Source organism: Meriones unguiculatus (assembly GCF_030254825.1).
Source record: "Meriones unguiculatus strain TT.TT164.6M chromosome 13 unlocalized genomic scaffold, Bangor_MerUng_6.1 Chr13_unordered_Scaffold_34, whole genome shotgun sequence".
NCBI lineage: Eukaryota > Metazoa > Chordata > Mammalia > Rodentia > Muridae > Meriones > Meriones unguiculatus.
In genome coordinates, this window is record NW_026843646.1 from 5,667,697 (window position 1) to 5,811,875 (window position 144,179).

General features: G+C 38.8%; 1 pseudogene; it reads right to left on the bottom strand.

Moving 5' to 3' along the window:
• Positions 1-36,126: 36,126 nt before the first annotated feature.
• On the bottom strand, positions 36,127-116,754 carry LOC132650908 (zinc finger protein 431-like; annotated as a pseudogene).
• Between the last annotated feature and the right edge of the window lie 27,425 nt (positions 116,755-144,179).

A 144,179-nucleotide genomic window follows, 5' to 3' on the forward strand; every position in this document is an offset into this window, starting at 1 on the left:
TTTATTTGTAATAGCCAGAAGCTGGAAACAACCCAGATGCCCCTCAACTGAAGAATGGATGCAGAAATTGTGGTACATCTACACAATGGAATATTACTCAGCAATGAAAAATAAGGAAATCATGAAATTTGCAGGTAAATGGTGGGATCTGGAAAGGATCATCCTGAGTGAGTTGTCCCAGAAGCAAAAAGACACACATGGTATATACTCACTCATATAGACATACAACATAGGACAAACCCACTAAAACGTGTGCATCTAAAGAAACTAAGCAAGAGAGAGGACCCTAACTAAAATGTCCAATCCCCATCTGGAAAGGCAAAGAGGATGGACATCAGAAGAATAGGAAAACAGGAAACAACCTAGGAACCTACCACACAGGGCCTCTGAAAGCCTCTGCCCTTCAGACTATCAAAGCAGATGCTGAGCCGGATGGGCAACTGTTGGGCAGGTGAACGGAATTTTAGGTAAGAACTGGGAAATAGTAAGAGCTGGAGAGGACAGGGTCTCCACAAGGAGAGCAACAGAACAAGAAAATTTGAACACAGGGAACTTCCCAGAGACTCATACTCCAACCAAGGACTATTCATGGAGATAACCCAGAACCCCTGCACAGATGTAGCCCAGGGCAGTTCAGAGTCCAATTGGGTTACCTAGTAATGGGAAGAGGGACTGCCTCTGACATAATCTGATTGGCCTGCTCTTTGATCACCTCCCTCTGGGGAGGAGCAGCCTTACCAGGCCATAGTAGAGGACAATGCAGCCACTTTTGATGTGAACTGACAGTCTAAGATCAGAAAGGAGAGGAGAACCTCCCCTATTAGTGGACTTGGGGAGTGGCATGCAAGCAGAGGGAGGAGGGAGGGTGGGATTGGGAGGGGAGGAGGGAGGGACTTATGGGGGGATGCAGAATGAATAAAGTGTAATTGATGAAAAATTTTTAAAAAAAAGGGAAAAAATAATTTAAGAACCTTAAATGACTTTCAAAATTGGAGGAAAACATGGAGTTAGTCAATGGGCATGGAGCACGTCTCACCCCTGGGGGCAATGGTCACCTGAACCTACTCAGACCTCGGACACCACCACTGCTAGTTCTAGAACTGACACAGGATGTTCCAACGAGGGGTTAAGGCTTCTCATAATATTTCCTATAAGCCCACACCTGTTTGTTTATATCCCATTTTTATTCATTATTAGCCAGATAGTGCCAAGTAATTGTGGTAATGATACTTGCTTTTTTGTCCAATGCTGGAATGCTAGTAAATTTAGGTATGCCCTGGTTACTCGCATGCCTCACTGGGTGCCTGTGCCCATTGATGCCCCTCACGCTATGACTCTCTTCAGACAGAAAAAGGATCTTTGAACTACAGCCACCATTTTTACTACCATCTCATTGGCGGCTGTTGGAGCTACCACCAGGGCATTAGCCATGAGTCATACTGGGCAGACTGCTCAGACCCTGAATAATCATTTAGCCAATGTAGCTCATGCCTTAGTTGTACATAAAGGAATTAATGCTCAACTAAAAGGAAGCTTGATTGTGTTCAATCAGAGGATTGACCTCTTGCAGGAGCAAATTGATACCCTATGGCAAATCGCTCAACCTGGCTGTCAATGAAAGTATGCTGGACTTTGTGTCACTAGCATACAACATGAGAATTTTTCCTGTGCTGCAAATTTGTCTAAACAATTGTTGAGCTATATTTTAGGTAATTGGACTGGAGAATTCGATACTACGATGGAGCAGCTGAGAGTGGCCATTGTCACAGTAAATTCTACCAGAGTGGACGCAGGACTAGCCACAGGATTATCAACATGGATTGCTGCAGCCATGAATCATCTGAAGGAATGGGCGGGCATGGGAGCATTAGCAGGCCTTCTGGTGTTGGTCTCCTTGGTTTGCCTGTTGTATATATGCAAGATTAGAGTCTCACAACAGTGTGATGCAGCCATGATCATTCAGGCCTTTACAGCCATTGAAGCAGGACATTCTCCCCAAGCATGGTTGGATACCATAAAAAGCTAAAATGATACGCTCAGGATGCGAGGCTAAGCACTGCACTCAGGGTCAGCCGCTTTGGACCCAGAGAAGAGCATGTCTGATTGCATGCAGGTTGATGCCCCAGGTCCCACCTCTGAGAAAAAGGTATCAGACGGGTCTGATGCTCTTTGGGTGGATGACACCTAAATGAACATCAGTACAAAGTCCCTATTTATTTCTAATATCAGAGATCAGACCTCTACTCTTGCCTGATGCGTCTAAAACAAAAAGGGGGAACTGTAGAGAGCTGCGGAATGCTATGCCTTAAAGATGGAGCTGGTTTCTGCCTTCCACCTTCCCGATGGTGAGTGCTCTCTGTCACGAACAATTCCACATTTGTCTAAGGCTGAGGATCTGACTTGCTTCCATGTATGTGGACCTATCTGCATTGTACACGTGGCACGCCTGGATTGGCTACCCAGAGGCTATTTAAGCTGGGGACTGGCTTTCCCCAGGGTCCGAGGATTGTTCAAGGTTCCTGAATAAACTGCATTGAAAAAAAAAAAAAAAAAAAAACTTCAACCACATATTAGTCCCAACACAGTAATAATGAATAATGGTAAACTTCATCACCTCACTCTCACCAAGTGACAGATCATTGTCACAGAAGCTAAACAGTGAAATAATGAAGCTTATATAGGTCATGAATCTAATAGAAGTCCTCAAAAATGGTCCCCCAGACACAAATATGTCTTCTTCTCTGCAAATCAAGGAACTTTCTCCAAAATTGAACATATATTCAGGCAAAAAACAAGTCTTAACACATACAATAAGACTGAAATAATCCCTTGGATCCAATTACAGAACCATGTAAATCTGGACCATTCTAAATCTGGACCTCAACAATGACAGAAAGAGCAAAATGCCTACACATACACATGGAACCTGAACAATTCTACTCAATAACAGGTGTCATAGAAGAAATAAAAAAGTAATTAAAGATGTCCTAGAATTCAATGAAAATTAAGGCACAACACGCCCAAATATATGGGATACAATGAAAGCAGTGATAAGAGGAAAATTCATAGCACTAAGTGCCTTCATATAGGAATTTGAGACATCTCATACAAGCAATCTAATAACACGACTGAAAGACCATGAATAATACAACAAGATGTAGACAGGGCCAAGAGGAGTAGAGGGCTGGAAATAATCAAATTCAGTGCTGAAATCAATATACTAGAAATGAAATGATTCAAAGAATCATTGAAACCAAGAGCTGATTCTTTGAGAATATCAACCAGAGAGACAAACTCTTAGCCAAAGTAACTAAAAGGCAGAAAGACACTATCCAAATGAACAAAATAAAAAGGGAAAAGGGTGATAGAAGGACAGAAATCGTGGAAATCGAAGGAATCATTAGGTCTTACTTCAAAAGTATATACATCACAAAAACTTAATATCTATATAAAATGGACAATTTCCATGGTAGATTCCACTTAGCAAAGTTAAATCAAGATCAGGTAAATAAAACATCCTATCTTCCCCAAGGAAATAGAGGAAGTCATCAAAAGTCCCTATCCAAAAAAGCCCAGGGCCAGATGGTTTCAGCTCAGAATTCAACTAGACTTCAAAGAAGAGTAAATACAAATAGTCTTCAAACAATCCCACAAAATAGAAATAGAAGGAACATTAACAAATTAATTCGATGAAGATGCAGTCATGTCACAGTCAAGACTCAAGAAAGACATGAATTTCAGACCAATTTCCGTCATGAACAATGACACAAAAAACTCAGTAAAATACTCTCAAAACAAATACTAGAACACATAAAAGATCTCATCCACTACTGTCAAATAAGCTTTATCCCAGGCATGCAGGATTGGTTCAGTCTATAGAAATCCATCAATTTAATCCACCACATAAACACACAGAAGGAAAAGAATTCCATGATCATTTCCATAGATTCCAAAAATCCAATGCTTGTTCATGTATAAAATTTTGGAGAGATCAGGGTCACAAAGCACAACCTAAACATAGTAAAGTCAATATACAGCAACCCTATAGCCAACATTAACCTAAACAGAGAGAAACTCAATCCCAACTGAGGACTTCTATTAGGTATTTGATTCATGACCTTTGTAAGCTTCATTATTTCACTGAAATCAGGGATAAGGCAAGGCTCTTTGCTCTCTCCATATCTTTTTAACATAGGAATTGAAGTCATGTGTCACTCTGCAAGGAATTTAACCTATGATAGCATTAGATCTTAGAATATAAAGAATATTTAATTTTCAACATTTGATCATTTCTAATAATACATAAAAATTCTGTTTGTATTATGGTTGTCTAAGGATTGGCCTTTATAATAGAATAAATAGTAGATTCTCGTCATTATATTAATGTATTTTCCTTCTGACTTTTTATTTTCTTGTAAAAATTTTCATTTTAAAAATAATATAATTACCTCACTATGCTTCTTCTTTTTCATTTTTCTAAACGTTCTCCTGGACCCACCTTATATTTATTCACTCTCAAATACATAGCCCCTTTTCTCATTAAATATGTTTGTGTCTTTGTGTGTGTGTTTGTATATAACAATGCAACCTGCTCATTCCATATGATGTTACTTATATATGTTATCACACAGTTGACCACAACCCTAAATAGGCAGCCATGTTTTCATTTACAAAGACTTGCTTTTTTCCTATTGTTGATACTGAAAATGACAACTGTGTTGTAAATGCAGTTCAGTTTCTTGTACATTCAGAAACAATCAGACATGTAGTTTTCCTGGAGTTACTTTGAGGCAAGAATCATTAGGCTTGTTAAACACAGAAATACAAATAGATCCTGGACAGCTGGAGATCTCATATTTAATGGGGAACACTGCAAGAGCTGGTACACTTCAAGAGCTAAGATGGCCCTTCCATGCACCAAAAGGCAGGTTTTTAAAAGTAGGGAGCATATGACACAATAGCATGAGAATTGCTACTCTAAACTTCACACATTGTGTGGCTTCAGCAATGATTAATAATGGATTAAGGGATGAATGTTAGAGACATAGGGAACAGCACTACATTATGACACCAAAGTCACTTCTTAACTTTCCCCCTCTGCATTCCCAAACATTTTGAGTAAAAGTATTATTTTTCTACCTGTCTGGTTGGAAATGTGCTGCTCTGGACAAAATGTACAAGAAAAACAGCAGACCGGTCTGTCTTTTTGTAGAACTTTCAAGAATCCTGGACCACAGCTCTGTGTACATACAGATTGAGGAGTCTGAAAGCAACACAGAAAAACTGGTCATGATATTGAGCATCAGTTTAAAATAGTTTAGGCTAAATACACATAACCTATGAAAATTGTATTTGTTTATGAGGAACTCTGAGGTTTTAATGTGGGAATGTAGAATGGAGATTTAAACTTACCATGCTTTTCAATACTAAATGTTCAACATCCCTTTATGTGACCAAACCATGACTCATTACTACCTAGCCTGTGTGAAATGTATGGGGCATCAACATATTCTCTTCTGTGATGCAGCCAGCCAGAACTCATTTTATTGTATGAATATTGGAACAGTTTGTTTTTAAGACAAGAATCCAATCATACTTGCCTCCAGGCACACTTGTTTCTACCTTTATATTTCCAGTCTTGTAGTAACACCCATGCACTCTGATTCAGCTGCAAAAAGAAGTTTAATTTTCTCATGAAAATGGTTTGGCCATTGGTGAATTATAATCTGTTACTGTGACTTTTACCCTTGACTCCCAAAGCTAGTGATTGTTCTTTGCCTTTCTTTTCAAACGTTATTGTAGTCATTAAATGGGATTTCAGCAGTTGCATTCTTAGATAATCACATAACTAATAAAATTCTAATGCAATTTTAATTTGTTATATATTAGAAATTTTGTAGGAGAGAGAATATTTCTATCTTAGACCTCTTTTCTGCCTTGGTTTGGATTCAGTTTCTGTCTAAAATGTACATATTAACAGTAATGTGTTTCTGGATAACTGGATCAGCTGTTAAGAGTGCATACAGCTCTTGCACTGAAATATGAATTCAGTAACTGACACACATTTTGGACAGCTCATATGCATTGTTTACAGAAATGTCTTGTGTCCAAATCCATAATTTATTGTTTATGCTAGCTCACAACATTGTGGAATTATTGATATGCTTGACCATAAGTTGTGTGAATGGAAGAATGCTTGAGCATCAGCTAACCTGTATAATTAACATATGTGAAAATTTCATAAGTTTGTGTGCATGTGTATGTTTACATATAGAAACACTCATACATACCACTATATCACCATGAGCTCTCAATTATCCATTCACTGCATTATGAACAAACACAAACATTCAAATTCAATTCATCTAATTCTAGATAAGGAATTAACTGACCTTATGTGTGCATTTGTATGTGTATTTATGTATATATAAATATATGTAATTCTAAAATATTGGTTCATTTCTGATTTAAAGTAATCAAACAGAACTAAAGAGATGTTTAGTATTTAACATGCTTGCCACATAAGCAAGAAAATGTGAATTTGATCATGATTAAAGGAAGGAAGACAAGCTGGGTGCAGAAAAAAATAGGCCTGTAATCAAAACTTTATGATCATGAAGACAGAGAGAGAACCTAGGTAATGCTGGCCACTGAGTTCAACAAAATCAGAAAGTGAGGGTTTCACACAGATAAAAATAAAGTTGACAGTAACTGAAGAAGATAACCACAGTTTACTGTGGACTTAAGAAGCACATGTGGTCGTGTGCATGAACACCCACACACAAGCTTACAGTCACAATAGAGCAAAGAATTAAAATTTCACAATTATTTTAAAAATTCAAAGAATCATTACACAATCATTTTTTATAATTCTTTACAAATAATTCCCTTCATATTAAATACTGAAAATTTTCCAGACCTGTTTGTAGTTGCTTGGCCATTGAATCAGAACTTCATTGATGAAAAAGCCTTGATCTTGTGCACTCTTGAAGACAAACTCTCCCACTTTAAGTAATAATGCATTTCGAAAACTATATGCAATAAAGTTTTGTATGTCATACGTTTCCCTAATATTCTTGTTCTCATCAAAGCTTATTTCAACTCCAGCAGCATTTATAAATTTAATTTTCCTCAGAAATGGATGCAGCTGAAGAGAGACATCATATGATATGAGTGGCCCATACAGATTACTGGCTGACTTTAAAGAGAATTTCATTTTCCCTCTCTGTAACATGGCTTTCTTTTTGAAAGTGCTTAGTTTGTTTATTTGTCTTCCCAGTTGTTTAGTGAGATTAAAATTATTCCCCATAGAAATAATGCAAAAGCTACTGAACACAAGTTGAAATATTGTCTATGAGATGCAAGATAGTATAGTGTGTAGCATGTCCTTAGTTGAAAAAAGGTCCTGTGTCTTTCTCCAGCACTAGAAAATAATATTTCCATTTAGAAGATGTAGATTTGAAGAGGATCCAAAATGGTGACACCCAGTGTACATTTTTACTAAGGATTTGACTGTAGTGACTTCACAGCAAGTGAGAGGTCATGCTGTGGACTCGAAAATGCCAGTGTCTATGCTTTACAACTGTACAGAAGATACTAGAAGGAAAAGCCAAACCAAAGAAAGTAAACAACACCTAGAGAAACACAGAAAATAAATAACACAGCTGCTGCAAAACCAAAAGAACAGAAACACAAAAACTTGCTGCAATCTTAAAAATCAAAATAACAGGCACTAGCAATCATTAATCATTAGTATCACTCAACGTCTATGGACACAGTTCCTCAATAAAAAACACAGACTAACAAAGTGGATGCATAAACAGGACTTATCAATCTGCTGCATACAAAAATCTTAAAAACAAAGGAGGACCTTACCTCAGAGTGAAGGGATAGAAATAGGTTTTTCAAGGAAACTGACCCAAGATTCAAGTTGAAAGAAGCCATCCTAATATCTAATAAAATAATCTTTTAACTGAATTTATTCAAAACAGATATGGGAGGACACATATACCAAAAGGATGCATATGATAGAAAAAAAAAATCCACCAAGATGATGTCTCAATTTTGAATATTTTGCTCCAAATACAAGGGCACCTACATTTGTAAAAGTAACATTACTGAAGCTTAAATTATACACTAATACAGCCAGAGTAATAGAGGGAGACTTCAAAACCCCACACTCACCAAAGTACAGGTCATGAAGACAGAAAATACAGAAACAATTAAACTAACATATGCATGGATCAAATAGATTTAACAGACATCTACAGAATTTTCACCCAGACAAAAAGAATATACCTTCTTTCAGCACCTTACAGAAGCTTCTCCAAAATTTCCCATTGACTTTGACAGAGAGTGAGCCTCAAAAAGTACAATAAAGTTGAAATAACCTTTTATGTCTTATCAGACCACCATGGATTAAAGCTAGATATCAATAACAATGGAAACAAGAGAAAACCTAAAAAAATCTCATGGAAACTGAACAACTCAGTGACCACTGAGTAAGGGAAGAAATAAATTAAAGATTATCAAGAATTCAATGAAAATGAAGGGGCAACATTCTGGGACACAATGAAAGCAGTGCTAAGAAGAACTTTCATAACATTAAGTGTCTTCCTAAAAAGAATTAAGGAATTCTCATTGTAGCAACTTAAAAACACCTATAAAAGCTCTAGAGCAGAAAGAAGTAAACACACCCAAGATGAGTTGACAGCAGGAAATAATCAAACTCATGGATGAAATCAGTATCGTAGTAAAAACCAAGAGCTGTTTCTTTTGAGAACATCAACAAGATAGACATACCTCTACACAAACTAACAAAAAATCAGAGAGACTGTATCCAAATAAACAAAATCAGAAATGAAAAGGGGGAATAACTCCAAAGAATCATTAGATAGTATTTCAAAAGACTGAATTCCACAAGTTTCAAAAATCTAAAGGAAATCGAAAATTTTCCTGATAGGTTTCACTTACTAAAGTTAAATCAAGATCAGGTAAGCAGGTTAAAGTGTCCTATAACCCCTAAGAAAATAGAAGCAGTCATCAAAAGTCTCCAACCAAAATAATAATAATAATAATAATAATCCAAGAACCAGATGTCTTTAGCATGGAATTCTACCACTTTCAAAGAGGAGCTCATACCAATACCTCAGAAACTATTGAAAAACTCAAACAGAAGAAACATTGCCAAACTCATGCTATGAATCCACAGTCACACTGGTACCTAAACCACACAAGAATCCAACAAAGAAAGAAAAGTTCAAACCCATTTCCCTTATGGACTTTGATGCAAAATTACTTAGTAAGATACAGGTAAAACCAGTCCAAGTCCACATCAAATACATCATCCACTATGATCAAATAGGTATCATCCCAGGGATGCAGGATGCAGGGATCCATCACTGTAATTCACTGAAAGAAAAAAAAAAAACATGTTCATCTCATTAGATACAAAAAAAAGCTTTTGATAAAATTGTGCACCACTTCACGATAAAAGTCCTGTAAAGATCAGGGATACAAGGCCCATACATAAACATAATAAAGGTAATTTACAACAAGCTGATAGCCAAAGTCAAATTCAATAGGGAGAAACTCAAAGCAATTACAATAAAGTTAGGGACAATACAAGTCTGTCCACTCTCTTCAAATCTTTTTAGTGTAGTACTTTATGTTCTTGCTAGAGCAATAAGACAACTAAAAAAGATCAAGGGGTCCTAATTGGAAAGGAAGAAGTCAAAATATGCCTATTCACAGACGATACACTAGTATATATAAGTGACCCACAAAATTTTACCAGAGATCTTCTAAAGGTGATAAGCTCCTTCAATAAACTGTCTGCTATAAAATTAACACATAAACTCAGTATTCCTCTTGACTATAAATGATAAATTGGCTGATAACAAAATTAGGAAACAGCATCTTTCACAACAGCCAGAAATAATATAATATATCTTGGTAGAACTGCCCAAGCAACAGAAAGACCTCTATGTTAAGAACTTCACATCTCTGAAAAAAGAAACTGAAAAAGATATCAGAATATGAAAAGATTGTCCATGCTCATGGACGGGTCACATTAACGTAGTAAAAATGGCCATCCTACTAAAAGCAATCTACAGATTCAATGCAATTACTATCAAAATACCAACCCAATGCTTCAAAGACCTTAAAAGAACAATTCTCAATTTAATATCGAACACCAAAACAAAAACAAAGAAACAACAACATGAAAAACAGAATAGCTAAAACTTTTTTTGTATAATAACTTTTGGAGGTTATACATCCCTAACTTCAAGTTGTACTACGGAGAAATAGTAATAAAATCTTATGGGACAAAATGAAAGCAGTGCTAGAGGAAGTTCATAGCATAAAGTGCTGACAGAAAGAAGGTTGAGACATCTCATACAAAGAACTTAATGACACACATAAAATCCCTGGGGGTGGGGGGGGAAACAAGCAGACACACCCAAGAGGAATAGATGGTTAGAAATAATCAAACTCAGAGCTGTAATCAATGAATTAGAAACAAAGAAAACAATTCAAAGAATCAATGAAATCTAGAGCTGGTTCTTTGAGAAAATCAGCAAGATAGACAAACCCTTAATCAAACTAACTAAAAGGCAGAGATAAACTATCCAAATCAGCAAAATCAGAAATGATAAAGGAGACATAATGGCAGGTACTGATGAAATCTAAACAATCATTAGGTCTACTACAAAACTCTATATGCCAAAATATTTGAAAATCTAAATTAAATGGACAATTTTCTTGATAGATTCCATTTATCAAAATTAAATCAAGATTGTGTAAATAGATTAAATAGTCCTATATGCCCCAAATATAAGCAGTCTCAAAAGTATCCCTTACAAAAAAGCCCAGGGCCAGAGGGTTTCAGTGCAGAATTTTAACAGACCTTAAAAAGAGCTAACTCTAGTTTGTGTGCAAGGTGATAAGTATGCATCTATTTTCATTTTTCTACATGTAGACATCCAGTTAGAACAGCACCATTTGTTGAAGATGCTATCTTTTTTCCATTGTATGGTTTTGACATCTTTGTCAAAGATCAGGTGTCCATAAGTGTGTAGGTTTATTTCTGGGTCTTCTATTTTGTTCCATTGATCCACCATTCTGTTTCTATGCCAATACCATGCATTTATTTTTACTGTTGCTCTATATTACAGCTTGAGATCAGAGATCTCCAGAAGATCTTTCGTTGTAGAGGATTGTTTTAGCAATTCTGGTTTTCTTGTTATGCCATATGAAGTTGAGAATTTTTCTTTCACAAAACTAAAGTCCAAGTGGATCAAAACCTCAATATAAAACCAGACACACTAAACCTGTTAGAATAAGAAGTGGGGAAGAGCCTTGAACTCATTGGCACAGGAGACAACTTCCTGAACAGAACACCAATAGCACAGGCTCTAAGAGCAACAATCAATAAATGGGACCTCATGAAACTGAAAAGCTTCTGTAAAGCAAAGAACACTCTCCTCAGAACAAAATGACTACCTACAGATTGGGAAAGGATCTTCACCAACCCTATATCTGACAGGGGGCTAATATCCACTATATATAAAGAACTAAAGAAGTTAAAATAAAACAAATTAAGTAATCCAATTAAAAAATGAGAAACAGAACTAAACAGAGAATTCTCGATAGAGGAATACTGAATGGCAGAGAAATACTTAAAGAAATGATCAACGTCATTAACCCTCAGGGAAATGCAAATCAAAACAATCCTGAGATTTCACCTTACATATGTCAGAATGACTACTACCTAAAACTCAAGTGACAGCACATTCTGGAGAGGTCAGGGAGAAAGGGGAACTCTCCTCCACTGCTGCTGGGAATGTAAATTTGAATACCCACTCTGGAAATCAATCTGGAGCTTTCTCAGACAATTAGGAATAGCGCTTCCTCAAGATCCAGCCATACCACTTCTAGGCATATATCCAAAAGAGGCTCAAGTACACAATGAGGATATTTGCTCAACCATATTTGTAGCAGCTTTATTTGTAATATCCAGAAGCTGGAAACAACCCAGATGCCCCTCAACTGAAGAATGGACACAGAATATATATATTGGTATATCTACACAATGGAATACTCAGCAGTAAAAAAACAAGGAAATCATGAAATTTGCAGGTAAATGGGGGGAACTGGAAAAGATCATCTTAAAAGCAGAAAGACACACACAGTATATACTCACTCATATAGATATATAATATAGGATAAACCTACTAAAATCTGTACACTAAAGAAAGTAATCAAGAGGGAGAACTCTGGCTAAAATGTTCAATTCCAATCCAGAACAGCAAAGAGGATGGACATCAGTAGAAGGAGAAAATGGAACAAGTTAGGAGCCTGCCACAGAGGGCCTCTGAAAAGCTCTGCCCTACAAACTATCAAAGCAGATGCTGAGACAAATGGCCGACCTTTGAGGAGATTGCAGGGAATCTTATGAAAGAAGTGGCAATTAGTAAGACCTGGAAGGGAAAGGAGCTCCACAAGGAGAGCAACAGATCCAAAAAAATCTGGGCACATGGGTTTTCCCTAAGACTGATAGTTAAACCAAGTAGCATGCAGAGAGATAACCCAGAACCCCTGCACAGATGTAGCCCATGACAGTTCAGTCTCCTTGTGGTTTCCATAGTATTGGGTACAGGGCCTGTCCCTGACACAAACTGATTAGCCTGCTCTTTGATCACCTCCCCCTGAGGGGAGAGCAGCTTTACCAGGCCACAGAATAAGACAATGCAGCCACTCCTGATGAGACCTAACAGACTAGGATCAGAAGGAAGAAAAAGAAGTCCTCCCCTATCGGTGGACTTGGGGAGGGGCATGCATGGTAAAGGAGAAGGAATGGAACAATTGGGAGGAGAGGAGGGAGGAAACTACAGGGGGGGGATACAAAGTAAATAAAGTGTAATTAATTAAAAAAAGTAAAAAAAAGAGCTAACTCCAATTCTATTCAAACTATTCCACAAAATAGTAGCAGAATGAACATTACCAAACTCATTCTATGAAGACAGAGTCACCTTGATACCAAAACCTCACAAAGACCCAAAAAAAGAGAACTTCAAACCTATCTCTCTTAAGAACATTGATGCAAAAATACTCAATAAGATACTTGCAAACCAAAACCCAGAACACATAAGAGATATCATCCACCATGACCAAGTAGGCTTCATCCCAGGCATGCAGGTTCAATAGAAAGAAATTCATCACGGTAATCAATCATAAACAAACTGAAGGAGAAAAACCAAATGATCATCTTCTTAGATGCCAAAAAGGCATTTGACAAAATCCAATACCCATTCATGTTTAACTAAGTCTTGGAGAGATCAGGGATACAAGGCACATCCCTAAACATAGTAAAGACAAAATACAGCAAGCCTCTAGTCAACATCAAACTAAATGGAGAGAAACTTAAACCCTTTTCTATTTTAACTTGTACTTTAAATTATAAGATGAAAATGTTTTATTGGCTTGACCACAGCAAATTACTTACTAATAATGTAAGATTCTAAGCTTCGCCTGCTTATGAGTGAGGCTTACCTGCCATGGTAGAAGCCAGTCTGTGTTTCTGTCTTCTTTAGATCCCATTTCAATTTTGCTCAATAGCATTTTATGTAGGGCATGGGCCACTGCATGTACTGCACTCCATAAGGAATAGCTTGGCTCAGAAATAGACATCATATCATTTATTTTATCCTTAGTCTTTAGGGAACTATTCAAAGGACAGGGTTTAAAATTTCCACATTGCGAAGCAGGAGGTGAACAATTAAATTTGTCAATCCAGAGTTTAGAGAAGTAAACATCTCCTGGGTAATGGGAGGGTGTAAGGGCCTCAAGAAAGTGCTTGAAGCCAGGGATAGTTCTCTTCTTTAAAAATGATAAGCTTCCACTGAATAGGTTTATCATAATATGCTTTTCATTTATTATAGACTCTAAGTATGTCGAGTGTGGCTTTGCCAAAATCCACACCTTCTTTCTGGTTACAAAGATACTAATGTATACACAGAAGAACAGCAAGTCATCTATATCACCATAGAATAAATTCACATTTACTTGAGTATGTTGTTTCAAGTTTTGCAAACAATAATCATAGTTTACATTTACATTCAAATTATCTGGGAGTTTTTCTATAAAAGCCACACATATATCTTCTGTTACCATCTTTACTTTCAGGTCAGAGAGAAACTCCCTTCCTCTCTGATCATCAGACACAATGATCCCCACCCACTTCCAGCCAAAGTGGAGCAATAAAGAGATCAGCCCTTGGGCTAGACCTCTGTCTTCAGTAGACATCTGATAAAGGAATGCAAATGTATCTTTGTCACTAAGCATGGAATCAAATGGTCCATATGTGACCTGGGAAGCAAAGAAAGAAAAAAAGTGATTCTGAGTTTCAGGTATTTGGAATCATCACCCTTAAGAGGAAGTGATTTTATAATTCAAATATGAGGGTTAAAGGACTGACTATTGTTAAGGAGGATGTCTTCTGTGAGATTAGCTTGTCCCGAAATTATGTGGTGCTATACAGTCTTTTACAAATACCATAAGCTCCAAAGTTACTGAGGTGTCTGAAGCAGCCAAGAGGTAAACAATAAGCTGTTCATTGGCTTGAAAGGAATGATAGATCTCTCTTGCTACAATAACAATGCAAAAGAATATCTGATGTAGAGAAAACTGCAGAAGGCATTAACAGGTATTTTCTATTCTCATAACACCTCTGAGAACCTTCACTTTTAGGAAAGCAAATATGGAAAGAGACTAACAGTTTTCAGAGATTCAGTTTCCCAAGTTAAAATTATTCAAGTTGTGATTACCTGGGGCCTCATTGCCAGGGGTTATTGTATCATCCCTCTCAATAGAGACAAAACTCAGACAGATGTAAATTATTGTCTTTATTTTTTATTACATTAGCTTAAACTACAATTATGAATTGTTTAACTGAGTGATAACAATGAGAGTTACCGTGTAGGTTTTTTAATCTTGATTATTGCTGACTCTTGTGCTCACCAGGCATTTTCTGTTTGTAGTAATGTGTGCTGATAGATGCTATGCATTTCTTCAGTGTAGCCTGGCAAGAGTCAATTGTGATGATACAGCTAAGTGGTTAGTCTCTGTGGGTGCTATTCTGAGATCAACTTTCCTGAATGAGATCATTAATTCCTTCAAAGATTTTCATCGGTGATGGCATTAAACATTGTTCCAAACTTAGTCACATGTCCTGAACTTTCTTTTTCCATATGTCAGGTATTGACAACCGTAGGAATTTTGAGATGTATATATGCTAGATTGGGTAGTTACGTATCTTTGCTGTAGAATTTGACTTATGATCAAATGCAGACTGAGTATCCACAGTACATCATCCATTGTTTGGAGATAGAATCATGGATACTACTAAGTGATCTGCTCAGAAACTCCCAGAACTAACTGTTCATGCATTTTGCCACACTCTGCCATCTGTTAACTATTAACATATCAAAGTAATTCGTTCACTGCTATTTGAAATCTGCCTACAGTAAACATAATCCACTTCTCTGTTTTCTTTTGTTTGTTCTGTTATTGTTCTTTTGTTGGTTTGTTTGTTTTCATCAAGTCTAAGATGTAATTGTGCTTAAAATATGTTTCTAACTTACTTGTGGGACATTGTAGAGCTCTGAAAGTGTTGCAATTGCAGCAGAAAATTCTGGCTTGTTTCCTGAAATGATTCCTAGAGGTTTGTATTGAGTGTTGCACTTCTAATTAGGGATATACTCACTCCTTCCAGACAGCCATATCAGAGGGTCCTCCAAGGTTATTTTGTTAGAATTAAAAGCATTGTAGATGTGGGAACCCAAGGTCATATTGGGAAGCAGGTTTGAGTCCTTATTTATCTCTTCAATGGCAAAGTATAAGGTCAGCAAATATTGATAGTTTCTCCAAGTCACTCTAAACCAGAGGAACAAAAGGTTGGGTATTGTCAGTACATTTTTCTAAAAAAGTCTTTATCAAATACAGGAACCTAGAGATCCTAGCCTTTGACTTTTCCTGTGACATGTAAGTCTTGTGTGAATAAGCTCATGACAGCCCAGGAACATCATCAAATGGCTCCTAAACTCTCAGAGGTTTAAATGTTTCAAATATTTTTGGTGTACATTGTGTGCATTAAATATCACTTGTTTGTATCTTATGACTACTGAATACATATGTGCTTATGACATTTCAGCTCATGGAATCACTGGGTTACAGAAGAGTCACTAAGGTTTCACTAGGAATATAAAAAAGAGCTTCCTACCCTTTTCTTTTGTAATGATTCAATTTCATACTTATGAAAATTCTAACAAGTTTATGTGCATTACTAGTGGTAAAGTGTCTCTTTGTGGTATAGACAGATGCCTGGGCATCTATCTATAGATAGATCACTTTGAATAAAAGCTAGCATCTCAGTGCTCACAGGGTGGCCTTGGAAACATGTTTAGCTCCAGTTCATAAGATCCTTTCTGGCATCTTTGGGCACCAGGGACACCTGTGGTATTCACATATATATAAGAAGGTGAGCTCTTGAGTAAATGAAATAAGAATAAATAAGCATGTGCAAAATAGTGTTCTTGGGTTTGAAAAATGATATGTTATGACTAGTTGCTGCTCTTATGGAGGACCCTGATGCAAGTCACAGTAGCCAGTTTTAGGTTCCAATAGTGTGTATCACCAGTTCTAGGGGATCCATGTCCTCCACTGGCCTCTGAAGGGACCCTGCACATAAGTGGCACACAAACAAACATGTAGGCAAAACACTCATAAACATATTGTAAAAATTAATAAATCTTTATAAAAACTAAAAAAGTAGTAAAAAAGTAGTATAGGAAATGTGTTTCTCTAAGCTTGCAGATTAAATGAATGAGTAGAGTTTCCTAGGTAAGGCAGGGGGAAAAATAAGTTAAAGTAGCATATGAAAAAGAAAACACCAAGTACATTAAGACAGTACAAAAGTGCTCACAATGTGACAAAGTGGAACTTTGTTGCAGGTGGGTTAGTTGAACTGTGTCACACAGAGCCTTCAGCACTTGAGGATGGGTCCTCAGAAGTTTTTTTTCAAAACTGTGGTAGATAAGAGTCTGGGTGACCCTAATAGAGGGAGCTTAACAGAAATCATTAGCCTAAAGTCAACTGTGTTCTAATGAAGGAAGGATTCTGCCTTCTGACCTGCCATCATCAGGAAGAAATTCCATTTGGTTTTACTACATTAATCTGGGATCTGTGGCTAGATGTTCTGTTAAGAGAGAATCTACTGGGCAAAAGCAGGCAATTAGCAAAAACCGAGAGAAAGACAATTAGTCTTCCTCAAGGATTATCCCATACTACATATTGAATTGTAAGAATGTATACATGTATACATGAAAATTCCTGGACAGAGCTCTGTCTGCAAAGACTGGATATAAAAAGTTCATTGATGTGGTGAGGGTGAGATTGCAATGTTGTAGTTTGAAAGGCTCATTACCATAGCATGGGCTACCTGAGTAGCCATTTCTTGGACACCTCTGTGGTTAAGATGATAGTTATATCTATATCTACATCTGTATCTCTACATCTATCTATCTATCTATCTATCTATCTATCTATCTATCCTATAGCTGATGAGTAAAATCGTTTTAGAATATAGTAATCCAGAACTCTACTGGCTTTTGCCAATCTAAAAGACGAGAATGACATCACATAGCCATCTTGGCATCTTGGGCCTGTATGATATCTTGCCCCGTTTTGCTTTTTAATGTCCTCTCTGAGGTTTCCAGTGCTGTATTGGAGTCATAGTTTTCTTTATTTATTCTGTTACTATGAAAATTCATGAAGCTGCATCCACATTGTATCATAGAATTTGGGATAGCCTAAATCATGTTCACAGATTCTCAAATTTATTGAAGAAATTCTTTTTTTCCATTTGAGTTAGGGGCTTATGTTTTTCCAGTCACATAAAAGCAATACTAAAGACTAAAGAATCGATTCAGTTGGTTATATATGTATACTTATTCATTTATATTTGTGTGACAGGAATGCCACAAGAAGATCATCAGGGCCAATCAACCAGGGCCCAGGGGTCCTCAGGATTTTGATGCACCCACCAAGAACAATGCATGGTCTCAACCTACGTCCTCTACATATAAGTAGCTGATGTGCTGAGTAGGCTTCATGTGGACCCACTAGTTAGTGGAGTGGACATGGACTATATTTTCTGTTTGTTGATCACTTTCCCCTGATGGAATTGCCCTAACATACCACATGGGAGTAACACAAACTCAGTCATCATAACACTACAGGGGCTGGGGTGCTTAGCTAGAAGGCAGAATAGTGGAGGATGATATGGGAGAGAGAGAGGAGGATTGGGAGAATAGTGTGGGGCCTATGACCAAGATGTAAATTGAATTAATTAATAAAAAATATTCAAGTGAAAAATATGATAATAAGTTAGATGCTCTCCCTCAAAACCCTCAGAGAGTTCTGCTGAGTATGGATTTAAGGAATGTAATGAAAATGATTTCTCTGCCAGACATCTTTAGTTGGTAGCTAAGATAGGCAGAAATGGCCTTTCCTTTGATCATATTTCAACTGTGGTAGTGCTGACAACTGAACCATGAATTGCCACATGCTTCACCCACCAATAAATCCCTGCCTAGCCTTTGAACATTGTTAAGTTAAATGCTCTACTCTGCCTGGCCAAGGTAGGTTACTTTTCCAAATTACTGCTCCATAAAAAAAAAAAATCTCAGGCCTCACAAGTCTGATGTTTGAGGTATCATGATACCTGTATAGCAGCTGAAGACAATGTTGTTTTGTGTGGCATCCAAAAACTGTCAACCTCTGTTCCCTACAGTCTTTGAGAATGCTATGAAGGATCCCAGACTGGGTGCCCAGGTATATAGTAAGTCTCTGTCATTTTGACTGATATAGAGGCCATTTGGATTATACTTCCTGCTCAAATTGGCCCCTCTCAGATCTCTTGTTTTTTTCACAGCATGTTTTCACTATAGAAGTTTAGCAGAGGTTATGAAATTTTAGGCAGCTCCTCTGAACAAGGCTGCAGCTGCATGGTCAGTCCATACCATGCATGAAAGCCAGACATTGTTCTTTTCTACAGATATCTAGATTTCCTGCTAAAGAAGGCATTACCTTGCTGGCTTCACACTGAAAAATCTAATCTCACAAAATTATATTTAACTGAAATTCAAATCAATGTTACTAATACCTAACAGCTTACATTTTATGGTTCTTTCACTGAAAAGAACTTGCTTGTCAACCATTTATACCAGTTGTCAAACAAATCTGTGTCCTGGTAAATGTGTGGATATGGGAAACAAACATTAAAGTTGATGTAATTTTGAACGTCTAAAAAGGGGATTTAAGGTATGTAAATGCAAGTTATAAATGTCTGAGAAAATGGTTTAAAGTATGTGAAAATGAGACTTAAAGAGTTTAAAATTTTAGGATTTTAAAATAGTAATCAGTGGAGTTCTGATATGCTATGAAAACCACCAGGTGAAAGCACTGGCTAATCTCATAGTTACAGGATCAAACTTTTTAATGTCCTTTTATTCCTGCTGAAGATATGCTTCAAGGCTACTCATTGTGCTGAAATCTTATCTGTCATTACATATTCAGAGAGAAGAAAGGCTATTCAGTTTTTTAGCCCAAAACCATCCTTTTTTTGTGCTCAATCTGATCTGTAAAGCATCAGTCTACTCCAACTGTTTACAGACACTTGGTACCTGCTTTTCCTACAGTGAGAATTTCAGTGTAGATTATAGATTGTGGTCATGTTAATATATTTAAAACTTGTATATCTTTGTGTAAACTTTAATAACTATAATTTATACTTCAAGGAATTGAGACTTGATCCACCTATCACATGACAAAAAGAATCTAGATTAAGATTTCTGTCAATTAAAAATTCAGTCTTTTCTGTCTTTTGTCTATCTCTGTGAATGGGTGTTTTTCTTCCTCCTATGTTGGGATTCCTTCTCTCTCTGGCTGCAGTGGGCTACTGAACTATGGTTTCTCTACCTAGTGAAAGCATTCCTAAGAGTTCTTTACTTCCAGAATAAATTAGACATCCTGAGGTTTTTTTTCTATTTAAGTACTCCATAACAATACAACTACCAAGACTGTAGGATAGCATGTTTGTTTCCTGCACAGAGAGGTAATATGTATTGATGTTTCAAGACGGTTCTTTTCAGCAAAGGATCATCCTAATCCCAAAATTGATGTTCAAATGAACACATGTACCAATTATAACATCAATAGAGAAACAGGAATATGAAAAAGCCTCATGATTCCTCCACATTATCATAAATAACCAACAACCTAACACACAGTTTCTCAAAGAGATAAAGTGGCAGATGAATACTTCAGAAAGTAAAGTGATGAACAACAGCAAAGAAGACAGAACCAAGCAATGAATTGAACTGGGCATTGAGGCAAGAATCAGCAGTCTCCACCAGAACTTGGATGAGGGATAGCATAAACACTTGTACACAGGAAAGACTGAGTACCATAAAAGACAAATAATAGGACATAAGTGAGACTGTGAGGGAGGAGAAAGACATATAGAAAGGCTGTCAATGAAAATCATACAGCCTCCAATCAAATTCCAGAACACTGGGATTCCAGCAGAGCTAACGAAGCAGAGGACAGAATATGGCATGAATGACATGAATTTCAGAACACTACATTACAATATCAGTGATAAATAAATAAGTCATATGTATGAACATAGTGTCTAAACTCTGAGATACTTTAATGATGCTAAAGACAGAACACATGAAACCAGAGATTCTAAGATTTGTACTGAGGACATAGGAATATTCCAGTTCACTTTAGCAGAAAATCTCCAAATCTCTGGAAAGAAACAGATATTCAAACATAAGACATTTAGATGGCCAAATAGACCTGAGAAGAATGGAAACTTATCTTGACATATTAGTAACAATATTTTAAAAATTCATAAGTCTAACCATGGAATCACACAATGGAGCAGACACAAAAGTTGGTGGTTTCTTTCCCTAATCACTTTATGACTGGAAACATAACAAAGAGAAGTGGAAATGTCTGTAGATGCACAATGAAACTGAAAAATATGAAACTGTTTTTCACATTGTTCTGAAACTAGTTCATAATTTCCAATGGAATTACCTATGTTTAGAACATCATGTACTATCTTGTAGGTAGAAGAAACATAGCACATTCAAACAAGTACTCACAGAAAGTTGTTCCATAGATGACTTGGTTCTCTGTCAAAAGAGTTCTGGATATTTTGGGGTAGAACATGTGGGATGTGAATGGGGATAAATGTACCAAGAATAATGTCTGCCTCCATGTAGTTGCTGGGCTCCCAGTAATGAAAACAACTGAGGCGAGACATCTCCATTGATGTATATGCAGATTGTTGGAGTAGGATGAGACAAAGCAAAAGAAGGGACATTTATGCTCTTCATGACACAGAGACAGTCCCCTGCATCTAGGTTGATCCAAGGAAATTATTGGCTTAGGTCCTGGAACAGGCTTAGACCTCAACAGTGTCAGAGAAGACTTTGTATGCTATAGCTCCTTCCTACTGTTGCTTCAGGATCTCAGTCTGTGCACACCCAATAGTTCTCATGACAGGTCAATCCAAACACTGTAGGAAAGTCCAGACAACTGAGGATCACAATACTGAGATTTGTCTATTGCTGTAGTCAGACTCGCTCTGAATTTGCTGTCTTTTTATTGTTCTATTTTCCTTTCATCCATGTACTCTTGGAATCTCAATGCCCTGGAGCTCTGCACCTGGTTCCTCTATGTGGGTTAAAAACATGTTTGGTTCTTTCATTCTTCCTTCAACAACCTGTATGATTTCATCATGGTCCGCAGTGACTTTGGAAAGCACCACAGTCTGAGGCAAAATTGTAGGTCATCAAAAACAAAACAAAACAAAACAAAAAACAGCTTGTTTTGGATTGCTGTTGTGAAAGGTAGTGTGAACATTGGATTTCTCCTAGTAAGGGACTCAGGGGCAGTAACTTTTTGATCACTTTGCTAGCTCTTTGATCACTTCCACCAGTCAAGGTGGATTAACTAGGCAACAAGAAAAGTGGTTTGGACAATTTAGATGAGACCTGATAGGCTACATTGAGATAGTAGAGGAGGCCTAGAGGAGGGATATGGAGTGGCTGGAGAGGAAGAGATTCCAATCATACTTTTGAAGAAGAAAGTAAACATTGGTGACTCAGCTTTATGCAGGACACCTGGGCTCAGGCTTCTCAACTCAGCTTTTGTATTCGGCTCTCCTCCTGGACATTTGGCACCAAATTCAGAATTATACAGGACCAAAAGAGGGGGCAAGCTGCTTATAGTCAATTTAAGTCATGACAGGCAACACATTTATGACTTGTGTGCTTAGTTTAGATTATCAGCCACTTTCCTCTTTACATTCTTTTCTGATTAAGAGTCAAACATGAATCACCTTAAGAATCACGATAGGAGTAGTTTTGGAGCCTGTGAATATGAACTCAGTTTTGAAACTGGCAGCAGAAGACTTGAGATGGCTGGATTCAGTCAACTGTCTCATAACAACAACCAAAAAGAAAAATACTTCTTCTCTATACTTTTTCTAGTTTACTGTAATACTCTTTATCATAATTACTACTGATATAATTTCATGGTATTATTATATATACTGTTATAATAAGATATATACAATATAATGTAAATCAAATTTGATATCTAACTTATGTAAAATCCATTCATGAAAATGCAGCTATGAAATTTCAAGAGTCTTTGAAAGTAGAAAGGTGAAAAAATGATGTAATGTTAATTCTTATATATAAACAAACAAAATAATTAATTGATGCCTCCTATGTATAATCTTACAAAATTTTGGTTTCTGGAATTTAAAATATATATATACAGATTACACACTCAAACAATATCTATCTGTCTATGTATCTATCTATGTATCTATCTATCTAAATATCAATCTAGATATAGATAAATATACCTATATAGTGAAATTTCTATATAGGTACCAGCTTAATTTTTCTATGTTCAGTGAGTTGTGTAAGTGCTGTATTCAGCGATAGAGACTTGCAGTGAATTTATGGAGAGCAAATTATAATCTTGACATAAGTGTGCATTGTTTGGGCATTTCAATTAGACTCCTTTAGCCACCACCTCAAGTAGATATAACCCATCTTCATTTGATGTCAAGTGACATCCTGTTGGGACTCTCATGTTATTTCATTTGGATCACCTTCAGAGATGTATATATTTTAGGAAGCTTCTACTCTATTAGGTTACTACAGTAGCATTAAAATGACATTTAATTTTAGCTGCCTCTCTTTATATTACATTCCTTAATGTCCTCTTCCCTCCCCACTTCCAATCAATTCTCCTTTATGAGCCCATCTTCCATCTATAGATAACTATTTTATTATCCTATCCTAGGCAGATCTATTTACTTGTTCTCAAACACTAGTCTCTTATTTTATGTACATCCCACATGCTTATCATTCACTTTACAAGTAATAGTAACATGTAAGAAAATACATGCCACATTTGTATTTTTGAACTTGTGTTACTATACTCAGACTGATTTTTTCCTAGTTTACCTGTAGATATGCATTTACTTTGAAATTTCATGATTTACTTTGTAAAATGACTGAGTAATATTTTGTTGTGTAAACATCAACATTTTCTTTATCTATTCTTCTGTTGATGGACATCTGCATTATATCTAATTTCTGGAAGTGTTGATTATAGAAGTCATAAACATGTTTGCACAAATGTCTCCATGGAAGGATGAAACATTCTTTGGCTATATGCCCAAGAGTTGTATAGCTGGTTCTTGAGACAGAACAATCCCCATCTTGCTGCAGAAAAGCCACAAAGATGTCCTTAGTGGTGGAATATGTTTATACTCCTACTAGAAATGTCTAAATATTCTTAGACATTGTGACTCTCTTTAGACCATATCTCAAACCACTTTTGGTTTCCATTTCCCTGGTGACTATTGATCTTGCACATATCTTTAAATGTTTCTCAGCCATTTGAATTATTTCTTTAAGAATTCTCTTCTGATATCTTTTTCTATTTCTTTCTTCAGAGACTGAAGTTTTTTTTCTTACAAGTCTTTCACTTGCTTGGTTAGAGTTACACCAAGGTACTTTATGTCCTTTGTGACTATTGTGAAGGGTGATGTTTTCCCAATTTCTCTCTCAGCCCTTTTGTCTTCTGTATACAGGAGTGCTACTAATTTTTTGAGTTGATTTTGTATCCAGCCACTTGGCTGACTTGATTTATCAGCTATAGGAGTTCCCTGGTAGAATTTTTGGGGTCACTCATGTATACTATCATATCATCTGCAAATAGTGACATGGCATGTACTCAAGGGCTGGTTCTTTGATCATCTCCACCTGAGGGGATGGCAGCTTTACCAGTCCACAGAGGAAGACCAAGAAGCAAGTCCTCATGAGACCTGATAGATGAGTGTCAGATGGAAGGAAAGGAGGTCCTACCCTATCATTGGACTGGTGGATGGGCATAGAAGAAGAAGAGTGAGGCAGCATGTGAGGGAACGGGGAAGGGGACTACTGCTGGGATACAAAGTGAATAAACTGTAATTAATAAAAATTTAAAAATTCTTTTTTTTTTTTTCAAAGAAAGAAAGAGATAGTTTATTCTGAAGTCAAATTTGCAAGGTCATGGTCCAGGAACACAATCTAGGTTCCCCCAAATATCACGCTCCAACATGGTAGGAATTTGGTTCCTAAGTTTTTTTTGTTGTTGTTGTTGTTTTTTTTTTTTGTTTGTTTTTTGTTTTTTTTTTCAATGCAGTTTATTCAGGAACATTGAACAATCCTCGGACCCCGGGGAAAGCCAGCCCACAGCTTAAATAGCCTCTGGGTAGCCAACCCAGGCGTGCCACGGGGGCAATGCAGATAGGTCCACATACATGTAAGCAAGCCAGATCCTCGGCCTTAGCCAGATGTGGAGTTGTTCGTGACAGAGAGCACTCACCATCGGGAAGGTGGAAGGCGGAAACCAGCTCCATCTTTAAGGCATAGCATTCCGCAGCTCTCTACAGTTCCCCCTTTTTGTTTTAGACGCATCAGGCAAGAGTAGAGGTCTGATCTCTGATATTAGAAATGAATTGGGACTTTGTACAGATGTTCATTTAGGTGTCATCCACCCAAAGAGCATCGGACCCGTCCGATACCTTTTTCTCAGAGGCGGGACCTGGGGCATCAACCCGCATGCAATCAGACATGCTCTTCTCTGGGTCCAAAGCGGCTGACCCTGAGTGCAGTGCTTAGCCTCGCATCCTGAGCGTATCATTTTAGCTTTTTATGGTATCCAACCATGCTTGGGGAGAATGTCTTGCTTCAATGGCTGTAAAGGCCTGAATGATCATGGCTGCATCACACTGTTGTGAGACTCTAATCTTGCATATATACCACAGGCAAACCAAGGAGACCAACACCAGAAGGCCTGCTAACACTCCCATGCCCGCCCATTCCTTCAGATGATTTATGGCTGCAGCAATCCATGTTGATAATCCTGTGGGTAGTCCTGCGTCCACTCCGGTAGAATTTACTGTGACAATGGCCACTCTCAGCTGCTCCATCGTAGTATCGAATTCTCCAGTCCAATTACCTAAAATATAGCTCGACAATTGTTTAGACAAATTTGCAGCGCAGGAAAAATTCTCATGTTGTATGCTAGTGACACAAAGTCCAGCATACTTTCATTGACAGCCAGGTTGAGCGATTTGCCATAGGGTATCAATTTGCTCCTGCAAGAGGTCAATCCTCTGATTGAACACCATCAAGCTTCCTTTTAGTTGAGCTTAGAATTGTATGTGTTTTATTTGTATTGTATATTTTATTGATATCTAATTTTTTCTTTTGACTTATGCATTTGAATATTAGCCTTTATTTGGGTGTGTAGTTGTTGAAAGTATTTTAGTTTTGTTTACACTCCTACAATTTCAGAATGATGGCGGTCCTTTGTTATGCAGAAGATTTTTCAGTTTTCTGCTGTACTTTTAAAGATTGTTTATCTTGATACGGGCAAGGGCTAGGAAGATCTCCCCTCCTCATTGATAAGTAAGATTAATAGAGTAAAACTGTCCATCGTAAAAAAACATCAACATCAACACTCAGTGCAATCTTCATCAAAATTCTAGACAATTCTAGCCAGATGTTGAAAGGACAGTTTCCAGCTTCAAATAGAAGCACAAATATACCATGACAGCTAAAACAATCCTAAATAAGAACTGCTAGAGGGATCACCCATCCAAGATTAAATTGAACCAAAAACTATAGTAGTAAGTAACAGGATGGTATTGGCAGAATAACAAACACTTTGGTCGATGATGAGATGGAGGACCCAGGCAGAAATCCAAATACCTATGGACATTTGATATTTTTAAAATAAGAAATATTGAAATAAGCACTGGAAAAAAGACAGTATCTTCAACAAATTGTTGTGGTCAAACTAGAAGTATGCACATAAAATAATTCAAAAGATCACTATGTATCACTCTGCACAAAACTCACCAAAATAGATTAAAAAAGTCAGCAAAAATCAAGAAACAGAGAATCTGATGGATGAGAAATTAAGGAATAGTATTTTCTCTAGTCATAAGAATATCTTTTTCATGTTTAGACTGTATTGGTGAGGCTTATCACTTGTGTTTTTGTTAGACTTCTTCCATTTTTTTATTTCTAGATACATCTCAATTTTAATTTTAGCAATTCCTTTTGTAAAAATGTCTTCAACTATCTTTGGTGTTTTATTTCACTTTTTGTTTATTTTCACAGACATCATTGAGGTTTTATCCATATCCTTTGTTATATACTTCATTTATCTATGTTTTGAAATCATTGTCTTGTTCTGTGGCTATATTGAATTTCTCAGGGTCTCATCTAGTAGGGTTGTGATGATTTGGTGTCTTGGGTGTTAATGATTTTGATTTCACTCTGGTGTCTAGTTATCTGGATTTGGGATGATTGTGATTCTAGCTGTTGCTATCTGGACTTGTCTATTTTAGGTTTATGATGTTTAATTTCTTCACTTCTGTTTCTCTCTGTGGATTTTAGGAAAGGGTGTTGGCTGTGTATTGTCTTGTAGAGGATTCTTCTGAGTGCGTGCCTTGATAGATCATTAGGGATATTAGAGAGAGATTGTTCTTAGGTGTGGGTGATTACACTAAAAAATAATAATGAATAAAGATATCCCTTTCTCAGAGTATAGGACTGGGAAAAGTTTTCAAATCAAATTGACCCAAAAAACAAGATGAAGTAGCCATTTTCATGTCTCAAAACATAAGTTTTCATTCAAAATTAATCAAAAGATATGGGGAAGAACATTTTATACTTACTGAAGGAAAAACTCACCACTACAACCATTCAATAATGAACATCTCTGATGCAAATGCAAGGCCAGCCTCATTCATAAAAGAAGTATTACTAAAGCTTAAGTCATACATTGAATCTCACACATTAATAGTCAGAGACTTCAGCACTGACTTTCTCCAAAAGACAGATCAAGACAGAAAGGAAAAGGGGAAATAAAGAAACTAACAGAGATCTTGAATCAAATGGGCCTAACAGATATCTACAGAACGTTTCTCAGTGGCTCATGAAACCTTCTCCAAATCTGACCATATAATTCATCACAAAGCAAGCCTCAGAAGATATAAGAGGATTGAAATAACTTCGTGAATCTTATCAGACATCCATGGATTAAAGCTAGATTTCAATAAGAGAAATACCACTTGATCATGGAGTAAACAAAAGAAGAAATAAAAGACATTTAATTTTCAATGAAAATGAGGGCAAAACATACCCAAACTTATGAGACACAATGAAAGCAGTGCTAGGAGAAAAGCTCACAGCATTTTGATGAATGAAGTACCTTCATAAAGAAATAGGAGAGATCCCATACTAGTAATTTAGCAGCACACTTGAAAGCTCTCTAACAGAAGGAAGCAAACACACCAACATGGAGAAGTTGATAGGAAGTATTCAAACTTGGGGCTGGAATCAATACATTGGAAACAAAGAGACTGATACAAAGAATCAGTAAAACCAAAAGCTGGTTCTTTGAAAATATCAACAAGATAAAAAAACCCTTAGCTAAACTAACTGAAAGGCAGAGGGAGAGTATACAGCTAAACAACATCAGAAACAAAAAGGGGGACATAACTACAGACAATGAGGAAATAAAATCATTAGGACTTACTTCAAAAGCCTGTATTCCACAAAATTCAAATATCCAAATTAAACAAATGATTTTCTGGATATATTTCACCTACCAAAGATAAATCAAGATCAGGAAAAAGTTTAAAAAGTCTAATAACCACTAAGAAAATAGAAGGAATCATCAAAAATCTCCCAACAACACCAAAAAAAGCCCACATCCAGATGGTTTTAGTGCAGAATTCTGTCAGACATTCAAAAAAGAACTAATACAAATGCTTCAAATTCTTCCACAAAATAGAAACAAAAGGAACATTACCAAATTTATTCTATAAGGCCACAGTCACACTGACACCTAAACTACATAAAGACCAAACAAAGAAATATAATTCCAGACCAATTTCATGCATGAACTTCCATGCAAAAAAAACCCTCAATAATAAGCAAACTGAATCCAAGAACATCATCTACATCATGCTTGGGATGCACGGATGGTTCAACATACAAAACGTAATGTAATCCAACATATTAAAAAAAATAAAGAAAAAAAATCACATGGTCATCTCATTAGATGGAGAAAATATGTTTGACCAAATTCAACATCCCATCATGATAAAAGTCTTAGAGAGATAAAAGATACAAGGTCTATATTTAAATATAATAAAGTCCATATACAGCAAGCTGATTGCAAGCATCAAAATAAATAAATGTAGAAATATTGTAGAAAATAAATGTAGAAAATAAATAAATGTAGAAAAATTCAAAGCAATTCCACTAAAATCAGGTACAGGAGAAAAATGCCCACTCTCTCTGTTCTTCAATATAGTACTTTTAGTTCTAGATAGAGCAATAAGACAACTAAGGGAGATCAAGGGTATACAAATCAGCAAGGAAGAAGCCAAAATATTGCTATTTGCAGATGAGGTGGTAGCGTATGTAAGCAACCCCAAACATAACACCAGAGAACTCCTACAGCTGATAAACAGCTTCAGCAAAGTAGCTAGATACAAGATTAATTTTTTTAAATATCTGTAGCTCTCCTGTACATAAAGGACACATGTGCTGAGAAAGAAATTAAGGAAACTACGCCATTCATAATATCCACAAATGCTATAATGTATCTTGGTGTGACTCTAACAAATAAGTGAAAGACCTGCATGAAAATAACTTTAATGGTCTGAAGAAAGAAAATGAAGATGTCAGAAAATGGAAAGATCTCCTACTCTTCTGGATCCATAGGATTAACATAGTAAAAATGGCCATGTAACCAAAGACAATCTACAGATTCAATGCAATCACATCAAAATACCAACACAGTTCTTTTCAGACCTTGAAAGAACAATTTTAAACTTCATATGGCAGAATAAAAAAAAAAAAAAAAAAAAAAAAAAAAAAAACAGAACAGCTTAAACAGTCCTATACAATAAAAGAACTTCTGGAGTTATCTCCATCCCTGACTTCAAGCTATAACACACAGCAATAGTAATAAAAACTGCATGGTACTGTCATAGAGATAGACTGGTTGGTTGATCAATGGAATTGATTCAAACACCCAGAAATATACACACATACCTTTGGTCAATTGATTTTTTACAAGGAAGCCAAAACCATACAATGGAAAAAAGACAGCATCTTCAACAAATCATGCTGGTCTAACTGTATCTCTGCATGTAGAAAAATGCAAATAGATACATATTTTTCTCCCTGAAAAAAAATCTCAAATCCAAGTAGGTGAGAGACCTCAATATAACTGCGGACACACTAAATCTGTTAGAAGACAAAGCTGGAAAGAGCCTTGAACTCATTGGTTCAGGAGACAACTTCCTGAACAGAACACCAACAGACATAAAGAATAAAAAATATCAATGGAAGTAAATGTCAGTCTACAAATTAGGAAAAGAACACATCAATCCTATTTTCAACAAAGTGCTAATATCCAAACTATACAATGGACTCAAGAAATCAAACTCCAATTAAAAATGACCCAATTAAATAATTTGCACAGAACTAAACAAAGAATTTTCAACAGCAAAATCTTGAATGGCTTAGAAGCACTTAAAGAAATGCTCACCTTCCCTCATCTTCAGAGAAATGCAAATCAAAATGACTCTGAGATTCTATCTCATACCAGTCTGAATGACTAAGATCAAAAATCTCAAATTTTAGCACATCCTGGTGAGGATGAGGACAAAGAGGGACAAGCTTTCCTTACTGGTGTGAGTGTAAACTTTTACAAGCACTTTGGAAAACAATCTGGGGCTCTCTCAGAAAATTGGGAAGACCTAGGTATACCACTAATGGATATATACCCAAAAGAGGATCTATAAGAAGGACACCTATTCAACTATATTCATAGCAGTTTTATTTGTAGTAGCCAGAATCTGGAAACCACCTAGATGTCCCACAATTGAAGAATGAATAAAGAAACCATGGCACATTTACACAAAAGAATATATACTCAGCCATTAAAAACAAAGCAATCAACTTCCACTGCTTTCCCCAGCCAGTGGTGAGATTTTATGAATTCTCTGTTTCTTATCAGGCAAAGAAATCTTGCTCTGAGCATGCACAGACAGACCCTACCCACTCCACCCATCCCCTCCCCCCATATCGGCTGAATATGACAACAACTTCACATTTCGGTCGGACCCCTCAGTAAAAGAAGTTTTTCTAGGATTACAGTAATCAGAATAGAATAGGATAGAATAGTGTCATAGTGATTATAACATTTAAGGAGACAAGGGGCCGGAAATGCATGCCCTCACTGTCTTCAAAAATGGCAAATGTGCCTGGGTCAGGCCTGCACAGGTAGATGATGAGAGACACTAAGGGTAAGGGGAGGAAGACCCTCTCCCCCTCTCCAGGGATGCTTTCCAAGCTCAGACACACCCAAGGACCTTCTCAACGGACTTCATCCAAGCCCTTCCTGGATGAGAGGAGTCCTGGAGGAGTTTCAAGTTCCCTGCAAGTCACCTGAGTTGTATTTAAGCTCCTTGGTTTCGTATTCTTGTATTTGAGGAATGACTGACATGAAACAACACAGAGAACACTAGACTATGACAACGGAAATCATATTTCTTTCCCATAAGCCAAGTTTGGAAAACTGCCACCATAGAGAAAGACTGTTGAAACAGAATCTCTTTTTCCTTTCTTCGGGAGATCTGACTGAAGCCTGGATCTCTGTGAATTCAAGGCCTGCTTGGTCTATGGAGTCTAAGACAGCCTAGAAATACAAAAACCAACAAAGAAACAAAATCCAACCATCCAAAACAAACCAAAACAGAAAACCGTAATGACTGCTATGGGAAGTTGAAATTGTATGTATTTTACTGTATAAAATTTAGAAAACAAACCCAGCTTCTATCTATCTTGTCTTGGCCTTAACTCGACCCTCAGAAACACAATCTCTTTTCTCCCTGTTCCCTAGTGCCTCCTACTGAGGGGAATAATTGCTGAGGTCCTAGTGAGTACTATTTCCCTTCTATTTCTCCCACGACAATTTCCCAACTGGTTCACCTAAGGACAGGCTGGAAAAGGCAGGGATTGAACCTCTCTCTTTTTAGATAGGATTCACTACAGAATAGTTGTGTCAGATGCCGGAGAACCAATATAGCTACGAGACAATCAGCCTTGGATTCATCCCTGGCTTGAGTTTCAATTCTGATCTGACATGCCATCAAGGGGTTCCATTATTTCTCTTCCCTTATTTTTCCCCTCTCCCCATTGAATCATGTCCCTGCCTTTTGATGATGAGCTCACTAGAATGAGGTCATGGACCAATGGTCTACTCCTCTCCATAGCTTTCCCCCCAGCAATGAGAAACCATAACCACGGTGCTTGGAATTACATTATCCAGTGTTTCTTTGGAACCTATAAAGGAGAGCACCATGATTTCACTGCCTTTTCAAGATGTTAATACACAAGTTTAATACGTGTGTTAATTTTATATGCACTCTCATTGTACAATTAAAGGTTTTTAGTAACAAAACTCTGGTGTCCTGCTCAACTGGAGTACTGTGAGAACAAACCAATCCATAAATATATAAAAATATATTTATATATTTTATTTATATAGTATTTATATAATGTTTATATATAACATTTATATTAGTAAAGATATTAAATATATAATATTTATATATTTATATATATTTTATAATTACATATATATAGCCAGTGGCAGTTCAGTGTCTAAGTGCATTCCATAGTAATTGGAACAGGGACTATCTCTGACATGAACTGATTGGCCTGCTCTTTAATCACTTCCCCCTGAGGGGGGAGCAGCCTTACCAGGCCACAGAGGAAGACAATTCAGCCACTCCTAATAGACTAGGATCAGAAGGAAGGAAAAGACCTCCCCTATCAATGGACTTGGGGAAGGGCATGCATGCAGAAGGGGGAGGAAGGAAGGAATTTGGGAGGGGAGGAGGGAGGGAACTACAGGGGGGATACAAAGTGAATAAAGTATAATTAATAAATAATTTAAAAAACAAAAAATATGTATATTAAAATATATTAAAAATATAGTAAAACAATTTTTTTTGCTTCTGCTCACCAAACGCTGTTATGATATTAAACCATCATTACTTCTGAATCATTGGAGGTTGGCAGTTTTTTTGTAGTGCTTGTTTGTTGTTTGTTTTACATCTCTGCTTTTTTGGGGCGATATTTAAGCCTCAGCCTCCCTAGTGTTGTGGAGAAGGGGAGCAGACTGCTTTACATCTCCAGGCTATTGGGGGTTGAGAGGTCTTTGGGGGGTCTCCACACCAGTCCCCATCAACTATAGATGCAGCCAACACCAGCTGCCACCTTGTCTCTACCTTGGGATGCTCTGGGAGGCCTAGGTCACGCCCCTCTCAGTGCTGCATGAGGCAGGCCTGTTATTATCTGGCAAAAACCCACATCCTGAGAGACCATTAACAGGTGTGGATGAACTATATGGAAACTGAAATCCCACATTTGGGATTAAGATGGAAACATATTTACACAGCATCCCCAGGGTTTCCCTTCTGTCTCCTCATTGTGGCCTCCAACTGTCAGGAACCCATTTGACTCCAAACAGTCCTGTTACCCTGAATAAAAGGAGGAGGGCCTCTCCCAGGTCCTAGTTATGCAAAAGACAATGATAGACAGAGACACTGGGCACATATAGAAGAAGGACCAACTTCCAGTGGCAACTCACCCAAAACCACCATTATCCCAAAAGAATGTAAATCAGTGTGTGAGGAAGACTGGGGAGACATCTCAGCTAGGTCTACGTGCTGCAGACCTGGCTCTTGAGTATTTTTACTGGCTGAACTCATTGTTAAATTGGCCCACCGTGGAAACTTTTGTTGCCATTCAAGCGAGTCCTTACACACCCAAGAGTTCACCAAGCAACTTAATATCCTTCCTGCAAAACTCAGGCTGGTATGCAGGGCTCGGATCCTTGCCACATAGTCTGTTCCTGCACATTTCCCCCAAACAAATGCCCATTTCCAAGGGAAACGGTCTCATTAAGGGCCTCTGCCACCACTGCCAGAATATGCATTGTTCCCTTTTGGGGACATTGCTGTGAGATCTTTTTTTCAGATTACAGGCCTCGACTTCCTCTCCAAAGTTCAATATAATCTTGTTCTGTCTAAGCGGGGGCTGTGTTTTAGAGCAGCCCCTGGTAAGGACTTCTGGAAGGTTTGTACTTTGGGGGCCAAGGTGACCCTTGCCTGGCTGTGGACAGGACTATCTTTTAAGTGGTTTGCCAGCACACCAGCTCCCTTCAAGTTCTTTGGTTCTGCTCCAAACAGAGCATATGTTTTGAGCTTTAAGCCTTAAAGAGAAACCCATGAGTTTTTTAATATTTATTTATTTATACATATGAGCACTATGTCTGAATACATGCCTGTATGACACAAGAGAGCACTAGATCTCATTCTAGATGGTGGTGGGTTACCATGTGGGGTGCTGGGAATTGAACTCAGGACCATCTGGAAGAGCAGCCAGTGCTCTTCACCACTGATCCATCTCTCCAGCTCCCACCCATGAGTTTTTAAATCAGAGAAGGCCATTCGTGTCCTCGGCTCTTAAGCTCTGGGTTCTCACGGCTCCCCATCAAAGCACCCTCACCAAAGAAAGAAAAGTGTCCAACTTTTTCTGTGTGTAATTTTTAACCTGCAGGGAAAACCTCACCAACATGCATGCACACATGAATCTCTCTGGTTCGTCCTTGAGGGCTCATTGGAGGGGCTGGGGACGCAACTGGGGTCCTACTGGGAAATGTTTTTGCATTGCTGAGTTTAAGCTGAGAGCCCTGGGCTGTCAGGAGCTGGGGTGCCAGAGCACCCCGATATCACAAATTTATCCAGGGTCTGCACCACCTTCCCCCTTCCCACTGAGACTCACCTTGCTGGATTCTGGTCAACAGGTGATGGCGAGCAAGTATCCAGCTGGTCCTGTAGGGAGGGAGGGCGCCTTGCGCTCTGATCCAGGTGCAGGAACGCATCCTGGCTCTCGGGTTCATCTCACTGAAGTAGCAGCAACCCGAGGCCTGGGGCCTGGGCCCTGGGGGTACATGTCTTCCGTCCTGGTGGGGGAAACCCCTGTCCCCAGAGCCGCTACCTCCTAGGCTGCCTGGGGCTCGCAGCGGATGTCTCCAGCTTAGCTTCAGCACCAGGACGCAGCAGGATGCAGAAGATTTTTCCTTCTTTCTTTCTTTTTTTTTCCAGGAGTGTCAAAAGCCACAAGTCAGAATTCCAACCCTTATATCACCTTGGGAACCAATCAGAGCTCATGGAGGGGGGGGGTGTCCTGGGTGTGACCCTGTCAGCCCAGCCCAGGGCAGGGCGAGCCAGGTGTACCTGGAGGGAGGCTGGGAATCCTGGGTCGCAGAGGTGCTCATGGAGGGTGGGGTCCTCTCCTGGGACTGAGAGGGGACAGGGGGGTGTGGGGGAGACAGGAGGGGAGCCTTTTCAGGTTAGGAAAGTTGGGAGGAAGCGTTTTTTCTTGTTTTTTGTTTTGTTTTGCCTTTCCTTATAGTCAGATGAGACTGGAGTTGAAAAAGAAGAATAAAAGGTAACATTGTTACTGGTGTTAAATAATAAAACTTAAACCTTAAACAATCAAACAAACAAACAAACCAGGGATCACTGGGTCCCTTTATCACGAAGGAGTTAATCAAATAGAAGAAGAAAGCAAACTTTATTTTTTTTATCCTCCGTTGACACCGCATGTACATGGAGACTCTCCACATGGGGTGGCTTAGAAAAGACCCAACACCACCCCCAAGAAACACCAACCCAGGATGCGGTGGCAAACACCTGAAATCCCAGTGCTCGGCGAGGTGGAGGCAGGGGGATCTCTGTAAGTTCAAGGCCAGCCTGGTGTACAGAGTGGGTCCAGGACAGCCAGGGCCACATAGAGAGACCCTGTCCTAAAACAAAAACAAAAAAACAAACAAACAATGACAGAGATAAGCACGATGCCATCCGAACAAGATTATTTCTGACATCTCAAGTGATATCACAAATAAAAATTAAAAAGCAAGATGAAAATTGCCACACCGGACAACAGAAACAGTGTGGACCTTCTGGCTGGATAAGCTGGGGGGAGAAACTGCCAGTCAGTTTGACCATGGCCAAATTTCTCCTGGTCCTTTTTTTTCCCCCTTTGGAGGTAAAGTTTTTGATGCCAACAAAAGAGAATAAGGGAACAGCGATCAAAAACAAATACAAAGAGTGAAGGCCTCTTGAATTTTAAGCCTGGCGCTGAGTGACTAAAGCTCTCTGGGTTGAGAAGGGCATTCTTCTTTTTGGTGACTCAGTGACGTGGAACCTGGAGACCTGCAGGCACATGTATCACTGGATGCTGGGCGGGATGGTCCAGTGGTTAGGCACACTGGGTGCTCTTCAGGGGAGGTTGTGTTTGTTTTTGTTTCCTTTTACTTATTGCTCCCCCGAGGAGGTGTGACAGTAAAGGCTTGGCTCCTTGCCCCTGGGTGACTCTGCAGGAGAAGGTACAAAAAAAAATTTCACTATTGCACTGTGTTTTAAGCCGTGTGTGTGTGTGTGTGTGTGTGTGTGTGTGTGTGTGTGTGAGACCACGTCTGTTGACCCAAACAGTGTGATGTTTGGTTAGAGAGCTGTGCTGTTTGTGTATTAGCCTATGATCCCAGCACTCGGGGAGGTGGAGGCAGGAGGATCTCTGTGAGTTCGAGACCAGCTTGGTCTACAAAGTGGGTCCAGAACAGCCAGGACTACGCAAAGAAACCCTGTCTTATAAAGCCAAAAATAAAATAAAATAAAAATCCATTCAATATACAGTTTCAATCAGAACAAAGAACTGTCAACCTTTTTAAAGTTATCCTTGAGCCATCACATGAAACATACATATTTTTCTCTAAGTTACATAAGCAGTGGTGACTTGGAATCACAAAACTGTTTTTTTCTGTTTATCTATGGTTTCGTTTCTTTCTGTATCTGAGCCTAGTTTTTTTTTTTTTTTTCAATGCTGTTTATTCAGGAACATTGAACAATCCTCGGACCCTGGGGAAAGCCAGCCCACAGCTTAAATAGCCTCTGGGTAGCCAACCCAGGCGTGCCACGGGGGCAATGCAGATAGGTCCACTTACATGGAAGCAAGCCAGATCCTTGGCCTTAGCCAAATGTGGAGTTGTTCGTGACAGAGAGCACTCACCATCGGGAAGGTGGAAGGCGGAAACCAGCTCCATCTTTAAGGCATAGCATTCCGCAGCTCTCTACAGTTCCCCCTTTTTGTTTTAGACGCATCAGGCAAGAGTAGAGGTCTGTTTACTATATTTTATTCATTTGTGCATGTGTGTGTGAGAATTCGTGGAGGTGGGACTACAACTTGGGTGTTTTGATTTCACCTGCAGATTCCGGGGCTTAAACTCAGGTCACCTGGCATGGCAGCAGGTGCCTTTCCACTGATTCATATGGCCCATCCAGCCTTTGCATTCACAGGTAGCAACCACCCACTTACCAAGAAAACACTGTGTATATATAAATACACACACACACACACACACAATACATACATATGATATTGGAGATGGTAGCTTTTTCTCTTTGTCTGCTGGCTCTACCTCTGGCTAGCAAGCGCCTTTTAAAAAAACTGACATTAAAGCCTATTTATTAAGAATTCTCGTATATACTGAACACCAGCTGAGACATCCAGCCACACTGGCTGAACCATTACTGGATTTTGTTTTGTTTTGTTTTGTTTTTAAGCAAATCCAAAACATTTGATGTCACCAATAGAGATGCTGGAGTCAGATGCCTGGGTGAAAACCTATTAGCTCAGAGAGGTAGAGAAAGCACCCAGCTGACCTTCCTACTCAGGCAAAGTCTCAGAAAACAAAAAAAGATCCTATTCCTTCTATGCATTCTTAAAATTCTTTCAAACTGAATGTCCCTCCATTCTACCTCACATGCATCCCTCCACCTGTCTTCCAGACTTCTTCTCACTGTTTTTTTTTCTATGTTCTTTCTGTGTCAACTGGTTGCTTGCTTGGCCTCTTGACTTATGTTGACTTTATTTAAGACTGTTTTAACAGAGAGCTCATGGATTAAAGGTGTGTTCTTGCACTGAGCCATACCACAACTAGAGACAGATTTTTCAAAGACACCATCTCAGGTTTCACAAGATGACCAAATAATCCTGCAACACAGATTTTTCAACTTTCCATTGGTAAGTAGTCATTGCTAGACTAGTTGGAACACAGCTTGTGAGCTATTCTAATAAACCCACTTTCTACATATGTACATTTATTGTATTGGTTTTGTTCATCTAGAGAGTCTTTACTAATATAGATGTTTTGGTTTGTTTACCTTCCCATTTGGGAAGATGTGGCTGCTAAAAACACTAATTCACAAACTTCGTCATCTGTTAACTGCTTTTCTCCCAGGGTTTTCACAGGTACCATGTGAAATGTAGCTGCAGTTATCTGAGGCCAGCATGAAGCCACAAAACAAAAATCTTATTTCTTGAAATTCTCTGATAGGGGAGGTCCTCCTCCCTTTTCATCTGATGCTAGCCTATCTGGTCTCATCAGGACTGGCTGCATTGTCTTCCTCTGTGGCCTGGTCAGGCTGCTCCCTCCTCAGGAATTGGTGATCGAAGAGCCACTCATTGAGTTCATGTCAGAGACAGTCCCTGATCCCAGTACTAGGGTTCCCACATGGTTTCAGAGCTCCAATGGGCTTCATCTGAGCAGGAGTTCTAGGTTCTCTCTGTGTGTGGTCTGTGGTTAGAGAATCAGTCTCAGAAAAGACAGAGTGGAGCATGGATGTAAATGAGGGAGCAATGGTGAGATTGGGAGGGAATGAGAGAGACAGTTACAGCTGGGAAACGAAGTTAATAAACTTTAATTATTATAAAAAATAAAATTTAAAAAAACGTAATATTCAGAAATGAAATGTATAAGGAACACACAGTCCCTTTTATACTGTTTGACAAGAGTGCATTTTGCATTTATTACAAAACACAATGCATCTTGTTATCTGAGAAGACTATATAACTCCTGTAAGAGCCATTTATAAAATCTAATAAACTGTGTAGTACTTGTAAATCACTCTAAACTTGACATTACACCAAAGGTGAATATGATTTAGTCTAACTTAAGAATCCTGCGATCATTTTGTTAACATTGTTTGATTGTACTAAATATGTTCTCTAGACATGAATCATCTCAAAGGAATGGGCTTCTTGGAGTATGTGATTCCTACCTTTTTATATCTTATATTATTTACATACATGCATATTAGTGCTAAAGCATTTAAACACCATGATAATTTAATAGAGAAGTCACCTTGATTTGTATTTTGTTCTTAAATTATAAAATGTATTAATAATTAAAAAAATTCTCCTTACCTGATAATATTCTAGGACCCCTTCCATTTGAAGGACAGATGGGTATCTCCACTGCAGTTGAGTAATGGGCTATGGAAGCCTGATTCTCCAGGAGAAAGAAGCAGAACCACCTACTGAGTGCTGTGATGGAGCTCAGGCACGCCCTGAGAGCTTGAGTTGGGGAGCCTAGGGTTCCCTCCCAAAGAGGGGAGCAGCAAGTGGCTGAGTGGCCAGGGTGGGAAGGCTGGGCAGTCCTGAGGCTGTTCCAAGGCTGGGTGTGCAGGCAGACGTGTAGACTATAGGAGGACAGGCATTAGCACTACGGAAATGTGAATCTCTGCAGATCTGGTGAAGACTCGGTCCTGGTCTGGAAGCCGGGGTCAGGGACCAATGGGCTGTGTCCCTTCTGCACACTCTACCCTAAGGGAGACACCCTAACCTAAGGAAGGGGCTCCTGTCATTCAAGTCTCTCTGTCCAATCAGGGCCTCTGGCCGGACCCGCCAGTAATGAGATGGGGCGTGTCTTTCCGGAAAGCTTTTCTGCAGGTTCAGCTCCCACTGCTGAGGAGGCTAGCATGCTTCAGGGTGAAGAGCTCTGAGCGCTGCCGCCACTGTTTGGGTGCTGTGAGGGGAACTGAGGCAAGCTCCGAAGTCGCGACATGGTGAGTGCGGGGAGGAGAAGGCGGCTGAGCGGCGGAGCTGGTGTGCCAAGTCTCTTCTGGGACTGGCTGGTCAGCAGTGGCCATCGGGGAGGGACCTTGTGGTCCTGGGCTCTTTCTGGACCCAGCGGTGTCATCTGAGTCACTTCACTGAGGAGCCCACATCCGCGCAGAATGTTTGCAGCAGGGGTTCTTGTGCAGAATCATCTTCGTGGAGGGATGCCAAACTCAGAGTACTTCAGTTTGTCTTCGCTGTTCCAGTTTCTCTCGTGTCTTCTACAAGTTCTGCTCTGAGTATTTAACCTTTGGGTGTGAGATCCATTTAGAGGTAGTTTTGTGCGGGATGGAAATGGCATCTCGTGTGTTGGGTAGCACTCCAATATAAAGCTGTGATGAGGAAGAGTAGAATTGATGATGTAAAGGATTTCCAGTGCTTGGGAAATAGTAGGTGACACTAAACAGAATTTAGCCAAGGGAGGGCTGACTCTAAATCACCCCACAGGTAAATAGTATGCTAACCAGTCCTGTTAGAGATTAGCATGCTAGCATACACATGTTGACCGGGCTTCTCCAGAAATTTGGCCCCAACCCTAGCAAAGGAGAGAGACAACTGTGATTTACAACCAGCTACCAGTCCGATCCTCATATCAAAGAACAGGCCTTTACCAAGCTGCTCAAGGTGATCTTACAGGGTCACAACCAACATTACAGCCTGTGGCGACATAACGGAGTTAAAGTAACTTTTATTCCCCTGATGTCATTGTCCTCCAGGAGATTAGTGCCTTCACCTGCTAACCTAGGCCTAGTACTGCAAAAGATGTGTCTGTATTCCATCCAGATCATATATATCTAGAAAGTCTTTGGATGTAATCTCTTGTCAGAGCAGCCATGTTCTAAATTAAAATTCATTTACCTAAAGGTCCAGTTTTCTTTTTGAGAAAAGAATACTTTTTCCACAGGGGCAAGTCTATACTGGTTTACAACTGTTTGAAAAGGAAAAAAGGACAAAGAAACAAAAACAAACGTGTTTGTGTTCACAGCTGTCCTGATTAATAAAGGCATTCCATGAGGCCTTCATATAAGGGGAATGGCATAGTTCTTTCTCAGTCCCATTAACATTTTTGGCATAGCCAGTAACAGACTGAGACCTAGGCCTTGGGAGCTTTCACTAAGTTCTCCATGTATTGAGAATAAAATGGAGTTCCTTCTCAAAAGCCAGGAATATGTTTGGGAGAGCCTGTAATGGTCTGAGTCCCAGGCCTTTGGGGAGGCATTGCTTCAGATCATGAGATCCCAGTTCTTCCCACCACATGGGGCTGTGGTTGTCAATTCCAAGGCCACTGTAGGCTTGGTTAGTAATTTTCTTGAGAGACCCTGTGTTCCTCTTAATGCAGCTCTGTTTCATTAGACTCCTCGTGAATTTGTTTCTACTTCTGATATTTTCTGCTGACATCACAGAAGTTAATCATTTCCTTCCATTTCCCCTGAAAGTAGTATACCAGATGCTATTCTTGAGAAGCTAACTTGGCCATGGACCTCTCAGAGGCTGAACCACCAACTAAATAGTATTCATGGGGTGGACATAGAACCTCTCCATATATTTAGCAGATGTGCAGCTTGCTCATCATGTAGGTGCCCTAACAATTAGAGTCCTGGCTGTTGATGACTCGGTGCCTGCATTTGGATCACTTTCCTCAAGCTGGGCTGCCTTGCCTAGCTTCAGTGGGAAAGGGTACAATTGGACCCATTTAGACTTGATGCATCAGGGTAGGTTGGTACTTAAGGGGGGAAGGGGATCTGCTTCTATGAGGATAGAGGTAGGGAGGAGTGGGGTATGAAGATGAGACAGGGAGGAAAGGAGGGTGGCATTTTCCATCTGGCTGTTAAGTGATTAAATAAATGAACTGAAGGACAAAAATGCTTACTTGGCTTAACACATAGCTTGTACAAGACCTCCCCATCCCAGGCTTTATTTTTTTTCAATGTTGCCTTTTCCTGTCTTCTCTTCTGGCACACTCAATTCAGGACCCTATCACTGAAGAATGGCCTGCTGTTTGAGGGCACTGGTGTACTTCTTGAAATATTTTTACTGTGTAAATCTCCCATCTTTTTAAGTGGCTAGACTTACATGTCTACAGTCCTCGTTTAAATTGTTGAAACATAACCTGAGGCCTTTACCTAAAAGTGAATTAAGGTTTACAAGATACATGTAATGCAAAATTCTGTCCTCAGCTGGCTCCTTTTGAGCATTGGCCAGAGCTGAATGTATGCTGTCATTAAATGTATGCTGTCTTAATTAATCTTTTAATTGTGTTTGCAGTGATTTCTCCTGGGGAGGGGATATTAGTTCTAGAACAGTTGCATCTTTAGCCTTGTAGATAAATGTTTCCAAGGCAAGCTCTTCTGACTGAGGTCACCTTCATCCCAGGCTCTTTCTCCCTAGGGCAATGACCTTGCTTTCCTCTTGATTAAAATTTCTAAATTAGTTAGTTAAATGGCTGTACCAAAGAAGAGCTTTATAATTTGAGTTAGTAATAAACTGTCCATTGTAGTTACAGTGAAAGGATTTGCATGTGGAGCATGGTTTGTGTCTTCTGTTCAGAACAGGAAGAAAAATTTATTATGTTCAATTGCTGTGTGAATCAGGGTAGGCAATAGCTAGATCAAAGACTAAGGCAGGCAGCTGCAGGGGTCACCCTATGAAAAAGGACATGATCCCCACAGGGTTAGTGATTTTTCAATTTTGAGCACATATTAACTTTTGTATCTGAGTGAAAACGGACCAGATTGGTGGGTGTTCAATTTCGGTAGGTCATATGGAGCCAGTGAATATTGAATTTCCAAGTAAGTTCTATCCTATGCATTTATTTACAGTCTTCATAGACAGGGCTATGTCTGCTCAAAAATTTGAGACTCATCTATTGGTGGTAGCTTTGTATGTCAGGTTACCAATCTCAGCAGCTAACACTGCAGATATAATCAAGGTCAAACAGTATCCGATTAATGCTATTAGCTCTACCAGAGTAGGGCCTGCTTTTGTTCAAAGTCAGTATACCTACATAGTTTTTCAATTATATTTATCTTTCTAAAAAAAGTCAATTGTTGGTATTACTTAGTAAGTTTTACTTTCTTTATGTATCACTGCTCTAATCTCTTATTTCTTTCTCTTCTCCAACATTTACCAGTCATTAAGAATTTCATTCCTGGTATTGGAGAGATGGCTCAGTGGTTAAGAGCACTGTCTCCTCTTCTAAAGGACCCAGATTCAATTCCCACCACTCATGTGACAGCTCATAGCTGTGTGTAATTCCAATTCCAAGCAATCTAACACCTTCACACTAATGCACAGAAAATAAAATTAAATATTTTTTACAAAGAATTTCATTTCTAATTAAAAATGGATTTTTTATTATTTTCTGTTTAGAGCAATGTCTCCCAAAATTCAGCCTTTCTTTATGCTATGTAGTTAAGACTTGTTTGAACCACCCAATCCTGCCTTTGTAGCCCAATGTCTTGCAACTCATTTCAGGCTGAACCTTAACCCGGTCAGTGAAATGGAAAAGGGACCAGTGAATGAGGTTCCTCAAATATCCCGTGGCTTTCATGGGGTGAGTAATTACAAATAAAGAGGCACCTATGTATGAATTGAGTTCAGTGACCAACTTTGAAGCTGGTGTCATCACTGCACAGAAAGGGATGGAAAAAAAAAAAGGATGGTGAGAGCTTTTCTGCTTGGACAGAAATGTCAGTTATTCAATTTTAGATGATTAGGAAATGTCCAAACTGGCAATACTTGGAGTTCACAGACCAAGGCAATCAAGATTCTGCAAAAGCAGCTAAACTTATTTCTAGAAACCAAATTTCTGTAGTTATACTGATTCAACAAACACAGAAGACCTGGATAATCTGGTGTGGCCAAGCATAACTGGAATGTTATTATTCTAACAATGGCGCACCCCAAGGAAAAGGAGTGCATAATTCTTGGTATGCTCTGCTATGCATGTCTAGTCCCAGAAAACTATTGGAGCATGAAGCCTGTTTTAACTTTTTACAACAAATTTTGGAGATTATAGTTAAATCATTTCAATCTCCTCATTCTTCCCTACTGTTAAGTCTCAAATGCTGGGACAAATGGCTGAGGTATCTATTTAACAAAGCAAAGCAGGCCCAGCTGCTGGTTCTCCCAGCATCCCTCTGTTTCTACCTGTGATTGGGTAATGGTTGGCATCCCCAGCCTTCTAGCCCAGGGGCTGAGCTCCACTTCCCCTGGATGGTCTTCCTTATGTAATCCAACCATTTTGGTTACCTGGCCTTTTTTATCTATCCTTTACTATCCTGGCCCCTTGGTCTGGCTTTCCCCTCTCCCTCCTTCCTTTCCTCATAAGGCTCACAGTCATGTCCCCTCTGGATTCTCCCAGATGCCCCTGCATCTGGCTGTGCTGTCCCTTTTATCTATAATAAACTTTCTACACTACCATATCTAGAATTATCCATGTCCTTTCCTTTTTATTTCTTGTTTTTTTTTTTTTTTTTTTCATTCATTAACCATTTACCACTCCTTACTTTCAAATTTATGGTCACTTTTTGCTTTAATTGTTGCTGACTTTGACCTGTTTGGATTTGGGATTTCTCAGCTATGGGGTAGAGATATCTGCACTGAACATTGTTTGTGTATTGGAATGTGCACACAAAGGACCCTGTGACTTTGAAGAGGAACTGTCTCCTTGTGTCTTGGAGACTGGAAAATTGTACTAAAATACAGATTTCTTAGAGTAGGGCTCTGTCTGCCCCTAAGGTTGAAGGGTCCATCTGGGAAAGACTCAGATGTCTGAGTTGCTTGATCTGATACCCCAGTTAAGTAGCTGTTACTGTCCTGAAGCTCAGCTGGATGGCCAAATGAAATAAGGGACTCTGGGCAGATCTACAAATCAGTAGCACCAGTGTGAGGTAGCTCATAGTCTCTCTCCAAGATTCTTCTCTGATGCATCTGAAGAGAACTGTGAGGGGTGCCCCCATCAGCGGGGACTCAGTTATTGAAGGGTGTTGAGGGGGACCATACCTGAAGAGAAGACGGGTGAGAAAAAGGAGCGAGACCAAGACCTTTGTCAAGGTCTGCTTATTAGAGGAAGTGTTATGTCTTATAATCACTTTTGTCAGGAAGTTGACAAACAGGGTGAGCGCACAGCTTATCTAAACTGGCCTGGGAAGAAACATTTTGCATTTTTTCTTGGAAAGTCTGCACCTATTCTTTGCTGGGGACAGATTTTTTTTCTAATACCATTGAAGAAAAGCTTGTTATTTTATTATTTTTTTAATTTTTTTTCAATGCAGTTTATTCAGGAACCTTGAACAATCATCTGACCCTGGGGAAAGCCAACCCACAGCTTAAATAGCCTCTGGGTAGCCAACCCCAGCATGCCAAGTGGGCAATGCAGATAGGTCCACATACATGGAAGCAAGCCAGATCCTCAGCCTTAGCCAAATGTGGAATTGTTCGTGACAGAGAGCACTCACCATCGGGAAGGTGGAAGGCGGAAACCAGCTCCATCTTTAAGGCGCGGCATTACGCAGCTCTCTACAGTTCCCCATTTTTGTTTAGACACATCAGGCAAGAGTAGAGGTCTGATCTCTGATATTAGAAATAAATTGGGACTTTGTACTGATGTTCATTTAGGTGTCATCCACCCAAAGAGCATCAGACCCGTCCGATACCTTTTTCTCAGAGGCGGGACCTGGGGCATCAACCCGCATGCAATCAGACATGCTCTTCTCTGGGTCGAAAGCGGCTGGCCCTGAGTGCAGTGCTTAGCCTCGCATCCTGAGCGTATCATTTTAGCTTTTTATGGTATCCAACCATGCTTGGGGAGAATGTCCTGCTTCAATGGCTGTAAAGGCCTGAATGGTCATGGCTGCATCACACTGTTGTGAGACTATAATCTTGCATATATACCACAGGCAAACCAAGGAGACCAACACCAGAAGGCCGGCTAATGCTCCCATGCCCGCCCATTCCTTCAGATGATTCATGGCTGCAGCACTCCATAATGATAATCCTGTGGCTAGTCCTGCGTCCACTCTGGTAGAATTTACCGTGACCATGGCCACTCTCAGCTGCTCCATCGTAGTATCGAATTCTCCAGTCCAATTACCTAAAATATAGCTAAAGAGTTGTTTAGACAGATTTGCAGCACAGGAAAAATTCTCATGTTGTATGCTAGTGACACAAAGTCCAGCATACTTTCATTGACAGCCAAGTTGAGCGATTTGCCATAGAGTATCAATTTGCTCCTGTAGGAGGTCAATCCTCTGATTGAACACCATCAAGCCTCCTTTTAGTTGAGCATTAATTCCTTTTTGTACATCTAAGGCATGAGCTACATTGGCTAAAAGATTATTCAGGGTCTGAGCAGTCTACACAGTATGACTTATGGCTAATGCCCGGTGGTAGCTCCAACAGCCGACAATGAGATGGCAGTAACAATGGTGGCTGTAGTTCCAAGATCCCTTTTCTGACTGAAGAGAGTCATAGCATGAGGAGCATCAATAGGCACAGGCAACCAGCGAGGCATGTGAGTAACCAGGGCATACCTAAATTCACTAGCATTCCAGCATTGGGCAAAAAAGCAAGTATCATTACCACAATTACTTGGCTCTATCTGGCTAATAATGAATAAAAATGGGGGATATAAAGAAACAGGTGTGGGTTTATAGGAAATGTTATGAGAAGCCTTAACCCCCTCGTTGGAACATCCTGCATCAGTTCTAGAACTAGCAGTGGTGGTGTCTGAGGTCTGAGTAGGTTCAGGAGACCATTGCCCCCAGGGGCGAGACTTGCTCCATGTAAATTGACTAACTCCATGTTTTCCTCCACTTTTGAAAGTCATTTAAGGTTCTTAAATTATTTTTTTCCCTTTTTTCTTAAATTTTTCATCAATTACACTTTATTCATTCTGCATCACCCCTTAAGCCCCTCCCTCCTCTCCTCCCAATCCCACCCTCCCTCCTCCCTCTGCTTGCATGCCACTCCCCAAGTCCACTAATAGGGGAGGTTCTCCTCTCCTTTCTGATCTTAGTCTGTCAGTTCACATCAAAAGTGGCTGTATTGTCCTCTACTGTGGCCTGGTAAGGCTGCTCCCCCCCAGGGGGAGGTGATCAAAGAGCAGGCCAATCACATTATGTCAGAGGCAGTCCCTCTTTACATTACTATGTAACCCAATTGGGCTCTGAACTGCCCTGGGCTACATCTGTGCAGGGATTCTGGGTTATCTCCAAGAATAGACCTTGGTTGGAGTATGAGTCTCTGGGAAGTTCCCTTTGTTCAAATTTTCTTGTTCTGTTGCTCTCCTTGTGGAGACCCTGTCCTCTCCAGCTCTTACTATTTCCCAGTTCTTACATAAAATTCCATTCACTCTGCCCAACAGTTGCCCATCAGGCTCAGCATCTGCTTTGATAGTCTGAAGGGCAGAGGCTTTCAGAGGCCCTATGTGGTAGGTTCCTAGGTTGTTTCCTGTTTTCTTATTCTTCTGATGTCCATCGTCTTTGCCTTTCCGGATGGGGATTGGACATTTTAGTTAGGGTCCTCTCTCTTGCTTAGTTTCTTTAGATGCACAGGTTATAGTGGGTTTGTCCTATGTTGTATGTCTATATGAGTGAGTATATACCATGTGTGTCTTTTTGCTTCTGGGACAACTCACTCAGGATGATCCTTTCCAGATCCCACCATTTACCTGCAAATCTCATGATTTCCTTATTTTTCATTGCTTAGTAATATTCCATTGTGTAGATGTACCACAATTTCTGCATCCATTCTTCAGTTGAGGGGCATCTGGGTTGTTTCCAGCTTCTGGCTATTACAAATAAAGCTGCTACAAACATGGTTGAGCAAATTTCCTTTTTGTGTACTTGAGCCTCTTTTGGATATATGCCCAGTAGTGGTATGGCTGGATCTTGAGGAAGCACTATTCCTAGTTGTCTGAGATAACACCAGATTGATTTCCAGAGTTGTTGTACAAGTTTACATTCCCACCAGCAGTGAAGAAGGGTTCCCCTTTCTCCACAACCTCTCCAGCATGTGTTGTCACTTGAGTTTTTGATCTTGGCCATTCTCATGGGTGTAAGGTGAAATCTCAGGGTTGTTTTGATTTGCATTTCCCTAATGGCTAGTGAGGTTGAGCATTTCTTTAAGTACTTCTCTGCCATTCGGTATTCCTCTAAAGAGAATTCTCTGTTTAGCTCTGTTCCCCATTTTTTAAGTGGATTACTTGGTTTGCTGCTTTTCAGGTTCTTTAGTTCTTTATATATACTGGATATGAGTCCTCTGTCAGATAAAGGGTTGGTGAAGATTCTTTCCCAATCTGTAGGTGGTCGCTTTGTTTTGATGACGGTGTCCTTTGCTTTACAGAAGCTTTTCAGTTTCATGAAGTCCCATTTATTGACTGTTGCTCTTAGAGCCTGTGCTGTTTGTGTTCTGTTCAGGAAGTTTTCCCCTGTACCAATGAGTTCTAGGGTATTTCCCACTTTTTTTTTTCAAGCCGATTTAATGTGTCTGGTTTTATGTTGAGGTCTTTGATCCACTTGGACTTCAGTTTTGTGCAGGGTGACAAGTATGGATCTATTTTCATTTTTCTACATGTAGACATCCAGTTAGACCAGCACCATTTGTTGAAGATGCTATCTTTTTTCCATTGTATGGTTTTGGTGTCTTTGTCAAAGATCAGGTGTCCATAAGTGTGTGGGTTTATTTCTGTGTCCTCTGTTCGGTTCCATTGATCCACCATTCTGTTTCTATGCCAGTACCATGCAGTTTTTAAAACTGTTGCTCTATAGTACAACTTAAGATCAGAGATGGAGATACCTCCGGAAGATCTTTTATTGTAGAGGATTGTTTTAGCAATTCTGGGTTTCTTGTTATTCCATATGAAGTTGAGAATTTTTCTTTCCAGGTCTGTAAAGAATTGTGTTGGTAATTTGATGGGCATTGCATTGAATCTGTAGATTCCTTTTGGTAAGGTGGCCATTTTTACTATGTTAATCTTGCCAAGCCATGAGCATGGGAGATCTTTCCATCTTCTCATATCTTCTTCTAATTCTTTCTTCAGAGATTTGAAATTTTTTTCATACAAGTCTTTGACTTCCTTGGTTAGGGTTACTCCGAGGTACCTTATGTCATTTGTGGCTATTGTGAAGGGTGTTGTTTCCCTAATTTCTTTCTCAGCCCTATTGTCTTTTGTATACAGGAGGGGTACTGATTTTGTTGAGTTAATTTTGTCTCCGGCCACTTTGCTGAAGGTGTTTATCAGCTGTAGGAGTTCCCTGGTAGAGTTTTTGGGGTCACTCACGTATACTATCATATCATCTGCAAATAGGGATAATTTGACTTCTTCCTTTCCAATTTGTATCCCCTTGATCTCCTTCAACTGTCTTATTGCTCTATCAGGACTTCCAGAACTATGTTGAAGAGATATGGAGAGAGTGGGCAGCCTTGTCTTGTCCCTGATTTCAGTGGGATTGCTTTAAGTTTCTCTCCGTTCAGTTTGATGTTGGCTATAGGCTTGCTGTATATCGCCTTTACTATGTTTAGATATGTGCCTTGTCCCTGATCTCTCCAATACTTTGAAAATGAATGGATGTTGGATTTTGTCAAAGGCTTTTTCAGCATCTAGGGAGATTATCATGTGGTTTTTTTCTTTCAGTTTGTTAATATGGTAGATCACATTGATGGATTTCCATATATTGAACCACCCCTGCATACCTGGGATGAAGCCTACTTGGTCATAGTGGATAATATCTTTGATGTGTTCTTGGATTCGGTTTGCAAGTATTTTATTAAGTATTATTGCATCAATGTTCATAAGGGAGATTGGCCGGAAATTCTCTTTCTTTGTTGAGTCTTTGTGAGGTTTAGGTACCAAGGTGACTGTGGCTTCATAGAATGAATTTGGTAATATTCCTTCTGTTTCTATTTTGTGGAATAGTTTGAAGAGAATTGGTATTAGCTCTTCTTTGTATGTCTGGTAGAATTCTGCGCTGAAGCCATCTGGTCCTGGGCTTTTTTTGGATGGGAGACTTTTGATGACCGCTTCTATTTCTTTGGGGCATATAGGACTATTTAGTTAATTTACCTGGTCCTGATTCAGCTTTGGTAAGTCAAATCGATCAAGAAAATTGTCCATTTCATTTAGATTTTCAAATTTTGTGGCATATAGACTTTTTAAGTAAGTCCTAATGATTGTTTGGATTTCCTCAGTGTCTGTAGTTATATCCCCCTTTTCATTTCTGATTTTGTTGATTTGGGTGGTGTCTCTCTGCCTTTTAGTTAGCCTAGCTAAGGGTTTGTCGATCTTGTTGATTTTCTCAAAGAACCAGCTCTTGGTTTCATTGATTCTTTGAATTGTTTTATTTGTTTCTAATTGATTGATTTCAGCCCTGAGTTTGATTATTTCCAGCCATCTACTCCTTCTTGGTGTGTCTGCTTCTTCTTTTTCTAGGGTTTTTAAGTGAGCCATTAGGGTGCTTGAATGAGCTGTCTCGAATTTCTTCTTGAAGGCACTTAGTGCTATGAACTTTCCTCTTCGCACTGCTTTCATTGTGTCCCACAGGTTCGGGTATGTTGTGTCTTCATTTTCATTGATTTCTAGAAAGACTTTAATTTCTTTCTTTATTTCTTCCCTGACCCAGCTGTCATTTAGTAACAAGTTGTTCAGTTTCCATGTGTGTGTAGGCTTTTTGTTATTTCTGTTATTGTTGAGGTCCAGCTTTATTCCATGGTGATCAGACAAGATACATGGGAGTATTTCAATCTTCTTGTATCTGTTGAGGCTTGCTTTGTGACCCACTATATGGTCTATTTTGGAGAAGGTTCCATGAGGTGCTGAGAAGAAGGTAAATTCTTTTGTGTTTGGGTGTAAAGTTCTGTAAATGTCTGTTAGGTCCATTTGATTCATGACCTCTGTCAGAGACATTGTTTCTTTGTTTAATTTCTGTTTTGTTGACCTGTCCTTTGTTGAGAGTGGGGTGTTGAAGTCTCCCATTATTAATGTGTGGGGATCTATATGTGCTTTAAATTTTATCAATGTTTCTTTCACAAATGTGGGGGCATTTAACTTTCTTATTGAAGAGTATCCCTGTCCTGTATTGGGGCCTGAGAAAGATCCCCTCAGGCATTTTTTCACAAAGGATTACCCCATTTATCTGTGCTCTACATTTACTAATCCAATGTCAACCCTTGCCACATCTTCTGCATATTCTAGGACGTATAGGCTCCCTTTTTGAATTATTTTGTTTTTCCTGGTAACTCCATTTGCAGCAACCTTGCCCATCAAAATTAAGACATTTCCCAATGTCTTTAGGGGTAGCTTCTCCTGTCGAGGCCAAATTGGGTGACTGAGGTCTGATGTCAATCATATTATAACCCATTCATCTATTTGTGCACACCTTGCTTTTAATGGCTGTATTACCTCTTTGCATTCAAAATCTTTGCATTTTCAAAAGCTTTTCTAGCTAGTGGATCTGATATACTTGTATCTCCAGCTGAAGTCAATCTTTGTAAAATGTTAATTAATGTTTCACTTGGAGCTTGTATGACCTGAAAGGATGGCTCAAGCCTTTTTTCCTGATTACTCAACTTTGTCCCAGGTATTTAAGGTTGCTAGGTGACATAATGCTAAGGTTTCTTCATTACATATAGCTTGGATCTCTGTGTCAGCCTATTGGCCATCACCAAGCAGCTGTTCCTTAGAAACACCAACAGCCCTGGCTCTATTTTTGTATGTTATCTCCCTAGCCTCTTCTCTTCACCATGATAGCCATTGTAAATATGGCTCAGGTTCTTTTATTGCCTTTGGCATATCCTCCCTGTCCTTTGGGATTACTCTACTGATTGACCAGGACGTCAGCATTTGTTTTACAAATGGTGAATTCATTCCAAAATTGGTGACACTCTCTTTAAATTTTCTTAGTTCTAGCACTTCCACAGGGTGCCATTCAGCCTCATGGTAATCCTGTGGGTGATCATCATCTGCTGGTCTCTGTTGTACACTGACTGGATAAGCTAACATTTGTTTTCTAACCACCTTTGTTTGGCTTTCTTTACTATTATCTTTTGCCTCTGCCTGAGTATTTTCTTTACTTAGTATTCTAAACTCTTCTTTTAAGGTCTGTACCCATATTTCACACCTATCTCTCTGTTGTTTGTTTTGTTCAATAATCTTTTGAATTTCTTGTTTTATGCCTCCCTTCTAACTTTTAATTTTTTCTTTATAGTGTTCTAGTTGTTCTTTGTGTTTTCCAGTATCTTTTATAAAACCTCTGCCCTATTTTCCTGTTGTTTATTATGTTCTGTAAGTTTTTGTATCTCTTGTGTTATGTCCCGTTTTCAACCTTCATTTTTTTCTTTATATTGTTATACTTGTTCTTTGTGCTGTTCCCGTATCTTTTCTAAAGCCTTTGCCTTTGAGAAGACATAAAAGGCTAAATCAATTATTAAAGTTAAATTGAGGAATATGAATGTAATCATAGTGATAATTTCTAAACTTTCCTTTATTTCTGTCTTAAAACCGTAGAAGAGATTATCAGCCAAGCTCTGAGAAGTCTGTTTTAATGTTTCTCTCATCCTGTTACACTGTAGGGGCAACCAATTTGTAATTTGTTCAGTTTCAGGTCTGCCCACAGTAGGCTGTCTTTTGCTCTGACTCTTGTTTAAGAGTCTCTCTTAAAGAACAACATGGTCTAAAGCTAGACCTCAATAGTAACAAAAAACAGTAAAGAGCCTGCATATACATGGAAACTGAACTCTACTCAATGGCAGCTGGATTATGGAAGAAATAAACTAATTAACCTTTCTAGAATTTAACAAAAATGAAGGCACAATTTACCCAAACTAATGAGGCATAATGAAAGTAATTCTAAGAGGAAAGTTCATAGAACTAAGTGCCTTCATAAAGAAATCTGAGGCATCTCAAATCAACATAACAACACATGTGATAGACTTAGTCAAAAGGAAGCAGACATACACAAGAGGAGTATAAATAATCAAACTTAGGGCAGAAATCAATAAATTGGAAACAAAGAAAACAATTCAAAGAATAAACAAAAGCAAGAGCAGGTTCTTGGAGAAAATGACAAAGATAGACAAACCTTTAGCCTAACTAACTAAAACACAGGGAGACACTATACAAATCAGCAAGATCAGAAAATAAAAGGGAGTATGATTACAGACACTGAAGAAATTCAAAGAATCATTAGGTTTTACCTTAAAAGTCTATATGCCACAAAATTTGAAAATCTACATGAAATGGAATATTTTCTTGCTAGATTCCACTTATCAAAGTTGAATCTAGATCAGGTAATTAAATTAATAGACCTATATGTCCTAATGAAATAGAAGCAGTCATCAAAAGTCTCCCTGTCAAACAAAGCCTGATGGTTTCAGCAGAGATCTTCAAAGAAGAGGTAACGCCAATACTCTTCAAACTATTTCACAAAAGAGAAAAAGAAGGAACATTACCAAACTCATTCTATGAGGCTACATTCACCTTGATACCTAAACCTCACAAAAGCTAACTAAAAGGCAGGGATACACTAAGAAAGATAATTTCAGACCATTCTCTCTTATAAATATTGAAACAAAAATACTCAATAAAATACTCACAAAATGAATCCAAGAAAACATCAAAGATCTCATCTACCATGACCAGGTAGGCTTCATTCTAGGCATGCAGGGGAGGTACAATAAACAGAAATCCATCAGTGTAATCCACCCGTAAGCAAACTGAAAAAGAAAAACCACATGATCATCTCAATAGATGCTGAAAAGCATTTAATAAAATCCAAGCTCAATTAATGTTTAAAGTCTTGGAGATATCAGAGACAAAAGGCACATGCATAAACACAGCAAAGATAATATACAAGAAGCCTATAGCAAACTCAATGGAAAGCAATTTAAATCAATCCCACTGAAATCAAAGACAAGTCAAGTTTGATCACTCTCTCCTTTCTCTTCAACATAGTACTAGAAGTTCTAGCTAGAGCAGTAAAATAACTAAAGGAAATGAAGGAGATACAAAGCAGAAAGGAAGAAGTCAAAGTATCACTATTCACAAATGATATGACAAGTACACATGAGTGACCCTAAAAATTCTATCAGAGAACTACTACAGCTGATAAACACCTTCAGCAAAGTGGCTGGATACAAAGTTACCAAAAAATATCTGAAACCCTCTTGTATATAAAAGACAAGAGGGCTGAGAAAGAAATTAGGGAAAAAAAAAACAACAACCTTGCAATAGCCACAAATAACATAAAGTGCACTGGTGTGACTAAACAAGCAAGTGAAAAATCTGTATAAAAAAACCTTCAAGTCTTTGAAGAAAGAAATTGAAGAAGATATCATAAAATGGAATGATCCCCCATACTCATGGATCAGTAGGAATAACAGCAAAATGGTCATCCTACCAAAAGAAATGTAGAGATTCAATGCAATTTCCATCAAAATACCAACACAATTGTTTACAAACCTTGAAAGAACAATTCTCAACATCACATAAAAACACAAAAAAAAAAAAGCCAGAATAGTTAAAAGAATCCAGTACAATAAAAAAACTTCTGGAGGTATCTCCATCCTAGATCTCAAGGTGTACTACAGAGAAACAGTAAAAACAGTGTGGTACTGGCATAGAAACATACTCGTGGATCAATGGAATTGAATCAAAGACCCAGAAATAAACCCACACAACTACAGCGCCTGATTTTTGACAAAGAAGGCAAAACTAATCAATGGAAAAAGAACATCTTCAACCAATGGTGCTTCTCTAACTGGATGTCCACATATAGAAAGATACAAATAGATCCATATTTATCACTCTGCACAAAAGTAAAGTCCTTGTGGATTAAATACCTCAGCATAAAACTAATACTTTTAATATGTTATTTAAAAAAGTGAGGAAGAAGCTTGAACACATTGGCACAAAAGAGAACTTCCTGAGCAGAACACCAGCAGCACAAGCTCTAAGATAAAAAATCAATAAATGGGATTTCATGAAACTTAAAAGCTTCTCTGAAGCAAAGGACGCTGTCAGCAGAAAAAATGATGGTGTACAGACTGGGAAAGGATCTTCACCAACTCTACATCTGACAGAAGGCTAATATCTAGAATATATAAATAACCCAACAAATCAAATTATCCAATTTAAAATAGGGTTCAGAGCTAAACACAAATTCTCAACGGAGGAATATTGAATGGTGTACAAACACTTAAAAATGCTCAACGTACTTAAAAATCTGAGAAATGAAAGTCAAAATGACTCTGAGACTCCACCTCACACCCATCAGAATGGCTAAGATCAAAAACTCAAGGGGCAACACATGCTGGAGAGGATGTGCAAAAAGGAGAACCCTCCTCTATTGCTGGTAGAATGTAAACTTGTACAACCACTTTGGAAATCAGTCTGGCGCTTTCTCAGAAAACTGGAAATACTGCTACCCCAAGACTCAGCTAAACACCTCCTAGCCATATCAGAAAGATGCTGAACCATACAACAAGGGCATTTGCTCAACTATGACTATAACAGCTTTATTCACAATAGCCAGAAACTGGACTCAAACTAGATGTCCCTCAATAGGGGAATGGATACAGAAATTGTGGTTCATTTACACAAGGAAATACTACTCAGGTATTAAAAACAAGGAAATCATGAAATTTGCAGGCAAATGGATGAAACTAAAAAAGATAACCCTGAGTGATGTATCCCAGAAGCAGAAATACATGTATGGTATATATTCACTTATAAGTGGAAATTACCCATACAATATAGATTGGACATACTAAAATCTACAGACTTTTAAAAGCTAAAGTACAAGGAGGAACATAGGGAAGATGCTTAATTCTCATTCAGAAAAGAAAACAGGATAGACGCCAGAACCCATAGAAGAGAGAGAACAGGATAGGAGCCTTCCACAGATGAACACTAAGTGACTCCACCCAACAGGTGATTGAAGCAGATGAAGAGACCCACAGCAAAATTTTGTATAAAGCACAAAAAGTCTTATTGAAGAAGTGGGAGATAGAAAGACCTAAAGGGGACAGGAGTCGCACAAGGAGATCAACAAAGCAAAAAAAAAAAAAAAAAAAAAAAAAAAAAAATCTGGGTCCCGGGGCCCTGCAGAGACTGATGCATCAACCAAAGAGCATGAGAAGACTTAGACCCCCTGCTCAGATGTAGCCCATAGACAGCTCAGTCTCCATATGGGATTCCTAGTAAGGGGAGAAGAGACAGTCTCTGAACTTGGTTGCCTGCTTCTTGATCACTTCTCCCTGTTGGGGCCACCTAGACAGCCTACAGATGAATAGGATACAGGGAGTCTTAATGGAACCTGATAAGCTAGGGTCTGATAGGATATTTCTTATCAGAGTACTACAGAAGAAGGATAGGGGAGGAGGAGGGAGAGATAGTAGGACATAGAGTAGATGAGGGAGGGGGCTACAATTGGGACACAAAGTGTTCAAATTGTAAAAATTAATGATAAACATGGGTGACCAAATGAAGCATAAATAAGACACAATTTACTGAGAAACTCACAAAAAATACTCACCATCTTTAATCATAGATCTAGCTAGAAAAAAAAACCTTAGGCAACCATTACCTCAAATGACAAATAATGTATGTTTAGTGTCCTTCTTGGTACTATAGTAAAAGAGAATGTGATAGGGTACATACAATCTCATTGGAAATCTTTCTTCATGGACTGAACATGGAGTGACTTGTAGGAGTTGAGATGTTGATTTATTTTCTCCCCACAGATCAGCAGGAATGTATCCCTTGCTGAATTCAAGAGTACCCAAACCTTGAGAGAAACAAGTGCCTGCCCATGGCAGTGACCTTCCTGTCCTTAAAGGATCCTCTTGGCTTGGTCCTGGTCTGCATGGCTCTGTGCTTATCTGTTAGCACAGCTGTCATGTTGGGGATCTTTCTCAAGCACCATGACTCACCCATCATTAAGTCTAATAACCGGACTATAATAAAATACATTAGTGTCTTCAATGAAATTATTTACCCCTACTCTTAGTAAGTTTACATAAAATGTATATCTAACCATAACCAAAAGAGTTCTCCATTTAAGCAATGTTATATAGATACACTCTATTTCAGGATAGAAACTACTTCTGAAAACACATTTTAGTAAGTTATACATGTTACTTTTTAGTTTGTGGGCAATATAAGTATTCAAATTTTAATTACATAATAGTAATTGTGATAAATAATACAGGTACTATATATTTTTCCCTTAGTATTTTATTTTTCCAGAGGAAACAGGAATTAGGTTGACAGTTGACATCTTCTGTTGAACAGGCAAAAATCTGGATCTCTGGGAAAGGGAGCTTGCAAAATTATACATCCACAGCGGAAATCGGTGTGCAGAATTCTCAAAATGATAAAACTAAATCTATCATATAAGCCACTTATAACTTTCCTTCACATAAAAACAATGGACTTAACATTATTCCATCAAAAATATTGTATCAACCATGCTCGTTGCTATTCTACTCAAAATAAGTACAAACTGGGAACACATAAATATTCTTCAACTGATAGATAAATGAAATGGTGTGCACATAAATAGGTAGAAATATAAGTGATGATATTGATTTAGGTAACTCAGATCCAGAAAACAGATATCACATGTCCTGTCTACTCTGAACCATGTAGTTCTAGATCTTCAGTTGTGAATATTCAACCTACCATGAAAGAAAAGAAAGAGGGTGGCGAAAGACTGGGGACCAGCCTCAGCAGTTGATAGTTTCAAGAGAGGAAGGAAGAATAAGGCAAGGCAGAAATGAGTCAGGCATGGTTGTCCAAAGAAACTTATAGTCTTGACTGACTGGCAGTCAGAGTACTTCTTTATTTAGACATAGTTCAATAATAAAAGATAGATTCACATTGTTCTAAAACATAGATGATATTTTTTTTTGTTCCCAGACAGGTGTTTTAACTGTCTCTTGGTCATAAATTTAGTCATCAGTGATAAACATTATCTTTTTACTATCATTTTTCTTCACCAATCCCATAACCTGACATTTTTGAGAATCTGGAGGCATATTTGCCACAGCCTGAAACCCCATTCTCAGGTTGGACACATTCTCAAATTCAATGGCAATAGGTAGAAAATCTTCAAGCCAGCCTGGGCATATTGCTTTGTCCCAAGAAGTATATTATCATATTTTAATGGACAGCCTCATGAAAAACAATTTATGGCAAAGCAGCAACAGTTGTTATTCAATTCCTGGCATAATGCATTGTCTATACCTCATATCTTTGTAGAATTTACTTATGTGCTAAATCTAAGTATTCTTTCATTATTTTGGTCATACAACACCACAGTGTTACTGTGAAAACTGATATTTCTAGGAAAAGGAGGTCCTAATACCTCACTTTAAAAATCATTTTTATAAAACATTCTTTGTCCATCATTATAGACCCTACTGTAAGGTGATGATGTCTCCAGCCATTCATTTACATCTTTATCTAATCATTGAGAACATACCATATGTAACTCCTAATCTTATATGCCAAGTAATCATCTGAGGATACAGAAGTACAAGGAATTTAATCTCAAATATTATCAACTTTCCAAGCTCTAGAAACTTTGTTTGCCTTTTTAAGAGTATGTTGTTCTGATTATTTTCTTCTTGAGGAAGCACAGTGGTAGGTTTTGCAAGACTATCTTGGAGCTGAAGTCTCATAAGGAGTTTTCTGCCATTTTTATGTGAGTTACAACTTCCATGAGGAAGACATTCATGTAGGGCCAAATAATTGATATTCCCCCTAAAAATGAGAGTAGCAGTATGCTCAGGATTTTTCTGGGGTATCTTAGAAGCAGTATCACAGAGTGAAGGCATAAATGATTCATTAAAAATTTTCCCGTTGCTCCAATGTCCCCAGGTTGTACTTGTATTGAAAACCCTCTAAGCATGTAACAAGTGGAGAATAAGACCAAGCCTGAAAGATAGCATTAAGTATATTGTAACATGCAGCTCAGCTCTGCTTGATCTTTGTCAAATAGCTGTGCTGACTTCATGGCTTTAACTGTATATGAACTTTGGTGAGGTTTTAATCCATTTGGAGGTGACTTTTGAATGAAAATAAGCATCTATTTCTATGTTTCTACATATAGACATCTATTTTGGTCAGCACCATTTATGAAGATTTTACCTGTTTTTCCAGTGTGCATTTCTAGCTTTCCAGTGTGTATTTCTATTTTTTGTTATAGTACTAGTGTATTTACATAATCAAATATTACTCAGACATTTAAAAAATCAAATCATGAAATGTGAAGGTAAATGCACATTTGCAGGTAACTGGGAGTGAGAGAACCTAGACCCCAAAAGAGAAATAGGGTATGTATTTGTTTTACATATATATTAGTTGCAAGATGCATGATATGAAAGCAACTGAACATATTACCACAGGGGATACATACATATTAAGAACTGGAGGTTAGGGGAGGCAGAGATTTCTCCATAGGAAAGGGAAATAAAATACTTGATACAAATGGAAGGTGGGGTAAAAAGACAGAATTGAAGGGGGTTGGGAAAAGAAGAGGGCAATGAAAACTTAACATGAAAAAAGACAGGTAAAATTAAGGGTCATTTGTTTGATACAGTGGAAACATAATGCAATAGAAACTTTCTAAAATAAATACATATAAGAAGCCAATAAATATGAAATCAGCACACAAAAAGAAAGTCCCAACTGGAAATTTCTTGTCAATAAAGAGAGCATCCAGTACTGGTAATAGTTTATATTTAACTGAGGTATTGGCCAAAGTAGTGTGATTGTAATGCCAAAACAATACAGGCTTTTGCCAAGACTATACACAGCTTTCCACAAATTGACTGCAATGCCGTATTGCTGGAGTCAACACTTACACTTACATGGAACATAGGTAAATAGAGCTTGTGCCTACATAGAACCTTCACACTTACATTCTAGCAATTATGATATGGGAAGTACTCTGCAACTACAAAAGGAGAAATATAAACACTAACCCAGCTACCAAACTTTTGAACTCTAACAATGTCCTACCTGTAAGACATATTAGTGCAAGAGTTGTAGGAGTGAATAACCAATCTATAGTTTGATTTAAGGCCCACTTCACATGATGGAATCCACACCTGACACTGGTTTATTGAACAAGAAAAAGAAATTACATAGCCCAGGGTTCTAGAGAAAAAAACAACAACAAATACTATGTCCTACTAAAAGAAATAAAATGACCATTGACACCATTCTGCTATACTCATAGACCAGGGTCTTATTCTTCCATCATCAAAGAAGCTTCCTCCTGCAGCTGATGGAAACAAATTCAGAGACTCATAGAGAAAATAGATATTCAGTGAGAGACCTCAGAATACTCAAGTAGAAATGGAAATTTTCCATCAAATTCATGCCCTCCACGGTCGTTGTAATTCAGCCAAAAGAGTGTAACAGAGAGAAAGGATACCAAAGAAGAAAGCACTATAAATTAAGATGACTGAAGCATATATAAATTGTGAGATACTGAGGCAGCATGCACTAGGCCTTTTAATATTCTGCACCAGATGTGGTTATACAGCTGAAATGAGAAGTGCACAACTGGCTTTGTCCCAACCCTTATCTCTAATTGATAAGCACTTGCAAATGAAAGCGTAGGTTTCTCCAAGGGACACTCATTTTATCCAAGGGACTTCTCTTAATTGTACATTTAAGAGTACACTCCAAAAAGTAGATGCCCAAAAAATTTACTCACTGGCACATTTGGATTTGATGTCCTATAATTCTCGCATGCATTTTAAAAATTTTATTATAGTTCTCATTTTAATTTGCTGAAGATTTTTTGTTAATTTTTTAACTTTTATTAATTTCACTTTATTCACTTTGTATCCCCCCATAAACTCCTCCCTCCTACCCTCCTAATCCCACTTTCCCTCCCCCTTCTTCACACACGCCCCTCCCCAAGTCCACTGATAGGGGAAGTCTTCCTCCCCTATCATATTCTAGCCTACCTTATCAGGTCTCAACAGGAACGGCTGCACTTTCTTCCTCTGTGGCCTGGAAAGGCAGAACCTCCCAGGAGTAGGTGATCCTACTCCTGAGGCAGCCACTGAGTTCATGTCAAAGACAGCCCCTGTTACCCTTCATAGGGAACTCACAAGGAGACAGACACTTATGGGCTACATCTGAGCAGGGGTTCTAGGTGTTCTTTATGCATGGTCCTTGTTTGGAACAGGAACCCCTGGGACCACATTTTTGGTTCAGTTGGCCTTCTTGTGGAGTTCCTTTCTCATTCAGGTTTTTCTATCTCCTGAATCTTCCATTTCAGTCCATGCTCTATGCTCAAAGTTTGGTTATGAGTCTAACCATCTGTTTCAATACCTTGCTATGTATATTATTTCAGAGGCCCTCTCTGGTAGGTTCCTGCTCTGTTCTCTGTCTTCAACCATTACCAATGTCTATACCATTTGCCCTTCTGAATGAGGATTAAGCAACCTCCATAGGATCCTAGGAACAACAGTTGTTCCCTAGGAACAACAGTTTAGCTCAATTAGAAGTATAGATTTCAGTATTTTTAATCCTGTATTATACAACTAATATACACTAATAAGTGAGTTTATACCACGAGTGTCTTTCTGCTTCCGGATACCTCACTCAGGATGATCTTTTCTAGTTGCATCCATTTGCCTGCTGATTTCCTTGTTTTTAACTGCTGAGTAGAATTGCATTGTGTAAATGTACTACAAATTCTGTATCCATTCCTCAGCTGTGGTACATCTAGGTTGTTTTCAGATTCTGGCTATTATAAAAAAATGCTGTTATGAGTATAGTTTAGCAAATGTCCTTGTATGGTTGATAATATACTGAATATATGCCCAGGGGTGGTATAACTGAATGTTGAAGTAATACTATTCATAAATTTCTGAGAAAGCACCAGATTTATTTCCAAAGTGGCTGTACAAGTTTACATTCCCATCAGCAATGTAGGAGTGTTCCCTTTTCTCCGCATCCAGTCCAGCTTGTATTGTAGATGATGTGATAATACACATGAATGACCTTAAATATTCAAACAGGGAACTCCTACAGCTGATAAACACCTTCAGCAAAATGGCTGGATACAAAATTAAATTTAAAAAAATCTGAAGCCCTCCTGTATACAAAAGAGAAATGGGTTCAGAAAGAAATTAGGGAAACAAAACCCCTTCACAAAAGCTACAAACAACATAAAGTACCTTGGTGTGACTCTAACCAAGCAAGTGAAAGACTTATATGAAAAAAAAGAACTTCAAGGAAGATATCAGAAGATTTTCCATGCTCCAGGATTGATAGGATTAATATATTAAAAAATAGCCACTCTACCAAAAGAAATCTAAAGACTCAATGCAATTCCAATCAAAATACCAGCACAACTCATTACAGACCTTGAAAGAACAATTCTCAGTTTCATATGGAAAAACCAAAAACCCAGAATTGATTTAAAAAAATGCCTATACAATAAAAGATTTTCTGGAGGTATTTTCATCCAAGATCCCAAGTAGTACCATAATGCAACAGTAATAAAAAAATGGCATGGTACTGGCACCTGTACTTTAAATCTTGAAGGGGTGTGCATCGACTCATTAATCAATTTTTATTAAATCATATCAAGAAGCTGAGAGAAAAAAAACAAATATAGAGGATTCAATTGCTGTCTCAGTTACAGGCCCAACATGAGGGTGCCCAGGCAGCCAATGCTATTTTGGGCTATTATTTTGGCTCATCAACCTTAAAACATCCCTGGCTTTACTATTAATAATGTAGTTTTCTTAACTTTAAATTTTTCTCTAAGATTTTTTACATCAGAGCCATTATCAAAAACATCTTCCCTGTCCTTGTTAAACAATCTACTTTTCCAAATTCTTTCTAAGTATAATGGTCATGGCTAACAATCTAATCTATGGCTCCTTTCAAGGGCAGTGGTTAATTCATTAATCTGCTCCAGTAAACAGGTGGAAAGAGATCAAACATTGTTAATTTTAAATGCCAGTGATATTGCCCAGTGATGAGATAGAAGACTACTTATGGTTTTCATACAACTCATGTTATAAGGAATATGGGCATCATAAGGACAACAAGCAGAGATATGCTACATAAGAACACAAAGTCCTTCAGAAAATCAGTTCTTGGGATTATGCTTCTCCAAGACAAACTCATCGTAAGTATGCTAACAGGGGAGCAACATTCCATGAGATCTACAGCTGTTTTGCTGTTGCTACTGAATGGCTCTTGACAGAGGCAGGAAGCCAAAATAGTTTGCCTATAGATGGGTAAGAAGGGGGAGTGAGGTTAGCTCAGGCCCTGGGAAGGAGAATTCAGGGTATTGCATGGGCTGTACTAGCCTAGAAGACCAGATAACTTGGAAGGAGTGAAGGATTGCTGGGAGAAAATAGCAGGTAGATTTGATTTGGTATGTTAACTAGGAACCTCTGCCATTAGTTCCAGGTTTGAATCCAACTTCTATGGTAACATAAACTTCAGAGAGAGAAGCATGGTCTCCATTGGATAGTGAACTTCAAGTGAGCCCACAGGGAAGAAAGGTGACAAAGACAAAGATTCTGTTTTTTTTTTCTTTTATTTCTATATATCTTCTTTCTTCTCTTTGAGGGAGGGCGGTTACCCAAACTAGACTCAAATTTTTGCTTTTTTGTTTTGTTTTTCTTACTATATTTCATTAATTGTTTTTATTTTTCACAATTTATTTATTATATATGCTGATTGAAGGTCACTCCCTCAACTTATACTGGTCTCTAGACCACTCAAAAGGGGAGTTCCTCTCTTCTGCCATCCACCCATATATCATCAGAACAGTACTCAGCTATTAAAAACAGAGAAATAAAATTTCTGCTCTTATTTCTTTTTCATGGGCCACTGTACTCACCTCAGAAGATTTCATACCATGAAGCTTGCCTGCAACCTTACCGTGAAATAAACACTAAGTATAACTCATTTTAAAAAGTCCCACCCCAAGACACTGTTTGATTGACCATTTCACATCCAGAAATATGTGAACTTTGAAATGCTATGAAGTCTGAAACATTTTATCACAGGCATTTCAGAGAATGTGATTCTCATGCTGCCTGGAGGGCTGTTTCCCACCAGCCCAGGAAGGCATGAGGGGCAGAAGATGAATAGTATAAAGCTTGGAAAGCCTGCAAGCATAAAAGTGGTCAGCCACTCTGGGAACCACCTCAGAATGTAAGCTCAATTTAAATTCTAGAAAAGAGAAAACAGAGGCTTATAGCCCTTGGGGAGTGCCTCGGATGCTCCAAGCATAGGTTTAGATAATTGTTTAATACTAGGCAATTCAAGTATGCTCAATTTGCATTAAACAGCACATTCCTATTATATGAATAAGAAGAACAAGAACACAGAACCAAATTATCCTATATTTGAAGGGAGGGGAGAGTTATCAGGGATCTGTGTCAAAGGCTATCTATAAAATTTGATTGGTGGTGTCTGTGTCTAAAGACACTCTCCAGATGAAGTCAGGCAGAGAAAACTCACCCTTGACATGGTTACACATCTAGGCCAGAAGCAGGGTCATACATGGAAAAGAAAGCCTCCTCCCTCATATCTCAAAATTCAATCTGGGTTGTGATGTTTTTCAATAGTACCACTGGAACAATAGGTACGCATACACAAAGAAACTTCTACAGGCTACCACTGTTGTGATACTCTCAGAGAACTTCCTGGCTGGTGTTAGTTCACCATTCCCTACATATTCATCCACGGGACTAAAAGTTTCTTGTGTAAAGTGAGGCGATTGAAAACAGTAAATACTGAGAAAAAGGATTATCAGTAAGTCTTCCCTAAATACTTTGTTACATATTTGTTTGTAATTGATATTTACCATTGCATTCTTTTTAAAAATAAGTTTATTTAATTTACATTCCAATCATAGTCTCCCTCCCTTCTCTCCCCTGGCACTATCCTCCATTCCTATTGCCCTTATTCCCTTTCCCCTTCAGAAAACAGAGGTTATTTCCTTTGAGCTAGTTTTTCAGTTCTGTTGGATCTCAGCGGAACAAAGAACACAAAGGCATTTCCACATTGCTTATCGTCACAGAATTCCTCTCCAGTAAGGATACTTTTATGATGATGATGACTCTAGATTTGTGCAAGGCCTCACGATTTTAACATATTTGTAAGTTCTCTCCAGTATGAATCCTTTCATGATGATGAAAATTATAGAAATATGGAATGGTTTCACCATGTTAAAAGCAGTCGTAGGCTTTCTGTCCATTAGGATTTCTTTCATGAGTGTGAAGATGACTCTGAAGTGCAAAAGTTTATTCACATTGGTTGCAGTCATACAGTCTCTTTCCAGTATGTGTTCTTTTATGTATTAAAAGATATTATATGCAATCACTTTGCCACATAGTTATATTCATATGGTTTCCCTCCAGAATGTGTTGTTGTCTTAGGAAATAACTGTTACATGCAAAGGCTTTATCACACTAATTATCCTCACTAGGCTTCTCTCCACTGTGTGTTTTTTTTTGTGTGTTTTTTCATGTTTTTTGGGGACTACTCTCCTGTGCAAAGGCTTTACCACATTGGGTATCTTCATAAGGTTTCTTTCTAGTATGTGTTCTTTTATTGCTTATGAGATGACATTTTTGTGCAAAGGCTTTACTTCCCTGGTTACATTCATAAGTTTTCTCTTCAGTGTGCGTTCTTTGATGTCTTATGAGATGACTGTTTTGTGCATAGGCTTTACCACACTGTTTACATTCATAAGGTTTCTCTCCAGTGTGTGTTCTTTTATGGCTTGAGAGAGTACTCTTTTCTGCAAAGGCTTTACCACATTGGTTACATTCATATGGTTTCTCTCCAGTGTGTGTTCTTTTATGTCTTATGAGATGACTGTTTTGTGCAAAGGCTTTACCACATTGGTTACATTCATAAGGTTTCTCTCCAGTGTGTGTTCTTTTATGGCTTACGAGATGACTGTTTTCTGCAAAGGCTTTACCACACTGGTTACATTCATAAGGTTTCTCTCCAGTGTGTGTTCTTTTATGGCTTACGAGATGACTGTTTTCTGCGAAGGCTTTACCACACTGGTTACATTCATACGGTTTCTCTCCAGTGTGTGTTCTTTTATGTCTTATGAGATGACTGTTTTGTGCAAAGGCTTTACCACACTGGTTACATTCATAAGGTTTCTCTCCAGTGTGTGTTCTTTTATGGCTTAAGAGATACCTGTTTACTGCAAAGGGTTTACCACATTGATTACATTTGTAAGGCTTCTCTCCAGTGTGTGTTCTTTTATGCTGTATGAGATCAGTGATATAGGGGAAGGCTTTACCACACAGAGTGCATTTAGAAGGTTTCTCTCCAGTATGACTGCTTTCATGCCTGCAAAGATAATTAGCACATGTGAAAGATTTACCACAGTAATTGCATTACACTAATACAGATATTTCTGTATATGAATTAATTTCATAAGTTGGTCTAATGGTAAAGGATAATCAAATATTAAAGTTTTATCACTTTATTCACATTAATGGTTTTTCCCTTCATTATTGGTATTTTTGAAGATCCCTCTGATGGTAAAAACATTTGTTACATGGTTTACTTTTATACCATCATTTTTCTATAAGAGGTTTTTGTTTTGTATATATGAAGAGTATTGTAAGAATTCAGAGCTTTACCACAGCAATCCCTTTCACAATTGTTTTTTTACTGTATGAATGATACTTCCTTTGCAAAGGGAGCAAGGACAAGCAAAAGAAGTTCCGTTCCAAATTCCAAGTATTCACAGGTATTTTCAGCAGTATGAGTTTGCTGATGAATTTTCAGTGAAGATGCAAAACTAATTAACAGTAACCATTTATCACATTCAGAAAAATCTACTCAAAGTGGGGACTACTAAAAAATCAATTGTTCATGGAGAAAAACAGGTACACTGCTTCTTTCAATATCCCAATGCTCATGTGTCTTAGAAACAATGTGACATATGATATACCTATTTCAATTACAGGAATAATAAAAGATTCCCACATTGAATTAACACAGTTTGTTTTTTGTTCATCATAGACACGTCATACAGGGATTAAGGTTTCTCCACAACAATATTCTGGACTCTCAGAAGCTGTTTCTTTCACTAAACTTTACAATATTACTGCATGAAAATGAGTAACACTGGTTGTACTGTGAAATATTTGCTTATTAGAAGGTTTTGGACACATGCTGATCACCAATTCAATGTGAATACCTCTTACAATATCTGAGTAGATAGAATGAGACTAAACAGATTGGCAGTTCAAGTCAGTAGCTGTAATGTCCACATGATTCATATGGTATTTTCTGTTACAACATGATTTTATTTTCTTCTATCTTAGGAGAGTGACTTGTAAACACAAATCACATACGTAACATTGAAGTACATGGAATTGTGAGAATTTAATGATCATCAGTACACTTAAACCAGTGCTGTTTTAACACTGTTGCTTTTCTTTAAAATTTCTAAGACACAGCCAGGTGTGCTGGTTCATGCCTTTAATCCCAGTACTTGTGGAGGCAGAAGCAGGCAGATCTCTGTGATGTTGAGGTTAGGCTGGTCTAACAAGCAAGTCTAAGTCAAGCCACCGCTACACAGAAAAAAAACTATTTGAAAAACAGAAAATAAAAAAAAAACAGCCAACAAACAAACAAACAAAAAACAAACTTCCAGGACACATTAAAATTTCTTAAGATTCATGTCTGTATCAGTGTGCACATAAAGTTACCTTTTATTACTTGTAGAACTCTGAAAATGTTCTTCAATATTATGTTCATCCCAATTGTAGCCTAAAATATAGAATCAGAAAAAAATATATAATTAAATATAAATATATATTATTGGAAATATTATTATTAAAGCAAAACTTAAATCACTATCTTCTGTGACTCTTAGAAACATGCCTGATTTATTCACCTCATTCCTCCTCATTATCACTTAGAATTACAGAAGAGAATCAATTACAAATTAAGAGGCATCTCCTTATTTTAAAAGTGAAAGAAAATTTACAGCCTTACCTATAGCAGTGAGGTTTTTACAGGTCTCTAGCATCACATCTTTGTAGAGTTGCTTCTGGGAAGGTTCCAGCAAAGCCCACTCTTCTTGGCTGAATTTCACATGCACATCATTGAAGGTCACCGAATGCTAAAATATGCCATGCATTTGTACAACAGAAAGAGTCGCAACAGTATAAATTTATACTTCATTGGTAATATAATCATATAATTCTACTGCTTCTTCCATTTATTTTCTGACACAGAAGTGCTAGTTTTAGACAGTTGGGTTCTGTGCATAAGGTGAAGGAGGGGAGAAGAAAAAGCCTAAAGGTTAGATCATAAGGAAAACCAAAGGCGTGCTTTGAAAACCTGTGTTAAAGGAGTTTCATTAGTTTGTAAGACATGAATATGAAGTAGCCATTAGTTGGGTTCTTGAGCGATCTATGAATCATTTTCAGTTACTTGGGCGAGTAGGTCAGGACCCTGTCATGAGGCAGGTGGAAAGAAAACACACAGTCATCATATTTTATCTGCAACAAATGAGATGTGGCTATCAGGAGACAGTGAACAGATGGGTGGCATCAGTCAAAAGACAACATGGCACTGAATATCTTGTTTTGACCAGGGATCAGAGATGTGGCATATCAGTATGTGAAGAGGGGAGCTCATATAAATGTGGAAGGGAAAGTGGATTACAGTGAATACATGGATAAAAATAATGTGCATGGCAAGCAACAATAATCATAGCTGATAAAATCATTTTTTGAGTGACCAGACAAAAGAAAAGGCATAGGACACATGATTTTTCTTTGATTATTGTTTTGTATATTCTCCTTTCTAAATCATGTATAGTTTATAGGTTAAAAATAAAGAGTAAAACACTTCTCTTAAAAAAAGTGTTAATGTTATCACTAAGTCACTTTAGAAGAAAACTGAATAACGAGGGTTAATTGTGTCATATCTGAACTTTTTGAATAGGATATAGGTTTGGAATAGAAATGGCAATTAATGTGGACAAAGACAGAGAGAAGACATCAAAATAGAAAGAGAGAGACAGACATAGAGATAGAGACACAGAGAGAAATTAACAGGTGAACAGTACAAATTTCACATCAGAGAAATTTATGAAAATTTACTAATGACAAAAAAATGATGGACAAGCTGGATGTATTTTGTCATGCCTTTAATTCCATCACTCAGGAGTCATAGGCAGGTATATCCTATTGAGATGAATGCCAGAATGATCTATGCAAAGATTTCCAGGACAGCCAAAACTATATAGTAAGACAGATCCTCCCTCAAAAGTCAATCAAAAAAACATAAAAGTGTGAAAGAACTCAAAGTCTTTACTGAACCTTCTACAAGGAATTATTCATTCACTCCAGTTGTGTATTCATTTTCCAAAAATCTGTGCTGTCCCAGCTTAAACTGCAACATTAATGATATCTTACTAAAAGGGAATGCATGTTTAAACAGCTAAAAATAGAAAGATGAAAATATCAACAATGTAAATGCTGATCATAAATTAGCAACATAAAACAGGAGAGATGGCTCAGCAGTGAGGAGTTCTTGCTGCTCTTTCAAATAACTGGGCTCAATTGTCAGTGATTGCCTGGGACCCACTACTATCAATTGCTATAAGTTCATGAGTTCTGAAGACATCTTCAGACTACTGTGAGGATTAGGCACACAAGAGGTGCATATTCATGCATACAATCAAAATACTCATATTCAGTAAAAATTAAAAATGGATCCCAGATGGTTGGGCTGATTGCACACTGTGTCTGATAAGCTGGGTAGCAGAGACTTCACAGTGACCAATAGTTGGATCTGTGGGCCCCCAAACACCACTGACTGTGTTTGCAAGGTAAGAAGAAAAGCAATGATGAGGGAAACAATCGGATCCAACCTCAGAGCACCCAGCTAATCTCTGGGAAAGTTCCTGGGATGTTGAAGCAAGAATAAGGTTTTCAAGCAAATGGACCTAAGAAGCAAGCAGGAGTAGCTATTCTAATATCTAATAAAATAGACTTTCAACCAAAATTATTTGAAAGGGATGAGGAAGGGGGGAATCCAAGATGGCGGTGCCAGGAGGACATTGGGTCTGAGGAGTAGGACAGCAATGTTGGTACAGCAACTAAAAGACTGAACTCTGGGCCCTAAAACAACAAATATCCTTTTTCCCAGGTAAGAGGAAACTCCACGGTGTGGGAGTCAGTCAGGTCCACTCTCAGGTCACTCAGCGAGAACTTGGAAGATATCCTGGGTCGCAGGATACACCTTTGTGTCCTGATAACTCTTCCAGACTAAATTATATTCTCCAGGGCACCAGAGACTGGGAGCCCCAGTCTAGAAAAAAAAACAGGAAAGAAGAAAGCAGGACTGACCTCAGGTCACCCAGTCTATCCCTGGAAAGGTCCTGTAGACGGGTTGGTTCACAGCCGCCAGGCCTGAGTGCACCTCCAGCCACTAGCCCTGCATGCCCTACTCTCCATCACAGAACTGTGTGCCCCAGGACACTAGAAGCTGGCTTTCCCTGTCTGGAGAAAACCCGACAGGCAGGGAAACAGCAGGTCGCAGCTTAGAGAACTCACCCAACTCCCCCACACACACTACATCCACCATACCAGGATCATTCTTAGAAAAGTTCTCAGCTTCTTTCCCAGTCACCAGCTTGGAGCCATCATTGGCAAGTGCCTACGTATTCTACACACCACGTCAAAACCACAGACTGGGTCTTCCTATTGGGAGAAAACCCAAAGGTGGGGAAAATATCTGCCCCTACCTCGGGACACCTAGCTCCAAAAAAGTTTCTGGTTATACACAGGCTCCACACTCTAGCCTCTTGCTGTACACATGAGAGTAATGCTCATGTGCCACTGATTACCACTTGAGTACAGGGGAAGAGAGCTCCAAACTCAGACCTCCAGAAGCCTGGGTTCCCTGAGATCAACCCCCAGATACTTCCCCAAGGGACAACCAGTTATCTCTAACTAAACTGACCAAACCCCGGGGCACCCAGGTTACAGAAGCAGCTCACTAAATTTACATCAAGAAACCCAGTAGCAGGGCAGCTGTCTCCAGGACTTATCTGGGTGAGAGGAGAGCCCCCTTGACTAATATAGACCACAATTACCACTCAGGTCTGTACTTCTATGGCAATTCCTGAAAAACACCTGCCATTCAGTGACCGTACCCCAAAAGCTGAGGAGGCCTTCTTTGGGAAAAAGTATCTTCCTGCCAAGGGGATTCTCCACACCACAAGATTCCAGGAAGCACCAGAAACTAACAGCCAACACCTAAGATAGCCAAATGGGTAGAGTGTAAAATCTCAACGAACAAAAGACACAGCAATATGGCATCTCCAGAACCCAGTTATCCTGGGGCAAGTAGCCCTGGACTCACTAGCATAAGTGAAATTCGAGAAGATAACCTTACATCTATGCTTAAGAAGAGAATAAGAGAGGAAACAAATAAACTATGTAAAGAACTAGAGGAAGATAGTCAGTCTATCAAGATCTGCAAAGAAATGGAAGAAGATAAAGACAAACAGATTATGGCCATCCATAAAGAAATATAGGAAGTTCCAGCCAAACAATTTGTGGCCTTTACAGAAGAAATACTTAAATCACTGAAAGAAATTAAAGAAACAGAGGATTGTTCAAACAAACAGCTGAAGGAATTGAAGGAAAATACAGTCAGACAGGTGAAGTAATTCAACAAAACAGCTCAAGATCTGAAGATAGAATTGGAAAAATGAAACAAAACACAAATGAAGGATATTCTGGAGAGAAAGAATTTGGGGAAGAAAACAGGAACTACAGAGGTAAGCACAACCTATTGAGATGGTTATAACTATAAGAGATGGAAGAAAGAATCTCAACTGTGAAAGACACAATAGAAGGAATCGATGTATCCATCAAAGAAAATGTTAAATCTAAAAAAATCTTGACACAGACCATCCAAGAAAACATGAAAAGACAAAACCTAAGAATAATAGGAATAGAGGAAAAAGATTCCCTCCTACAAGGCCCAGAAAATATTTTCAGCAAAATCATAAAAGAAAAAATCCCCAACTTAAGGAAGAAGTCTATAAGAACACAAGAGGCCTACAGAACACCCAATAAAATAGACCAGAAAAGAAAATCCTCCCACCACATAATAATAAAAACAGTAAGTATACAGAACAAAGAAAAATACTAAAAGCTGCAAGGGAAAAAGGCCAAGTAACATATAATGGCAAACCCATCAGAATCACACCTGACTTCTCAACAGAGACTATGAAAGCTAAAAGGGCCTGGTCAGATATCATCCAGACCCTAAGAGAACATAGATTTTAGCCCAGGCTACTATACCCTCATAGACTCTCAGTCTTCATAGATTGAGAAAACAAGATTTTCAACGACAAAAGCAAATTTCAACAATACCTACACACAAATCCAGTGTTACAGAAGACACTAGATGGAAAAATACAACCAAAGAAACCAACTACTTTCAAGAAAACACAGGAAATAATTAATCTCACTACAGCAAAGCAAAAAGTAGCGAAGCACACAAACTTACTATCACAGTCAATATCAAAACCAAAGGATCTAACAGCCACTGGTCATTAATCTCTCTCAATGGATCCAATTCTCCAATAAAAAAGATGCAGACTAACAGAATGGATGCCTAAATAAGACCCAACAATCTGCTGCATACAAGAAACACACCTAAGTCACAAGATATTACCTGAGGGTAAAGTTCTGGTAGACATTTTTCCAAAAAAATGGAACCAAGAATCAAGCAAGAGTAGCCATTCTAATATCGAATAAAATAGAATTTCAACCAAAATTAATAAAAAAAGAGATGGGGAAGGACACTTCATACACATCAAGGGAAAAATTCCACCAGGAAGATATCACAATCCTGAACATCCATGCCCCAAATACAAAGGCACCCATGTTTATAAAAGAAACATTAATAAAACTTAAACCACACATAGATCACCATACATTAATAGTGGGAGACTTCAACACCCCACTCTCAACAAAGAACTGGTTGACAAAACAGAGAAAAAAAGAAACAATATCTCTAACACAGACCATCCAAGAAATCCAGGGGTCATGAATCAAATGGACCTGACAGACATCTACAGAACCTTACACTCAAACACAAAAGGATTTACCTTCTTCTCAGCACCTCATGGAACCTTCTCCAAAACAGACCATATAGTTGATTACAAAGCAAGCCTCAACAGATACAAGAAGATTGAAATAATATCTTGTATCCTATTTGATCACCATGGAATAAAGCTGGACCTTAACAACAACAGAAACATCAAAAAGCCTACACAAACATGGAAACTGAACAACTCACTACTAAATGACAGCTGGGTCAGGGAAGAAATAAAGAAAGAAATTGAAGTATTCCTAGAATTCAATGCAAATGAAGACATCAGATACCCAAACTTATGGGACATGATGAAAGCAGTGCTAAAAGGAAAGTTCATAGCACTGAGTGCCTTCAAGAAGAAATTTGAAACATCTCATTCAAGAAACTTAATGGCTTACCTAAACGCCCCAGGGGGAAAAAAAAAAGCAGACACACAAAAAAGGAATAGATGACTGGAAATAATCAAACTCAGGGCTGAAATCAATCAATTAGAAACAAGTAAAACAATTAAAAGAATCAATGAAACCAAGAGCTTGTTCTTTGAGAAAATGAGGAAGATAGACAAACCCTTAGCAAAACTAATTAAAAGGCAGAGAGACACCATCCAAATTAACAAAATCAGAAAAGTAAAGGGGGAGAAAACAATAGACACTGAGGAAATCCAAACAATTAGGACTTACTTCAAAAGTCTCTATGCCACAAAATTTGAAAATCTAAATAAAATGGACAATTTTCTTGATCAATTCCACTTACCAAAGCTGAATCAAGACCAGGTAAATCAACTAAATAGTCCTATATCTCCTAAGGAAATAGAAGCATTCATCAAAATTCTCAGATTCACGAAAAGCCCAGGGCCAGGTGGTTTCAGTGCAGAATTCTACCAGACCATCAAAGAAGAGCTAACACCAGTTCTCTTCAATCTATTCCACAAAATAAAAACATAAGGAACACTACCAAACTTATTCATTGAAGCCACAGTCACCTTGGTACCTAAAGCTCACAAAGACCCAACAAAGAAAGCGTGTTTCAGGCCAATCTCCCATATGAACATTGATGCAAAAATACTCAACAAAATACTTTGCAAACCGAATACAAGAACACATCAAAGATATCATTCACTATGACCATGTAGGCTTCATTCCAGGCATGCAGGGGTGGTTCAATATACAGAAATCCATCAATGTGATCCACCATATTAACAAACTGAAAGAAAAAAAAACCATATGATAATCTCCTTAGATGCTGAAAATGCATTTGACAAAATCCGGCATCCATTCATGTTTAAAGTATTGGAGATATCAGGGATACAAGGCACATACCTAAATATAGTAAAAGCAATATACAGCAAACCTATAGCCAACATCAAACTAAATGTAGAGAAACTTAAATCAATCCCACCGAAATCAGAAACAAGACAAGGCTGCCCAGTATACCTGAGTGACCCCCAAAATTCTACCAGGGAACTCCTAAAGCTGACAAACACTTTTAGCAAAGTGGTTGTATACAAAATCAACTGAAAAAATAAGTAGCCCTCCTGTATACAAAAGACAAAAGGGCTGAGAAAGAAATTAGGTAAACAACACCCTTCACAATAGTTCCAAAGGACATAAAGTACCTTGGTGGGACCCTAAACAAGGAAGGCACAAACTTGTATGAAAAAAAAATTCAAGTCTCTGAAGAAAGAAATAGAAGAAGATATCAAAAGATGGAAAGATCTCTCATGCTCATGGCTTGGCAGGATTAACATAGTAAAAATGGTCCTCTTACCAAACGCAGTCTACAGATTTAGTATAATTCCCATCAAATTACCAACACAATTCTTTACAGAACTTGAAAGAAAAATTCTCAGCTTCATATGGAATAACAAGAAACCCAGAATTGCTAAAACAATCTTCCATAATAAAAGATCTTCTGGGGGTATCTCCATTCCTGATCTCAAGCTGTACTATAGAGCAACAGTAATAAAAACTGCATGGTACTGGCATAGACACCAACTAGTGGATCAACGGAATCGGATAGAAGTCGCAGAAATACACCCACACACTATGGACTCCTGATTTTTGCCAAAACCATACAATGGAAAAAAGATAGCATCTTCAAGAAATGGTGCTGGTCTAACTGAATGTCTACATGTAGAAAAATGCAAAAAGATCCATATTTATCACTCTGCACAACACTAAAGTTCAGGTGGATCAAAGACCTCAGTATAAAACCAGACATACTAACCCTGTCAGAAGAAAAAGTGAGGAAGAGCCTTGAACTCACTGGAATTGGAGACAGCTTCCTGAACAGAACTTCAACAGTACAGGTTCTAAGAGCAACAATAAATAAATGGGACCTCATGAAACTGAAAACTTCTATAAGTCAAAGGAAACTGTTATCAAAACAAAATGACTCCCTGCAGATTGTGAAAGGATCTTCACCAACCCTATATCTGACAGAAGGTTAATATCCAGTATTTATAAAGATTTCAAGGAGTTAAAGACCAACAAATCAAGTAACCCAAATTAAAAAATGGGGTACAGACCTAAACGGAGAATTCTCAATAAAGGAATATAGAATGGCAGAGAAACACTTAAAAAATGTTCAACATTCTCAGTCATCATGGAAATGCAAATCAAAACCACCCTGAGATTTCACCTTACACACATCAAACTGACTAAGACAAATAACTCAAGTGACAACTCATGCTGGATAGGATTTGGAGAAAGGAGAACCCTCCTTCATTGCTGGTGGGAATGTAAACTTATACAACCACTTTACAAATCAACCTGACACTTTCTCAGACAATTAGAAATAGCACCTCCTCAAGATCCAGCTGTACTCCCTACTCAATGAAATCTAGGTCAGGGAAGAAATAAAGAAAGAACTTCCTACAATTCAATGAAAATGAAGGTACATCATACCCAAACTGCAATGAAAGCAGTCCTAAGAGGGGTTTTAATAGCACTAAAGGCCTTCATAAGCTACTGGAGACATCCCATTCAAGCAACTGAATGGCACACTTGAAAGCCCTAGAAAAAAGAAGCAGACACACCCAACAGGAGTAGACTACTAGGACTAACCAAACTCAGGGCTGAAATTAATAAATTAAAAACAAAGAGAATAATTCAAAGAATCAACAAAACCAAGAGCTAGTTCTTTGAGAAAATCAAATATATAGACAAACTTTTGGTCAAACTAAGTAAATGGCAGAAAGACACTATCCAAATCAACAGTCAGAAAGGAAGAGAGAGAGAGAAAGATAACAAACACTGAGAAAATCCAAAGAACCATTAGACCTTATGTCAAAACCTATATGCTGCAAAATTTAAAAACCTAAATGAAATATACAATTCTCTTGTTAGATTCCACTTACCAAAGTTGAATCAAAAGCAGGTAAAGATATTAAATAGTCTTTTACTGCCTAAGGGAATAGAAGCAGCCATCTAAATACTTGCAACCAAAAAAAGCCAAGAGTGAGATGATTTCAGAGCAGAATTATACAAGACCATCAATGAAGAGTCAATATTGATATTCTTCAAATTATTCCACAAAATAGAAATGGACACAACATGACCAAACTCCTTTTGTAAGACCACAGTCACCTTGATCAATCCTCAAAGACCCCAAAAAGAAAGAGAAATTCAGACCAATCTCTTTTATGAACAATGATGCAAAAATACTCAATAAAATAATCACAAACCAAATCCAAGAACATATCAAACATATCATCCACCATTACCAAGTAGGCTTCATCCCAGGCATGCAGGAATAATTCAATATAGGGAATCTTAATCCATCATATAAACAAATTGAAAAAAAGGATCATTTCCTTAGATGCTGAAAAAACATTTGACAATATCCAACAGTTATTCTTGTTTAAAGTCTTGGAGAGACTGGGGACAGAGGCACAGATCTAAAAATAGTAAAGACAATATACAGCAATCCTATAGCTATCATCAAACTAAATGGAAAGAAAGTTTAATCAATTCCACTGAACTCAGGGACAAGACAAGGCCACACACTCTCTCCAAATCTCTTCAGTACAGTACTCAAAGTTCTATCTAGGGCAATAAGAAAACTAAAGGAGATCAAGGGGATACAAATTGATAAGGAAGAAGTCAAAATATTGCTATTCACATATATGACATTATATAAAAGTGACCCCAAATATTCTACTGTAGGGAACTCCTACAGTTGAAAAACACTTTATCAAAGTGGTTGGATATAAACTTAACTAAAAAAAAATCAGTAGCACTCCTGTATGCAAAAGACAAATGGATTGAGAAAGAATTAGGAGAACAACACCCTTCACAATAGGCAGGAAAAAAAAAACATAATGTACCTTGGAGTTATCCTCAACAAGCAAGTGAAAAACCTACATGAAAAAAAAAAAACTTTAAGCCTCTGAAGAAGGAAATTGAAAAAGATAACAGAAGATAGAAATATCTCTCATGCTGATGGGTCAGAAGGATCAACATAGTAAAAATTGCTATCATACCAAAAACAATCTATAGATTAAATGATATTCCCATCAAAATACCAACACAATTCCTTAAGAAACTTGAAAAAAAATTATCAGCTTCATATGGAAAAATAAAAAAAGCCAGAATAGCTAAAACAGTCCTGAACTAAAGCAGATCTTCAGTAGGTATCACCATCCCTGATCTCAAGCTCTACTATAAATCAATAGTAATAAAAAAAGCACGGTACTGAAATAAAATCAGAATGGTGGATGAATGGAATTGAAGTGAACACTCATAAATAAACCCACACACCTATGGACACTTGACTTTTGACAAAGAAGCCAAAACCATGCAATGGAAAAAGGACAGCATCTTCAACAAATGGTGCTGGTCTAACTGGAAGTCTACATGTAGAAAAATGAAAATAGATCCATATTTATCACCCTGCATCAAACTACAGTCCAAGTTGTCCTATGACCTCAACATAAAACAAGATACACTAAATCTGTTAGAAGAAAAAGTGGGAAAGAGCCTTGATCTCATTGGCATTGATTATAAATTCCTCAACAGAACACCAAAAACACTGGCTCTAAGATCAAGAATTAATGAATAGGATCTCATGAAACAAAAAGCTTCTATGAAGCAAAGAACTCTGTCAATAGAATAACATGACCACCTACAGCCTGGCAAAAGATCTTCACCAACCCTACATACAACTGAAAGAGCTAATAAACAATATATATAAAGAGCTGAAGAAATTAAACTCCAATAATCCAAATAATCCAATTTAAAACTGGGGTACAGAACTATACAGAGATTTCTCCACAGAGGAATATCAAATGGTGGACATTAAATGCTCAATATCTGTAGTCATCATGGAAATGCAAATGACATTCCATCTTAAACCCATCATGGCTAAGGTCAAAACGTGAAGTGACAGCAAGCTAATGAGAATGTGGAGAAAGAGGAATACTCCTCCATTGCTGGTGGGAGTGCAAACTTATACAACTACTTTAGAAATCAATCTGATGCTTTCTCAGACATTGAAAATAGTGTTACTTCAAGACCCAGCTCTACCATTCCTGGGAATATATCAAAAAGATGCTCCACCATTCAACAAAAATATTTGTTCAACTGTGTTCATAACATCTATATTCATAATAGCAATAACAGGGAAACAAACTACATGTCTCTCAACCAAACCATTGTTTTACAGAAATTGTGGTACATTCACACAATGGAATGCACCACGGGTATTTAAAAAAAAAAAAAAAAAAAAAAAAAAAAAAAAAAAAAAACAAGGAAACTATAAAATTTTCAGGCAAGTAGATGGAACTAGAAATGATCATCCTAAGTGAGTTATTCCAAAACCAGAAAGACATGCATGGTATATACTCACTTGTAAATGGATAATGGCCATAATATAGGATAAACATACTACAATCTACAGACCTAAAGGAGCTAAATAAAAAGGAGGACCCTATGAAGGATGCTCAATTCTTATGCAAAAGTGCAAATAGAGTCGACACCAGACGTGACTGAGGAGAGGGAAGAGGATGAGAGCCTAACATACATATCCTCCAAAAGACTCTGCCCAGCAGGGGTTTGAAGCAGATGCTAAGATTCACAGCCAAACTTTGGGTAAGGCACAGGGAATCATAGGAAAGAGTGGGAGGATAGAATATAGAAAGACCCAGAGCTGGCAGGACCTCCATAAGAAGACCAACAAGAACAACAAATCTGGGCCCATGGGAACTTAGAGAGATTGATGGACCCACCAAAGATCATTCATGAAGAGGAACCAGACCCCTGCTCAGATGTAGCTGATAGGCAGCTCAGTCTCCATGTTCGATCCATAGTAAGGGGAGAAGGTGCTGGCTCTGACATGGACTCTGTTGTCTGCTATTTGATCACTTCCCCTTGGTAGAGGGGGGATTGCTATGCCACAGAGGAAGAGGATGCAGACAGTCCTACTGAGACTTGATAGGCTGGGTTCAGATGGTAGGAGAGGAGGGCTCCCTGTATCTGAGCTATAGGAAATGGGATAAGGGGAAAGAAGAATGGAGGGTGAGACTAGGAAGAGACAAGGAAGAGGATTACAATTGGGATGTTAAGTGGGTAAATTACTTTTTAATTCAAGTAATTAATTTTTGACAATGTGTTCACTTTGTATCCTTGCCATAGCCCCCTCCCTCATCTCCTTCCAGTCCCTCCCACCCTCCTTCTTCTCCCCCTATGCCCTTTCTCTAGTCTCCTAATTGGGGAGGAACTCCTCATCTTCTAGCTTATCAGGTCTCATCAAGGATGGCTGCATCATCTTCCTCTGTGGCCTTGAAAGGCTGCACCACCAAGAAGGAGGTGATCAAAGACTTGTGTTCATGTCAGAGAATAAATTTTAAAAAAACAATTTAAATTAAAAATAAATTAAATGTGAATAAAGCAAACAAATAAAATAAAAAAGCAGGCAAGAAGAGTGTCACACACCTACAATTCAATGACCCAGAAAGCTCAGATAGTGTTAGTGTCATGAATAAATGCCATCCTAAGAAATTAAATATACTCCCTGCTAAATTTCAAATGCAAGATATGGGTGAAGATCAGCACAAAAACCTATGCTTACATATACAAAACAAAACAAAACAAAATAAAATATCTAAAACCCTATATTCCAGACTCAGCATCCAATGATGGTGATGTTGATGCCAGGCATGTTGGCCTAAATTTAATTCCAACACTCGATTGGAGTTAGAGCTGTAAGTTCAAAACCAGCCTGGTCTACATATAAACTTTAGGACAGCCAGGGCTACACAGAAACTTTTTCTTCATTGTCAAAAACAGAAACACCATCTTTTCTGGGAGCTTTTTTTATTCAATCGAATACGTTCTGACCAAATTCACTATAGGCTTATTGTCATCCCATGATGAAAATGTAGTCTAACTTCAGTGATCCTAAAATTCTGCAATAGCTCATACGCGGTTCAAATGTTCACAGTCTCTTCTGACACACAAGAGAATCTCTTGGGTGCCACATCTTGTAACATTAGAAGCAAGTTACATTATTCCAATATAGATGCACAGAATATCCCTTTCCCATTCTTGTAGAGAGGAATTGTGTACATATTGAGGGAAGACTGGACCAAGGAAAGAAGATCAGCAAGGAAAACAATAAATCCTGATGCTGTTTGAAAAGGTTTAAGTGGTCCTATCTCTGAAACATCTCATACATCCCCAAGATTGCTTACTTCCACTCCCTATAGGCAACAATATATGGTAGGTGTCTCCTGACTTAGGTATCTAAACATCTTGTAGTGTCAAGATACAACTCAGTCTTCACCCTCACTGCTTCATGCAATGAAACTTTACAGTATCTTCACTATTAATCTGACTCTGCTAAACACTGATGGCTGGCACCAGGCTGAACTGAAGCTACAAAGAAAGAATCTATTACCTTAAATTTTGCATCTTTCTTGTTTCTAGAACCAGCACAACATGTGTGACCCTGTCAAGTTGGATTCTACATTGGGGTGGACAAGTTGGGATGGACCGTGCCACACTTGGACCACTTTTGGAGCAGGTTTTATATGAAGTTCCTTCCTGGCACTAGGAAACACTTTGCCTACCCCTTCCATTAATAGAAGAATTAACAGGGGGGATTGTTACTGTATGGACACCATCTTAGGCTTCAAATCCAGAGCTAGGACCTACTCTTTGATGGTGATACTTTCCTTGAAAATTATTGTCTCTGTTTCAGCATGTGACTGCCATCTGGAACTACCTAGTGATCTTTTTCTCTACAAACCAAAGACTTTACATTTATTTCTGCTCCACTTGTATCTTTCTTTCACTGTGTTCCTGGAATATCTCACTAACAATAACCATTCAACAGATTTAGTATTCCATGTAAGAAATACAGCCCATTATTTTTTAATTTCGCCTCACTCAATTTCTCAGGGCATGGGCAGAATAAGTATGATTTTCAGCTAAAATATTACACAAATGACCTCTAGCTTAATTTTCCATGGAGTCTATTTTCCACTGAAATCCTATGACCTGGACTTCCTCTGTCTGCATTACTCTTAACACTCTGATCTTCTAGGCCCCAGCAGAACAGCTGATGAAGCTCTGTATACAGCTTTCTAATGCCTTTGCCATCTTAAATCAATCCTGATGTTTTCCACTTTCCATAAAAAAAAAAAAAAAATTCCAGGTTCTGTGCAGCCGCTAAATCACTCTTTGCATATAGTTTTTGTTCTAATTTTCTACTTTGTTCCTGTGACTAAATCCCCTAAACAAAAGCATCTCAGGTCATGAATGGGCTTAGTTGTTTAGTTTGGTACTGTCAGATCACAGTCTATCATTTTGGGAGGTTAGCATAGAAAGTCGAGCTTGAAGAAAATTAGGGCAAATGCGATGGGCAAATATTTCTTGGGTTGGTCTCTTCTTTTACCTCTGTCTCATGCTCAGGTAATTGTCTTATGTGGCCCAGGCCCACTTACTTAGGGATATTGCATCTCTCAGTGGAATAGCCTTCCCACATCCATCATCCATCAACACAATCTCTCACAAATAGAGCAACCAGCTTCTCTGATGAGAGCATGCCTCAGATGACTGTAGGCTTTGAAATTTTGGCAACTGAAGTGAATTAAGACACAGAGATAATATATGAGAAAGTTTTAAAAACCCCAAAACAATGTGTTAACTCTGTCAATCGCTTAAGTAGCAGAAACTGAGACATTGAAGATTGCTACAACTTGAAAACAGAGATATACCAAGAAATGAGGAGGGGGAAGTCTTTAGTATCAAGAAAAGCAAAGTAAAACTGTTTCTCTAAATCAAGTTTCTAAATCAATAAAAACTCAAGGAATTATAACATAATATAAGAAATTTTCAGAAGGCAAACATATGTGATGGTCTATCACTTTCAAGAGAAACAATATAGCTAGACTATAACTAATCAAATCATGCAGTATACATAGCACCCTTGACAAAAGGAAACACAAAGATAGGCCTATAAATATAACACAGTTTTATAAGCAAATACAACAGGGTTATAGTCAAAATCAAAATGAAAGAAATCACTGACCAGCACTCAACTTGAGCATTCTGGTTCTTTCCTTTGCCAACAATAAAAATTCATTGGAGGTGGAGGGATATTCCAATTGAAGAGATTCCATTAAAGCATACAAATGTTTCAACATTAAAAAAAATAATTTTGATGAGTAAAATTATCTCATACTGTTATGAGAAATAAAATTATATCTGTTAGGATCAGATGGAAACCATATTGTTTTCTATGGCTGATGACTGGATATATGTATTCACCAGTGTGAGAAAATATAAACTTTTAAAAACCAAGTGGAAGAAAGAAGATTTTTAAAGAAACAGTGTGTTTGTATTATACACTTAAACACCTCCTTTTGCACTAATTGCTTTAAGGACCAAAATCATCTTCATGTAGTCTGTTTTAAGATCTCTTTCTTGTGCTTCCAGCTATGTTTGTATATTCAGGATGTGTTGTAGTATGTGGTGTGAATAAATTCCATAAATAAATCCAGACAAAACAATCAAACTATTGGAGGAAATCAATAAATTCCTTAAATAAAACCCTGAAACAACAAAGTAAGATATTGGTGGATTTGGGTGAAGTCTGACATCTCTGGATAGCCATTTATTTGCACTCCATGATGGTGAACTGTTTTTTCAGTGAAGGGCCTAAAAATCTGCCTCCTGATCTCTATGACCCCAGGTCTTATAAAGAGCCTCACATAGCCCTCAGGGCAGATTATTAGTCACACCTTTTCCTGTGAAGGAAACAGCTCCAACAAGCATCAGGGAATTCATAGAAATGGATCACCGTGCTGAGGATCTTAGTTTTAAGCAGTGACTTTCAACTATACTCAGAGATTTCTCCCCACAACATATATAGGATACTTAAGTACTGTGTTCTCCCTCTAGCAATAGGACCATGCTACTGCATGGAAAAATGAAGCATGGTAGCACTATATGTAAGCCAAGTATTCTTGACCCCTAGAGCCCATCAAATCAGACATTCATCCTCAAAATCCTTCCCTCTGCCCAAGGTTTATAAATCCCTGACTTCAAATAAACATGCTGGGGATGCATGCATGCTGGCTGGTTGTATGCCACCTGATACCATCTGCCTTCCATCATGGCCCCTGAGAGTCATCATGTATCCCCCTCTGGGTCTGATCTCTGGCACACTGGGCCTAAGCCTCACTGGGTCTGGGTCTCACCAGGCCTGTGTCTTGGTTGCAAGGCAACCAGTCATGGACTTTCACCTGCACCTCTGAGGTGCTTAGCACAGCAGCTTAACCAAGAATGGTAACATTTTGGTATTGCCATAGGCTCTGGAACACCTGAATTTACATTGGCGATCTCATTCTAAAAGAGTTATCTAGCTGTAAGTGTCCATAAAAAATTTTTCCAAACCATGGCCTAGTGAACATGGGTGTCACCCTAAAGTGTCTAGCTGCCCCTGAGAGAAATGGAAGTGCCATTCTTTATGATCTCTATCTGGAAGCTGAGCTTCAGGCCCCTGCTAAATGGAGAACAATTGAATGAAACACATTTTGGAAATAGGGAAATAGAAACAATAAAGAAAGCTGGCCATGGTGGTGCATGCCTGTAATCCCAGTACTTGGGAAGACAGAGGCAGAGATCTCTCTCTGACTTTGAGGCTAGCCTGCTCTAAAAAGCAAGTACAGGACAGCCAATACTACACAGAGAATCCCAGCCTCAGAAGAAAGAAAGAAAGAAAGAAAGAAAGAAAGAAAGAAAGAAAGAAAGAAGAAAGAATTTAATTTTTTTTAAAGCAGAAAGTTAGGAAATCCTGGAAATGAAAATTTTAAATACTACAACAAGGAACTACAGAGGCAACGTTCACACAGAAAACAGAGATGAAGGAGAGAAATTTAGGCACTGAATATAAAATATGAGAAATGGAAGACAGGTGTGTTTGCACACTTCTTTAATATCGGCACTCAGGGAAGCAGAAGCAACTGGATTGTTGTGAAGCCAGCCTGGTATACACAGTGATTCCAGGACAACCAAGGGTATATAAAGCAACAGTGTCTGAAAACCAAACCAAACAACAACAGAAAAGAACAGAAAAAAAAGAAAAGAAATGGATACATGTGTGAAAAACAATGTTAAATCTAAAAATTCCCTAACGCAAAACATCCAGCAACTCTGGGACATTTTGAAAAGAGAAAACCTGCTAATAATCAGATTAGAGGAAGAAGAATGAGATCAAATAAGATATTTTCAACAAAATCATACAAGAAAAAAATTCTTAACCTAAAGAAGAAGATGTCTATGGAGGCACAAGAAGCATAAAAAATACCAAAGAGACTGGACCAGAAAGAGTCCTTTTACCACAGAATAATCAAAATACTAAACATGCCGAACAAAGAAAGACTAATAAAGGCTGCAAATGAAAACAAACAAACAAACAAACCAAACTAACCAACCAGTCAGACAAACCAAAACAAACAAAAACCAACCAAGAAACAAACAAACAAACAAAAAATGCAGATCTATTGGAATTGATCCTGTATTGTCAATAAAAAATGATAGATGTTGAAGGGCTTAGACAGGGTGCTTCTGACTCGAAAAACCTACAGAAGCCAACACAAATTACTAACTGTGCCCAGAAGCTTTCAATTAGCAAATGGAAAAGATAAAATGTTCCATGAAAAGGTCAAATTTAAACAATATGTATCTATAAATATAGCTCCACACAGGGTGCTAAAACTACCACCACCACCAAAATACTAGGAATAACCATCACCGTTCATTGATATCTCTTAATAACATCGACTCAAATTCACCAATAAAAGGACACAGGCTCACAAAATGGATGATAATACAGAATCTATCCTTCTAATTGCAACAATCAGCTTCACATCAAAGATAGAAATTATCTCAAGGTAAAGGGTTGGAAAGAGATATTTCAAATACATGTACTGAAGTATCAAGCTGGTATAACAATTTTAATGTCTAACAAAACAGACGTCAAACAAAATCTAATCAAAAGATGGCAAAGGACAATACATATTCAAAAAAAATCATCCAGTAAGATGATAACATTTCAATACTTAACATCTATGCCCCAAATATAACAACACCCAAGTTATAAAAGAAACACTTCTGCAGCCTGCATCACATCATAAACTGACAGAAGAAGATTTCAATATATCACTCTCACCATTGGACATGTCTTCCAGCCCAAACTAAACAGAAAAATGTTCCATCTAACTAATATCCAAAATTAAATATACCCAAATTATATCTACAGAACCTTCCACCCAAACATAAAAGATTATTCTCTTCTTAGCAACTCATATACTGTTCTCCAAAGTTGATGATGAACACTGGAAGTCTCAAAAGATAAAAGAAACTTGAAATAACCTCCCGCATCCTATCAGACCATTGTGTATTAAAGCAGCACATCATCTATAACAGAAACAATAGAAAGCTTACAAACTCATGGAAACTGAACAACTCTCTACTGAATAAAAAAAATGGGTCAAGAATGAAATAAAGAAGGAAATTAAAGACTTTATAGTAGTCAATGATATGAATAAACAACATATCAAAACTCATAGTACACAAATTAAGTGTTGACCAGAAAACAGTTCATAGCACTAAGTACATACAGAAAAAAATCAGAGAAGTTTCTTACTAGAAACTTAACAGCACACCTAATACTCTAGAACAAAAATAAGTAAGTGTAACCAAAAGGAGTAGACAGTGAGAAACAATTGAACTGCATCTTCACTGGTAGAACTGTAGGAAGATCAGTTGTCAATGGATTGTACACAAGGCAAACCAATGTTTTTTCTAGAAATGGTCCAAAAAGAAGGCCTCAGCCTTCTGAAATATGCAGAAGGTCTGGCAAAGGCCATCTGTGAACTAATGAATGTGCAGATCAGCAAGATATAGGCAAGGTAACCTTTGTCATGGGGAAATGCCATAGGGGGGCCTCCCACAGGCCCCAGTATCAAATACAATTCAATCATGTCCTGTCAGCTTTAGAGAAACTCATCCACAAAACACTTAAAAGATTTAATGTCTGTTGTCAAAAGCAACATTTCTCTGTATGTAATCACACATATAAATGCTTCAGTAAATAAAACAAAAAATTCAGGAGAGATCACAAAACTAGTATTCTGGCAAACTGCTGTAAATGATCCAAGACCAAAGCTGAAATTGCAAATAAATGGCATTGAAATGGAAGGTTTAGTATAAACAGGAAAAGATGTAATTATAATTTCACCAAACTCTTGAAATCTGATTGGCCTCTTCAAGAAGTAAACATTCCGCTTCTAGGGATTGGAACTTTATCTCAAATAAAAGAAAGTGCAAGATGGGTCAAGTGTATAAGGACAGACAGACAAACAGAAAAATTAAATCCATATATAGCTAATACATCAATGAATTTAAAAGGATGTAATATTTTGCAGCAATGGAAAACACAGATTAACATTCCTACAGTCTCAGAAACAAACCATAAAATATAGAACACTTCTGAGGAAAATGTTAAAAGGTATCAACAAGAACAGTCACAGAATGTTCAGGTTGTCCTTAAGCAGGACACACAGTTTTGAAGAGACATTGGGTAAAAGAGAAAAAAGAACACTGAATTAAATGAGCTTGTATATTTTAAAGATGTTCTGACCTCAGAATTGAAACCAGGATATGTGTTATACTGGGGAAGAGGTTTTGCATTTGTTTCAACAGGAAAAGAAATGTGATACCATCAAAACTGATTAGATTTGAATAGTAGAGATCTCCTGAATAAGCAGAGGTAACTGTTCATCAGACAGTTTAGTCATTCAGTCCAAACTAACTTATAAAGACTAAAGTTTTCTTCTTAAATAAAAAGGATATTTTTGCTGTTTCATATGAAAAACAGGTAAGAGATTTAAAATGTTTTAAGTAAGATCAAAGGGTACAATCTTGTTGGAATAATTTGCAGTGAAGATAAAATATTTGAGCAAAGTTGTGGTAGACCATGCTTTTAATCCTAGCAGAGACATACAGTTCTTTAATAATTAGTTGTTTTCTAAATTTAGGTATTACAATGAATGGGATGTGGGTGTTTTATACACTTTATCCAGCATTTGGGAGGCATATGTCTTTTATATACTACCTGCAAGGCAGAGGCAGGTGCATAGAATTTACAGTGCTTTCATTTAGAAGCTACTTATAAAAGACAGGCTGAAATTCAAAGTGTCCTTTGTTATCTAAAAATAAATACACTTGAAGGTATATTTAATTGTAAAGTTTCAAAATACTTCTAACTTTAATTGAGATTATATTTTTTTTTCAAAAAAACATAATTTTTGCCATATAAAAGATATAACCTAAATATAAATATGTATATATATGTATAGATATAGATGATATAGATATAGATATAGATATAGATATAGATATAGATATAGAGATAGATATAGATATAACCTAGATATATACCTGAAAAGGAAATACCCCATCCTAGAATTAGGGATGGGGCAGGGTTTTTATTTTATCTTTCCAGGAAAATAAAAACATCCAACTCAGGAATATGGAGACCACTGGACAAATGAAAATTCTGAAGAAAAATGACAGCTCACCAAAAGAAAATGTCCAAAAAAAGGAGTAAACTGGCCAAGTGGTATCACCCACCTTCATGTTGTCTCTTCTGCCTTCTACAGACATAAGTGCAAATGGTCTTTTTGTGCTTGATAAAGGAGAATCCAAAAATCTCTATCTTATATCAGAAAGGCCACCTGGTAAGACATAGAGAAAAACAGAAAAATAAGTGATGATTCTATTGCCACTAATCATATATTTTCTGGCATGATATGACTTCTGTACTTACCACAAACTTCAATGATCAAGATTTTTCACAAATCAGTATTCGTGAAAAAATGAGGAGCTAAAATAAAAAGCCGAAAACATAAGCCTAAAATATAGCCAAGTTTATATGAAAAGACCTAAGGAAACTCTAATACAAAAAATGTGCATTTGATTGTTTAATACAAATTAAATAAACACAGATTTCATGACTCACAGAAGACAAACTCAATATGACACTTAAATTTGTATATTTACTACCCTGCAGATACTACTAATCTCCTTTCCAGAGAGTCCTTTTGCTCTGGAAATCTCTTGGAAAATGGAGGTGATCATAAAGATGGGCTATGGCTTGCAGTCCCTCATGTCCTCTTGTGAGTTCAAGCACAGCCCAGCCCTTGCCAACACTCACACACAAAACAATGTTGGAGAATATTTTAATATTTGTTTCCTGCTGCATGGATTATGTCAAACGATATCGAATCTGCCATATCCACTTACCTAAACCAGGCACACCTGACAAAATTCTGCATCTCAGAAAATCCTTTTGTGCCCTGGAACTGAATTTCCCTAAATCATGCCATTGTACCTGGTGGTAGTTGAAAGATTTAAAAAAAATGTAATCAAGTATTGCTGAAGGATGACCTCTTCCACCTCTTTTCTACCAGTTTCAAAACTATTTGTGAAATTTGTTACACAAAACAGTGTATGGAATACAACTTCAGCATTTCTAGAAATGAGACCTTTAGTTTTCCAATGTATCTACTGCACACTAAAAGCGAGGCCTGTGTGTGCACAGTAGATAGTGATATTATAAGCACCACAACTTTCTACTGCCCAGACTGTAGGATCCCCTTCTCCCTGGATAATCAATAGTGAGGAAAGGTCAGAGGCCAAGGGTTTCTGCCCAGGTCACCACATGGAGAACAACAGAACCACAGTCCATCTTGGTCAAAATAGGCCAGGCTGTGACAGCAGCAGACCTGCTCTGCCTAGCCTAGGAACAATGGCCCCACACTCACCATGGCATGGCCTATGTTCCCACTCACAGCTCTCTACAGCTACATTAGAGGAAAATCCCAGAACAAACCTGTAGACTAATTCCCACTGGTGATTTTGACGGCTAGGCCTGCCCAGAGTCCCTCATTACCTTGGACAACACAGCTGAGTCTCAGGACAGGCGTAGCTCCTCTACTAGTGGATGAAAAGATCAAATGATGCAGATAGCTGAGACATTCTAGTTTTGCCTTAACCCCTATAGGCACATAAAGCCTTCGTGTTGTCATAAAAGAATGAAAATCTCAATTGTTCTATTTTACCAATACAGATCCAGGAGCCAGATACTGGGGAGAAAACATGCTAGTTCAGAGAGGCAAAGAAAGCACCCATCTGACCCTGATACTCACCTCACCTCCAAGAGGAAAAAGCCCCAAATGCTCACCAGTTCAGATGACAGCTCAGGGCGGAGGGCAAAGGAACCCAAGGCCACAGGCTTTCTAGCTCAAAGCTCAAAAAGCCCAAAATCTACCAAGCTAAAACTCCTTCCACTTTTACACTTTTTCTTAAATACATTTCAGCTGAAAGTTCCACTTACTCTTTAATCCCTGTCAGCTGGTTTCTTGCTTTGCCTCTTGACCTAGGGTTAACATTATTTAATCCTGTGCACAGAGAGATTTTGAATTAAAGGTATGTTCTAGGGCTGATGGAACCATACCACAATCACCTGTTTACAACAAATTGTAAGTTCTTGGAATTAAGGTTTGGGTTAGGGCTCAACCACACCAAACAAAGCACAGGTTTTTACAGTTCACAATCTGAGGGATCATACTGGGATCAAATATCTTCAACATCCTCATCTTGGAAATGTTTTAAAATACAATCTTCCGCTTTCCCAGGGTACCTGCTCATCTTCCAAGATACAGGTCATTTATGTTGCACATTCCATTACATGATCAGTGTCCAACGCAGTCATCTCTACCTCATAGTTGGGAAATCCTTCAGCCAAACTTTAGTCAAAGCCAAATAGTAACAACCATTAAAAAACAAATGTCCATGAATTTGAAAGCAAGGAGTAGTTAATGGGAGCTCAACAAAAATGAGATATAAAACAAAAAGGTTATGGCTGTACCTAGGAATATTGGAGTAGAAAGTTTATTATAGATAAACAAGAGAACATAGTCAGACACAGGGAAATCTGGGACAGTCTAAAGTTGACATGACCCTGAGCTATGTGAGATGAGAGAAGAGAGGAAAGTGGAGAGCCAGAACACAGAGCCAGGAGGAAAAATGATAAATGAAAAAGACCAGGTAACCAAAACGGTTAGAATACATAAGGAAGACAGCTGGGAGGAGGGCAGCTCAACTCCTGGGCTAGAAATGTGTGTTTGACACCCATACCTTGTAACAGGTAAGGACTGAGGGATGCTGGGAGAACCTGACAGTCATGTCTATTTGATTTTTAAGTAGCCACCATAACCATTCATCCGAGCACTTGAGACATAAGAGTAGAGAGGAATGAGAAGTTTGAAACAATTTCATTATAATCTCAAAAATTATTTTTAAAAGTTGAAAATGGCTTTATGGTCCAATATTCTTCAGGTACTTCAAGTATGTATTAGAGTACACCAAGTATTATTCATACCTTTTCTCTCAGGTTGTTCATTTTCAAATGGGGGGTGGGGGAGGGGAAACATACCTGTTAGTCACTACCACAGCAGTTTGTCCAGAATGTCTGTGTTATTTGAATGCATGCAACTCTAGAAATTTGCTTCCCAGAAACAAGTTCACCAACTAATCCATATTCTTGATTCCCTTTGTGTATGACTGCTCCCAAATGTACAGTTTTCACTTTTATTGACCGTCTAACATTGATTACCTGACTCATTACCATCTTCCCTTCTCCCCCTCCCTTTCTGTGTTGCGACTATACAAGCTTCAAAGTAGGTCAGTGAACTCAGTTCTTACACAGGTCCCTCTTTATTTGTAAATGCCCACCTCTAAAAATTCAGGGTGTTCAGTGGACACACATTCATTGGTCTCTTTTACTTCACACTCAGAAGTCAGGGCCCATCTAAAAAGAGCTGCGGGTCTAGACACTGGGCAATAGGAGCAGCATTCTGTGTTCAAAGAAAATCTCAATTACATAACAAGTGAAATGTTGATCTACAGGAGACATTACTTTAAACATAAATATCAAAGCACTAGAGGAAAAGGAATGAAATTCTTAATGACTGGGGATTATCAGAGAATATTAACTAATAAGAGACTAAAGCAGGGATGCATCAACAAAATAAAATTTAATCATACTAACAACTGACTTTTTAAAGATTTATTTATTTAGTATGTATACAGTGTTCTGCATGCGTGTACACTTGCATGCCAGAAGAGAGCACCAGATCTCATTATAGATGATTGTGAGCCACCATGTGGTTGGTGAGAATTAAACTTGTAACCTCTGAAAGAGCAGCCAGTGGTCTTAAACTCTTAGTTGAAAAATACGCATAGGCATACTGACTTTGAAAAACATAACTTTGAAGGCCATTCTCTTGTAGAGGGAAAGCCATTAATAAGATACTGTTTAATGTTGTCCCCGTGTAGACTATTAGCTGCTGAGACCTGTAATCTGACAGACACAGCTTTAGCCAATAGCCTGTGTCTCAAAGTTGAACTGACAGAACTGTGTCAATGAGGATTGTCCATATGGGCATAGGAGAGTCCTTAAATCAAAAATCAATATTCACTGGATCAAGCTACCTGACCCAAATTGTACACCCACCAATCTGGTCTGCTTTCATTGGCATTCATGAATTAATAAATACACATTGGAAAATTACAAATTAAAAAACCTCATCCTGCCACATTTCTAGATAATCCTGGTCAGCAAACGTGCATCCTCTGATCCTAATCTCTAACAGGCCTGGTTAGCATACTACTTATCTGTGGAGTGTTTTACAGGCAGTCTTCCCTCGGCTAAATTCTAGTTTCTCAGCAATAGTACATCCTTTACATCATCAGTTCTACTCTTCTATATCATAGCTTGATATTGGAGTGCTCTCTGACACAGGACATATCATTTACAACTCCCACAAAATCCAAATGGATCTTTTAGAACTTAGAGAACCTACCTGACACCCCCAAAGATCACCAGGAACTAGGACTAAAAAAGGTCACCTAAAGGTCACCAGACTAGTGATTCTACCCCAAGGTCACCAGGAATTGGGCCATGTCGTAAGATTCCCTACCCAAGGAACAGCCTGAGGATAACCACAAGGATGGAAAAGTATCTTAAAGTGGGACAATTGTGCTGAGCACCCTACCAACCTTGTAGTAGAAGATTCAATGACACAGAAAATACCTAACATTCCTGACGCCTAGAGATAGCTTGCTCAATGTTAGTTATGTTAGCTAGCCAATCACTTTGTAAAAAGCTTGCCCTTGCTGAATGTCACCCAATCGTGTAACTGTTAAACTGGAACTTTCTGGTCCTTCCTAAAACCCCAATCAAAACCCTGCCATGGTGCTGCTCAGGGCTCTCCTCTCTGATCCACTGTGTTGGTAATGATGGAGAGACCCAGCTTAAGCCCAAATAAAACTCTTTGCTCTTGCATATATGGTCCACCTCCTGATGATCTTTGGTGACCCGAAGTGCTGGCCATAACATATGGGTTCTCATATTGGATTCCCAAGTCTCCCAAGCACCCCAGGCACATGGAGCTGAACAACAGCCAGTAAGTGAGCACTCTCTCAGTATCTCTCTGTGTCTGTCTCTGTGTTTCTGTAGTTTCATTTTTCAGGACTCGAGGCAAAATGTGTAATCTGTGTGGTCAGAAAGGTTAGAGCTGATGCTCTGGACAACTGTGGGCCACAGATGGTATGGGATGATTTCTACCCCCCCCCCCCTGAAGGGTCACATCTGTAAAGGGAGTTGAACATCCACTTTTCTGTGTTCTCTGGACCTCAGAGAGGATGAATGTGCCCCTATCTGTAAAGGGTGGTAGAGTACCCAGTTTTCTGTGATCTCTGGATACTTGGACAAAGACAATGCAGGTATCTCCTGCATCAGGGATTCACTGATATCCTACTTTCATTTTGTCCACTGCAGGAGTGGTGGAATCTGTTGTCTGGCTCTGTGTATTTTTCTGCTGACAAGCTATGGGATCTATCTGTTTGTGTCTTGTTTAACTGTTTTGTCTGTCGCTGCCATTTTTTTTTGTCTCTGGGAATGACTGAGGACATGGGACAGAATCCTTCTATCCCTCTAGATTTGATTCTTTCCCATTTCAGGGAAGCTTGATCCATGCTCCACAGGCTCCAGTGAGAGGGGCAAGGAGGTGCCAAGGGATGGATACAGTATGTGGAGCCCTAGGCTTGGCACCTCTGCCAATGTTCTCTGGTCTCTGGTCTGGCAGAGCTTAGCCACTACTCTGACCTCGGGTCTGGCAGAGCTTGGCTACTGCTCTGGACTCTGATCTGGCAGAAATTTTCTGCTCCTGTGGTCCCTGGTCGGGAAGAGTTTGGCTGGTGCTTTGGCCTCTTGTTTGGAGAGATCAAGAGCTATGTTGCTGCTCCATTCTCTGGTCTGGCTGAATGCAGGTTGCCATTCCAAACCCTGGTGTAGTTGGGTGGAGCCTGATTTGGGGGTAGGCCACCACTAATGGAACAGGATAGAGGGCCCGTACAGAGATAGGCCACTGTTCTGAGTTTTGGTATTTTCTTCTTCCATTCTCTTTGAGCGCATTGTACCCAGTACATTTTTTTTCTTGTGTTGTTCTTTTGTGGTTTTGTTTGCTTCTGTTAGTCTCAGTGGGCCAGTGACCAAACAGCTGTGCTCCACGGTGACTTTGACTGCCCCATGCACCCAGCACTACAAGCTGGGAGACCTCTGGTTGCCAGTGGGAGCACACATTTCCACATTGTGGCTAGAAAGGCTCAGTTGGATAGGGGTCTGTGTGCAGAAAATCTTGCTGGGCTGAACCTTGTTGTCCCTTTGCTTCCTCTCTGAGGAAAGTTGATTACCTGGGGTTAGCTCTAGCTTGGAACAATGATCATCAAATATGCTCTTAGACAAAATGTATTGTGGTTATTACTATTATTTTTATTTGGTTCGGGTCCCCTGTAGCCCAGCCTGGCCAGAAACTAAACAGCTATAAAATGACCCTGAATTTCTAATCCTTCTAATCTACCACTTATCAACTGAGCTACATCCCTAATCCCTCAAACTTCTTTTTGAGACATAGGTGGCCTCAACTAGGAAGTGAACCCACAAGAAAAAGGCTTGGTTCTACTGAGCTCTCCAGTATGTGCCAGTGTACTGGCACTGTTGCCAAGATTACCCACCTGAGCACCTTGGCATGCCAATTCTTTTTTAGGTGAAGCCTCTGACTGGCAACTTGAATTGTTAAAAATTCTAGAAAGCACATGTATGATTTTGGTTTGCATGGGTGGGGAACTTCTGTGAAACTGCTCCTCAAAGTGGAAAAGAACATAAGGGGGCATAGATGAGGAATATAACCATGTCTGGGTATCTAACCATCCCCCAGTTGCCTAACTTCATCACCAGTGTAAACAAAAAAATAGCTAGAATGCATTTTGGGTTCAAGGTCTAGAAGTGATGTGGCAGAGGTCCTTTTGGCAATGCTTTTGCAGAATTGCATCCATTCAAGTACACTGTTTGTAAATTCACACTGAGCAAGGAAGGAAAGGAATGGGAAGGTGATGTGAGGGGGGGAAAGAGTACAGGAATGGGGAGAGGGAAAGAACATGTTCAAAATCTTCCTGGCAAGAAAACAAAAAAGAAAAAAAAATACTGCTTAATGAATTTTCACCTTTTGTGTATCCAAGAATTCTTAAGTTGTCTTTATGTGTAAATCCTTTCATCATATTTACATATATGATGAAAAATCTTGCTGAATAATTGTGTATCAATGTCTTCCTTACATTTCAACTGAATTATTTTTGGGCCCTAAATCTAGACCCAATTCTTATCAATATTTGGAGGTTTTGCTTGTTTTGAATGTGTTGTTTTATTTTCTTAGTTAATAGTGTGTCCACAGTCCATTACACCAGGGTCATCATACTTGGGTCTTTAGAAAAGTAATGAAAAACAATAAACAGTACTAATAATGTTAGTCACTAAAATGAAAGTAAATGAGTGCATTGTACAATGATCTCAGATGATCTTTTCAAACAGGTCATTTTATGATGAAATCTTTTATTCATGAGGAACAAAATGTCTGTTAAGCTTAGGGCTTGTTTACAGCATGCTCTTGAAAACAAGATTCAAGATGCATCCTGAAGTCATAACATCTAATAATGTACAGAGAAGACACAATCAGCTTTGTGGATATGGTCTTCTAGGGATAAGTATGGCACTATGCAAAGCCCAGGACATTTTCTGAGGACCTGACCTCTCATAAAACCTAATGAAAACATAGACTCTTTGCAGAAAATGAACATGTACATAAAACCAACTCTGTGTAAGCATGTATATAGCAAATGTCAGGAGAGGGACCAGGATAAAAACTAACACCAAATAATTAACACTGTTGATGTACCTGTAATTTCTATCTTATCTGGAAGGCAGAGACAGGAAGACTGTTAACCCCTGTATTTAAGACAGAGCATCTGCATAAAGAAAAGCAATGCTTTGCTTCTCCTGTTCCTTTTCTTCCTCTTCCTCTTCCTCCTCTTTCTTTACCTCATATATGTGAAGGAAATGTTCTACCCCTAAGCTATATTTCTAGCTTCTGTACAAAACAGACAGATACAGACAGTCTTTGCATATGATAAAGCCAGATGCTAAAACTCACTAAAGCTTAAAGAAAGTAACCTGTTATGGGATAAATGAAAGAGAACACAATGAAGGCAGCAGACATAGAGGCTGTCCTACTAACAGCAGAAACAGAACAAAGATAAAAAATACTTCAGGAGAAGTTTATTACAAATGGCACAATGGTTGGCATTAACAAATAAAATGCTAAGTGCTCCCATCCTCTAGGTGGGAATTCTGTAGTACCATCAGATTATGAAAACTTTGTTAATAGCATTTACTGTTTAAAATGTTATTTGTCCTTCTGCAGACAGTTACTGTTTGCAAATTAGGCACTCAATACTGGGCTAAATCCTGAACACACACAAATGATTCATGCAAACATCATTTTTTTCTCTATAATCTTACAGTCTTGTGGGGTAAGCCACCAAAATTAAACCTATAGACCATGCATAGAAATGTGTATATCACTATAAAAACACTATGAAACCTAAAGAAAAGCAAGAGGTGCTTAACACCCCAAAAGGGATAAAGAATATATATATTCAAAGGCCTAGAGATAAGAACATTTTATTTCAGTAGGGGAAATGAAAGAAGGTGAATTTGTTTGCAACATACTAGGGAAGAAGAAAGGAATAATGATAATAATAATAATAATAGTAATTGAAGAGAAAGCTAGAGGGACTGAAGAGATGGCTTAGTGATGAAAAATACTTTCTCTGGGGCTAGAGAGATGGCTCAGAGTTTAAGAGCACTGGCTGCTCTTCCAGAGGTCATGTGTTCAATTCCCAGCAACTATGTGGTGGATCACAACCATCTATAATGAAATATAGTGCCCTCTTTTGGCATGCAGGTGTACATGCAAACACAACATTGTATACATAATAAATAATAAATCTTAAAACAAAACAAAATATTCTCTGCTTTTTTTTTCCGAGTTCCTAGCATGTTCATGGTGGCTGTCAATCTTCTCTAGTTCCTGTTTCAGGGAATTTGATGCCATTAGACCTCCTGGGATATAAGGCACACATGTGGTACACTTAGATTCATACAAGTAAAATGCTCTTATCACTGATCTACACAAAATTTAAAAATACTCCCCTTCAAAAAAGGAGGTCAGCAGGCATAGCGGCACCCACTGGATCTCTGTGTGTTTGAGGCCATCCTTGTCTACAGAGCGAGTCCAGACCAGCTAAAGCTACACAGGGAAACCCTGTCTTGAAAAGCAAAACAACAACAACAATAACAAAACAAAGCAAAACAATACAAAAATAAACAAGATCATAAAGGAAGTATATTGACACTTGCTTGTAAATGGAGCATCAGGAAGGTCAGGAATGAACATCCACCTGGACTATATGAAACTCTGTCTCAGAAACAAAATAGCAGCAACAACAACAAAACTGCACAAGAATCTGAGTGTCTGGGATGCTTTTGGACACTGAAATTTTTTATCTTAATTCCTGGCTACATAGGACGCTATTGAAGAGTGTAGTTGTTTGAATGATATGTTTGAAATTATGGTCCCCAGTTGATGGAGCTGTTTTGGAAAAATTAGGAAGTATGCTTTTGTTGAAGAGGTGTGTTACTGTGGGTGGGTTTTGAGGTTTTAAAATCCCACATCATTCTCAGTTAGCTCTTTGCCTCATACTTGTAGATCAGGATGTAAACTCTCAGCCACTGTTCTCTCTGGTGCTCTGCCTGCCATTCCTGTCTGCCACCATTGTCCCTGCCATGATGGTCATGGACTTACCCTCTGAAACTCTAGGTACCCAAACAACTGTTTCTTCTATAAGCAGCCATGGTCATGATATCTTAGCACAGTGATAGAAAAGTAACTAAGACAAGGGGTTTGAAAACAGGAGAGAAATGCTTTGATGTACACTTATCTGAAAGATCCCTTTGTCCTGTAAAATTAATAGTAAGATTTCAGAAATTTCAGGCCTCACAGCACCCTGACCCAGAAGGCAGAACCTACTAGGATGTGGCGGGGGAGGGGCTTGCGCAAGGATCAGCCTCCATTGTCAAGCGTGACATAAGCGCTGTTGCTATGGCTACAGATGTTGAAGGGAAACCGCTGAGCTCCTCCTGGGCCAGGTGGGCGACGGCGGAGAGGGTTGGCAAAGAGAACCCTCTACCCGGGCGGGGAGGTGGTGGTCGTGGCTCGGCTAGTGGACTATATCATCATGGTAGGCTGAGACCTGGAGAAGCCAGGTAAGGGTGCAGGGCGGGCAACGTCTCCGTCCCCGGGCTCCGCCTCCGCTCTCGGGCTCCTTCTCCGCTCCCGAGCTCCGCCTCTGATAGGCTCCGCCTCCCTCTGCCTCTGGGCTCTGCCTCCTTCCTTCCCCGGGCTCCGCCTCAGCCCCCTCGGACTCCGCCTTCCAGTGGGCTGAGAGGGTGGGGCTTCGCAGCTGGGAGGTGGGGAGGCAAGAGGGTTGGGTCCCGCGGTGGAGAAGCTGCGGGTCCACGGGTGTCCGCCATCGCGGTGCAATCCGAGCCTGGCTGGCTGTGGATGAGTGTGAGGGACCCGCAGGATGGCGGTCGCGGGGCGAAGCCCAGGCGGTACAACCGGGGAGGCTGGCGGGCTGGGCGGGTCAGGAGAGCCTGCCAGCATTCAGACAAGAGCTTCTGTGCTGGCTGCTGGTACCCGGGACTGTGCCCTCTAGCCGCAGGGGTTGGGAAGGCTGGAGCACAGTGTGTGGAGTTCCTACTGATGCACTTGTGCCCTGCATCCCAAGGAAGAGTGATGATGGGGCCAGTCCTCCCAGAAAGGAAGTGCAGAGAGTCAGGTGTTGCCTCCTGCCTGGCCTGGGGCGGGTGGGGTAGGGGAGCTTGGACATCCCAGTCTAAAGAATGTACTTGAAAAGGCGACAGGATCCTTGAACATTTCTAGGAACATTGTTTGAGGACCTATGTGCAGGCATTCCAGAAAGAAATGACTCTTTTTAAGTAAAGGCAGCCACTGCAGGTGCTCTCTCTCACTTAGCTTTCACATGATTTAATTGTTCTCTTTATTCCATCAGAGAATTCTTCATAAGGAACAGTTTGGTATATACATTGCTGTTTATACTTTGACGGACTTGCACAACCAGGAGTATACAGGGTTCATGCGGACTTATTTTCCTATTTGTATTTCTTTGGGTTGCTATGTCTAGATAATCAGGATGTAATAACAAGGTTACTGTAGAGCTGGGAAAGCTCTTTTATTTCATGGTAATTCCAGTTTTACACTTGCAAGGAATTTTAGCTACCAGTTCTGTAGCCCCTTGTCTCAGGAGGTGCTTAGGTTGTTTTGCTGATTGTTGGTCGTTGGTAGCACTAGAGTACTGCTGTTCTACTCATCTCTTTTTATTGTTTATTTATCCCTACGAATTTGTTTAAGAGAAGGAATCGTTCACATTTTTTCTCACTACTGCCTAATTGAGGTCACTCAAGAGAATCGCTTGTAGGTTGGTGAGATGGCTCAGCAGATAAAGGCTCTTGCTGGGCAAGCCTGGAGAACTGAGTTCGATCCCTGAATTTATGAAAAGGTGGAAGGCAAGAAGTGATTGCACAGAGTTGTCTTCTAACCTTCCTATGTGTTCCCTAGTATGCATGCTTCACCGGCATCATGAACACACACACACACACACAGGCTAAAAAAAAGAAGACATTGTGCTGTACTTAGAGAATCTTCCTGCTGCTCCAAAATGTCATGTCATTTCACTTGTCAGTCTCTTACAGACATAGTCTTACCCAGAATGCTAGTATGGAATATCAGTTTTGTTTTTAATCTTGTTCTGTTTTTAGTTACATTGTTCTTCCCCCTACAACAATATTATTTAATTTTGTTTTGTTTTCTTTTTCTTTTTTTTTTTTTAGACAAATTCCCTCTATAGAGTCCTGGCTGTCCTGGGATTCCCTATGTAGATCAGGCTGGCCTTGAACCTACAGAGATCTCCCTTCCTCTGCCTCCCATATGCTGGAGTTAAAGACCACACGCAACTTCCCCACAACAATTTTGAAACAATAACGAACTTGAAAAAAGTTCCAAGTATGGTACACACTTAATTGCTGTTTTACTTTGGACATTTTGAGAGAAGCTGGTGACCTTAATGCCCTGTCACTCTGAGTGGTTTAGTGTCAATTTTATGCAAACAGAATGTTGTCCTACATAATGACAGTGCAGTTATTAAAATAAGAAATTCACGGTGGCATAGTATTCCATTTAATGTGGGATTTATTGACTATGTTATTACTCACATAAATGTCAAAAGAAGCTGGTACATTTAAGTGTTGCATTGTCTTTTATCTCTTTAGTCTCTTTCAATATGGAACAGTTCCCTCATCTTTTTAATGATCTTGTCACTTTGATGACTATAGGTCAGTTATATTTTTCTTCATTAATTTATTTATTTGTCCATTTTACAGCCCACTCACAACTCCACTCCCTCATCCCTTGCCAGTCACAACCTCCCAAATACTTTCCCTGTACCTCCCCCAACCAGCCCACCCAGGCACATCAAGTTATATCAGGATTAGTACCTCCTCTTTCACTGAGGCAAGACAATGTAGCCATGCTAGGGAAATGGGATCCAAAGGGAGGCAACAGAGTCCAAGTCGGAGACAGCTCCTGCTCTAGTTGCTAGGGGACTGACTTGAGGACAAGCAGCCCATCAGTTTCATATGTGTAAGAGGCCTAGGGCTAGTCCAGGCATGTTCTTTTGTTGGTGGTTCAGTTTCTATGAGGCCCCATGGTCCCAGGTAAGCTGGCTATGTAGGTCTTCTTGTGGTGTCCTACCTCTCCAGCTCCCTCAATCCTTCCTCTAACTCTTCCACAAGATTCCCAGAGTTCTGCCTAATGTTTGTTTGACTGTGGGTCTGTGCAACTGTTTCCATTATTTCCTGGATGAAGCCTCTCAGGTGACAGTTATGCTGGTCTTCTGTCTACAAGCATAGCAAAGATATGAATAAATGACGAAGGCCCAGGCTTTGGGGTACACCATTGCTTAGGGGATTGAAGAAGAGGAGCAGCAAATGCATTTGGTCAACTTGGAAGAGATATTCAGCTCTCCCTAATAGATATTATTTTTCTTGTAGGTGATATGAGCCATAATTTTTGTCTAGTTACATGGCTGTACAGAGGAGACTGTTTTCAAATTAAAACAAAGTTTTTAGATTTCTCTTCTTTTTTCTTTTTTTCCTTCTTTTTGTGGGGGAGGAAAAGGGCCATAAAAATGGTATCTCTGTGAGTGTAGTCCTGGCTGTTCTGGAATTCTGCCTCAGTCTCACAGAGATCCACCTGCCTCTGCCTCAAAAGCACCGGGATTAAAGGCTTGCATCACTTGGTGAACAGGCAGTACTCTTAATCACTGAGTCATCTCCAGCTGTCTTAAAATTTTTAACAGACATAATCATGTGACTATGTCTACATTAGCTGAATATAAGTGGACTGATAAATATAATGTTTCAAATGTGTTCTAATGAGGTAATGGTGTGTATTCCCAGCCTTTCATTAGCTAAGACTGGAGATCAGCTGGGAGGTGGTGGCTCACCTTTAATCCCAGAATTTGGGAAGCAAGGCAGAGGCATTTGGATCTCTGCATTAAAGGCCAGCCTGTTCTATAGATCTAGTTCCAGGACAGCCAGGAAACTTACCCAGAGAAACCCAATCCAAGCAAGTAAGCAAGCAAGCAAAGGACTGGAGATGTAGCAGCCATCTTGGGTAGGAGTAACAGAGCAAAGAGCTAGAAGGATCCTGGATAACTAATGACTGACAGTAGGGTTGCTATAGTAGATCTAGATAGCTGGTTTGTATTTTGTTTTTCTTTGTTTTTAACATGATAAATAATAACATTATATGTTTAAAGCACTATAAATCTGAGTTTTCAGTTTCATATTGGCAAAAAAGGTATAAGGTGACTGGATGGGTTATCAGGGTCCAGGAACATTGATAGTGAAGGAATGCTTTTCAGTGTCATATTTAACCAATTGAGGGCATCACTGAGAGAAGCAGTTATTGAAGAACTTTGTGGTTGAATGTACAGATGATCACTTATATGCAATGTACAGATAAGAGAAGACTGTAAAGTCTCCCTCCTTCCTGTGGCCTCCCATTTTTTCTTGTGAGTAATTAACTCCATCATTGAACAGCAAATCATGAACTGCAAGTTTACGCTAATGAATGATGTACTCTTTTGAGAATTTATACAGTTTTTTTTTTCCTTTTTTTCAGTTTTTGTTTGCTGTTGTTTGTTTGTTTGTTTTCTCAAGATAGTGTTTCTCCATGTAGCCCTGACTATCCTGGAACTTCCTCTGTAAATCAAGAATGTTCTCAAACTCAGAGATCTGCCTGTCTCTGCCTCCTGAGCACTGCTGGGATTAAAGGTGTGTGCCATCACTGCTTGGCATAAAGGATAATTTTTAACTCTGAGTTTTTTTATTTGATTGTTGTTTTACTAACCAAATTACAGAATATTGGTAGAAGAAATGATAAGAATTGAGGTTAGCTGATTAAACACCACCCATGTGAGAAATCTCATTGTGATAGGTATGAACATATGTTTGGAATACTTTGAATGTGTTTTATTTAAATTTAAAAAAAGACCAGTTCCATGTACTAGTTTGGTCTGGCTTTTTACTTTCCTTCCTTCCTTCCTTCCTTCTTTCCTTCTGAGACAGGATCTCTGCAGCCTAGTCTGGCCTGTAACTCACTAGGTAGTTGCCACCTACCTAGTGAGGTAGGTAATGTAATGTACTTGCAAACATTACATTTTAAGAGGAAAATACAAAGGAAATATTTTTTTTGAGACAGGGTTGATCTTTGTAGCTTGGCTATCCTGGACTCATTTTGTAGACCAGGCTGGCCTGTAAATCTCAAAGATCCACCTGTCTCTGCCTCCCTGAGTTCAAATCTTCATTTTATAAAATCATTTTATCTTCCTCTCTGAGTTTATTTCATTTTCACTTTTTATATTTTAAATTTTTGAAATAGAGTTTCTCTGTGTAGTCTTGGTTGTCACATAACTCAGATCTGCTGGTTTCTGCCTCCCAAATTCTGGAACTAAAGTGTTGGCCATCACCATCAGGCTTAATTCTGTTTCTTAATGATATATTACATACTAGTTACAAGTTAGTTTTCCAGCATAGGGGCTGCTATAACAAAGTATCATAAATGTGGAGGCTTAAAACAACAGGTGGTTATTCTTGCATAATTTTGGGGGGTTGCTCTGAAATTTACTTGTCAGGAGGTAACCTCCTTTGAAGGCTTTCAGGAAAGAATATTCATCTCTTCTAGTTTCTGGTGGTCCCCATTGTTCTACCATTTATGGCACCATAATTCTATTTTTTTTCTTCTCTTCGCATGGCTTTCTTTGTTTAAATCTTTTTCATTTTTTTTTCATAAAAACAATTTCTCTGTTCAGCCTGTTGGTACATGTCTATAATCCCAGCTATTTGGGGGACAGATGCTGGAAGATGCCAAGTTCAAGGCTTTTGTGAGTTACAGAATGAGTTCAAGGCCTGACTGGGAAACTTAATCTCAAACAAAAATAAAATTAGAAAAATGTCTGTGGCCATAGCTCAGTATAGTGAATCACCTGCCTAGTGAGGCCCCAGGTTCATTTCTCAGTCCTGGGTGTTGAAGAATATTAGAAGGCCCTGTTTTGCCTTATTATTTTCTTTTCTTTCTTCTTTTCCTCCCTTCTTCCCTTCTTTTTTCCCTTTACTAGTGACTGTGCCTAGAAAACACACATTTTCTCTCTTTCCCCTCCTTTTCTTGCTCCTTCTCTTTCCTCCCCACTTCTTACCTCCCTACCAGACTGAGCTATATGCCCAGCCCTGTTTTTTTCTATAGCCAAAGACTGTTATAATGGCTAACTTGAACTGTCAGGTTGACTCATCTGAGAGAAAGGAACCTTAAATAAAAATTGCTTTCCATCAGATTGCCATGGGGGCAATCGCTAATTGATGTAGGAGGGCCCAGTCCATTGTGGAAGTATCTTCCTGCTTGTGTATGTTACCATTCCTTCAGGTGGGCCTGGGTTGTATAATAAAGGTAACTGAGCAAGCCAATGAGTGTTGTTCCTTCATGCTTTCTGCCTCAGTCACTACTTTGAGTTTTTGCCCTGTTTTTCCTCAATGGATTATAAGCCAGATAAACCTTTTCCAAAGTTGCTTTGATCAGTGTTTATCATAGCAACAGAGAAACAAACCAGAACAACTGTTAAACCATAGAAAAAGAGTGAATAAATTCCATAAGTAAAGCAGGTTTTAGTTTCATAAGGTGCACATTCTACCTTAGGAAAGGGAAACACAGAACTTAACTTAATATTCAATATTTCCAAAAAAATAGAATAATTTTTCTTTGTATTCTGTAAGTAAAATTAGGAGAAATAGGTATCATGTCCACCAGAATTAGCTTTCAGGAAGCTGTAAACACTGTGTTTTAGTGTTGAAGTCTAGGGAATTGCTGCTAAAAACTTTCAAAGCCTTGTCATTCTTTTTCAGCTACAAGTACTAATGAGGTAACACCTTGGGAAAATGCGGCGTTACTGGAAAACAGGTTAATGCCTTTGATTGCAGACTGGTGGCCTAGTCTCCTTTCTTTCTCTCTTAGCAAGTTGTATGACCTGTTCACTGTTTACTTGTGGTAATGAGGTTTGAAGCTATTGAAGCTATTAGGTATTCATAATCTTTGGAGATGAATACAAATTTCACGATGCTTTTTTTACATTACTGTTAATTATCATGTATTACAATTTATTCAAATTGTACTGTGTCTGTGTCCCCCTCCCTCATATCCATCCAATCACACCCTCCTTCTCTCTTCTGCTCCTAACCCCCTCCCCTAGCCTACTGACAGGAAAGGTCCTACTCCCTTTCTATTTGACCCTAGCCTATCACGATGTTTTATACAAGTATTCCTCCTATTGTTGCACACATATTATTACCGTTATCTAGCCTTCTCTCTAACATCTATCATCTGTTTATCATCTATATCATATATTTATTATACACACAGGGACACACACACAAGGTTGTGAAAATGTTATTTCTTCCAAAAACATGTGTTTCAAAAATTGATCAAAAAGAGTGATTTAAAGTAAAAAATTTGAAGGAACTGAAATGCATGTGTCACTTTGTCAGTTATGGCCTGAGCCTTGGGATGTTGACATCACAGTGGTTTCTCCCCGACTACTACACAATGTTTACACTTCAGTGGTTTGTATACAGACTGTTGTAGCCATTTTTGGTTAGAACCAGCAAAGAAAAGTATAATTTTATGCTCAATGAGAGTTTCTCTATTCCAGGCTCCACTTTGAAGGTATTTTAAAATTAGTATTATTATTTTCTTGATAGACTAGTGGTTTCTGGAAGTTTTTGGTCTTGATTTCTCTACAACATATGACCTAATTCTTAACAGTTGCTTTATGACAACCACTCCTGTGAGAAATAGTCAATACCATTACCCCAAACAAAGTTATCATGTCAGAGAGGTGTGCTCTGAGCTATACAAGAAAATGATATCTGTGTTTCTTCAAAACTATCAGCCTAAGTTATGAGAGATTATTTTCTGTTTCATCTAGTTATTTTCCCCACTATGCCAACAAAGATTTGTTGGAAACTGGTCAGATTTCAGCCCAAAGTACAACAACATTATGGTTTTTAAACATTTATTTGTCAGTATTTTAACATGGATTCAGCTAGATAGGAATGACTTTCCAGTCATACTCATTTAATTTCAAGTTCATCATAAAACTGAGTTGACAATAGTTTATAAAATACCTTTACATTACTGCCTGGTGTGTTTGATGACAACCATTGCCAATGCCTCTCTTTGACTCTTCTATTCACAGGTATCTTTAATCCTCCACAAGTAAAAACTGTGGCTTCTCAGTACATATTCCTTGAATGGTGTAACATGATTTAGGCATAGTAATATTCACTTAATAAAATGTGTACTTTAAATATTCAAACTGTATGAGCAGGGACAGCAAAGAGACAAGCAAAATAGTAGCCACTTCGTTATTAGAGGGAATGTTTTTTATTATGGCTCAGAGAGGGAAAATGTTCAGAGGCACCTGAAAGAGTTAAGAGCAGAGAGTAAAAGAAGCAGACTTGATATGACCAAGACTGCCTAGAAGAGAATGGAGACTATTAAGAGAAAAGTAGAGATAGCTTACACAGAGACAAACTGTGCTTTCATAAATGCACAAGCTGAACCTAGATCCCTCTACATGTATATGTAGCAGATATGCAGGTTACTCAACATGTGGGTCCTCTAACGATTGGACTGAGAGCTTTCTTTGACTCTTGCTTGCCATTAGTTTTGTTTCCCCTAGTGGTGCTGTCTTGCCTGTCCTTAGTGAGACAGGATGCTCTTACTCCTGCCTGATGTGATGTGTCAGAGTAGGTTGGTACATTTAGGGTGTGTCTCTGATGAGAAAGAAGGAATGGGAGAGGGGAAAATGATTTTGGGACTGTGAGGCAAGAAGGGAGGGGCCTATTATGAAGATAAAAATTAATAAATTAATTAGTGGAAAAAAGACAGGGTATTTCTAGAATATTTAGGAGATTTGGATAGTGCAAAGAGAGATAAGGATGTTTGGGAAGGGACAGGAAACTAGACGTGCATTTTGAGATGTGTGACAAGTACATGTACTTCCCCTTTAGGTAGCCTCGAGGCCACCATGGGTGTTGGTATCCTGATAGGAGCCACAGGTCAATAGAGATCCTCACGTCCCTTTTGTTGGAGCAAGGAGAATGGCTACTTTGATGGACAAGAAGTATTTCACAAATTTTTTATGAATCCTATTTTTTATATGTTTGGTTTTTTGTTGCTTATTTGGTTCTAATCACCAGAATTTCTTTGATAATGCATGTTGAGCAGGTCTAGGACTGGAATTTTTGGATATTTGCACTCCCTGGGACCTAACTACTTTCAACTATTAGGAAGGCCTGATTACTTTCATCACACCTATTCATGTCCTTTTCAATAGTAATGGGTTTAGTTATGACATGCCATTATATAGATTTCCTTCTGTTGTGTTTTTGTTTCCAATATTCAAATGTCATTTTTTAATAATTTTTATTTTTTATATTAATTACATGTTGTTTACTTTGTATACCAGCTGTAGTCCTCTCCCTCATTCCCTCCCAATCCCACCCTCCTTCCCTCATCTCCTCCCTGCCCCTCTCTAAGTCCACTGATTGGGGACGTCTTTGTCCCCTTCCCTCTGACCCTAGCTTATCAGGTCTCACGAGGACTGGCTGAAAGTCTTCCTCTGTGGTCTAGCAAGGCTGCTCCTCCATCAGGGGTGGGTAGAAGATCAAAGAGTCTGCCACTGAGTTCATGTCAGAGACAGTCCCTGTTCCCCTTACTAGGGTACCCACTTGGATGCTGAGCTGCCATGGTCTATGTCTGAGCAAGGATACTAGGTTATATCCATGCATAGTCCTTGGTTGGAGAATCAAGTTTCAGGAAAGGCCCCTGTGCCCAGATATATTTGGTCCTTGTGGCGCTCCCATCCTCTCCAGGTCTTACTAACTTCCCCTTCTTTTATATGATTCCCTACACTCTGCCCAAAGTTTGTTTATGGCCCCGATGTCCCTCAAAGGATGAATGGATACATAAACTGTGGTACATTTACACAATAGATTACTACTCAGCAATTAAAAACAAGGCAATCGTGAAATTTGCAGGCAAATTGTGGAATATAGAAAAGATCATCCTGAGTGAGGTATCCCAGCAGCAGAAAGACACACACAGTATATACTCACTTATAAGTGGGTATTAGACTTATAATATAGGATAAACATACTAAAATATGTATACCTAAAGAAGCTAAACAAGAGGAGGTTCTGGAGTAAGATGGTCAGTCCTCACTTAGCAAGACAAATGTGATGGACATTGGAAGTAGAGGAAAACGAGAAACAGGACAGGAGCTTACCAGAGAGGGCCTTGGAAAGACTCTACCTAGCAGTGTATCAAAGCAGATGCTGAGACTCATAACCAAATGTCATAATTTTAATATCACTATTATTCAGTAGAATATCTTAATGAGGAACTTTACAGTCTGGTGGAATTTTGTTATCTTAATTAGAACTGTATAATGACATGTATTAATGAAATTAAACACTTTGCAAGAGCTAAAAATTTTTAATTTTACCAAAATACAATCATTTCAAAGACAGGCATTCTAATTTTGAATAATTTGTCCATGATTAATATATGTTCAATGTATACTGCATATTTTATTATGAAATTGATAAAGTATCTCTTCAGTCAAAATTTTTTGTGTCTCTAGGATTAATATATAAAATTTGCTATATACTAATAAGCATGTGTAGTCCTCTCCACTTTTCGAAACTTTCTGAATTCTCTGTGCATGCAACTTCTGACTATATCTCAATACAGTGCATTCATCTTTAAAATCTGCTGTGATTTTTGCATGTCTTATACTCTAAGGTTCACAGTCTTAATGATTTTGAATGCTGCCTTTTTTCACATAGACCTTTAACAGTTTAAAAGAATTAGGAATTCATAACCTTTGGAGATGAATATAAAATTCATGATGCTTTTTTTACATTACTGTTTATTATTATTATCATTTATTACAATTTATTCAAATTATACTGTGGCTTTGCCCCCTCCCTCATCTCCATTTGCTCACATCCTCCTTCCCTCTTCTGTGCCTTAGTCCCTCCCCTTTTCCACTAATAGGCAAGGTCCTACTCCCCTTCCATTTGACCCTAGCCTATCACGATGTTTTAAACAAGTATCCCTCCTACTGTTGCACACATATTATTTCAGTTATCTAGCCATCTATCTCACATCTATCATCTATAATCTTTGTCATATATCTATTACACACACATATTGTTGTGAAAAACTGTTATTTCTTCCAAAGAAACGTGGTTCAAAAATTGTTCAAAAACAATGTTTTAAATCAAAAGTAATCCAATAAAAAATGGGGACAGAGCCAAAAATAGAATTTTCTGTAGAGGAATATCTCAGAGAAACACTTAAAAATGCTCAATGCCCTTAGTTATCAGAGAGATGCAAATCAAAATGACCCTGAGATTTCACCTTACACCCATCCGAATGGCTAAGATCAAAAGCTCAAAAGACTATTCAGGCTTGTGGTCACCCTCAGCTACAGACCAAGATTAAGGGAATATGAGACCACACCTCAAGAAAGAGAAAAAAAAAAGAACTAGTGTGCAGTGATGAACAGAGAAAGTAGAAGAAGATTTGATGGACTTGACAGTAGGGTTAGCAGGAGCTGCAGCAGGTCGATGGGTGCAGGAGCTGCAGCAGGTCGATGGTCACAGCACGTTGGCAGGCACAGTGCGGGGTCTTAGGCACAGTAGTAGTCTCCAGTGCAGGGCGAGCTCATGCTGTGTCCACTTGTCCATCTCTCTCTCTCTGTCATTCTCAGTTTTTAAGTAGATTTCTTTTATTTATCTGTGTAAATGTGGGTATACATGCCTGGCAAAGGCCAGAAGAGGGTAAGAGATGCCAAAAAGCTAGAGGTCATTGTGATCCACCTGATACAGGTTTTGAGAGCCTAACCCAGTCCTCTGCAAGAGCAGCATGTGTCTTAACTACTAAGCCATATCTTCAGTCCAGTTCTATGGGTTTTGATGGGACAAGCAGTTGGAAACATGAAGACCAGGTTGGTCTGGAACTCATCATCCTCCCTCAGCTTTTTGTCCTCCAATTACAAGTCTGCAATTTCATGCCTGCCAGTCTTTTTCTTGAATGGATTCAGGTCCGCATTTTGTGGTCCAGGCCACAGACTGCAGATAACAGTGAAACTGACTTTAGCTCTGTGTCCCTGAGGGCGTACAGGGTGTTTCCTCTGTTGTTAGAGCGAAGCTAGGGTAGAACTGCCACCCTGCTAGGGATTTAAGAATCATGCTGGGACTGTTTTGTCTAGTGTTGATCTGTGGATCCCAGGTTTCTGTAGATCTGATGTTGGAGCTCTGTGCCTCAGTACCCAAGCGGTAATCAGCAGCAGGTGAGTTCAGCAGTCATGCATGCAGCAGGACGCTAGATTCTGGAGCCTGTGGGAACCCAGAAACTTTTCCTAAACTGCTGTCCTGAGTTTGGAACCGATGTTTCCCCCACCCTATGGTTACCTCCCAACAGGGTGACACAGTCTGTCCTGTTTTCGGGTCCACAGTTCAGTCTAGGATGTTGAGTAGAACACACAGGAGCAGGTAAGTGGCTCTATGCTGCTGACTGGGCATCTGAAGGAACCCAAAAACTTTTCATGAGAAGTTGTTGGGGGAGTGTGGTGGAATTCCACTGGATGCCCTGAGGTTGGACTTGATGTTTCTTTCACCATGGGGTTTCCTCCCAACAGGAAACCTGGTCCCTGGTGCTTTGGTGCCCACAGTTCTGTGTGGGACAGTGATTTGGGCAGACAAGCAGCTCTCTGGCCTGAGCACCTTCTAGAGCCCAGACCTTTTTCAGGGATTTTCTGGGTGACCTGAGGTCAGTCCTGATTGCTTCCTACTCCATGGGGTTTTTTCTAGCCTGGAAATCCCAATCTCTGGTGTTGTGGGGCCCACAGTACATTCTGGGATGGTGACCAGAGCACACAGTCATGTGGCTCTGGGCTGGTGACTTATTGCCTGCAGGGACCCAGGAACTCTTCCATGGTTTATCTGGGTGGCCTGAGAAAAGAAGCAATTACTTCTCACTCCGTGGGGTTTGTTCTTAACTTGGAAACACAATTGCTGTTGTTTTAGGGCTCAGAGTTTGGTCTGTTGCTTGCTGTGTAGTCACTGCTCTACTGCTCTGCAGAAACTGTCCTCTTGGTACCACCATCTTTGATTCTCCTTTCTTTTATTAAACATTTTTTTAATTTTTCTTTTCTTTTTTATTTTAATAATTACAGTTTAATCACTCTGTATCCCAGCTGTAGCCCCTCCACCATCCCCTCTCAATCTCACCCTCCCTCCCTCTTCTTCTCCTATGTCTCTCACCCAGTCCAGTGATAGGGGAGGACTTCCTCCCCTTCCATCTGACTATAGTCAATCAGGTCTCATCAGGACTGGCTTCTTTGTCTTTCTCTGTGGACTGGAAGGATAGTTCCCCACTCAGGTGGAGCTGATCCAAGAACTAGCCCATGAGTTCATGTCAGAGATGGTCCCTAGTACTATTATTGGGAACCCTCTTGGATACAGAGACACATTGGACTATTTCTATGTAGGGGTTCTAATTTATCTCCATGCATGGTCCTTTTTTAGCGTATCAGTCTCAAAAAGACTCCTGTGCCCAGACCTTTTGATTCTGTTGTTCTCTTTGTGGAGCTCCTGTTCCATCCAGATATTTCTATCTCCCCCTTCTTTCATAACATTCCCAGCACTCTGAAAAATGTTTAGCTCTGAATCTCAGCATGTTTTGATACCCTGCTGGGTAGAGTCTTTCAGAGGACTTCTGTGATAGGCTCCTGTTATTTCTCAGACAATTAGGAATAGTGATACCTCAAGATCCAGCTATACCACGCCTAGGCATATATCCAAAAAATGCTCAAGTATACAACTAGGATATTTGCTCAACCATGTTCATGGCAGCTTTACTTGTAATAGCCAGAAGCTGGAAACAAGCCAGATGTCCCTCAGTTGAGGAATGGATACAGAAATTGCGGTACATTTACACAATGGTATACTACACAGTAATTAAAAACAAAGAAATCATTAAATTTGCTGGCAAATGGTGAGATCTAGAAACTATCATCCTGAGTAAGGTATCTCAGAAGCAAAAAGACACACATGGTACATACTTACATATAAGTGGATATTAGACATATAATATAGGATGCTCATACTAAAATCTGTAGACCTAGGGAAGGTAATCAAGAAGGAAGACCATGGTAAGATGCTTAATCTTTTCTTTCTTTATATCTATTTTTTTTTGAGCAAGGTCAGTTACCCAGACTGAACTCAAATTTTTGCTCTCTGGTTTTGTTTTTCTAATTCTTTTTTCTTTTATTAATTATTTTTAATTTTTTCACAGTTTATTCATTATATATCCTGACTGAAGGCCCCTCCCTCAACTCCTACTGATCACATCCTTTCTCTTCCCTCTATTCTCTTCCCCTAGTCCACTCAAAAGGTGAGTTTCCCTCCTCTGCCATCCACCCATGTCTTATCACAATACTACTCAGCTGTTAAAACAAGGAAGTAATATTTCTGCTCTTATTACTTCTCCATAGGCCACTCTGCTCACGTCAGAAGACTCCATACCCTGAAGCTTGCCTGCAACCTTACTGTGAAATTAACACTAAGTATAACTCATTTTACAGAGTCCCACTCACAAGACAATGTTTAATTGACCATCTCACATCCAGAAACATGTGAAATATGAAATGCTATGATGTCTGAAACATTTGATCGCAAGCATTTCAAAGAACTTGCTTCTCCTTCTGTCTAGAGGAACCACCTCAGGAAATAAGTTCAAAGTGAATTCCAGAAAACAGAGGCTATATACCCCTTGGGAAATGATTGGGATGCTCCATGGAGAGGTGTATATAATCGTTCAAAACTAGGTACTTCAAGAATGCTTGATTTGCATTAAATAGCACATTCCTATCATCTGAACAAGAGCACAGATCCTAATCATCCTATATTTAAAAGGAGGAGAGAGTTAGCAGGGATCAGTGTCAAAAGCCATCTATCAAATTTGGCTACTGGCATCTATGTCTAAAGACACTCCCCATTTGAAGTCAGGCACAGAAAACTCACCCTTACATGGTTACACAACTAGGCCAGCAGCAGGGTCATACATGGAAGAGAAAGCCTCCTCCTTCACATCTCAAAATTCAGTCTGGCTTGTGATGGTTTTCAATAGAACCCCTGGAACAATATATATGTATACACAAATAAACTTCTACAGGCTACCACTGTTATATTACTCTCAGAGAACTTCCTGGGTGGTGTTAGTTCACCATTCCCTACATATTCATCCACTGGACTGAACTTTTCTTGTCTAAAGTGAGGCAACTGTAAACAGTAAATGTTGACAATCAGATTTATCAATAAGTCTTCCCTAAACACATTTTATAATACTTCTGCATGTAATTGATATTCACCATTCAGTGTATTCTTTTTAAAAAATAAGTTTATTTGCTTTAAATTCCAAATGTAGTCCCACTCCCTTCTCTCCCCCATTACTACCCTCCATTCCTATTGCCCCTATTCCCTTTCCCCTTCCCCTTCACAAAAGGGAAGTCATTTCCATTGAGCTAGTTTTTCAGTTCTGTTGGATCTCAGTAGACCAAAGAACACAAAGGCCTTTCCATATTGCTGATAGTCAAATACTTCCTCTCCAGTAAGGATAGTTTTATGATGATGATGACTCTAGATTTGTGCAAGGCTTCACCATTTTAACACATTCAAAAGTTCTCTCCAGTATGAATCCTTTAATGATGATGAAGATTATACAAATATGGAATGGTTTCACCATGTTAAAAGCACTGTCCATTAGGATTTCTTTCATGAGTGTGAGGATGATTCTGAAGTGCAAAAGTTTTTTCACATTGGTTAAAGTCAGATAGCTTCTTTCCAGTATGTTTTCTTTTATGTATTAGGAGATGTTATGTACAAAGGCTTTGCCACACAGTTAATTCATATGGTTTCCCTCCAGAATGTGTTGTTGTCTTAGGAGATGACTGTTATATGCAAAGGTTTTATCACACTAATTATCCTCACCAGGCTTCTCTCCACTGTGCGTTTTTTCATGTTTCCTGAGACAGCTGTGCAAAGGCTTTATCATATTGGGTATATTTATAAGGTTTCTTTCCAGTATGTATTCTTTTATGGCTTATGAGATTATTATTGCGTGCAAAGGCTTTACCACACTCATTACATTCATAAGGTTTCTCTCCATTGTGTGTTCTTTTATGGCTTATGAGATGACTGTTTTGTGCAAAGGCTTTACAACACTGGTTACATTTATAAGGTTTCTCTCCAGTGTGTGTTCTTTTATGGCTTAAGAGAGTACTGTTTACTGCAAAGGCTTTGCCACACTGGTTACATTTGTAAGGTTTCTCTCCAGTGTGTATTCTTTTATGCCGTATGAGAGTACTGTTTTCTGCAAAGGCTTTACCACACTGATTACATTCATAAGGTTTCTATCCAGTGTGTGTTCTTTTATGGCTTATGAGATGACTGTTTTCTGCAAACGCTTTACCACACTCTTTACATTCATAAGGTTTCTCTCCAGTGTGTGTTCTTTTATGGCTTAAGAGATGACTGTTTCCTGCAAAGGCTTTACCACACTCATTACATTCATAAGGTTTCTCTCCAGTGTGTGTTCTTTCATGGCTTATGAGATGACTGTTTTTTGCAAAAGCTTTACCACACTGGTTACACTCATAAGGTGTCTCTCCAGTGTGTGTACTTTTATGGCTTATGAGATTACTGTTTTGTGCAAAGGCTTTGCCACACTCATTACATTCATATAGTTTCTCGCCAGTGTGTGTTCTTTTATGGCTTATGAGATGACTGTTTTCTGCAAAGGCTTTACCACACTGGTTACACTCATAAGGTTTCTCTCCAGTGTGTGTTCTTTTATGGCTTATGAGATTACTATTGTGTGCAAAGGCTTTGCCACACTCGTTACATTCATATGGTTTCTCGCCAGTGTGTGTTCTTTTATGGCTTATGAGATTACTATTGTGTGCAAAGGCTTTACCACACTGGTTACATTCATATGGTTTCTCGCCAGTGTGTGTTCTTTTATGGCTTATGAGATGACTGTTTTGTGCAAAGGCTTTACCACACTGGTTACATTCATAAGGTTTATCTCCAGTATGTGTTCTTTTATGCCGTATGAGCTGACTGTTTTTTTTAAAGGCTTTACCACATTGATTACATTTGTAAGGCTCCTCTCCAGTGTGTGTTCTTTCATGGCTTATGAGAACAGTGGTATGGTGGAAGGATTTACCACATAGAGTGCGTTTAAAAGGTTTCTCTCCAGTACGACTGCTTTCATGCCTGCAAAGATAATTGGCACATGTGAAATATTGACTACAGTCATTTGATTACACTAGTAAATATATTTATCTATATGAATCAATTTTATAATTTGGTCTAATGATAAAGAAGAATCAAATCTTAAACTTTTATTATTTTATTTACATTCATGGCATTCCCCTTCATTATGGGTATTTTTGAAGATCTCTGTGATGGTAAGAGCATTTATTATGTGGTTCACTTTTATAGCATCATTTTTCTATAAGAGGTTTTCTCGTGTATATGAAGAGTATTGTAAGGATTCAGAGTTTTACTGAAGCAATCCCATTCACAAAATTTTGTACGGTATGAATGACACTTCATTTACAAAGTGAGCCAGGACAAGCAGAAGTTCCAAATTTCTAGTATTCATAGGTATTTTCAGCAGTATGATTTTGCTGATGAATTCTCAGTGAAGTTGCAAAACCAATTAACTGTTACCTTTTATCACATTCAGAAAATCTACTCAAAGTGGGGACTTCTACAAAATTAATTATTCTTGGAGAAACACAGGTACACTGCTTCTTTCAATATCTCTATGCTCATGTGTCTTATAAACATTGTGACATATGATATACCAATTTAAATTACAAGAATAATAAAAGATTCCCACATTGAATTAACACGTTTTTTTTTTTTTTTGTTCATCATAGACATGTCACATAGGGATTAAGGTTTCTCCACAATTATATTCTTGACTCTCATAAGCTGCTCCTTTCACTAAACTTTACAGTGTTACTACCTGAATATGTGTAACACTGGTTGTACTATGAAATATCAGCTCATTAGAAGGTTTTGAAACATAGTGATCACCTATTCAATGTGTATACCTCTTACAATATCTGAGTAGATAGAATGAGACTAAACAGATTGGCAGTTTAACTCAGTAGCTGTAATGTCTATATGATTTCAATGGTATTTTCTGTTACAACATTATTTTATTTTCTTCTATCTTAGGGGGTGCCTTGCAAATACAAATCAGATACCTGACATTGAGGTACGTGGAATTGTGAGATTTTAATGATCATCAGTACACTTAAAGCAGTGCTCTTTTTACACTGTTGCTTTTCTTTAAAACCTCCAGGACACAGCCAGATGTGCTGGTATATTCCTTTAATCCCAGCATTTGTGGAGGCAGAAGCAGGCAGATCTGTGTGATTTTGAGATCACATTGTTCTAACAAGCAGGTCTAAGTCAAGCCACAGTACACAGAAAAAAAAAACTATTTCAAAAACAGAAAATAAAAAGCAGCCAACAAACAAACAAACAAACAAAAAAAACAAACTTCCAGGACACATTAAAATTTCTTAAGATTCATATCTATATCAGTGTGCACATAAAGTTACCTTTTATTACTTGTAGAACTTTGAAAATATTCTTCAATGGTATGGTCTTCCCAATTGTAGCCTAAAATAGAGTACCAGAAAATATATATGACTGGAAATATCATATTATTATTAAAGCAAAACTTAAATCACTATCTTCTATGACCCTTAAAACCATGCCTCATTTATTCACCTCATTCCTCCTCATTCTCAATTGGAATCATAGAAAAGGATCAATAACAAAGTAAGACTTGTCTCCTTATTTTAAAAGTGAAAGAAAATTTGCTGTCTTACCTATAGCAGTGAAGTTTTTACAGGTCTCTAGCATCACATCATTGTAGAGTTGTTTCTGTGATGGTTCCAGCAAAGCCCACTCTTCTTGGCTGAATTTCACATGCACATCATTGAAGGTCACTGAATTCTAAAATATGCCATGCATTTGTACAACAGAAAGGGTAGCAACAATATAAATTTATACTTCATTGGCAATAGAATCATATAATTCTAGTGCTGTTTCCATTTATTTTCTGACACAGAAGTGCTAGTGTTAGATAGTTGGGTGCTGTGCATCAGGTGAACAAGGGGAGAAGAATAAGCTTAAAGTTTAGATTGTAAGGAAAACCAAAGGCATGCTTTGGAAACCTTTGTTAAAGGCGTTTTATTAGTTTGTAAATCATGAATATGAATTAGACATTAGTTGGGTTCTTGAGTGATGTATGAATCATCTTTAGTTACTTGGGCAAGTAGGTCAGGACCCTGTCATGAGACAGGTGGAAGGAAAAAACACAGTCATCATATCTTATCTAGCAACAAATGAGATGTGGCTATCAGGTGACAGTGAACAGATGGGTGGTGTCAGTCAAAAGACAACATGGCACTGGATATCATGTTTTGACCAGGGATCAGAGATTAGGCATACCAGTATATGAAAATGGGGGCTCATATATGTGTGGAAGGGAAATTGTACTACAGTGAATAGATGGATAAAAATAATGTGAGTGGCAAGCAACAATAATCATAGCTGATAACATCATATTTGAGTTCCCAGACAAAAGAAAAGGCATAGAACACATGATTATTCTTTGATCATTGTTTTGTATATTTTCCTTTCTAAATCATGTATAGTCTATAGTTTAAAATGAAGATTAAAATTTTCAATTAAAAAAATAAGTGTGAATGTTATCACTAAGTCATTTTAGAGGAAAACAATAACAAAGTTTAACTGTGTCATATCTGAATAGGATAGAGGTTTGGAATAGTCATGGCAATTAATGTGGACAAAGACAAACAGAGAGAAGAGAGCAAAATAGAAAGAGAGAGACAGAGACACACAGAGAGAAATTAACAGATGAACAGTACTAAGTACACATCAGAGAAATTTATGAACAGTTACTAACTACAAAAAAAATGATGGACAAGCTGGTATAGTCTGTCATGCCTTTAATTCCATCACTCAGGAGGCAGACACAGGTATATCTTATTGAATGGATGCCAGCATGATCTATACAAAGAGTTCTAGGACAGCCAGACCTATATAGTAAGACAGAGTCTCCCCTTTAATTCAATAAAACAAACATAAAAGATGGAAAGAACTGAGAGGTGTTTACTGAAGCTTCTACAAGAAATTATACATTCACTCCAGTTGTGTATTCAATTTCCAGAGATCTACAATGCCCTAGCTTAAACTGTAACTTTAATAAGATCTTACTAAAAGGAATGCATGTTTAAATAGCTAAAAATACAAAGATGACAATATTAGCAATGTAAATGATGATATATGTAAGCAACATAAGGCAGGAGAGATGGCTCAGCAGTGAGGAGCTCTTGCTGCTCTTGCAAATAATTGGTCTGAAATGTAAGTGTTTAACTGGGACCCACTATTATCAATTGCTATAAGTTCATGAGTTCTGAGCACATCTTTGGACTACTGTGACGATCAGGCACACAAGAGGTTCATATTCATGACTACAATCAAAATACTCATATTCAGTTAAAATTAAAAACAGATTCCAGATTGCAGGGCTGATTGCATACTGATCAGCGGGGTAACAGAGACTGCACAGTGACAAATATTTGGAACAGTTGGTCCCTAAACAACATTGACTGTGTTTACCAGGTGATAAGAAAGCCAATGATGAAAAAAACAATTGGGTTCAACCTCAGAGCACCCAGCTAATCCCTGGAAAATTTCCTGGGCTTTTTTGGCAGGAATAAGGTTTTCAAGGAAATAGACCCAAGAAGTGTGTCCTGATCACCTTCCCAGTCTGAACTGTGTGCCCCAGAGCACCAGAGACTGGGAGTCCCACTCTCAAGAAAAACCCACAGGGAAGGAACCAAGTGGGACTGATTGAATGTCATCCAGTCTATCCATGGAAAAGGTCCTGTATTCTTGCAGGTGAACAGCAGCCAGCCCTGAGTGGGACTTCAGCTGCCAGACCCACGTAACCAACTCTCCATCACAGACAGAACTGTGTACCCCAGGGCACTAAAGGATGGGTTTCCCTGTAGAAAGAAAACCCCACAGGGAGGGAAACAGCAGGTCCCAGCTTAGAGCACTCAGCTGACCCTTCCACCACCAGTACCACCACCACCACCACCATGACCACATATGGGAATATTATCGGAAAATTTTTCCAGGTTTCTGTCCAGTCACCAGCTTGGAGCCACCATTCGCAAGCGCTTATGCACTCTACACCCCCCCAACAGTACAGACTGGGTCTTCCTGTTGGGAGAAAGCCCAAAGGTGGGGGAAATATCTGGCCCTACCTCAGGACACCTAGCTCCAGAAAAGTTTCAGTTATCCACAGGCTCCAGACTCTAGCCTCCTGCTGCACACATGAGAGTGGTGCACACCTGCCACTGATTACCACTTGGGTACTGGGGCACAGAGCTCCAAACTCAGACCTACAGAATCCTGGGTTCCCTGAGATCAACTGCTCCAAGGGACAACCAGTCATCCCTAACTAAACTGACCAAACCATGGGGCACTCAGGTTACAGTAGCAGCTCACTAAATTTACAGAAAGAAACCCAGCAGCAGGGCAGCTGTCTCCAGAATTTCTCTGGGTGAGAGGATAGCCCCCTTTACTAACAAAGGCCAAAATTATTGCTCAGGTCTGTATGTCTGAGGTGAGCTGTGGAAATTATTAAAAAACACCTGCCATTCAGTGACCATACCCAAAAAGCTGAGGAGACCTCCTTTGGAAAAAATTATCTTCCTGCCAAGGGGATTCGACCCACCACAGGATTCCAGGAAGTACCAGAAACAAACACCCAACACCTAAGATAGCCCAATGGGTAGAGGCCAGCATAAAAGCTCAACCATCAAAATATAGACCAATATGGCATATCCAGAACCCAGTTATTCAGGAACAAGCAGCCTTGGATACCCCAGCATAAAGACAATTTCAGGCCAATCTCCCTTATGAACATTGATGCAAAAATACTCAACAAAATACTTTGCAAACCCAATACAAGAACACATCAAAGATATCATCCACTACAACCAAGTAGGCTTCATGCCAGCTATACAGGAGTGGCTCAATATATGGAAATCCATTGATATGATCCACCACATTAACAAATTGAAAGAAAAATAAACACATGATAATCTCCTTAGTTGCTGAAAAAGCATTTGAAAAAATCCAGCATCAATTCATGTTTAAAGTATTGGAGAGTTCAGGGATACAGGGCACATACCCAAACATAGTAAAGGCAAGCCTATAGCCAACATCAAGCTAAACAGAAAGAAACTTAAAGCAATCCCACTGAATTCAGGGACAAGGCAAGGCTGCCCACTCTCTCCATATCATTTCAACATAGTTCTCGAAGTCCTTGCTAGAGCAGTAAGACAATTAAAGAAGATCAAGGTGATACAAATGGGAAAGGAAGAAGTCAAAATATCCCTATTTGCAGATGATATGATAGTATACCTGAGTGACCCCAAAAATTCTGCCAGGGAGCTCCTAAAGCTGACAAACACTTTCAGCAAAGTGGCTGGATACAAAATCAACTCAAAAAAATAAGTAGTCCACCTATATACAAAAGACAAAAATGCAGAGAAAGAAATTAGGTAAACAACACAATTCACAATAGTCAAAAAGAACATAAAGTACCTTGGTGTGACCCTAACCAAGCAAGTCAAAGACTTGTATGAAAAAATGTCAAGTCTCTGAAGAAAGAAATAGAAGAAGATATCAGAAGATGGAAAGATTTCTCATGCTCATGGCTTGGCATGATTAACATAGTGAAAATGGTCCTCTTACCAAACGCAATCTACAGATTTAATGTAATTCCCATCAAATTACCAACACAATTCTTTACAGACCTTGAAATAAAAATTCCCAACTTCATATGGCATAACAAGAAACCCAGAATTGCTAAAACAATCTTCCATAATAAAAGATCTTCTGGAGGTATATCCATCCCTGATTTCAAACTGTACTATAGAGCAACAGTAATAAAAACTGCATGGTACTTGCATAGATACCAACTAGTGGATCAATGGAATCGGATAGAAGTCCCAGAAATACACCCACACACTATGGACTCTTGATTTTTGACAAAGATGCCAAAACCATACAATGGAAAAAAGATAGCATCTTCAACAAATGGTGCTGGTCTAACTAGATGTCTACATGTAGGAAAATGCAAATAGATCCATATTTATCACTCTGCACAAAACTAAAGTTCAGGTGGATCAAAGACTTCAGTATAAAACCAGACATACTAACCCTGTTAGAAGAAAAAGTGGGGAAGAGTCTTGAACTCATTGGAACAGGAGACAACTTCCTGAACAGAACTTCAACAGTACAGGCTCTAAGAGCAACAATAAATAAATGGGACCTCTTGAAACTGAAAAACTTCTATAAGTCAAAGAAAACTATTGTCAAAACAAAATGACTGCCTGCAGATTGGGAAAGGATCTTCACCAATCCTATATCTGACAGAGGGTTAATATCCAGTATTTATAAAGATTTCAAGAAGTTAAACACCAACAAATCAAGTAACCCAAGTTAAAAAATGGGGAACAGAGCTAAACAGAGAATTCTCAATAGAGGAATTTAGAATGGCAGAGAAACACTTAAAGAAATGTTCAACATTCTTAGTCATCAGGGAAATGCAAATCAAAACCACCCTGAGATTTCACTTTACACCCATCAAAATGACTAAGACAAATAACTCAAGTGACAACTCATGCTGGATAGGATTTGGAGAAAGGGGAACCCTCCTTCATTGCTGGTGGGAATGTAAACTTATACAACCACTTTACAAATCAACCTGGCACTTTCTCAGACAATTAGGAATAGTGCCTCCTCAAGATCCAGCTATACCACTCCTAAGCATATATCCAAAAGGCGCTCAAGAATACACCAAGGACATCTGCTCAACTATGTTTGTAGTAGCTTAATTTGTAATAGCCAGAAGCTGGAAACAGCACAGATGGCCCTCAGTTGAGGAATGGATACAGAAATTGTGGTATATCTATATGATGGAATATTACTCAGCAATGAAAAACAAGGAAAACATGACATTTGCAGGTAAATGGTGGGAAATGGAAAAGATCATTCTGAGTGAGGTATCCCAGAAGCAGAAAGACTCACAGGGTATATACTCACTCATAACTGGATATAGGATATAAAATATAGGATAAAAATACTAAAATCTGTACAACTAAGGAAGTTAATCAGGAAGGAGTATGCTGGCTAAGATGCTCAAACCCCATGCAGAAAGGCAAAGAGAGTGGACATCAGATGAGGGAAATACAGGGACAGGACAGGAGCCTACCACAGAGGGCCTTTGAAAGGCTCTACCATGCAGGGTGTCAAGGCATATGCTGAGACTCATAGCCAAACATTGAGAAGAGTACAGGGAATCTTATGGAAGAACTGGGAGATAGTAAACCTGGGGAGGACAGGAGCTCCACAAGGACAGTAACAATTCCAAAAATTCTGGGCACAGGGGTCTCTTTTGAAACTGATACTCCAGCGAAGAACCACTCATGGAGATGGCCTGAAACCCCTGCACAAAAGGTAGCCTATGGAAGTTCAGTATCCAAGTGGGCTTCATAGTAATGGGGACAGGGACTCTCTCTGACAGGACCTCATTGCCCTGCTCTTTGATCACCTCCCATTGAGAGGGGATCAGCCTTGCCAGGCCACAGAAGAAGACAATGCAGCCACTCTTAATGAGACCTGATAGACTAGGATCAGAATGAAGGGGAGGAGGACCTCCTTTATCAGTGGACTGGAAAAGGGATAGGGGTGGGAAAGATGGAGGGTGGGATTGGGAGGGGAGGAAGGAAGAGGTACAGGGGGGATACGAAGTGAATAAACCATTATTAATAAAAAATTTAAAAAGAACACAATAAAATGTTGAAAGATTTTTTTAAAAACTATGCTGTTACGCATACTTTCAAACTTTGAAAATATTGCCTGATATCAGTTATTGCTCCTAAATAAAAATAAATAAATAAATAAATAAATAAATAGAAATGAGGAAGGGTACTTCATACTCATCAATGGAAAATTCCACCAAGATGGCATCTGTTTTCTGAGCAACAATGTCTTCAGTACAAGGACACCCACATTTGTAAAAGAAATGTTAATAAAGCTTAAAGAATATATCAATCACCATTCATTAATAGTGGGAGATATCAACATGTCACTATCATCAAGGGACAGAGCAATGGAACAGAACTTAAACTGAGAGATAATGACACTAATGGATTTCATGAATCAAATGGACCTAACAGATATCTAGAGAATTTTTTAACCCAAACAGAAAAGAATATATCTTCTTTCAGCACCTCACAGACCCTTCTCCAATACTGACCATACAATAGGTCACAAACCAGGCCTCAAAAGATACAACAAGATTGAAATAATGTCTTGTATTCTATTAGACCATGAAGGACTAAAGATGGACCTCAACAATAACAGAAATAATAAAAAGACTACACACACGTGGGAACTGAACAACTCCCTACTCAATGAAATCTAGGTCAGGGGAGAAATAAAGAAGGAACTTCTTACATTTCAATGAAAATGAATGCACATCATACCCAAACTCATGGGATGCAATGAGAGCAGTCCTAAGAGGACTTTTAATAGCATTAAAGGCCTTCATAAGCTATTGGAGGCATCCCATACAAGCAACTTAATGGCACACCTGAAAGCCCTAAAAAAAAAAGAAGAAGCAAACACACCGAACAGGAGTAGACCACTATGAATAACCAAACTCAGGGCTGAAATCAATAAATTAGAAACAAAGAGAATAATTCAAAGAATCAACGAAACCAAGAGAAAATCAAATACATAGACAAACTCTTAGCCAAACTAAGTAAATGGCAGAAAGACACTATCCAAATCAACAAAGTCTGAAAGGAAGAGAGAGAGATAACAGATACTGAGAAAATCCAAAGAACTATAAGCTCTTATGTCAAAAGCCTATATGCCACAAAATTTGAAAAATCTAAATGAAATATAAAATTCTTTTGTTAGATTCCACTTACCAAAGTTGAATCAAAATCAGGTAAAGATATTAAATAGTCTTATACTGCCTAAAAAAATAGAAGCAGCCATCAATATCCTTCCAACCAAAAAAAAAGCCAAGTGCGAGATGATTTCAGAGCAGAATTCTACAAGAGCTTCAATGAAGAGTGAAAACTGATATTCTTCAAATTATTCCACAAAATAGAAATGGACACAACATGACCAAACTCCTTTTGTAAGACCACAGTCACCTTGATAAATCCTCAAAGACCCCCAAAAAGAAAGAGATCTTCAGACCAATCTCTTTTATGAACAATGATGCAAAAATACTCAATAAATTAACTGTAAACCAAATCCAAGAACATACCAAAAATATCATCCAACATGACAAAGTAGGATTCATCCCAGGCATGCAGGGATGGTTCAATATATGGAATCTTAATCCATCATATAAACAAATTGGAAAAAAAAAGCACCAGATGATTTCCTTAGAAGCCAAAAAAGCATTTGACAATATCCAACAGTTATTCTTGTTTAAAGTCTTGGAGAGACTGGGGACAAAGGCACAGATCTAAAAATAGTAAAGACAATATACAGCAATCTTATAGCTAACATCAAACTAAATGGAAAGAAAGTTAAATTAATTCCACTGAACTCGGGGACAAGACAAGGCCACACACTCTCTCCAAATCTCTTCAATACAGTCCTCAAAGTCCTATCTAGGGCAATAAGACAACTAAAGTAGATCAAGGGGATACAAATTGATAAGGAAGAAGTCAAAGTATTGCTCTTCACAGATGATATGACACTATACAAAAGTGACCCCAAAAATTCTACTGTAGGGAACTCCTACAATTGAAGAACACATCAGCAATGTGGTTGGATATAAAGTTAACTAAAAAAAAAATCAGTTGTACTCCTGTATGCAAAACACAAATGGACTGAGAAAGAATTAGGAAAACAACACCCTTCACAATAGGCAGAAAAAAAACTGACGTATTTTGGTGTTATCCTCAACAAGCCAGTGAAAAACCTATATGAAAAAACAGCAACAACAACAACTTCAAGACTCTGAAGAAAGAAATTGAAAAAGATACCAGAAGATAGAAATATCTCTCATGCTCATGGATCAGTAGGATCAACATAGTAAAAATTGCCATCTTAATAAAAAACAATCTACATATTCAATGATATTCTCATCAAAATATCAACACAATTCCTCACAGACCTTGAAAGAACAATTCTCAGCTTTATATAAAAAAATAAAAAAAATCCAGAATAGCTAAAACAATCCTGTATATTAGCACATCTTCAGGAGGTATCCCCACCCCTGGTCTCAAGCTTTACTATAAATCAATAGTAATAAAAACTGCATGGTATTGGAATAAAAGTACCATGGATATATGGAATTAAAGTGAAGGCCAATAGAAAAAAAACACACACCTGTGGACATTTGATTTTTGTCAAAGAATCCAAAACCATGCAATGGAAAAAGGACAGCATATTGAACAAATGGTGCTGGTCTAACTGGAGGTCCACATGTGGAAAAATAAACATAGATCCATATTTATCACCCTGCACTAAACTAAAGTTCAAGTTGAACAAAGACTTCCAACATAAAATCAGATACACTAAATCTGTTAGAAGAAAAAGTGGGAAAGAGCCTTGATCTCATTGACATAGAAGATAACTCCCTAAACAGAATACCAAGAGCACTGGCTCTAAAATCAACAATTAATAAATAGGATCTCATGATACGAAAAGATTCTATCAAGCAAAGAACTTTGTCAATAGAACAAAATAACAGCCTACAGCCTGAGAAAGACCTTTACCAACCCTACAAACAGAGAGCTCTATAAAGAGCTCTATAAATAAAAAACAAAATTATAAAGAGCTCTATAAATTAAACTCCAACAAACCAAATAATGCAGTCTCAAACTGGGGTACAGAACTAAACAGAATTCTCCACAGAGGAATATCAAATAGTGGAAAACACTTAAATAAATTCTCAATACCCATAGTCATCATGGAAATGCAAATCAAAACTACTCTGACATTCCATCTTAAACCCATAATGGCTAAGATCAAAACCTGAAGTGAAAGCACATGATAGTGAGAATGTGAACAGGAACACTCCTCCATTGCTGGTGGGAGTGCAAACATATACAACCACTTTAGGAATCAATCTGATACTTTCTCAGACAATTGGAAATAGTATTACTTCAAGACCCAGCTATACCATTCCTGGGCATATAACAAAAAGATGATCCACCATTTAACAAAGATATTTGCTCAACTATGTTCATAACATCTATATCCATAATAGCCAGAATTGGGAGACAACCTATGTGTCTCTCAACTGAACAATGGTTACAGAAATTGTGGTATATTTACACAATGCCATGCTACTCAGGTATTTAAAAATAGGAAACCATGAAATTTTCAGGCAAGTGGATAGAACTACAAACGATCATCCTAAGTGAGGTAACCCAGAAGCAGAAAGACATGCATGGTATATACTCTTTTGTAAGTGGATAATAGCCAGAATACAGGATAAACATACTACAATCCACAGACCTAAAGAAGCTAAATAAAAAGGAGGACCCCATGAAGGATACTCAATTATCATTCCAAAGGGCAAATAGAATTGAAGTGACTAAAGAGAGGGAACAGAATGAGAGCTTAACATAAATGTCCCCTGAAAGACTCTACCCAGCAGGGGATCGAAGCAGATGCTTAGATTCACAGCCAAACTTTGGGTAGAGCACAGGGAATCATAGGAAAGAGTGGTGGGATAGAAAGACCCAGAGCTGGCAGGACCTCCATAAGAAGACCAACAAGGACAACAAATCTGGGCCCATGGGTACTTCGTGAGATTGATGCACCCACAAAAGACCATTCATGAAGAGGACCCAGACTGCTTCTCAAATGTAGCTGATAGGCAGCTCAGTCTCTATGTGGGATCCATAGTAAGGGGAGAGGGTGCTGGCTCTGACATGGACTTTGTTGTCTGCTATTTGATTACTTCCCCTTGGTGGAGGGGGCATTTATATGCCACAGAGGAAGAGGATGCAGGCAGTCCTAATGAGACTTGATAGGCTGGGTTCAGATGGTAGGAGAAGAGGGCTCCCTGTATCTGAGATATAGGAAATGGGATAAGGGCGAAAGAAGAATGGAGGGTGAGACTTGGAAGTGACAAGGGAGATGATTACAATTGGGATTTTAAGTGCGTAAATTATTTTTAATTTAATTTATTTATTTATTACAATGTGTTCACTTTGTATCCTTGCATAGCCCCCTCTCTCATCTCCTCCCCGTCCCATCCACCCTCCTTCTTCTCTCCCTATGCACTTTCTCTACTCTCCTAATGGGGGAGGAACTCCTTCCCTTCTAGCTTATCAGGTCTAATAAAGGATGGCTGCATCATCTTCCTTTGTGGCCTTGCAAGGCTGCAACACCCAGGAGGAAGTAATCAAAGATTTGAGTTCATGTCAGAGAATTATTTATAAAAACAAATTTAAATTAAAAATAAATTAAATGTGAATAAAACAAACAAATAAAATAAAAAATAAACAAATACAACAGGTAAGAAGAGCATCACATACTTACAATTTAATGACTCAGAAAGATCAGATAGTGTTAGTGTCATGAATAAATGCCATCCTAAGAAATTAAATATACTCCTTGCCAAATTTCAAATGCAAGATGTTGATGAAGATGAACACAATAACCTATGCTTGCATATACAAAACAAAACAAAACAAAATAAATACTAAAAACTCTATATTCCATGTTCAGCAGCCAATGATGGTGATGTTGATGCCAGGCATGTTGGCCTAGATTTAACACCAACACTCAACTGGAGTTAGAGCTGTAAGTTCAAAACCAGCCTGGTCTACATACAAACTTTCAGGAAACATCCAGGAACTCTGGGACATTATGACAACACACAACATGCTAATAATCAAATTAGAAAAAGAAGGATGAGATCAAAGGTCCAGAAGACATTTTCAACAAAGTCGTACAAGAAAAAATTCTTAACCTAAAGAAGAAGATGTCTATCAAGGCACAAGAAGCATACAAAATACCAAAGACACTGGACCAGAAAAGAAAGTCCTCTTAACAAAGAATAATCAAAATGCTAAATATACAGAACAAAGAAAGAATATGAAAAGCTGCAAATGAAAACAAACAAACCAAACTAACCAACCAATCAGACAAACCAAAACAAACAAAAACCAACCAAAAAAGAAAAAAAAAAAAGGCAGATCTATTGGAATTAATCCTGTATTCTCAGTAAAAATGCTAGAAGTTGAAGGGCTTAGGCAGAGTGTTTCTGATTTTAAAAAAACTACAGAAGCCAACACAAATTACTAACTATGCCCAGAAACTTTCAATCACCAAATGGGGAAAATAAGATGTTCCATAAAAAGGTCAATTTTAAATAATATGTATCTATAAATACAGCCCCACTCAAGGTGCTAAAAGCACCACCACCACCAAAATAACAATCACTGTTCAATGATATCTCTTATTAACATTGACCCAAATTCACCAATAACAAGACACAGACTCACAAAATGGATGATAAAATAGAATCCACCCTTCTTCTAAATACAACAAACACAGCTTCACATCAAGATAGACATTATCTCAAGGTAAAGGTTTGGAAAAAGATATTCTAAATAAATGGACTAGAGTATCAAGCTTGTATAGCAATTTTAATAAATAATGAAACAGCTTTCAAAAAACTAATCGAAAGATGGCAAAGGACATGATGTATTAAAAACATCCAGCAATATAACATTTCAATACTTAACATCTATGTCCCCAACCTAAGAGTACCCAAGTTATAAAAGAAACCCTTCTGCAGCTTGCATCACATCCTGGCCCTCATAAACTGATAGGGAAATACTTCAATATATCACTCTCACCAATGGACAGGTCCTCCTGACCAAACTGAACAGAGAAATGCTCCAGCTAACATAAAAAATCTAAATATACCCAAATAATATTTACAGAACATCCACCCAAGCACAAAAAAATTGTTCCCTCTTCTCAGCAAATCATATATTGCTCTCCAAAATTGATGATATACTTGAAAAGTGGAAGTCTCAAAAGTTATAAGAAATTTACAATAACCTCCTGCATCAGACCACTAAGGTTTAAAGCAGCACATCACCAATAACAAAATCAATAGAAAGCTTACAAACTCATAGAAATTGAACAACTCTCTACTGAATAAAAAATGGATCAAAATGGAAATAAAAAAAAATTAAAGACTTTCTAGAAGTCAATGAAATGAATACACAACATATCAAAAGTCATAGTACACAATGGAAGTGTTGACCAAAAGACAGTTCATAACATTAAGTACATTCAGAAAAAATAATCAAAAAGATTTCATAGTAGCAATTTAACAGCACACCTAAGTACTCTAGAAAAAAAAGAAGTAAACATAACCAAAAGGAGTAGACAGTGAGAAACTACTGAACTGTGTCTTCACTGGTAAAACCAAATGTTTCCACAAGAAAAGAAAGGTGGATCCTATCAAAATTGATCATGATTAGATTTGAATAGTAGAGATCTCCTGAAAAAGTAGAGGTAACTGTTCATCAGACAGCTTGGTCATTGAGTCCAAACTAACTTAATAAAGACTAAAGTTTTCTTCTTAAATAAAAAAGATACTTTTGTTGTTTCATATTAAAAACAGTTAAGAGGTTTAAAATGTTTGAAGTAAATTTAAAGATATAAACTTGTTTGAGTTAGAATAATTTGGAGTGAATATAACATATTTGAGCAGCATAGTGATAGACCATGCATTTAATGCCAGCAAAGACAAACAGTTCTCTATTAATTAGTTGTTTTCTAAATTCAGGAGTTACAATGACAGGGTGTTGGTGGTTCATAGCCCTAATCCCAGCATTTGGGAGCCACATGCCTTTTACATACCACCTGGGGGGCAGAGGCAGGTACATAGGATTTACAGTGGTTTTATTTAAAAGCTGCTTATAAAAGGCAGGCTGAAAAATCAAAGTAAATGCCTTTTATTATCTAGAAATAAATACACTTTAAGGTATATTTGTAAACTTTCAAAGATTTTTAACTTTAATTGAGATATTATACTTTTTTATTTCCAAAAAAAACATTTTGCCCTATAAAATATATAACATGCCTAAAAAGGTATGAACCTCACCCCTGAATTAGGGTTGGGCGGGGTTTTTATTTAATCTTTTCAGGGGAATAAAATCATCCAACTAAAAAATATGGAGACCACTGGAAACATGAAACTTCTGAAGAAAATGATAGATCACCAAAAGAAAATGTCAAAAGTGAAGGAGTAAACTGGCCAACTGGTATCACTCACCTTCATGTTGCCTCTTCTGCCTTCTACAGACATAAGTGCAAATTGTCTTTATGTGATTGCTAAAGAACAATCCAAAATCTCTATCTCATATCAGAAAAGCCACCTGGTAAGAAGCAGAGGAAAACAGGAAAGTAAGTGATGATTTTATTGTCACAAATCTCATAATCTTCTGGCGTGATGTGACTTCTGTACTTACCACAAACTTCAATAATCAAGAATGTGTACAGTGTTTATGAACAATGAGGGGGTGAGAGAAAAAGCCAAAAACATAAGCCTAAAATATAGTAAAGTTTACATGAAAGGACATAAGGAAACTCTAGTATGAAAAATGTGCACTGGACCAGAGATACCTTTCATTTTCTAATTAATACAAATTAATTAAACACAGATTCCACAACTCTTACAAGACAAACATAAAATGATACCTAAACTGTTATATTTCTGACCCCCCAGCTACTACTAACCTCCTTTATAGAGAGTTCTTTTGCTCTGGAAGTCTTTTGGAAAATGGAGGTGATCATAAAGCTGGGCTATGGCATGCAGTCCCTCATGTCCCCTTGTGGGTTCAGGCACAGCCCAGCCCTTGCCAACACTCATACACAAAAAAATGTTGGAGAATAATTTAGTTTCTGTTTCCTGCTGCATGAATTATGTCACAAGATGTAGAATCTTCCCTATCCACTTATTTAAAACCAGGTACACCTGACAAAATTCTGCATCTCAGAAATTCCTTTTGTACCCTGGAATTGAATTTCTCTAAATCTTGCCATTGTGACTGGTCGTAGTTGAAAGATTAAAAAATACATAATCAAGTATTCCTGAAAGATGACCACAGTTTCAAAACGATTGGTAAAATTTGTTACGCAATGCTATGTGTGGAATACAACATTCATCATTTCTAGAAATGAGACCTTCAGTTTTCCAACCTGTCCACTGCAAATCCAATGCCTTTGTGTGCACACTAGATAGTGATATTATAAGCACCACAATTTTCTACTGCCCAGGCCACAAAGTCCTCACTTCTCTGGATAATCAAGAAGGGTTGGAGGCCAAGGGTGTCTGCAGAGATTACCACATGGAGACCAGCAGAACCACAGCCTGAACCAAAGACTGAAGTACAGTCCATCTCATTCAAAGCAAATGAGGCTGTATTAGCTCAGCAGCCTGCTCTTCCTGGCCAGGGAACAATGGCCCCACACTCAGCATGACATGGCCTCTGGACTCTCTCACAGCTCTTTAGAGCTACATCAGAGGAAAGTCCCAGAACAAACCCATAAACTACTTCCCACTGTTTTTCCTGACTGCTAGGCCTACCCAGAGTCCCACATTATCTTGAACAATAGAGCTGAGTCTCAGGATAGTAGTAGTTCCTCTACTAGTGGATCAAAGATCAAATAATGCAGATAGCAGAGGCATTCTAGCTTTGCCCTAACCCCTATGGGCACACAGAAACCTAGTTTTGTTCTAAAAGAATGAAAATCCCAATTATTTGATTTTCAAACTTGCTAGTGCAGAGAGGCAAAGAAAACACCCATCTGACCCTGGTACTCACCTCTACTCCAAGAGCAAAAAATCCCCAAAAGCTCACCAGTTCAGATGACAGCTCAGGGGGGATAGGCCAAAGGAACCCAAGGCCAAAGCCTTCTAGCTCAAAGTTCAAAAATCCCAAAATTTACCAAGCTAAAACTCCTTCAACTTTTACACTCTGTCTTAAATACATTTCAGCTGAAACTTCCACTTACTCTTTAATCCCTGTCAGCTGTTTTCTTGCTTTGCCTCTTGACCTAGGGTTAACATTATTTCATCCTGTGCACAGAGAGCTTTTGAATTAAAGGTATGTTCCAGGGCTGACAGAATCATCCCATAATCACCTTTTTAGAATAAACAGAAAATTCTTGGAATTAAGGTTTGTGTTAGGGCTCAACCATACCAAACAAAGCACAGGTTTTTACAGTTCACAATCTAAGAGATCACCCTGGGATCAAATATCCTGTAACACCCTCATCTTGGAAATGATTTAAAATTCAATCTTCCACTCTCCCAGGGCAACTGTTCATTTTCCAAGATACAGGTAATTTATGTTACACACTCAGTATCCAGTGAATTCATCTCTACCTCATAGTTAGGAAATCCTTCAGCCAAGCTTCAGGCAAAGCCAAACAGTAACAACCATTAAAGAAACAAATGGCCATGAATTTGAAAGCAAGGAGTAGTTAAGCTCATTGAAAATGAGATATAAAACAAAAAGGATGTGGCTGTTCCTAGGTATGTTGGAGTAGAAAGTCTATTATAGATAGAAGAGAGAACATAGACACAGGGAAATGTGGGACTGTCTAGAGTTGACATGACCCTGAGCTATGTGAGAAGAGAGGACAGAGGGAGTAGAGAGCCAGAACAAAAGGCCAGGAGGATAAATGATAAATGAAAAATTTATCATTTTAAATTTAAATGACCTCAATTAGGTAATAGTGAGAAAAAAAAGTGAAGTGTCCCTTCTCTTAAACAATTTGTTAGGGGTGAATAACTAATGAAGAGATGAGTGGAACATTAGTACACTAGTGCTACCAACGACTAACAATCATCCAAACACAACCTAAGCACTTCCTGAGACAAGGGGCTGCAGGGCTGGTAACTAAAATTCCTTGCAAGTGTAAAACTGAAATAAACCTGAAATAAAAGATCTTTCCCAGCCCTACAGTAACCTTGTTATTAAATCCTGATTATCTACACATAGCAATACAAAGAAATACATATAGGAAAATAAGCCCGAATGAACCCTGTATACTCCTGGTTGTGCAAGTCCATCAAAGTATAAACAGCAATGTATATACCAAACTGTGCCTTAAGATGAATTCTCTTATGGAATAAAGAGAACAATCAAATCACTTGAAAGCTAGGTGAGAGAGAGCACCTGCAGTGGTTGGCTGGCTGTCTTTACTTAAGAAGAGTCATTTCATTCTGGAATGCCAGCACATAGGTCCTGAAACAATAGTCCTAGAAATGTTTCAAGGTGCAAGGATCCTGTGGCCTTTCCAAGCAGCAAGTTTTCATTCCACTGGAATATCCAAACTCCCCCACCCACCCCTGCCCCAGGCCAGGCAGGAGGCAACACCGGACTCTCTGTACTTCCTTTCCAGGAGGACTGGCCCCAGTATCACTCTTCCTCAGGATGCAGGGCACAAGTGTATCCGTAGGAACTCCACATAGTGTGCTCCCACCCTCCCAACTCCTGCGGCCCGAGGGCGCAGTCCTAGGTACCAGCAGCCTCCACAGAAGCTCTTGGCAGAACCTGGGCAGGCTCTCCCGACCTGCCCAGCCCGCCAGCCTCCAACTGCACAGCCCCAGCCTCACCCCCGACTGCCATCCTGCAGGTCCCTCACACATGCCCACAGCCAGCCAGGGTCAACCGCTCCGCTATGGCCAACACCCATGGACCTGCCGCTCCTTGGCCGCGGGACCCAACGCTCTCCCCTCCCCACCTCCCAGCCGGGATGCCTGTCCCAGCACCACCTAGCCCGCTGGATGGCTGCTGGGGGCGGAGGCGGAGCCCAAGGGCAGAGGCGGGGGAGGAGCCCAGCCGGGGAGCGGAGGCGGAGCCCGGGAGAGGAGGAAGGCGGAGCCTGGGGGCGGAGGTGGAGCCCAGGCGGCACCCGCCCCACACCCTTACCTGGCTTCTCCTGGTCTCAGCCTACCACAATGAAGCTGTGCCACAACCGCCACCACCGCGCCCGGGAAGCGGGTTCCCATCGCTGCCCTCGACGCTGTCGCCCACCAGGCTCGAGATGAGCTCAGCATCTGTAGCCATAGCAATGGCGCTTGCATCATCCTTGACAATGGAGGTGCGCAGTGCGCCTGCGCTGCGCCTCGCGCAAGCCCCTCCCCCGCCCTAACCGAGTAGGTTCTGCCTTCGAGATCAGGGTGCTGTGAGGCCTGAATTTTACTATTAATTTTACAGGACAAAAGGATCATTGAGATAAGTGTACCTCCAAGCATTTCTTTCCTGTTTTCAAACCCCTTGTCTTAGTTACTTTTCTATCACTGTGCTAAGATATCATGACCAAGGCTGCTTATAGAAGAAACATGTGGTTGGGAACCTAGAGTTTCAGAGGGTAAGTCCATGACCATCATGGAAGGGACCATGGTGACAGAGAGGAATGGCAGGCAGAGCACCCGAGAGAACAATGGCTGAGAGCTTACATCCTGATCTACAATTATGAGGCAAAGAGCTAACTGAGAATGGTGTGGGATTTTAAAACCTCAAAGCAGTGACATACCTCTTCAACAAAATCACACTTCCTAATTTTTCTAAAACAGTTCCACCAACGGAGGACCAGATTTTCTAACATATGAGACTATAAAGGTCATTTTCATTCAGACAGCTACACTCCTCAATAGCTTCCTATGTAGCCAAGAATTAAGATAAAAAAAAATTTCAATGTCCCAAAGCATCCCAGGCACTCAGATTCTTGTGCAGTTTTGTTGTTGTTGCTGCTGTTTGGTTTTTGAGACAGTTTCAAATAGTCCAGGTTGACCTTCATTCCTGACCTTCCTGATGCTCCATTTACAGGCATGTTTCACCACACTTGATTTATGATCTTATTTGTTTGTTTGTTTTGTTTTGCTTTTCAAGACAAGGTTTCCCTGTGTAGATTTGGCTCTGTAGACCAGGATGGCCTCGAACTCACAGAGATCCGGTGTGTCCACCACACCCTCTGACTTCTTCTTCTTCTTCTTCTTCTTCTTCTTCTTCTTCTTCTTCTTCTTCTTCTTCTCCTTCTTCTGAGGTATTTTTATCTTTTGCATAGATGAATGATAAGAATATTTTACTTGAATGTATATAAATGTGCCACATGAGTGCCTTATATTTCAGGAGGTCATATAGTATCAAATTCCCTGAAACAGGAGCTACAGAAAATTGTCAACCACCATGGATATGCTAGGAAGTCTGGAAAGAGAGAGAGAGAGAGAGAGAGAGAGAGAGAGAGAATATTTTATTTTTTTAAGATTTCTTATTTATTACGAATACAATATTTTGTTTGCATATATACCTACACACCAGAAGAGGGCACCAGATTTCATTATAGATGGTTATGGGACACCATGTGGTTGTTGGCAATTGAACTCATGACCTCTGGAAGAACAGCCAGTGTTCTTAACCTCTGAGCGATCTCTCCAGCCCCACAGAAAGTGTTTTTCATCACTAAGCCATCTTTTCAGCCCATATGGCTTCCTCTTTTATTATTATTATTATTATTATTATTATTATTATTATTATTATTTTCTTCTTGCCTTGTATATGGCAAACACATTCACCTTCTTTCATTTCCCCTACTGAATTAAAATGCTCTCACCTCTAGGCATTTGAATATGTATATTTTTATCCCTTCTGGGGTGTTAAGTACCTCTTGCTTTTCTTTAGGTTTCATAGTGTAATTTATAGTGATGTACACATTTCTACGCATGGTCTATAGGTTTGTTTTTGGTGAATTACCCCACAAGACTGTAAGTTTATAGAGAAAGAATGGTGTTTGCATGAATCATTTTCTGTGTGTTCAGGACTTAGCACAGTACTGGGTACCTAAATCATAAACAGTAACTATCTGTGGAAGGACAAATAATGTTTTAAACAGTAAATTCTATTAACAAAGTTTTCATAATATGATAGTAGTACAGACTCCCACCTAGAGGATGGGAGCACATAGCATTTCATTTGTTAATGCCAGCCATTGTGCCATCTGTAAAAAACATTTCCTGAAGTCTTTTTATCTTGTTCTATTACTGCTGTTACTAGGACAGCTTCCTCTATGCCTGTTGCCTTCTCTGTGTTCTTTTTAATTTATCCCATAAAAAGTTACTGCCTTTAAGCTTTAGTGAGGTTTAGCATCTGGCTTTATTATATCCAAAGACTGTCTGTATCTGCCTGTTTTGTACAAAAGCCAGGAATACAGCTCAGAGGTAGAACATTTGCTTCATATATAGGAGGTAAGGAAGGAGGAGAAAGGGGAGGAGAAAAAAAGAAACAGGAGAAGCAAAGCATTGCTTTTCTTTGTGCAGACACCCTGCCTTAAATACAGGTGTTAACAGTCTTTCTGTCTCTGCCTTCCAAACAAGATAGAAATTTCAGATACAGCAACAGTGCCATTTATTTGGTGTTAGTTTTTAACCTGGTCACTCTTCTGACATTCACTGTGTAAGTGCTTTATATGTAGTTGGTTTTATGTACATGTTCATTTTCTGGGAAAAATCTATATTTTCATTAGGTTTTGTGAGAGGTCATATCCTCAAAAAGTGTCCTGGGCTTTGCATCCTACCATACTTATCCCTAGGAGACCATATCTGGAAAGCAGATTATGTCCTCTTTGTACATAATTTGATGTTATGACTTCATGATGCATCTTGAACCTTGTTTTCAAGCGAATGTTGTAAACAAGCCCTAAGTTTAACAGGCATTTTATTCCTCATGAAAAAAAAAAATTCATCATAAAATGTCCTGTCTGAAAAGAGCATCTGAGGTCATTGTACAATGCACTCAGTAACTTTCATTTTAGTCACTAACATTATTAGTACTGTTTGTTGTTTTTCATTACTTTTCTAGAGATCCAAGCATGATGACCCTGGTGTAAGGGACTGTGTACACACTGTTAACTAAGAAAATAAAACCACACATTCAAAACAATCAAAACCTCTAAATATTGATGAGAATTGGTTTAGATTTAGGGCCCGAAAATAATTCAGTTGAAATGTGAGGAAGACATTGAAATACCATTATTCAGCAAGCTTTTAGAGTATATACATGTGTGTGTGTGTGTGTGTGTGTGTGTGTGTATGTGTGTGTGTGTAGATAAGATGAAAAGATGCACACTTAAACACAACTTAAGAATTCTTGGGCATACAGACAAAAGGTGGAACATCATTAAGCAGGATTTTTTCCTTTTTGTTTTCTTGCCAGGGAGAGTTTGAACATGTTCCTTCCCTTCCCCCTTCCCCTCCCTTTCACTTCCTTCCTTGCTCAGTGCGAATTTACAAACATTGCACTTGAATGGATGCAGTTCTTTGAAAGCATTGCCCAAAGGCCCCCTGCTGGCTCACTTCTAGACCTTGAACACAAAATGCATTCTAGCTATTTTTTTTTCTTCAACTGGTGATTTTTCTTGGGGGGAGGGGTGGACAACCAGACATGGTGAATTCCTCATCTATCCATCCCTCCTACCCCAGCTTACGTCCTTTAGCACTTTTGGAAGCACACTGACAGACTTTCCCCACCCATGCAAACCACAATCATACATGTGCTTTCTAAGATTTTCTAAAAAAATTCTTCTAGTTGCCAGACTAAAAATAATTGGCTTGGTTCTCAAGCAACAATCTCATAAGTGCAGCCAGGCTATTAAGTCATGTGCCAAGGTGCTCAGATGGGTATTCTTGGCACAGTGCCAGTATACTGGCACAGACTAGGAGATCAGTGGAGCCAAGACTTCTCCTTTTGGGTTCAGTCCACTTCCTAGTTGAAGCCACCTATGGCTCAAAAAGAAGTTTGAGGGATAAGGATGTAGCTCAGTTGATTATCGGTAGAGCAGAAGTATTAGAAATTCAGGGTCATCTTATAGCTATTTAGTTTCTGGCCAGGCTGGGCTACAGGGGACTGTAACCAAATAATAATAATAATAGTAATAACCACAATACATTTTGGCTAGGAGCATATTTGATGATCATTGTTCCTAGCTAGAGCTAACCTCATGTAATCAACTTTCCTCAGAGAGGAAACAAGGAGACAACACGGTCCAGCCCAGCAGGATTTTCTGCACACAGACCCCTCTCCAACTGAGCCTTTCCAGACAACAATGTGGAAATGTGTGTTCCTACTGGCAACCAGAGGTGCCCCAGCTTGTAGCGCTGGGAGCATGGGGCAGGCAAAGTCACCATGGAGCACAGCTGTTTTGTTACTGGCCCACTGAGACTAACACAAGCAAACAAAACCACAAAAGAACAACACAATAAAAACATAATGGGTACAATTCACACAAAGAGAATGGAAGAAGGAACACCAAAACTTAGAAAAGTGGCCTGTCTCTATGGGCCCTCTATCCTGTTCCATTAGTGGTGGCCTACCCCCAAATCAGGTTCCAACCAACTACACCAGAGTTTGGAATGGTAACCTGCATTCAGCCATACCAGAGAATGGAGCAGCAACATATCTGTTGATCTCTCCAGACAAGAGGCCAAAGCACCAGCCAAACTCTGCCAGACCAGAGACCACAGCAGCAGCAAACTCTGCCAGATCAGAGTCCAGAGCAGTGGACAAGCTCTGCCAGACCCAAAGCCAGAGTAGTGGATAAGCTCTGACAGACCAAAGTACATTGGCAGAGGTGCCAAGCCTGGAACTACACATATTATATCCATCCTTTGGCACCTCCTCACCACTCTCACTGGAGCCTGTGGAGCATGGCTCAAGCTTCCCTGAAATGGGAAAGAATCAAGTCTAGGGAGATAGAAATATTCTGTCCCATATCCTCAGCCAGTCCCAGGGACAAATACTGGCAGCGACAGACAAAGCAGTTAAACAAGACACAAACAACTAGATCCCATTGCTTGTGCAGCAGAAAAATACATAGAGTCAGACAACAGATATCATCACTCCTTCAGTGGAAAAAATGTAAGTAGGATATCAGTGAATCTCTGATGCAGGAACTACCTGCATTGTCCTTGTTCAAAGATCCAGAGATCACAGGAAACTGGGTACTCCACCACCCTTTACAGATAGGGGCACATTCATCCTCTCTGAGGTCCAGATATCACAGAAAACTTGGTGCTCAACTCTTTACAGACGTGCCCCTATGAAGGGGGGTCTGGAAAGTGTTCCAGGCCCCATCTGGCCCACAGCTGTCCAAAGCATCTGCTCTAACCTTTCTGCCCACATAGATTACAAATTTTGCCCCAAGGCCCTAAAAAGAAAACTAGAGAAACACAGAGACAGACCCAGACAGAGTGCTCACTTACTAGCTATTATTCAGCCCCATGTGCCAGGGGTGCTTGAGAGACTTGGGAATCTAATATGAGAACCCATATGTTATGACCAGATTTTAGGGTCACCAAAGATCACCAGGAGGTAGACCACATATGCAAGAGCAAAGAGTTTTGTTTGGGCTTAAGCTGAGTCTCTCCAACATCACCAACACAGTGGATCAGAGAGGAGAACCCTGAGCAGTTGCACGGCAGGGTTTTGATTATGGTTTTAGGAAGGACCATGAAGTTCCAGTTTAACTGTTACAGGATTGGGTGGCATTGAGCAAGGGCAAGGTTTTTAGAAAATGTTTGGCTAGCTAACATAACTAACATTGAAAGAGCTATCTCTAGGAATGTTAGGTATTTTCTGTGTCATTCAATGTTCTACTACAAGGTTGGTAGGCTGCTCAGCACAAATGCTCCACTTTGAGATGAGATATCTTCCCATCCTTGTGGTTATCCTCAGGCTGTTCCTTGGGTAGCGAATCTTATGACATGGCCCAATTCCTGGTGACCTTATGGTAGAATCAGTAATCTGGTGACCTTTAGGTGACCTTTTTAAGCTTAGTTCCTGGTGACCTTTGGGGGTGTCAGGTAAGTTCTCTCAGTATTAAAAGATCCATTTGGATTTTGTGGGAGTTGTAAATGGTATGTCTTGTGTCAGAGAGCACTCCAATATTAAGCTGTGATATAGAAGAGTAGAACTGATGATATAAAAAGAATTTACTATGGCTGAGAAAGTAGTGGTCCCAGTTAGAATTTAGCTGAAGGAAGACTGTCTGTAAAATACTCCACAGATAAGTAGTATGCTAACCAGGCCTGTTAGAATTTAGGATCCTGGATTATCTAGAAATGTGACAAGGTGAGGTTTTTTAATTTGTAATTTCCTAACATGTGTTTCTTAATTCACGAATGCCAATGAAAACAGACCAGATTTTTGGGTGTACAATTTGGGTCAGGTAGCTTGATCCAGTGAATATTGAATTTCAAATTAAGGGACTGTCCTATGCCTGTATGTACAATCCTCATGGACACAGTTTTTTCAGTTCAAATTTGAACATGCTATTGGCTAAAGCTGTGTCTGTCAGGTTACAGTTCTCAGCAGCTAATGTTGAACACAGGGGCAACATCAAAGAGTATCTTATTAATGGCTTTCCCTCTACCACAGAATGGCCTGTGTTTATCAAAGTCAGTATGCCTATGTGTTTTTTTCAAGTAAGAGTTTAAGAGCACTGGCTGCTTTTCCGGAGGTCATGAGTTTAATTCCCAGCAACCACATGGTGGCTTACAACATCTATAATGAGATCTTCTGGTGTGCAAGTGTACATGCATGCAGAAAATTGTACACATACTAAATAAATAAATCTTCAAAAAAGTCAGTTCTTGGTATTATTACATTTTATTTTGTTGATGCATCATTGCTCTAGTCTCCTATTAGTTAATATTCTCAGATAATCCCCAGTCATTAAGAATTTCATTCCTTTTTCCCTAGTGCTTTGATATTTGTTTTTGTTTAAAGCAATGTCTCCTGTATATCAGCCTTTCACATGTTATGTAGTTTATACTTTATTTGAGCATTGAATGTTGCCCCTACTGCCCAGTGCCTATAACATAATCCTGCAGATCTTTTTAGGTGGGCCCTGACTGGTGAATGCCAAGTGAGAGAGACCAGTGAATGAATGTCCACTGAACACCCTGATTTTTGGGGGGAGGTGGGCAATTACAAATAAAGAGGGACCTGTGTAAGAATAGAGTTCACTGACCTACTTTGAATCTGGTGTATTCACAACACAGAAAGGGAGGGGGAGGAGGGAAGATGGCAATGAGTCAGGTAATCAATTTTAGATGGTCAATAAAAGTGAAAACTGTACATTTGGGGGAGTCATACACAAAGGGAATCTCTTGTGGATTAGTTGCTGAACTTGTTTCTGGAAACAGCAAATTTCTATAGTTGCACGAGTTCAAAAAACACAGAAATTCTGGATAAACTGCTGTGGTAGTGACTAACAGGCATGGTTCCTTCCCCCACACCCCAATTGAAAATGTACAACCTGAGAGAAGAGGTGTGAGTAATACTTTGTGTGTTCTAATATATACTTGAAGTACCCGAAGAATATTAGACCATGAAGCCATTTTCAACTTTTAAAAATAATTTTTGAGATTATAATGAAATTGTTTCAGCCTTCTCATTCCTCTCTACTCTTATGTCTCAAATGCTGGGATGAACCATTAAGGTGGCTGCTTAACAATCAGAGCAGACGTGGCTGTCAGGTTCTCCCAGTATCCCTCAGCCCTTAACTGTTACAAGGTATGGGTGTCAAACACAGTTCTCTAGCCTCAGAGTTGAGCTGCCCTTCACCCAGCTGTCCTTCCTTATGTATTCTAACCTTTTTGGTTACCTGGTCTTTTTCATTTATCATTTATCCTCCTGGCTCTTTGTTCTGGCTCTCCACTTCCCCCTCTCCTCTTGTTTCACATTTCTCACAGTCATGCCAACTGTAGACTATTCCAGATTTCCCTGTGTCTGACTATGTTCTCTCGTCTATCTATAATAAACTTTCTACTCCAACATTCTGAGGTACAGCCATATCTTTTTGTTTTATTTCTCATTTTCATTGAGCTCTCATTAACTGCTCCTTGCTTTCAAATTCATGGCCATTTGTTTCTTTAATGGTTGTTACTGTTTGGCTTTGACTGAACTTTGTCTGAAGGACTTCCCAACTATGAGGTAGAGGTGACTGCACTGGACATTGATCATGTAATGGAATGTGCAACATAAATGGCTTGTATCTGGGAAAATGAGCAGGTGCCCTGGTACAGTGGAAGACTGTATTTTAAAACATTTCCAAGATGAGGATGTTGCAGGATATTTGATCCCAGTGTGATCCCTCAGATTGTGAACTGTAAACACCATTGCTCTGTTTGGTGTGGTTGAGCACTAACACAAACCTTAATTCCAAGAACTTTCTGTTTATTGTAAACAGGTGATTATGGTATGGTTCCCTCATCCCTAGAACATACCTTTAATTCAAAAGTTCTCTGTGCATAGGATTTAATAATGTTAACCCTAGGTCAAGAGGCAAAGCAAGAAACCACCTGACATGGATTAAGGAGTAAGAGGAACTTTCAGCTGAAATGTATTTAAGAGAGAGTTTAAAAGTGGAAGGAGGTTTAGCTTGGTAGCTTTTTGGCTTTTTGAGCTTTGATCTAGAAAGCCTTTGGCCTTGGGTTCCTTTGGTCTATCCCCCCTGAGCTGTCATCTGAGCTGGTGAGCTTTTGGGGCTTTTTCCTCTTGGTGAGTAACAGGGTCAGATGGGTGCTTTCTCTGCCTCTCTGCGATAGCAGGTTTTAAAATCAAATAATTGGGATTTTCATTCTTTTATAAAAACACTAGTGTTCTGTGTGCCCATAGGGGTTAGGGCAAAGATAGAATGCCTCTGCTATCTGCACTATTTGATATTTGATCCACTGGTAGAGTAACTACTACTATCCTGAGACTCAGCTCCATTGTTCAAGCTAATGAGGGACTCTGGGCAGGCCCAGCAGTCAGGAGCAACAGTGGGAAGTAGTTTATGGGTTTGTTCTGGGATTTTCCTCTGATGTAGCTCTAAAGAACTGTGAGAGAGACCAGAGGCCATGTCATGCTGAGTGTGGGGACATTGTCCCCAGGCCAAGAAGAGCAGGCTGCTGAGATATCTCAGCCTGAATTGCTTTGAATGAGACTGACTGTAGTTCAGGCTGTGGTTCTGTGGTGATCTTGGCAGACCCTTGGCCTCTGATCCTTCCTGAATTTTGATTGTCCGGAGAAGTGAAGACTTTGCAGCCTGGGCAGTAGAAAGTCGTGGTGCTTATAATATCACTATCTAGTGTGCACACACAGGCATTGGTTTTGAAGTGGACAGATTGGAAAACTGAAGGTCTCATTTCTAGAAATGATGAATGTTGTGTTCCACACACGGTTTTTTGTAACAAATTTTACAAATAGTTTTGAAACTGGCAGAAAAGAGTTGGCGGTGATCATCCTTCAGCAATAATTGATTATTTGTTTTTGATTTTTTTTGTACTTTGCGTCTACCACTAGGCACAATAGCATGCTTTAGAAAAATTCAATTCCAGGGTACAAAATGAATTTCTGAGATGAAGAATTTTGTCAGGTGAGCCTGGTTTTAGGTAAGTGGATAGGGCAGATTTCGCATCTTGTGACATAATCCATGCATCAGGAAACATATTAAACTATTCTCCAACATTGTTTTGTTTGTGAGTGTTGGCAAGTGCTGGGATGTGCCTGAACCCACAAGGGGCATGAGGGACTGCAAGCCATAGCTTATCATTATGATCACCTCCATTTTCCACTTCCATAGCAAAAGGGCTCTCTGGAAAGGAGGTTAATAGTAGATGGAGGGTCAGAAATATAACAGTTTAGGTGTCACTTTGTGTTTGTCTTGTAGCAGTTGTGAAATCTGTGTTTATTTAATTTGTATTAATTAGAAAATCAAAGGTATCTCTGGTCCAGTGCATATTTTTCATGCTAAAGTTTCCTTACAACTTTTCATGTAAACTTGACGATATTTTAGGCTTTTTTTTGGCACATTCTTGATTATTGAAGTTTGTGGTAAGTACAGAAGTCACATCATGCCAGAAAATTATGAGATTCATGACAATAGAATCATCCCTTATTTTTCTGTTTCCCTCTGTTTCTTACAAGGTGGCTTTTCTGATATGATATAGAGATTTTGGATTGTTCTTTAACAATCACATAGAGACAATTTGCACTTATGTCTGTAGAAGGCAGAAGAGACAACATGAAGGTGAGTGATACCAGTTGGCCAGTTTACTCCTTCTCTTTTGACATTTTCTTTTGGTAATCTGTCATTTTCTTCAGAATTTTCATGTGTCCAGTGGTCTCCATATTCTTTAGTTGGATGATTTTATTTTCCTGAAATTATTAAATCAAAACCCTGCCCCATCGCTAATT